Raw genomic sequence first — 144,179 nt, 5'->3', positions numbered from 1 at the left:
GAAATTCTGGGTAACTTATATTTATTTAAAAAATTCTCTATCTCTTCTTCTTTTTCCCCTTTATTTCGATATAAATTTGCATAAAATTTTTCAAATATTCCTCTAATTTCTTTAGGTTTTTCAATCAATTTTCCTTCTACTTTTAATCTATTTATCCACCTCTCATTTTTCCTTTTTTTTAATTGCCAGGCTAGCATCTTTCCCGGCTTATTCGCCCACTCGAAATTCTTATATTTCCAGAATTGGGTCTCCCTTTCCATTTCTTCTTCCACCATTCTCTCATATTCGCCCCTTAAAATTTTAATCTCTTTATTGAGTTCCTCTTTCTTGGTTTTATATAATAGCTTCTCCTTCCTCTTAATTTCGTCTTCCAACTGTTTTTTCTTTTTCTCTTTGGCCATTTTATCGATCTTATTTTGTTGTAGAAAATATCCTCTTGTCACAGCCTTCCCCGCATCCCACACTGTTTTTTGGTCTACCTCCCCATTATCATTTTGTTCAAAATATTCTTGTACCATTTTGCGAGCCCCCTGTAGAATTTTTTTATTTTTCAATAGAAATATATTCATTCACCATCTTCTCTTTACATCCTGTTCTTTTTTTTCTATGTTTAACATTACGGGATTATGATCAGTCATTGTTCTGGGTAGGATTTCCGTTTTCCCTGTTCTTATTATCAAATTTTTTGAGATCCAAATTCCATCTATTCTAGTGGCCGATTTATGTATGGAAGAATAAAATGTATATTCTTTTTGTATCGGATGTTTATATCTCCAAATGTCAATCAATTCTAAATTTCCCACCATCTCTTCAAAACTTTTTGGTAATTTGCGACCCTTTTCATTCTTCCTAATTACTGATTTATCTAATTCTGGGTTTAAGACTCCATTTAAATCTCCCATTACTAAAATTTGCTTATCTATATGTTCTAATAATTTTCCTTCTAATTCCTTAAAAAATTCCATTTTACTCCCATTAGGCGCATATATCCCCACAAGTAACCACGACTCTCCTTCCACCTTTATTTCAACCATCATTATCCTTCCCTCTGTATCTTTCCAAATTAGCTTTGGTTCCCATTTCCCTTTGACATATACCACCACTCCTCTCTTCTTCTTTTTACCTGCAGATATAAACTCTTTCCCCAATCTATCATTTTTTAAGACTCTTTCATGTTTATTATTTATATGGGTTTCCTGAAGGCAAATTATATCCCAATTTGATTTTTTCAAAATGTGTCCTAATTTATTTCTTTTTTTCTTATTGTTTAATCCATTCACATTCCATGATATAATCTTTAATTTCATTTTGATTTATTTGTAATTTATTAGGAATTTTGTTTTTGTTTTTAAAAAAGGAATTTTTAATCATACACAACTGCAAAACAAAACAAAACAAAACAAAACAAAAACAATCTAAATATGGTGTGTCTGAACATCGGAAGCCTGTTTCAGGAGAGAGTCCTTTTTCATTTTGTCTAATCATATTGAAGCGTTTAAGTCCTATAACCCCATTCCTATCACAATCACTGTCTATCCCTTATAACCTTATTTACACCTTGTTTAACTTAAAGTTCTTATGTTGTTACTACATCTTGATCTTCTTTTTCCTCGTCTTCTTTCTCTTCCAAATCAATGTCATCGTTTTCTTCTTGATTGCTGTCCTGTGGTTCGTCTATCGGCCGGACTTTTTCACCACCCAGTTCCTGCCAATACTTTCTCCAAAATATATCAGTCTGGCCTAAGTTCTCGAATTTCCTCCGTCTCCCTTTATAGAAAAAAGACAAGCCTTCTGGGTATTCCCAGCGGAAGGGGATTTTTTTAGCATTTAGAATTTTAGTAAGAAATCCATATCTCTGTCTTTTTTTTATCAGTCTTGGTGGCACTTCTTTTAATATGAAAATCTCTACTCCTTCTAGCCTCAATTTCTTTTTTCCTTTTGTCTGTAGTATCTTCTCTACCAGCCAGCTTGTATTGAAACTCACTATGCAGTCTCCAGGCCAGTTGTTTTCTCTCGCCTTTTTCGAATTTACTCTAAAGATTTTTTCGACTCCTCCTTCTATTTCTTCAGGTTCCATCTCTAGCCATCTTGCTAATTCATCCATTAGCCATTTTTCTATATCTTCATTATCTTTTTCTGGAATGTTCCGGAACCTCAACGTCTTTTCCCGGAGTTTAAGTTGTAACATGGCGAGGGCATCAAGGGCCACCTCTTGCATTATTCTTTGTTCTTCTAATTCTTTTTTCATTCTATCCATTTCCTTTTTCTCTTCCCTTTTTTCCTTGGCTGCTTTTTTGAGGTTATTTTCCAGCATCTGGATTTTTTCCTTCATTTCTTGTATTTCCAATTCTGCTGCTTTACTTCTTTCATCCATTTCCCCCAGCTGGGTTTTCATTTCATTCCTTTCTTTCTCACCAGTCTCTACCCTCTCCTCTATATTATCCATCTTGTCTTCCACTCTTTTCACTCTATCGCTCATTTCTTTTTTAATCTCTGACAGCTCTTTCTTTACTTCCCCAATGTCACCTTTCAAACTCCAAATAAGTTCTTTTAAGTCCATTTCTTCTATTGCGGAGTTCCTTCTTTGCTGGGAACTCCCTGTCCCTGTCCTTTTCAATCTCTCATTCATGGTTGTCAGTTATATTCAGTTATATTCCCAAGCTGCAGGATCTTTTCTTCACCACACGATGGCGCTGCACTAGATTTCGAGTAGACTTATAACCGTATTTTATTTTGCCACTAGATGTCCTTCTTTCCCTCTGCGTCGGACTTGGATCCCTCTTTACTCGCTTCTTTTATCTATGTTTCTCTCCTTACTTCCGGCTTCTTCATTCGGATTTTTGCTTCATCATTTCTGTGGTGGGGGTGCCCGCCATTTTAGATAGCCCTACTCTCTTCCACCCTCTCCCACTCCGTTTTTAAAATCGTTCTGCCGTTCACCGGGTTTGCGTTTAATTGGTAAAATTAGTCTCTTCCCTTCGACTCTCTGTCGCAGCGCATAAGCGGTTGCTCAAGTAGTTAATCTTTTATCACAGGCGCAATTTATTGTATGCGTATTGTTTTTATCAGAATGCGGATGGTTTCAAAAATAAAGTCCTTAATTTAATGTCTTTTATCTCATTCCTTTTGTTTTCCAGGCGGCGTCTCTTAAAGTGTTAAAAAAGGTTTTTTTGTATCCGCACTTCCGTCCTCCCCCTTCAGCGAGTAACTCTGTTTCTATCGCTGTTTTAGCTCACAGTTCAAATGGGGGGGATTTTCCAGTCTCTCTCCCTTCTTAATTTCACGCCCCTGGGTTAAGGCAAGGTAACAATGTAATGAAATTTTACCGTCAGGAACGCGTCGGAGACGCAGCTTCTTGCTGGAAAAGTCGATCGTGTCGTCTTAGTGCTCTGGGTTCTCCCCCACCTCTGCTCCTCCAGCGGGAGGGCGAGGGGTGCCGAGACTCCTCCAAACACCACCGACGCTTTCAGGTCGAGATCGCCTCCCGACCCTTCTCTTGGGGGTGCGTTGAGCCTTCCGCTACCCCTTTTTTCCCCAGCAAAATACCCCGGGGGTCGGAGACCTCCCGGAGCGCGTCCGATCGCGGCTGCGGCGAAAACCGGAAGTCATATATCGCTTCTCGGCCTTTTGGCTAAGATCAAGTGTAGTATCTGTTCTTATCAGTTTAATATATGATCTCCTTTAATGCAAATCCTCCTTCTTAAGTAGAGGACCGCTGACGAAGTTGCCTCCCTCTCTTGGTCCCTCTTATGTTTTCCTGGTGTTATTTATTCCCTTATAGAATTATGAATCACACTATCTTTAAACCAGCTCAGTAGTCATTCCAAAAGGTGACCCTGGCGTAATTGAATATAATAAGGGAAATTAATGGAAAGATCTCAGCAGCTCTCAGTGAAGATAAGAGACATAAAAAAAAAATATTCCCAGTGATTATTGTAAAAAAAAAAAATGAAAAGGAAAGATGGAGGAGATATAGGGAGGGGGGAGGTGTATAGGAAGAAGCAATCACAACAGAAAACAGAGAATAAGATTCTCAAATTATTAGATTCTCAAGTTATTCCATTTACACTGTATTATATTAAAACAACAGGACACTGAATGGGTCAACATGTTGATCAGCAACCTATCAAACAGGTTGCACCAGAAAACACAACAAAATTTGTGTTGATTTATCTTACTATCTGGGACCCAGGTGGCGCTGTGGTTAAACCACTGAGCCTAGGGCTTGCTGATCAGAAGGTCAGCGGTTCGAATCCCTGTGACGGGGTGAGCTCCCGTTGCTCGGTCCCAGCTCCTGCCAACCTAGCAGTTCGAAAGCACGTCAAAATGCAAGTAGATAAATAGGAACCGCTACAGCGGGAAGGTAAACGGCGTTTCCATGTGCTGCTCTGGTTTGCCAGAAGCGGCTTTGTCATGCTGGCCACATGACCTGGAAGCTATACGCCGGCTCCCTTGGCCAATAATGCGAGATGAGCGCGCAACCCCAGAGTCGGTCACGACTGGACCTAATGGTCAGGGGTCCCTTTACCTTTACCTTTATCTTACTATCTATTACAGTGGTAACCCTGGTTACGAACTTAATTCATTCTGGAGGTCCGTTCTTAACCTGAAACGGTTCTTAACCTGAGGTACCACTTTAGCTAATGGGGCCTTCTGCTGCCACCGCGCCGCCACCACGCAATTTCCGTTCTCATCCTGGGACAAAGTTCTTAACCCGAGGTACTACTTCCAGGTCAGTGGAGTCTGTAACCCGAAGTGTTTGTATCCCGAGGTGTTTGTAACCCAAGGTACCACTGTACTCTAAATAAAAATTCATGGAAAAGAAGGCTATCAACAGCTATTCATCCTTATGGCTATGTAGTATCACCAACATCAATGTTCCTCTACCACAGAGGCACCACCTTCTGAAAAAGATTGTGGGGGACCGACACGACCAGCTGACATCACATGTGTGACGTCGCAAGAAGCCAGAGGTGAAAGTCAAGCATGATGGCAGCACCAGAGGCTCTTTCCCCCATCCCTTCCCCACACAGCAGGAAGAGGAGAAGATGTTGGTCACCAAAGATTTCTCTGGTGTTTGCCCTTCTCTGCCCATGGGGAGGGGCAGCCCATTGAGGGGGCACCAAGTACCTCGGTCCCTGGGAGTTGATGCCTTTGCATAATAACAGCTTCTGGAGACCACAAGCAACAGAGTATTATTGCAACAATGCCCCGTAAACATCTGGTTGGCCACCGTGAGAACAGAATGCTGGACTAGATAGGCATTTGGTCTGATCCAGCAGGCCTCTTCTTGTGTCCTGCCAAGTTTTTAACTTGGACAAAGTTGGACAAATGCCCTCTTTCACACACCACACCACACACACACACACACACACTTCTGCCCTGGACCTTAAAGGCTTGTTTGTAAATAGGGATAGTTGAATCTGTCAATTTTGGTTTCTCATTTTTCCACTATTAAGTTCAGTTCCCCATTTCCACATGAGATCATTGTTTTTTTAAAAAAATTCTTCAGCATTTTAGTGTGAATCTCTCCTAATAAAGTATACACATTTTTCTTTGCAATTTTGCTTAATATCCAGATTTGTGCAAATACATTGTCCCTAATAACAATTGTATGTTATGTTCACAAATGCATAGCTTTGGAAAATGCATTTTTGTACATGTGACTAAGCTGGAAAACTGCATTGCAAAATTTGGTGGTGAAGTGTGAATTTTAAAGGATGGCCGTGTAGCAGCTCTCCTATTGTTTCAGGAAATAGTTTCATATTGTTTCAAAAGATAGCTCCACCTTTTAAATGCAAAGTGAATCAAATTTCTCCCCCATCACGACTTGTAAACCTCCCCCCTCGGACCCTTACAAGACTGCACCCAGCAAACTCCTTTAGTACGAGGAACATAATCCAGACCCTGCATTGCAGGGGGTTGGACTAGATGACCCTCATGGTAACCTTCCAATTTACAATTTTATGCTTCTACAACTCCCTTGCTTCCCCAACTCCTGTGACATTTATGCCTGAAGAATCCTTCAGATCTGTCCAAATGCTTTAAGGAACCTTCAAGATACCGCCCACCCTAGGAACATTATTATTTCCATGAACTATTTTCTAATTAGGATATTCTCCTGAATGCTTTGTCTATCTTTCTCTAGTTTAATGCCATCATTTCTTGCCCTTTCCTCAAAGTCAAGGGTGAATAATTGTTGCCCCTCTCCCTTTTTGGGATCCTTTTAAATGCTTGAAAGCTTTCGGTATATTAGCTCTTCTTTCTCTCTGGGCTAAAACACTCAGAGTCTTATCTCCATAAGGTTTGACTCACATACCTCTTCCCATCATCGGGTGTCAGCATAAGGCACTAAATAAATTGCAACCAATAAGAAGTCCGCTGCCCACAATCTTAGGATTACATGCAAAAAAACAGGAGGTACATGTGAAACACAAAGAGAGGTGGAATGGGGGGAACATCTGAAGTAAATTCTGAAGAGGGGTGGAATTAAAAATGAGAGAGACTGAGAAAAAAAAGAAGACATAAAAGTTGTAGGAAAGGGCGTAGGCATTTAAAAAAAGAAGCTGAGATAATGTCCCAGAGGAGAGAATTTTAGTTGTAGGGTATGGAAGAGGCTGAATCCATCTTCCCCATCCAAGTGCTCTCCAGATATTTTGGACTACTGCCAGGGATTGGGGAGAAATCTGATTCAGTTTGCATTTAAAGGTGGGCACACCTGATTTGCACTTTCGAACTGAATCATGGCCATACTTCACAAAGTGCAATTTATTTCTATATTTCCCACCCTTCCCTTCACGCTAAGATCCCAGGATGGGTCACAGCAGGCATGTCCAACAGGTAGATCGTGATCTACCGGTAGATCACTGGACGTCTGCGGTAGATCACTGGTAGATCATTGGCTCCCCCCCAAAGAAGCTGAACAACTGTGGCTCCCCTAAAAAAGTTCAACATTTTACCTCCCCCCTGAAAAAAAACTCAACAACTTTGACCCGAACCCCCCCCCCATGGGCCTTCCTCCTTCCTAAAAAAAAGCTCAAAAACTTTGACCTGAACCCCCCAAAAGGGGGTAGATCACTGCCAGTTTTGAACTCTGTGAGTAGATCGCAGTCTCTTGGGAGTTGGCCACCCCTGGGTTACAGCATCAAAACACAGTATTGTTGTTGTTTAGTCGTTTAGTCGTGTCCGATTCTTCGTGACCCCATGGACCATAGCACACCAGGCACTCCTGTCTTGCACTGCCTCCCGCAGTTTGGTCAAACTCATGTTCGTAGCTTCGAGAACACAGTATTAAGAGCAGTTTAAAACAACTTACAGTCATAAGAATGAGGTGAGTCCTGGAAAAAATACACCTCAAGCATCAAAAACCAGGATAAGGAGCTGTGTCTTCAGCGTTCTCCAGATGCACCTCTGTGGGGAGGGAGTTTCACAAATGATGGGTTGTCACCAATAATGCCCTTTCCTTGACTACATCCTCAATTCTTTAAGGGCAAAAAAAAAACCTACCAAGAGGGCCCCCTTTACCAACCTCAGCACCCAAAAGTGTCTGTAGGGAAAGAGGAGGTTTTTCTGGTATTTCGGTCTCAAGTCATTGAGAGCTTTAGATGAGCTCCTTAAAACTGGGCCCAGAAACAAACTGCCAAGCCAGTGCAGCTGTTTTAAAGCAGGAGTTATATGAGATCTAAAGGCAACTACCACCAGTTATCGGGCTGCTGCATTTTGGACCAACTGAAGTTCCCAAGCCATCTTCAAGGGCAGCCCCATGTAGAGCGCATTGCAGTAATCCAGCCTGGATGTAACCAGAGCAATGAAGTACAGTGGCCAAGCCATCTCTTTCCAAAAGGGGATTGTGGCTAAGAAACCAGCCTATAGGTTCACCTATAACAAATTTCCCTCCCATTTTTAGACAGGGGGGGGGAGGACTGAACTGGGTCAAAGTCATGGCATGAGAGAATGTGGGGAGTTTAAGACTTGTCCCTACCCATAGGCTGATCAAAATCATCTCCCTCATGTGCCTACAATTTTCAGGGGAAGCTCTCAGCACTAAAGTCTGCCAGGGCTGGACTTGAATAATAGCACCTCTGGTGAGATAATTCCTGACCTGAAACTTTTGGAGTGTGGGTTGACGCCAGGCAAAGGTCTCCTTCAGTTTGTAACTTTTATGCTATGTTTGTCTTTACTTGACCTCCTCCTCCTTATGGGTTAATCATATAAGTCTCTTCATTTCACTTCACTGAAGTCTTTTCATTTCACACATCCTTGGAGCTGGGTTAATATCCCATAAAGGTGTCTGTCATCCTTTTGTGTGTTTTGACCTCCTGCTCTTTATGAAGCATTAAAAGTCCTCAGGTTTAATTTAATTTATTGCAAGAATGTTGGATCTCACTCCAGTGTGTATCCGCACAAGGGTGCATTAAACGTGCATCTCAAAATATTTTTTCCTTACCATAAAGGGTAGTAAACATACTTAATAATACTGTAAATCCAGCTGGAGATATGAATGCCTGCAAAGTTCTGCTAATATATATGGCCAGACTTCTTTTCGTAGTTTGTCGGAGATCTTTTTTTTAGGTATTTGCTCTTGAATATTTGAACACTACCCAGGGTGATTTATTATTAAAATCTATCCATTTCTATGGCATTTGTCAATTGGACAATGCTGTTATGCAAATCTATGGCACAACCACATTTGGAATATTGTGATGGTTGTGGTCACCTCACCTCAAAAGGATATTGTAGAGTTGGAAAAGGTTCAGAAAAGGAAAACCAGAATGATCAAGCAGGTGGATCAATTCCCCTACAGGGAAAGATTACAGCATTTAGCTCTTTTTAGTTTATTGTGCCAGTCCAGAAAATCTTAAAGAAAAAAAAGCCACTAATTAATCATTAGACAAGAACATTCTGAAATAGAGACAGACACGGAACCAAGTGAGACCTGCACCAGCCAGACACACCCTATTCCAGGATACTCCATCCCATTCTATATTCTTCTGTCCACTGAACATGCTTGCTCAATTCCCATTGGGCTGTTCTGATTGTGTTCACCCACCCCTTAGAGCACCCCGAATTCTGCTGATAACCTCCTTCTTGTGTTCGCGGGTGTGTGATGTCATTGCGCTCACTGCTGTCTTTAGCATATGTGTCACCGGGGTGCAAAGATCCGCCCAGCGCCCCCAAATTTAGTTTAGCCCCCAAATTAACTTTTATTATGCTTATGTCGGACACCACGCTTACGCCTTATCTCTTGTTTATGAAAGAAGGGAGGGAAAAGAAACAAACTTGGTTATTTGCTCATTTATTTACAATACACTTATACTTAAATATACAACACCACCACACTTAAATTTATAAGTATTGTTTAGGCACCTACTTAGGAGAAACATCAGTCGTGTCAAAGGTGCCGCTGACACACACACCCGTCGCATAGCAGCTCAATACAATACTTAACACAATATTTTGATGTAAGAGTTAATTTCGCGAGCACGGCGCCATTGTGAATGACAAGCACCGCCACTGGCGCAGTGCGTCTTTGGTAAATGAGCGGACAAAGTCGAAAGTCCTTTAGTGAAACAGTAGGTATACATTTCGGTAATAACTTAGTATAGATGTATTTTGTTTTTCTAGTTTGATCAAAATTATTTATTATTTCATAACAGGTAGAGAGTTAAGAGCTTAGGAAGCTTCAGCAGCGGGCAGCGGGCACCCCCCAGAATTCGGCGCCCGGGTGCCCTGCACCCCTTGCACCCCCGGGTAAAGACTGCCCTGATTGTGCTCACATAAGGAACTGCACTCAGAGAATCAGTTTGCTATTAGTATATAGGTTAGTTAACATTTTGTTCCAGTCACTGACAGTGATTCAGAGAAGCCTGTTTTGGGGCGGGGGTATGTGGAGGGAGGAACCAGAGAAGTAATGGGGAAAATGACATCCTTCACCTCTTACTTCACATATTTCAGCAACGCTTTGTTGAAACATTCATACATGAGGCCATCTCTGGAACTAGAATGGCTTTCAAGACATCTAAAAGGTTAAGGTCTAAGAACCATTTTAACAAAATTAAGTCAGAAGCGTACCAATCTACTAAATGTCATAATAACTTTCTGAGAATGGTATTAAAACAAAGACTTTATAATTCCATTCATGTACAGATCTTTATTTCCAATAAAGATGTTACAAAGATAACAGCAAGGGGCTAATTAGCAGGATCGTGTGTTTCCCATAACAAAAAAATTAAGCAAAGGCAAACCGGAAAAGGTTAGACAACCTTCCAGTCCAGTTCTTGGTAGTTTTTTTTTCCATAAAATTACCATCTCTACAGTCCATTTCTGTTATTACCAAAAAAATCAGTTATGCAGGAGGGGGCTCAAATTTAACTAGACCAAGAACAGCAAAGGAGGTGAAGCCTAAACCTTTTCTCTTCCCATCGTTATAGAGAAAATAGTGGCCACCGGCCACTATAACTGTTGTTATTAAATTCATTTCTATATTGCTTTATATTTTTAAGAGAAAAAGTCAAAGTGGTTTACAACCTACCCTAAAACATCAAATAAAACAATGGGGGGGGGCATTACAGAAGAAAGTAAAATATAAAGTATATACAGTGGTACCTCAGTTTATGAACACAATTGGTTCCGGAAGTCTGTTCATAAACTGAAGCGTTCATAAACTGAAGTGAACATTCCCATTGAAAGTAATGGAAAGTGGGCTAATCTGTTCCAGACGGTCCACAAAGTACTTAAACTGAAGCGTTCATAAAATGAAGCGAACTTTCCCATTGAAAGTAATGGAAAGTGGATTAATCTGTTCCAGACGGGTCCACGGAGTACTCAACCTGAAGCGTACTTAACCCGAAGCATGGGTGTAATTGGTTCCGGAAGTCTGTTCAAAAACTGAAGCGTTCTTAAACTGAAGCGAACTTTCCCATTGAAAGTAATGGAAAGTGGATTAATCCGTTCCAGATGGGTCCGCGGCGTTCGTAAACTGGAAAATCGTAAACCGAGGTGTTCGTAAACCGAGGTTCCACTGTATTCAAAGCAAGTTTTTGTCGTCCTGGGAATAAGTAACAAACAGAGTGCTGCAGGGTCCCATTATTGTTCAACATTTTTATAAACGACTGAAAGAATTGAGGAGGCTGTCATCCAATTTGCAAATGTCACCAAACGGGGAGCAGTAGCTAATACCACAGAAGACAGAATCGGGATTCAAGATGACCTGAACAGGTTGGAGAACTGGGTCAAAACTAACAAAATGAATTTCAATACGGACAAACGTAAGGTTCTGCACTTAGGTAGGAAGAGCCAGCTGCCCAAATATAGGATGGGGGACTCTACAATTCTTTGAATTCCATCATCACTTTTACTGTGCATGTTTTCAGTGCAAATACCAGTCCTGGCATTCCTATCTACAGGCTCAGAACGTCACTTGTTGCAAACCTGCCTTTCTAAATTAATTCCATTCTTCATTTATGCTGATCAATTTTCTTTTGGCACTGCCGGTTTAATATCCTTCCTGCCTAGGACAACATCCTCAAAGAATTTCGTATAACAAAAAGGCACACAACAACTAAGTGATTATTCACCAACACTGGGTCACTAGTTAGAAGGGTAGCTAGTGGTGCAAGGCAAAACCGTTCCTTTTGAAGATAAAGTTTGTGGAGACCTTTAAAAGTTCAAAGAGCAGCCACTTGGTTTAATAACTATGAGCTCCTTTAATGTCATATATATTTTTACCTGGGAACATGAAGTTACCAAAGTATGCATGAAACATACGCATAAATGCACCTCAAGTTAAGTAAATCTGAACCTAAGCTGCTTTTACTCAGTTAAGATTCAGAGTTTTTTTAGGGAATGTTTTCCACGTCAGGGCCAACGAAATAACATGGTTTCTTCTTCCTAATCAGGATACCTTGTTCTTTTCTTGCTTCTACTGGGAATGTTCCTTCTTTTCTATCCTTTTTTGAGAAATGAAATGCTTTCAGATTAAAAATGAGGGCTGATAATGACACAGAACTCTACGAATATTACATTGTACAGCTCGCCTGACATTTAGACAATGTAATTATTTCCAACATTTCCTTTGAGGGCAAAGTTTGGATTCATCTCCCGATTTCAAACAATCAGAAGGAAGCATTTCACTGATCTAGAGGATACTTTGCATTTAGGGCGTTTTCTTATACCAGATGTGCTTCCCAGTGAAATGATGACAGTTTGGTGCCCCCAGTAATCCTCCAGTGAAATCTTCATAAAAATAAATAAACATATGTTCCATTTTTAAATAATTTTTTTGTTTTAGCATATCTTTAGTAACTCACTCTCCAAGCCACCCTTAGGAAGTGAGCCGAATCATTCTGAGCTTGACAGAAGAGAGATGACAGACCATAAACAATACAATACATGAAACAAATATATTTTACAAATTTCGTTTTAAGTAAAAGAAGCATGGCAAATGTATTGTTGTTGTTCACAATGACCCACAATGGGAATGAGCACCAAGGCTGGGCTCTGTTCCTCAGTCTGTTTCATTGCTCTTTTTACTGAGGTGCTGAGAATGACCCCAAAACGGCCAGAATAGACAATACTTGTTGTCTCTAAAGGTTTTCAGAGGTGCTAATGCACTAGAGACATTTTAGAAAGAACTTTGTAGGCAGTATGTAATTGATAGTACTCAATAGCACACAGTTGTTGCACACAGTCTGGGCTGGGCCATAGAAAGCTCTCTCGGGTGAATCAGGAGCCATGGGGACAACTCAGGTCCGAAGCACAAACCGTGATTTTGAGGTTGGCTCAAGGAACAAACCAGTAGTCAGGAGCAAAGAGGAAGACTTGAAGGACAAACCAGGATGCAACACTCAAAAAGATAATAATCCAGCACACGCAAGCACACTGGAGAGCTCAATAAGACCAAAGGTCACATCCACACCATACATTTCATAGAATTCATAGATTCATGAATTCACGAAGGGACCACAAGGGCTATCGAGTCCAACTCCCTTCAAGGCAAGAATATTTCACCCAACTCACAACCCTCCGATTGAGAGTCTCTACCAACTGAGCTATCCCAAAGCACTATTTAAACAGCCATGACTTCATCTACAAAACTCTGGGAACTAAAGTTTGTTAAGGGTGCTGAAAATTGTTAGGAGACCCCTCTTCCCCTCCCAGACCTACATTTGCCAGAGTTCCCTGTGAAGAGGGGTGATTGCTAAACCACTCTGAGAATTGTAGCTCTGAACAGGGGTGAATGTGGTCAGCAGGAAGAAGCCCTTTTATACTCCTTTCCTACCCAGAAGGATGTAATGGCCAGGTGGGGTTGGTGGAGTCATTCCAGGGCCTAAAGCAGGGCTAGGGAACTTTTTTCAGCCTGAGGGCCAGTTTCCCTCCTGGGTAGTCTTTTGGGGGCCTTACACGAATGGGTGGAGAAATAAATATATGTTTCCTTTGTACTGGAGCATGTAGTTTCTACACAAACTATTCTCCAACCAACAGTGGGAGGGAGTGTGGCCTGCAAAGAATCCCAGGGGCCAGCTAGAGAGGCCATTTGGCCCCTGACTCCCCAGCTATGGCCTGAAGCACACAGGGCAACCGTATCCAGATCCTGACACCCCCCTCTTGCCTGCTCTTTTGATGCCATGGTGACATTTTACATGATAAAGTACAAGCACATCAATCAAAGGCTCAAAGATTCGGATATTTGTTCTAAATTTAAACTGAACTCAAGATCCCACTGGAAGTGAATCCTGCCTAGGAGGCTTAATTACACCAACTATTGAGGGGGTGTAGCACAAAGCACATGGGCGAGTTCCTTTTGAAAATTGTTTTATGGATTTTTGATAGCTCTGTCAGGATATGCATGATATGTGTGAAGGCTTCTAAACGAAACATTTCCCTCCCTATAATGCTGTATTTCCTGAAGGTGAATTTTTAATAAAGAACTGCTACATTTTTTTACTTATAAAGCTACAGTAATATGAGAAATCTTTCCAAGTACAAATCAGATTTGCTGAATTACTTGTCAGCGAGATATGTCTTTCCTTCTTTCTTTCTTTCTTTCTTTCTTTTTATAGAAGTATATAGGTCACACCCACACCAAGGAAAAGTTGAAGGACACATTCCAGTGAGGCAAAAACACTTGTGAGGCAGGGGCAGTGAGGGCTGTGGTGCAGAGAGAGTCCTAAGGGCAAGATGGAGATGCCTGGAGTACCATATTTGGTTGTGGGCTTGAGGTTCCCCACCCTTATTTCACACCATCACAAGCATCACATACCTGCCAACATGTCCGGGCCCAAAACCAGGCCATGCTTCTTCCAGGCTACGCTCCCAAGCAAGATCACAGCCTTGAAAAAGGTGCTTTTTCTGGAGTGAGATTGTGGTGCCCCAAATGGCCACTGTGCTCTTGCGTGAAAAAATTGGATGTCCATTTTTCCTGGGCCAGCTGAGGGGTATTCTAGCAGCATCCTTTTCAATTCAGGCTGATGGTAGCATATTTCACAGACACTCTCTTGGGTCAAAATAAAAAAATTCCTTCAGTAGCACCTTAAAGACCAACTAAGTTTATATTTTGGTATGAGCTTTCGTGTGCATGCACACTTCTTCAGGTATCTGTATTCTTCAGGTATCTGAAGAAGTGTGCATGCACACGAAAGCTCATACCAAAATATAAACTTAGTTGGTCTTTAAGGTGCTACTGAAGGAATTTTTTTATTTTGCTTCGACTCAGACCAACACGGCTACCTACCTGTCTCTTGGGTCAGTTTCACATTGATATGTGAAGAGGTTCCTCAGGAAGAGGTTCCTCAGAGGTATTATAGTACTGTACATCTTGATTGGATTTCTCGGTGTGTGTGTTTTGTTTCAGTCTCCTAAATCCTTCAGTGGCTTCTAGACCGGGTACATTAATGTCTTATTACACTGGTCTGAAATTGTGGTTGCTTATGAGTAATCATAAAGTGTCAGCTCTCAAAAGCTACCATTCGTTAGCTTCGCAAGAATGAAAAACGGTGATAAGTGAGGTTGTAAAAAGTCAAATTAAATGTTAATTGATTCAGGGGCACAAAGCCGTGAGCCACTTAGTTTAGACACAAGCACTACATTCATCAGTTCTGACAAATTGTCCAGGTTGGTTTCCTAGATACTCACATCCCTGTTTTCTTTGTTGTCATTTTGTACGAAGGCTTCCTGGCTTAAATAAGCAGAGCATCACCTTATCACCAAATGTTTACCAAATAGGTCTTGAAATTTTACATAGGGATGGAAGCTAATTTGAATGTTAGCCATGATATTTTGAAAGAAGCGATGGTTGGAAGAGGGTTCTTTTTCTCTTGTTATACGCATGGTGAAAAGGAACACGGGGCAGACTCAGGGGAATCGGATAGAAAAAGCCTTTCTTAATCATCATCCAACATTTCAATTGCCCATATTTGCATAAATACTAAAGCATGAATCATTCCCTTCTCCCTCTTGCTCAAATCAATTACTGGCTCATTGTAATTAACTTTTATTTATCTCTCTTAGGACAAAAATAAGATGATAATAAGCAATAGAGAAATTTGGATTGCACCCAATAAGTGGAAATGCATCCTGAGAAACTTGGGTGTGCTTGACTTCCGTTGAAATTAAGCGGATGCGAATGCTTAGCTATGTACTTATCATTGATGCCGCCCAACCGCCTTGTGGCACTTGTTTTGGAAGTGCTGTAGCTCATCAGCAGAGCATCTGCTTTGCGTGCAAAAAATCCTAGGTTCAATCCCTGACATCTTCAGGTAGAGCTGGGAATGTCTCCAGTCTGAACCCCTGGAGAGCTGCTGCCAATCAGAGTAGATACTACTAGTGTAAGGCAACTTCCTATGTTGTGTACTTTAATTACTCTGGATTGTACCTATGAGGTTTATAGCATTGTATTACCTACCTGCTTGCTACTGTTACCTGGTGTCAGAAATGAAGCATAATTAGGTACTTTCTAGCTCTCTCACAGTAGCACTGCAACAATGAACTTTGGAGTTGGTTAAAACAAGCACCGATCTTTGGTCTCCAGGTCAGAATGTATTGGATAGCCTATGGGTGGCCAATGGCCAACCTGTAGCTTTACAGAAGGCAGTCTTTTGAAGGGCAGTCTGATCCCAGTCCAGTTTAAAGATTAAAGAATCCTAACATGGGAGATCAGCAAAAGCCTTGATGTTGCTCTTTGCGCAGTCCACACCTGGGCAGGCACCCAGGTCACCTATTCACACCATGATGAAACTGTTAGCATTTTCACCCCTCCCAATGTGAGAATCAGATGATAGTCTCCAGAGAGAGAAGTGGGCGGGAACTGTTCCTTCACTCAATTGCCTTCCTGACTCTGCTAATTTAGTGGGGTGTGGTATTGCTATATTGCTCTGTAGCTGTTGTGAATAGCTCTGGCTCTCTGTTATGCTGTGTGTTTGCAGTGAGAGCTGTTTGTAACTTTCACACAGCCTATGTATATATTCTGTAAATACGCATTAGCTTGAAGTAATAAAGAGGATTAAAAACCTCTGCCGCAGTATCCATTGTTTATTGAAGCAGAAGGTGCTCCAGTCGTCCTGTTAGCCCAGTTGGGGCAGAAGAGGGACTGAAGATGTGGATATAGCCTGACATAAAACCCACAGAAACATCTTGCATATCTTTTTAATTCAGCCCTTCTCAACCTTGGGTTTCATCATCCCTAGCCAGCAGGACGAGTGGTCGGGGTGATGGGAGTTGTAATCCAACAACATCTGGGGACCCAAGGTCGAGAAAGCCTGGCTTAATTTATAGGCATTGTTTCTAAATTTACATCCAAAGATATAGTTACAGGTAGGTAGCCGTGTTGGTCTGACGTAGTCGAAACAAAATAAAAAAATTCCTTCCAGCAGTTCCAGTTCTGTATCTGAAGAAGTGTGCATGCACACGAAAGCTCATACCAAAATAAAAACTTAGTTGGTCTTTAAGGTGCTGCTGGAAGGAATTTTTTTTTATTTTGATCCAAAGATATAAATTACCGCATGGCACAGATAAAAGTAGTTTGTGGCACAACCGGGTAAGTGCAAGAAGGCCTGTAGGCCCAGCTATTGTTAATATTACGCCCGAACTTCGGCTTTTTCTCTCTGGTGCTGTAAGACCACTCCTTGCTTCACTGCTCCACAGACTAGAGACAAGCCCACCCTGAGGCACTTGGGACAGCATATGTACTGTAGAGCTTACTGCAGGACGGCTGTCTAATTCAGTGCGCAGTGCACTAGACAAAGCAGGGAAAGATTCAGCTAGACAAGTAGGCAAGGATTCAGCTTGCAGTGCACTTGACAAATAGGCTGACCACCACCACATGAGCACAATTGCAATTTTGAATGTCACCACTCAAGCCTTGTTAGATCAGGCTAAGGTCCAGCTAGTCCAGCACACTTCTGGCAACAGCAGCCATCAAAATGTCTCTAAAAGCTCACAGACAGTGCTAAGAGTAGTTAGGAGACCCTAACTACTGCAATTCCCTGATTTCCCAGGGAAGAAGAGTTGATTGTTAAACTGTAGCTCTTTGAGGGGAATAGGGGGTCTCCTAATAACATGGCAAACATGGCAAATATATGCCAAAGAACAATATTTCAAACACTTTGCATAAACCCAGCATTCATGTTATCTGTTTGTATTACCCGTCCGTTGTTATACCTTTATATCTCATAACATTTAAAACCAAGCTTTCACAGAAGCAATTATAATTTGTTTGTTTGTTTGTTTATACATACCCCACCCATCTGGCTGGGTTTCCCCAGCCACTCCAGGCGGCTCCCAACAGAATATTAAAAAACACGATAAAACATCAAACAATAAAAACTTCCCTAAACAGGGCTGCCTTCAGATGTCTTCTCAAAGTCAGATAGTTGTTTATTTCCTTGACATCTGATGGGACATCTGATGGGTGCCACCACCGAGAAGGACCGCTGTCTAGTCCCCTGTAACCTCACTTCTCTCAATGAAGGAACCTCCAGAAGGCCCTCAGAGCTGGACCTCAGTGTCTGGGCTGAACAATGGGGGTGGAGACCAGTACCATAAGCATTTCCCAGCAAATGGTACTTACATGCCAACTTAAGGAGAGCAGGCAAACACCAGTAGCAATCGTGGCAGCTGTTGTGCCGGGATGGAGCACCTACCTGACCCTGGTGCTGCTGCGGCTTCCTTGGATGGAGCATGGCGTGGTGTCAGTGAGCTCAGAACATGCCCTCCAAGGTGGCATAGCCCCAATCCAGGACACCATCTTCAGGGTCCGAAATACCCTGCAAGTTGCATGACCTGTGTGAGATTGCAGATCACGGGGAAAGTACCCTTGGGGGGCATAGCACCCAAAAATGCACAGTATGGGGGTACTGCATGAGATTACGGACCTGAAGAAGGTTTTGTGTGTGTGTGAGATCTCAGCCCGAAATTACGTGAGAGTAAGGTGCCCAAAATGGCTGCCATCCTCTCATGCAGAAAAACAGGATGTCACAGTTTTTTTTTCAGATCAGTTCACAGCTAGGCCAGAGCTATGTGGATGCACCAATGAAGTCAATCTGACACTTACATCAGTGCATCTGCCCAGCCCCAGCCAGGTAAGCTTTAGTGACACCAGTATTGAAAAGGCCCAACATTGGCAGCTACCATCATTTCTGCCCTTCTGTTGGCAGTGGCAGCTCAATGAGTCTGATACTTCTCTGATCCCAAGTACTTCTCTGTTCGGATAGCAGCTCTGAAGACCAGCCCTTTCATGGCTTTCTGCATTTGCCTTGATTTCCAGCGCTCCCCTTTAGGTAATGTGAGTTAGGTTAATGTGAGTTCTGAGTTGTTTCTAACAGATTACTATTGTTTATGGCCCCAGCCCTGGAGAACTCTACAAACATAAAAGAAATGAATCCTTGCCCTGAAGGGCATCCAATCTCATTTAGACAAAGGGACAGCAGAGACAGGGAAGGAAGAACAATGAACAAGGCATTTTTTTGAGGGTCTGGGGTTTTTTAAAAGAAATAAATGCGTAATACAAACTCCGTAGTGACATGTCTGTGCATTGCAGTTTCCATGGGGAATGTTTCTTTGGGGGCAAGTCCCCAAGCCGCATTAAATTTAAAAGAGGAAAACAGCTTGTCCAAAAGGTAGTTTAGGAGGAAGAAAGTAAAGATGGGAGTAGGTTGGGGTAGGGGGTGGGATTGAGGCCATTAATATATAACAGAAATAAAGAAATTCCAAATTAAACGGGAGCAAGGTATGTAGCATGGCATCAGGACAGTTTTGAACAGTTCTAATGTGCTATGGGGTCACGAAGAGTCGGACACGACTAAACGACTAAACAACAACAACAATGTGCTATAGGAATATAGGAAGCTTCCTTATACCAAGTCAGTATAATTCTCCCTGCAATCTATTGACAAGACCTGCTGCTTTTTCTTTTCTTTTTCTTTTTTTTGGGGGGGGGAGCATTTGTACCCTGCTCTTCAGCCAAAAAGGCTCCCGGTGCAGTTTACATGCAATCCATGCAAGACAGTCCCTACCCATGGGCTTATGATCTAAATCAGGCATCCCCAAACTGCGGTCCTCCAGATGTTTTGGCCTACAACTCCCATGATTCCTAGCTAAGAGGACCAGTGGTCAGGGATGATGGGAATTGTAGTCCAAAACATCTGGAGGGCCGAAGTCTGGGGATGTCTGATCTAAATGAACAATAATAATAAAATGACACACCAAGGGACAAGGGACAGCAAGGAAAGAGCAAAATCAAAGCTTGGGCACCATTTTCCCCCACCAGCTGGCACAGCTGGCACAGTTTGGGGGGGGGGTACCAGATGGAGCTGGGCCTCCAGCAAAGCTGGTGAGAGCTGCTTACTCTCTCATTAAGGCAACTGGAATGGCTTCCCCCAGATGACAGTTGAGGGGAGAGGTGGCCTGATGGTCACCTAGCCTACCACAAAAGACTGTTCCAAATGTTTTTTTAAAAAAACAGAAAGAAGAAAAACATACACAATCTTGTCAACCAGAGTAGAAAGTCGACATAAAAATATACAGTCTTACCTTGGTTTTCGAACAGCTTAGTTCCCGAACATTTTGGCCCCCGAACGTCGGAAACCCGGAAGTGACTGTTCCTGTTTGCAAACTATTTTTGGAAGCCGAACGTTCGACGGAGCTTCTGATTGGCTGCAGGAGCCAATCAGAAGCCGCGCTTTGGTTTTGGAAGTCGAACGGACTTCCGGAACGGATTCTGTTCGACTTCCGAGGTACGACCGTATGTCACACCGCACGTGGTTAAATTAGGGAATACACTCCCATGAGAAACAGTGGTGGCCCCCTACTTGGATGGCTTTACCCAAGTTAGACCGATTTATGGAAAATGAGGTTATCCGTGGTTACTAGCCACAAGAGCTACAACTGAAGTGACTCTCCAGGGTTTTCGACGGGGAGCATTCCCAGCTTTCCCTGGAGATGGCAGGGACTGAACCTTGGAACTTCTGCATGAAAAGCAAATGCTCTGCCTCTAAGATACAGTTTGTGTAGCATTCGTCTACTGAGAGCCCAACGGTGAATCCATGTCAGTTTAGACGTATTCTAAGTAACCTTTTGTTCAATGCAAAACAAAGCAAACTAGAGCAATACATAGGTACCTTCATTTGTTTGCCACTTTTCCAACGGCTTCTTTTATTTCCTTAAAAATAATGTACTCTGTTAGCAACAACGTCGTGTTTGGGCGCATTATTTTCTATTTTGTCAGAGATAATTTGCTACTCTCCGCACACAAAGGCCAAATGCACAGGAGGATGTCAGAAGTTTCTCATTTCTCCTTAACTAAGAAAACCCACGCTGAGCAAAAGAGCTGAGAGGCAATACCTTTTTAAAGATGCATTTCTCTGTTCTGTCCCAGTAATTCCTCTTGTAAGCGATACATTATCTGTCAAACACAACACAGGGTCCTCGCAGCAACTCTAGTTAACTTGTAAAATCAAACATTAAGCAGATTTGTTTCGAGTTCTTTATGCTTTTTTTAATATAAGGTTCACATTGCTTCGCTGTGTTGGCCCATGCAAACAATTGATCTACGAAGGGAAAAATACCTCATTAGGGAGTCTCTCTTTCACACATACATACGCAGGGAGGCTGACATGAGGCAGCTGAAATTATGCCCTACAGTGACAAACTAAAAGAAGTTCTGTACTGTGTCAGAGTAGACAGTGTTACAAGGGGAGGGGGATGTCAGGAATCCGTGGTTATCTGTCATATAAATAATGAATACACCATTCTTCAGAGTTCCTGTATATTGTAAAATATTACCTTAGCTAGAGGTCTATTCAGAATAACAGTTCCTGAAACTGCAGCTCTATTATGTATGAATTTATCATTTTCACCAAAGGCAAGCAGAGAAGACATGAAACTTTCCATGACTCTGAGATCCTGCTAACATAGTCTTTCTCCTGGTTCCTTCTTATGGCTGGAGAAGCAGAACATCAACAAATCTCTTTGGGGACAGGGGGTGGAGTTTTACACTAAATACGACCCAAGAAGAAATGCAAAATCGCTCTACTCCATTAACTCACTGGTAGACCATCTGTCTTGCATGCAGGAGGTCCCAGATTTAAATCCTGGCAGCTCCAGGAAGGGCCAGGAATGTGGTGTTGGAGGATGAGTGTTCAGACCCCTGGGCTCTCACTTGTGGGGTGCCTCAGGGTTCCATCCTCTCCCCCATGCTTTTTAATATCTATATGAAGTCGCTGGGAGTGATCATCAGGGGATTTGGGCTGGGTGTTCATCAGTATGCAGATGACACCCAACTCTATCTCTCTTTTAAATCAGAACCAGTGAAGGCAGTGAAGGTCCTGTGTGAGTGCCTGGAGGAAGTTGGAGGATGGATGGCAGCTAACAGATTGAGGTTGAATCCTGACAAGACAGAAGTACTGTTTTGGGGGGACAGGGGGCAGGTGGGGGGGACTCCCTGGTCCTGAATAGGGCAACTGTGCCCCTGAAGGTCCAGATGTGCAGCCTGGGAGTCATTTTGGACTCACAGCTGTCCATGGAGGCGCAGGTCAATTCTGTGTCCAGGGCAGCTGTCTACCAGCTCCATCTGGTATGCAGGCTGAGACCCTACCTGCTCGCGGACTGTCTCACCAGAGTGGTGCATGCTCCGGTTATCTCCCGCTTGGACTACTGCAACACGCTCTACGTGGGGCTACCTTTGAAGGTGACCCAGAAACTGCAACTAATCCAGAATGCGGCTGCTAGACTGGTGACTGGGAGTGGCCGCCGTGACCATATAACACCAGTCCTAAAGGATCTTCATTAGCTCCCAGTGCATTTCCGAGCACAGTTCAAAGTGTTGGCGCTGACCTTTAAAGCCCTAAATGGCCTTGGTCCAGTATACCTGAAGGAGCATCTCCCACACACACACATTGTTCGGCCCAGACACTGAGGTCCAGTGCCAAGGGCCTTTTGGTGGTTCCCTTTGTAGTGGTGCCCGCCCTGTGGAACACCCTCTCATCAGATGTCAAGGAAATAAACAGCTACGTGACTTTTAGAAGACATCTGAAGGCCCTGTTTAGGGAAGTTTTTAATGTTAGACGTTTTATTCTGTTTCTAATCTTCTGTTGGGAGCTGCCCAGAGTGCCTGGGGAAACCCAGCCAGATGAGTGGGGTAGAAATAATTTATTATTATGATTATTATGATTATTGAATCCTGGAGAGCTGCTTCCAGAGCAGGGTAGGCAATGCTGACCTAGATGAACCAATGGTCTCACTTAGTATGAGGCAGCTCCCTATGTTTCTATGACTCCATTCAGTTATCCAGATTATTAGGGAATTCTTAACTGATCAATAGTCTTAACTGACTATTGGCTACTTAACCCTTTGTCATTCTCATCTGACTGAATCCTCATTAGCAGTACTTGTTTGAGATGTAGAAGGACGTGTCAAGGTGACATTGTCTCCCATTGCTGGAAGAAAAGGTTGCTGTCAGAGGGTCGTTGTGGCTACTCTGGAGTAACTCCGCCTGAGTCCAGTTTGTCTTCAAAGACGTTTATTGTGCTGTTTATTTACAGTGTAGAGACAGCTTAAAACACGACCTCTCATCCCGAATCAGAATCCGGCAATGGCGTACGTCTGTTCCTACACCAGCAAAGTAGTCTGGGCACCCCAAAACGCTGCCCCCTTGACCTGCGTTGCGACGCTCTTCTTACTTCTGGCGCCAGAAGGAGTGGTGCCCTTTCAGCTTCCTCCCTCAGTGGTCAGTTACCTGGCTCTGCAGGATCCCTAAGCGTCTGCCTGCATCCCTCCGCCCCAGAGCTTTCCCATTGATCCTCCCTCTGATTTCTCTCCTCCTCCGAGTCTCCCCCTCCCCCTCTGGCTGCTTCAGAACCACTGGTGCTCTATGTACTTGACAAGGTGAACGTCAAAATGTTGAAATTTTACCTGCTTGAGATTTTACCAAGCAGGTCCCATACATTTTCATGTTTGTCTTTGAAATCTTAAGGACTAGAATCTTGCATTTTGGGCGGGGAAAATGAAAGCTGAGATTTTTCAGCTGTCCCCAATTCCTTGCTTAAAATATGTGATCCTGGAAGGTGGCACACCAATAATCTAGATATATGAGGTCCGCCAAAATATTGAAGACTTTGGATCTGTCTTAAAGATGAAGTCGTAAGAAGCCATTCCTTCCGGAGATAATTTCTGCATATAACTTTCCTTTCTTCTTCCGTTGGGAGATGCTGTCTTTCTTTCCGTATTGTCAGCAGCTCATTCAAAATGAAGTGATTGGAGCTGAGTTCCTGAATAAATAAAGCCACTGATAACAGAGTCGCAGACACTCCGAGGCAAATATCAATCATTCCTTTGAAAGAAATGCCCAGAATTGTGGTTATCATACCTATCCAGAGACTACAGCCTGAGCCAAAACATTTCACATGCAACAAACGAAAGATAGCAGGGAAAGAGCTGCATGGCTGTCAAGCTTGAGAGTGACTTGTGTGTGCAGATCGGCTTGGGAATTTGCATCTTTGCAAATAAAAACAGTTTAAAACTTGCCTTCTGGCAGGGCTGTTTCAGACATCCAGGCTGCACATGACTGTTCCTCAGGAGCAGTTAGAACTGAAAGTGAGGTCCTTAATTTGTAATCAGACAACTATAAATAACCACTGTTTATTATAAACCATTTTAAAAAGGATGGGTTTGGTTAGGCCAGGTGACAGGGGTTGGCATTGACGGGGACACGCAGACATCATGGCTAGCAGCAATTGATCGCCTTCTCTTCCATTAATTTGTCTAAGCCCCTTCCCAAGCTATCTGAGTTGGGGGCCATCACTACATCTTGCAATAGTGAACTTAATAAATTAACTGTGCACTGTGTTCAGCAGCACTACCTTATCACGTGCGATATGGACCTAGTTAGCTACCACTGTGGAATATTTTCTACCGTATGTGGATATCTGCCTTCTCTTGTGGAGCAACAGCGTGGGAGCTCATTGTCAGGTGGCAGAGGAACCAACCCCCACAGCAGGTTGCCAGGAATGGATAAGACAAGGAAAAGTTCTTACCATCAGGGCTGTCTTAAGCATATGCGGCACCGGGGTGCAAAGATCCGCCCGACACACACACACACCCCAGATTGCCCAGTTCCAAGGCACGTAGGAGGGCACCGAACTCACGGTGCAGAGCCGCTAGCAGCAGAAGAGCCCACCGTGGCGTTCTAACCAATGGGCAGGTTTTTCCCCGGACTCAACTCCCGGGCCCCAGACTTTCAGCCTGATGCCCCTGAGAGCCCAGCACCCGGGTGCCCTGTACCCCTAGCACCTATGGGTAAGACGGCCCTGCTTACCATTTGCTTTATATTCAATATTTACAGAGAGAGGCTTGGGAATGCAGGCTCTTGGAATAATGGCGTTGCCCCAAGTGACTCTCCACCCCCTTTACTCCCACTTCTTCATTCGTCACCTTCTTCCCCTGTGGGTGGTGCTGAGGGCCCTTTGCTTCTGAGCCATTTCTTCTGCTACTTTCAAGACTAGCCGGGTTCTCTGGAATGCTTTCTAAATGCACTGTGTCCATCAGCTGTTGCCCTTCTGGTGCTTCCTCTTCTTCTTCCTCCTCCTCCTCTCCCATTTTTTCCCAGTTTTCCCCCTCATCTGCCTCTGATCTATGACCTCCCTCAAACCCCTTTTGTAATTCTGAACTGTCTTCTTCTTCTCTGGAAGGGTCAGGCTGGGGACCATTCCTCCTCTGCCATTACATTATTTTGATACTGCCTCATCTGCTTGACATTGGAGAAAAATCTGGACATGCTGTAAGGAAGAGCACAGGGTCAATACATTCCTGATTGTTTTGTTTTGTTTTGTTTTGTGTTTCATTTTGTTTTATTTTCCTCTGGGTAATGAACTGGCAATTCAAATAATCTGAATAATCTCTATTATTTTTAGGAACACAGTATCTAATGACACACAAAGATCAATCAAGCATAATGAGTCAGAGGACCCTTTGAGCTAAACACAAGGGCTCTTTTTCCACAGGAACTTACAGTGATCATGTGACTCTTAAACTTCCTGTTCCATCTGCATCATCAGCATCTCAGAAGCTACTTGCAGTGGTGGCAAAGCAAAAACACTCTGCAAAGGCTCAGGGGCATTATCTGTGTTACTCCATAAGCCTGAATAGATTTCTTCAGGACACAAGTTTGGATTTTTCTGCCAAATCCTTGTTCTGGAATTCACAACTAGGAAGTAAAACACCTTTTTCAGTCTTAATCAAGGCTTGCTTGAATAATGATCCTTTTGGACGTTTCCAGATTTGAAATCTCTAACACGGAATCCATGAAGCTTTTCCTTTTTAAAGTCTCCTAAATCTGGAGAAGATTTTGTTTTCAACTTTGTCACTTCTAAAACTCTGAAAAATGTGAACAACCATAAATTTCTGTGCACCCAGCAAGCAGTTTGATTTAAAAAAAAAATCTTTACCATTTTGTTTCTGATTTGGTTCACATCTGCTGTAGGCTTATGAGGAGGAGCTGGACTTGAGAGCTGGCACTAAGTGTTCTTGAAGCATTATGAAAGCAAAAGGGTGGGGGGGGGTTCATAATTTTCTGGAGATCTAGTTTCCATCCTGCCCTGCCAAACTTTTAAATGTTTTCAGTAGGGTTAATTTATTGGGATTGCTTTGGGAGATAGATAGCACACCAAGCTTCTTCCCTCATAAAGTCACAAACTATCCATTGTGAAAGATTTTTCCATTATGATGAAGAGGTTCAGAGATTTTCTGTGTAATGCGAAGTAATAACTCCCTGGGGACCCTGAGTCTGCCTCAATGGATATGTGTGTCTGCAGAGAACTGAAGCATCCCTAATTCTGCTGGGCAAGAGTGGGTGAATAAAGTTTTGTTTTGTTCTGTTTTTACATTTGTACAATTCCTTTTTTCAGGTTTTTAAAGGACAGCGAATTGTGCAGCTGCCAATGGGGTGCACAGCCTATCTCACAATAGACTTATTCATCCATCCATTCATTCATTCTAAGTACTTGTGGAGCACCTTTCAGAGCAAGCCCTCCCAAGGAAGCTTAAAAATGGAATTCATTTCACATACATAGCAGAATAATTTAGTTTCGTAGGTATGTGGCAGGGGCTCTCGGCTGCAGCTGTTTTGAGGCATAATGGAGGAACGATGCAAATGCTTAAGATCAGCTGGTGTAGATTGGATAACCCTCGTTACCCTCCAACATTCCTCAGATGAAAATAGGGACATTTCTCATTCCCCCCCAAGTCCACTCACCTTTTCCCGTTGGGCGGTGTTGTGGCAGGGCAGCCGGGTCACAACAATATGCCAGTTTAGGGGGCAGAGGGTTGCTGCCTCCTCCCTGCAACAGTGCATCATGCCGGCTGCGTTGTTGTTGCTGGGGTTCTGTCCTCGTGGGACAGTCTCAGCCAATCAGCTCTCAGTGTGGATGTAGCTGCAGGCGATTTAACCATGCCATGGCCGGCCAGCACCCTCTCTTTGATGTAAGTCATAGGGCACCCACCCCTATCAGTAGATTAGGACTCCCTGCAGATGGGCAGGAGTCAAGATCTACCCTGGTGTGACGACCCGTGTCCCACTCTACCTTACTATCACTGCGACACAGGAATCCAAAGGGGAAAAACACCCACCCTCTGCTCCTGCCGCCTCAAAAAAAATCAACCCCTTTTACTGATGGGTTTCTTAGTAAGGAGAGCCTTCCAGCTTGCGTGACCTGGTACCTTAAGAAACTCTAGGCTGTCCCACGGAATAACCTCTTGCCTCCAGTAAAGGGTCTCCCTCAGTTGGATTCCCCACTGTAGAAGTTTGCCCTATGCACTCTTGCAACTTCTTGGCACCTCAGGTTACCCTTCTAAGCCTCCTCCGTGTAACTCCAGGACACAAACTGCCACCTCCCTGCCTGAGGTGAGTTTTGCCCTCTCTTGAGCCACCCCGGCTGTGAGTCCTGGTACCTCGCTGGAAAAATAAAGACGGACCTTTTTGGCAAAACAGAGATGAAGTTTTATTGTGTTAAAAACATAAGTGTTTCTTTAACGTGTCATTTATTAATTAGCTTTGTTCCAGTTGTACAAAATAAACTCAGTCAAACATTTAACTTTAAGTTTTCCTAGCCTATTCACTGTCTTCAAACAAGCCACCTCATAACACCACACCACACCTTCCTCCCTCTCCCTCCTAACTGACCAAACCGACACTCCCTCCTTTCAAACCGGGCACAGTCCCGCCCCCATCAGAGTTCTATGCCAGTCAGGCTGGAGGTGGGTTAACTCTTTGCCAGCCGGGCAGAAATAAACATTTTAAAAGTGCTTCAATTTGTCACACCTGGCTTCACTCCAGTGCCTAAGCCAAACCCCTCACATTTGTAACCAATAAAGTTGTGGCCTATTTGAACCCAGAAACCATAATAATAATAATAATAATAATAATAATAATAATAATAATAATTTATTATTATTTATACCCCACCCATCTGGCTGGGTTTCCCCAGCCACTCTGGGCGGCTTCCAACCAAATATTAAAAACAGTACAGCATCAAACATTAAAAACTTCCCTAAACAGGGCTGCCTTCAGTTGTCTTCTAAAAGTAAAATAATTACTTACTGCCTTGACATCTGCTGGGAGGGTGTTCCACAGGGCGGGTGCCACTACCGAGAAGGCCCTCTGTCTGCTTCCCTGTAACCTCACTTCTCGCAATGAGGGAACCAGGCAGAAGGCCCTCGGTGCTGGATCTCAGTGTCCGGGCTGAATGGTGGGGGTGGAGACGCTCCTTCAGGTATACAGGACCGAGGCCGTTTAGGGCTTTAAAGGTCAGTACCAACACTTTGAATTGTGCTCGGAAACGTACTGGGAGCCAGTGTAGATCTCTCAGGACCGGTGTTATGTGGTCCCGGCGGCTGCTCCCAGTCACTAGTCTAGCTGCCGCATTCTGGATTAATTGCAGTTTCCGCGTCACCTTCAAAGGTAGCCCCACGTAGAGCGTGTTGCAGTAGTCCAAGTGGGAGATAACCAATACTTTGTGTCCATGTGTTTACTGTTTTACTGGGAACTTTGTGGCTCTGGTGCCTTGGCACGCAACTGACCTTCCTTGACCCCTGTTTTTGTCCCGTCCCCTGTCCCCATGCAGAGCATTTCCTATCAGAAGAAGGGCATGTGCTACTACCACTATGCCAACCGGACTCAGCACACATGCTCTCCACTGTTCTGAGAAAACCTGTTAATCTTTATTTTATCTTATCTTATCTTATCTTATGGTAGATTTACAAAAAGAAAAACACACACCAATAAATAATTTTTAGAAAGGGGCAAGACGCAGGTGCACAAAGCATTTTTATTTAATTTTTTACAAAAATCAAAACTCCTTGCACTCCACTCCTCCCCCTCCCCAGGACATCAGAACCTGTCACAGCCTATGGAGTGCAAGAAACTCTGATAGAAACATCCCCATATTTGCATTTTTTTTTTTTTGCAGAAGCAAGGAGTTTGCCCATTGTTTTCCAGGATATTGTTCTGCGTTACACAGACATTTTGTTCACACAAAGATGACATTAATATGTGGGTTTTTTTTCATATTTAGATGGGTCTTTTGATGCTTTCTCAAGTTTTCATCTGCCTTGGAAAAAAAAAGCTCTGATTGAAAATGTTTTAATATTAATCCAGATTTGCTATCACACCCCCACCTTCCTCATAAGTTTATAGCCACAGGAGAGCCGTACATTTGGAATGTAATAAAGAAATAATGGCAGAGGGTTGATCATCACCCGCAGGATAATATAAGCCTTCAAAGCAGATTAAAGACAAGTTTTCATTTCAGCACTCTCCTCTTTTTTGAAACATTTCTTTTAAAGAAATGGTTACCAGCACATCACCTGAAATTAAATGAACTGTGAATTTATTCCATCAACCTGCAGGATTTAGCGGGAGCCTGTACATTGCAAACTATTGAATCAGACTTAACCACATTTCTCCCCAAACAAATACCTTGCCCCACCCCCAAAATACCCTGTAGCTTTCCTCTCAAAACTTGAATTTAAGGTTGGTGACCTTGTTCTCATCACAAATTCAACAGAATTGAGAGTCTTGGATCTGGGATTTTCAGCTGGCTTTAACCTCTAGAAAGCACTAAATAGCTTGGAACCTACAAGAATGGAGCCTCTTCTATTGTAGTTCTCATATTATGTAAGGCTGCATTTACATTGTTTATTCCATTTCCCCATGACATAAAAGTCATTTCCGGAAATCTACCAGAATATTCTATAGTCCTTGTTGAAACTTTGCCAATGGAAGAACGTCCATTCACACTTGCAGAAAGAGAACGTTGCCGACTCCTCCTTGTCTGCCTCACTGCAGGATAGAAAGGAAAGACTGTATGTTCCACCGCTTCCATACAAATTCCCTGCATCTAGAAAGATAACATTTATTCCCAACATGCTTGCTTTCCACATGTGCGGGGGGGGGGGGTTGGCTGAAAACTATCAATCTTGCTATTCCCGTAAGTGGTACACTCCGTTTCTGAATGCCGAGAGTAGCCGTGAGCTTTGGAGAGGTGCTTAAAATTATTTTAGCTGCGCCCATAGAGGAAAGAGATATGTTGACTGTTGGGCATCACTCTGCATCTTAACACCAAAGAGCTAAGCTTGTTATTCCCACTGCTCAGCCGGTTTTAAAAAAATAGTATACGCGACTATGGAAATCATACTTAATAGGTTTGTCTGATTTCACACAAGTCGCTTTTGAAGAAGAATACACATGCTAATTTATTCTGACCCTTTCAAACTCTTCTGAAGCAGACTTAGCTGGGCTCGTTTTCCTACCCCATAATTGTGCTAACTTTCTTTTCTCTTTCGCTCTCTGTCAAGGATTTATTCTCTTCCCTCCTCCCCACATGACTTTTCCCTTCCTGCTTTTGTACCAGGTATTGCATCTCATTAGCAAATATGTCTAGGTTTACGCCACTTAGTTCAAGTCAACGAAGACCCCCATCCTAACGAGAGAAGAAATTTGTGTTTTTCAAGGACACCTTTCATCAGGGGAAAAGTTTAGGCTGCAGGAATTTTCTTCCAGACTTTAAGAACAATACTTTGTAATGATAAATGGACCTGAACAAATACGAGCTTCTTGGTGTAGCTACTCAGATCTTTGCAATGCTTGCCTTCAAAGGTTCCTATCCTGACATGTTGGTCTTCAACTAGAGGGTCAGGATCTGCAAACAAGTTATAACTTGGCATTAGGTGGGTCACACCAATGGATGGCATCTCCTCCTCCTCCCAGGAGCTTCTCACACATAAAGTGTCATGAGGATGGCTGGAGAGCAATGTGTCCTAAATTACTTGGAGCCCAAGTTCTTGAAGAAGCACCGTTCTCCATATGTCCCAACCCAAAGTTCATGATGAGGGGAAGAAGTCCTTCTCACAGCTACCGGTGGAAGGAGGTTGGAAAAACACAAGAGGCTGTGCTCCCTACCTTCTGGAAGTCTTTCCTAGGGAAGATCATAAATGTTCCCTTCCCTAGCCATGATCAGGAAGGATTTGAAGACATCTTTATTCGCCCAGGACTTTGGAAGCTGGTAGGTATTGTTAAGCACTGGGGTTTTATGACTGCAATTTTAATGAAATTATTGTATAGTAGATATTACTTGATTTGATTTTATATGTGAACCGCCCTGGGCATGCTTGGGGAGGAAGGGTGCAATATAAAGTTAATTAATTAGTTAAATTTTAAACTGGTTTTAATACTGTGTTTTTAATACTGTCGTGACCTTCCCTGGGACCTTGTGGTGAAGGGCAGGTAAGAAATCCTGATGATGATGAGTACATTTAGGGACAGGGCCAATAGCACAGAGCTGCTCCCAATAATAAGATGCTGCTGCTTTCATGCTAAGTCTATGAAATGAGGGCTCAGTCTGGAGGAGCCATCCACTGTGCCTCATGGGCTTGCCAATCGGAAGGTTGGCAGTTCGAATCCCCACAACGGAGTGAGCTCCCGTTGCTCTGTTCCAGCTCCTGCCAACCTAGCAGTTCGAAAGCATACCAGCATGAGTAGATAAATAGGTACTGTGGCGGCGGGAAGGTAAATGGTGTTTCTGTGCACTCTGCTTTCCATCATGGTGTCCCATTGCACCAGAAGCAGTTTAGCCATGCTGGCCACATGACCCAGAAAGCTGTCTGTGGACAAATACCGGCTCCCTCAGCCTGAAAGCGAGATGAGCGCCGCAACCCCATAGTCACCTTTGACTGGACTTAACCATCCAGGGGTCCTTAACCTTTTGCCTTACACATTGCTTTGAAAGTGAGCTCTGTTGTTTCTCAAATAAGGTCTGTTGCTGTGAGGCAGGGTTTTTTCCCCCAGCAACCAGCATCAGAACATATAACAGGTTTCATTTTCTTATACAATACAAAAACAAAAATAAAAGCACATGAATAAATCTCATTATAGAGAAAGGTGGGTGGGTGATGGCATCTACCTGGTGGATTTATTACCCCGGTATTTTTAGCTGCCAGGCCAGGTGAGAAGCATTGCTGACATTTCCATTTGTGGTTGCCGTGCCTTGAAGGAAACTTTTCCACATTGACTAATCTGCCAAGAAAGCGCTGCCTTTGTGCCATGGGACCCCATTAAAAAAAAAAGAGCAGCTGTTGGGGAAGGGGTTTAAGCAGCACCCAGCTCTCCTGCTGCAGTTCCTTCCCTCAAAATGACACGCTCACAAAGGGGCTTTATATTAAAAGAAAGCGCATTGGAGCATTGCTACATGCATTCCCACACCCTATCTTGCTTGCTTGCTCTTGACCAGGCCAAAACCAAGACTGCATCCCAACCGTCTGGCATTTCCCTATGTCTGTGGGTAGCAGACAAAGATGAGGAACAGGGGGGAGCTAGTTTAGTCACACTGATATTTCTAATCCCCCCCCCTTCTATGAAAATAGACCATAACAGAGCTACTTCCATGGTCTGGTTGGGTTGTGTGTGTGTGTGTGTGTTTAACCATGGTTTTTAGTTGATAAGGACACAAGAAGAGCCTACTGGATCAGGCCAACAGCCAATCTAGTCCAGTACCCTCCTCTCACAGTGGCCAATCAGATTTCCCTGAGAAAAAAAGGACCTGAGGGCAAAAGAACTCTCCCCTCCTGTGGTTTCCAGCAGCTGATATTAAGAAGTGTTGCTACCTCTGATCACAGGTCCCTTTCTTGCTTCCAATGAATAACCATTTCCTTGCATACAGGTAGGTAGCCGTGCTGGTCTGAGTCGAAGCAAAATAAAAAAAAATCCTTCAGTAGCACCTTAAAGACCAACTAAGTTTTTATTTTGGTATGAGCTTTCATGTGCATGCACACTTCGTCAGATACACCTGAAGATACATCTGAAGAAGTGTGCATGCACACGAAAGCTCATACCAAAATAAAAACTTAGTTGGTCTTTAAGGTGCTACTGAAGGAATTTTTTTATTTCATTTCCTTGCATGTTTTCCCTTCCCCATCTTTCAAAATTGCCCCCTCCCCATAAAGGAACCTTAAGGTATTTAAGAAAGTTGCCTGGGCTGAATTGCTAACGTCCTTTGAAACACGAACAAAGTTTCCGTTCTCAACTGTTTAAGTTTCCTACGTGGCTCATCTCAGTAATTCTCCCCATTTAACTCGGTTGACATTTCAAAACCAGTGATTTAAGTACAGTTAAACCACAACCCAAGGGATGAAGAGAATCTTCCGCCCGAAGAAGTGGTCTTCTGCTAAAGGTCAAGCTAAGCACATCCGCAGATATTTTAAAAGGTTGCTGATTGAAAGTGACCCTGTGATCAGATTTCACTGCAGCCCTTCTCAGACATTCAGAAAATGTATGAAATTGGAGTGGAAGAGGGGATTATGACTGTTGTCCACACTCCCAACCTCTGTACATCATTCCCTCTCTTTCTGATGTTCTGGAGTGAGTGCAGTTGCTTATTACAGATCTGCAAATTTGTCAGTTTTGGTTTCTCTCTGTTTCTCATCTTTTCAGGTTCGGTTCTCCACATTGCCACATCAGTTTAAAAAGCCCCCATGAAAATCCATCAGGACTTTAATGCAAATTTAATCTAACAGATATGTTTTTCTATGCAATCTTGCTTGAGCTATACATTCTGCAAGCAGTTTTCCCCAATATAATGCAATTTTAATGCTATTTTTCTCCGATATATGTGTTTTTCTGCACACTTCACCCCAGTATATGCATTTTTCTCTACAATACTTGGCTGCATAACTGCACTGCAAAATTCAGAGAAGTGTTAATTTTTTCAGGTTGCCTGGGCGTCAGCTCACAGATTGTTTCGGGAAAGCACAAATTAGGTAGGTTTGCCTTTAAATTGATAATGTAGCCATATGGCGAAACTTACCAGAAGAATAAGTAATCAAGATAACAAACTTTTTATAGAAGAATGGAAGTGGTTTATTGAATATTTACAGATGAATTGTAAACAGATAAGAACATTGGCAGGATTATTGTAATAACCTGCAGTTTCATAAGAGGATATATTTAAAGTAGATGAATAAACGAGCAAATTAAGTTAATCTGGATATGCAGAAGATATTAAAAATAAATTTAAGGATCCACAGAAAGAGGGGGAAGGAAGTCAAGTTTTGAATTGTTAAAATGTTTGTAAATTTAGTGAAATGTATAAACCTGAAAATCTTTTTTTTAATATTAAAAAAAATTGATAACATTTGTGACCAAGAGGGTGGTATCAGAGGCTCAGGGCAGCCAAAAGGTTTGCAGAGGTAGATAGATATAAAATTTGCCACCTTCTGGACCTCTTGTGGAGCTGGCACATTAAGAAGGGCCTCAGATGATGATTGCAGCGTCCAGGTCAGTTCCTATGGGGAGGGACTGTCCCCAAAAAAACTTTAGGGAAAGAAGATTGAAATAGAGATATCCTCTTCCCTCCCTCCCCCAAAAGAAAACCCCTAATGAAGGCATACCGGCTGAGGAATGCTGACAGACTGTGGTTGAGGGGAGGAAACTGGAGGAGGTGTAATGGAGTAGCCTTGAAACGGGCATGGCTTGTCGGCTGGCTAGCATCCCAAGCCAGAACAACTTGGCACAGCAACATTTTGCCCCAGTCCCCACTTTTTCATCTGGTTCTTTGTATGGAGGTCTACATGCATGGAGCCTATGTGAGCACTGGCTCTCTCCACACAGTCTAGATCCCATGTGCAGATAGGGCCTCCATGCATGCAAGTTTTACAGGCTCTATTTAAAATAAAACACACACCCCTTTCCAACATTCAGATGCATGGAGGAACAAGCCTCAGTATATGTGGAGAAGGGAGAAGCCGAGTAGGCAAACCTGTGCATGGTTGCAGCGCATTGTTGCAGCACATGCACGGTGCTCACAGCTGCTTCACCAGTTTGCAAAAGTTCCCATGGGGCCCAAAAGGTTGGCGAACTCCTGGGAACTTTTTCTTTTTTCTTTTTTTGCCCCTGAAACCAATAAAAATGCAAACCACATTTTCTGCTTCTGCCAATGAAGTATAGTTCCTAAAATAGGTTGTATGCTAATAGACACATTTTTGTCTATTTTTGTTTCTACCGCCTAATTAGGTGCCAGCAATTTGATACCAGAAAAAAAAAATCAATTCAATCACAGCAGTGGATTACAGCTTTTGGATTCCTGATTAACAAAGCAATTATAATACTTAGCCAGATTCTATTATTTGCAACTCACCTTTGGGTATACTTTTAATTTGTGTGTTTTGGTTTACTTCTTCTATGTGGGTTTTGTTTTGTTTTTTTAGCCTGAAGATTCGTACTAGAATCCTACTTACTGCACTCAATACCTTGCCGTGTTTGAACACAGTTACCAGGTCTGTGGAAGAGTACCAGTGCAACTTCCTGGCATCTTCAGCTAAAAGGGTCATGCAGCAGGTGAATTAAAAGTCGTCTACATGAGATAATGAAGAGCTGCTGCCAGCCAAGGTGCACGACACTAGACTAGAAGTATAAAAATACCTGACCTGGTATAATAAATATTCCTGTGTTTGTAACAGTGGCAGTCATCAAATTTGCAGAGGTCGCCAAATTGCGAGTGGTAGCTAATGTTGCAGAAGTTGGAATCGGGATTCAATATGACTGTAGCAGTTTGGAGAACTGAGCTCAAACTAAGAAAATGAATTCCAAAGGGGATCAATGTAAGGTTCTGCACTTAGGCAGGAAAAGTCAGATGCACAAATAGGACAGGGTATACCTGTACTAGTAGTACATCTGAAAAGGATCTAGGGGTTTTGGTGGACCACAAGCTGAACATGGGTAAACAGTGTGATGCAGCAGCAAAAAAAGCTAATGCTATTCTAGGCTGCATTAATAGAAGTATAGTGTCCCAAGCAAGGGAAGTAATAGTCCCACTCTATTCTGCCTTGGTCAGACCATACCTGGAGTACTGTGTCCAGTTCTGGGTGCCACAATTTAAGAAGGATATAGATAAGGTGGAACGTGTGCAAAGGAGGGGACCCAAGATTATCAAGGGTCTGGAAACCAAGTCTTATGAGGAATGGTTGAGGGAGTTGAGGATGTTTAGCCTGGAAAAGAGGAGACTAAGAGAGGATATGATAGTCATCTTCAAAAATCTAAAGGACAGTCACACGGAAGATGGAGCATACATGTTTTCTCCTGATCCAGAGAGTAGGACTAGAACCCAAGGATTCAAGTTGCAAGGAAGGAGATTCCGACTAAACATCAGGAAGAACTTTATGACAGTAAGAGCTGTTCTACAATGGAACAGGCTCCCTCAGGAAATAGTGGGCTCTCCTTCCTTGGAGGTTTTTAAACAGAGGTTGGATGGCTACCTGTCATTGAATGGCTTTTGTTGAGATTCCTGCACAGCAAGGAGTTGAACTAAATGATCCTTGGGAGAGTCCACATTCAGAAGTGTATTATATTAAGGACAATTGCTTGACAAAGCGTATGTATTATGAGAAATGCTGGGAAATTTTCATGAGGATTGGGGGAAAAATACCAAGCTGATGCAGAAATGTAAAGAACTTAACACTGGGGAAATTAGAAATTAAGAGAAACCAGAGATGACAGATTTTCCCATCCCTAGGTAACACATACTGTATAAGCTACGCGTTCAATAACCACCTGCTGAGAGCCTGAGTTATCAAGAGAAATGAGATAAGAACTGCAAAGCATTTTATTCGCTGAAGTGCACTGTGGAAGTGATTAATAATCTTGTGTTGGTGTTTCAATGTCTTGGTGGAATGGAGTTTAGTGGGATATGGTGTGCAATTTGAAGCTCTTCTTCTGAGTCTTCCCATTGTGTTTTTGAAGAGAGGAGGAAAGTGCAATCCTTCTGAGGCTGTCGTTAGAGGGGAAGATAGATCTTATAAAGAACGATTGGCATGGAATGCACATCGTAAGGATGTAAGAAGGACCCTGCTAGGTGAGGCCTGTGGCCCATCTCGTCCAGTATCCTTTTCTCACGGCCCCCAATCAGATGCCTATGGAAAGCTAGCAAGCAGGTCTTGATTGCAGAAAATGTGATTCAGAGGCATCTTATAGAATAGAAGCCTATTTCATAGAATCATAGAGTTGGAAGAGACCACAAGGGCCATCCAGTCCAACCCCCTGCCAAGCAGGAAACACCATCAAAGCATTCCTGACAGATGGCTGTCAAGCCTCTGCTTAAAGACCTCCAAAGAAGGAGACTCCACCACACTCCTTGGCAGCAAATTCCACTGCCGAACAGCTCTTACTGTCAGGAAGTTCTTCCTAATGTTTAGGTGGAATTTTCTTTCTTGTAGTTTGAATCCGTTGCTCCGTGTCCGCTTCTCTGGAGCAGCAGAAAACAACCTTTCTCCCTCCTTTATATGACATCCTTTTATATATTTGAACATGGTTATCATATCACCCCTTAACCTTCTCTTCTCCAGGCTAAACATACCCACTGCCTCTGACAGTGGAGGTAGAACTCTGCCATTGGGTGGACATGGCTTAACATGACAGGGTATTTTAGGGGAGTTTGCAAACATCCATGAGAGAATGCAGCCCATTTAGTTGCACTGGACATGGAGCCTTGGGGGTGCTGCAATTGTGATATATAACGGAAGGTATATAACCAAACTTTGCCCTTGCACAAGGCACAGCTTTGAGGTCTCAAGGTCCACCACTGGCCTCAGTCTTGGTGTAGATTGCAGAATTCAGGATTCCCGGGTGCTGGTAGTGCCTTTGGGGTTAAAAGCACTTGCTTGCTTGCTTGCTTTGGCATCCCTGTTAATGCTTGCTTTGACCTTTTCTCCTGGGCATAAGCTGCTTATTTCAAAGATGCTGCAGCCCAGCAACATGCACAGATGCAGATGCACCAAATCGGCAGTCAGCATTGCACTATCAGTGCTGGTCCCCTGTTAAGAAAGATGAGGAACCTGAAGCAAGGCTTCCTTTGCCGCCCTGCAACCAGTCAAGGGAGGAAAGCAGGTGGCCTGTATTCAGCCTCCCATGCACCCTCCAAAAATGAGGCTGGTGCTGTAAATGCTCGCTGCACTTTTGTAACCCAAGAATGTGTAAGAAATAGCTCCAGAGATCTCCAGCCCCTTATTGTCTCCAATGGCACCATATTTCTTCCCTGAGCTTTAGATATATTAAGCTCCAAGTCAAGGCAAAGGACATTTCGATGCTAGGAGTCCCCTTTCCTCCTCCCCCCCCCAACTGATTTCAGAAGCCTAAGCGTCCAATTTTTCATCTTATTTTATTGCCTTTTAGTCTGATGTAGAGCAACATTGCCCTCTGCTGGTGATTTCTATGTGTTTACTGTCACCTAAGAACAATGAAATGCAAAGCAGCAAAACTAGACTATTCTACAAGATGTTAGTGTGCAGTTTAACATTCCCATTTATGTGTATCTCCCCCCCCCCCCAAAAAAAAGAATGGATTTGGGCCAACACAGCACAAACTGGAGGATTTTGTGCATCCGCACAAATTGCAGAGTTTGAAGGGACCCCAAGTGTCATCTAGTCCAACCCCCTGAAAGGCAGGAATCTCAGCGAAAGCATTCATGACATGAACATTAACTTTTTTTATCTGCAACTGGGACTATGGGGTGGGCAGGGGTAGCAATTCAGAACAATTTAATTTAAAGAGGCTATCTTCTAAGTGACAGTAAACATTGCATTTTTCAACATGCTGAGCATTAGACAATAAAAACTAGACATGATTGTGTAGAATTTGGTGGCTTAGCTGTACAAATATTAAGCACGTTCTAGGTTTGATCAGTGCCTGGACGAAGAACCACCTGGGAATTCTATGTCAACCTTTGTCCCTCCACACATTTTTTCAGATTCCAAAACACATCAGCCCCAGCCAGCATAACCAGCGATCATGGCTGATGGGAGTTGTAGTCCAGCAATCTCTGGAGAACTTGACTGGAAGAAAGATGGAATATAAAGTAAACTTGAAAACCACAGAAATAAGTTAAATGAGACAAAACAAATCCACTAGTCTTATCCCCTCCTCCACCCCTTTTCTTCATTATTTTCCCGCCGATTCCCATTAATTAATAAAATTCAGTGGCCCAAGAGAGGCCATCTTTATTTTCATATGGACTGAGAGGTTGTGTATTAAACTGGAGTTCAGAGTAAATTCTTCCAACATCCAAGAGAAGCTCAGTCTCCAACAGCTATGAATGTTCCGGGGAAGCCCTTGGGGGTGGGGGATTAAGTGAGAAGCCGCCAGCCTGCAGACATTTCCTCCACCCATTTACATGTTAATGGAAGAATGCAGAACTTGTTGATGTGAAGGGCCAGGGACCCACAGAACCAGAGGGTCAATGCCACTTGAACTGATAAATGCACCCCACCACTTTTTACGGAACAGCAGGGGGAATTGCTGGGACGCGTTAGCTGGCAACTCTGTTTGTTACACTTTTTTACAGAGGTGGGTGACAGCCTTGCATGTCACTAAGTGGCTGGCAGCTGGTCTGCAAGAACCGTTTTGTGTGTGTGTGTGTGTTTTGAGCAGATAATTGGGTACCAGAAGGGTCCTAAGAGCTTATGGCGATGGATGAAACATACACACATATATAGCCAGATTCCTTGACCTGCCTGCACCTTTAGTGAACCCAGTCACAAAACTGTAATGCCAGATAGATAGATAGATAGATAGATAGATAGATAGATAGATAGATAGTAGGGTTCCCTTGAAAGACAGGTGCTGCATATCAAGGCAATGGGGAATGCATATTTTATCTTGGGGGGCTTCGGGACAAGTAGGAAGAGCCCTATTGCACTCACGCCCTTTTGGGGGCTTCCCAGAGACATCTACTGTGACCAGAGACCCCCCTGGACCAGCTCTTCTTCCTCACAGTTGCAACCTACACCTCTCCCTCTGTTCAATGTGGGGATCAGCAACAAACAAGAGCACTGGTGTGTAGGAGGAGCTGTCCCTGTCTACTTGCTCACTGGTTCTGTCCTGGTAGCAGTGATGAGGGAGGGTAGACTCGAGGAGAAAGAGGACACATTAAGGGTGTCTTGCTCAAGCCCCCCCCCCCAATACCAAAGTGTTGCTGCCTGTCATACCTTCACCTTTCTTCCATGGAGTTCAGAGCAGACATCCTTGGGTCCCCTCCCTCCGGCTGTTATCCTCCCAATAGCCCTGTAAATAAACTGCAGGAACTCATAATCAGAGATCCAGATAGGACAGGCATCCCCAAACTGCGGCCCTCCAGATGTTTTGGCCTACAAGTCCCATGATCCCTAGCTAACAGGACCAGTGGTCAGGGATTATGGGAATTATAGACCAAAACATCTGGAGGGCCGAGGTTTGGGGATGCCTGGGATAGGACCTTCCAGCCTGACAGGTCTGCTCCCCAGCCAGATCACTTTCTTTGTCTTCTCTTGCCCAGTTCACCTTCCTTCATGGGACCACATTCATCTTGATCTGGAAACACCCACTGCATGCTGCTCAGCACGATACTATATTGGTCCGCTGTCAGGATATGAAAGGTTAAATCCCAACAAAAGCACACATGCCTGGCGGTATATCCCATGGAAACCCTGGGCATTTATTTCCAAGTTAATGTGGCGGTGATGGAGTATAAAATTGCTATGGCTCTATTTATAATAACGATCCAACCCAATTCTTCATTTCCTGGTATGAATTTTTAACCTGACAATATAAAACACAGGCACTTTATGTGCCAACCATTGCTCTCTCCAGTCATAATCATTACATTTGAGTTTGTAAATTTTCTATAACCACCACTTCCCCTCCAGCTAAAGCAGCAATCCTAAACACACCTACTAGGCATTAAGTTCTGTTGAACTCGGTGAGACTTGGTTCTGAGTGAACATGCTGATGAATTGGTTGCCCATCGCTCAGCAATAGCACATATCTATGTACCCAGTAGGATGAAGTCCCAGAATGCCCATATGAGCAAAGTCACTTAAACAAGTGGTGTGACCCTGTTATTCTAACATTTTATTAACTTGTTTAGATGAAATAAAATAAACTTCGAGCGCACGAGCTCCATAGGCAAGACATTTTTATTGACTAAATTGGTACTCTTTCAATACCAAATTGATGAACAATCATGGCCGATGATCTTATTAAAGCTATTTTGCATATTTATGAAGACCCTGTAGCTTAATATAGTGTTATAGGACCATGAAAGTTTATGTAGGCCTCTAGAAATGTCAGCCTAGTACTCCAAGGGTCCCATAAAATGGAGTATTACTTGCTTAAATCACATCCCAACTAAAATAAAAACCAGTGGTTGGTTTATTAGTTTGTCCTCATTGAAACAAAATCCAATTTTCCTATGTAGTGGTTCTAATAACTGGAGGCCAGAATGGAGGGCCGTTAAGGCTAACAATGTAGACATAAATTCAAGACTTAAATTTCACTTAATAGGAAATGATTTCTCAGTGGAGAGCTGTAAGTTGGAGCTGAAGGAAGCAAAACTCTTAAAGAAAGAAAAACAGGATGGCATGTGTGGGTGTTTTGGCTCTTTGATGGGTGCTGAGGGTCTAGCTATGTGTTTTGCTCACCACACAGAAGCAACCAGATTCTGAAAGCTTCTCCAGAGATTTGAGGACAGCTAGAAGGATAGTATTGGTAACAGTAGTATTAATCGTGGTGCTTTGATATTTTTATTTGCTGCTTACTACAAAAGTCTCAAAGCAACTTGCAATTATAAAATTGAAAATAAAAGTGAAATAACTAAAAGTGATCCGCTTCCAATAACATAGAAAGGACAAGTGTCCTACCCCACCCTACTCAATATGAACACCAGTTACTATGATCATACTCTATGACCCAATTAAGACTCAAATGCTTGGGTGAACGGGAACACCTAAACATTGGTCTTGAAGGCACCAGGCATCCCACAGTCAGGGGGCCACCACTGAAAAGACATATACTTAAGTTGCCAACCTCTCTTGGAGTGAAGGCACACAAGGAATGGCGTCAGATGTTTGATTCAGGGTGTCAGTAGGTTCATATGTGGAGAGATGGTTCCTGAGCTGTGAGATTTTATATGTCGAAACCAGTACTTTGAATTGAGCCCTGACTTAACGAGAGACTTGGCTTAAAGTCAAGCCCAGATGGATAGAGATGTGACAATTCAGCTCTACTGTCTTTTATCTCTTCCCTCCTTTTATTGGAAGAAGAGAATAAAGAAAGAAGCTTCCCTTCCTTCTTCACTGGAGGTGAGGGTGTGTGACCTAACTGAGTCTAGGAATACAGCTCTGTGGTCTTAACCCCTTCATGCATTAACTAGCCCTAAGCTTGCTAGTTATATTTGACTGTAGTCTTCAAGGGCAGTTGAAGGGCATCTTCCAGCCAGGTGCTTGCTGCAGAATTAAGCTGCTATGACATGGCAATGGTAGTCAACAGCTTCTTTATAATACTGTACATCTGTGGAGCCATTAGGATAAGCAAGCATAACCTAGATGACGTCTACACATGGTTTCCTCAAGGATATACATTACAATGGATTTTCTCTGGCAGGAAGCATCCTGGATACATTCTGGATCCTTTCTTAGCTGCAGTAGTGCAAACTGATACACCCAAACCCATTGCAACTACAGAAATTTTACTAACTGAGCTACGTGAAACCTTTACATGATTTGGTAGCCCCTGTTCCTCAGTAACATATTGCTTCTCTTCGCCCTCAGGTTGTTCAATAGAATTGGCTCTCTGTGTTCTTCAGACACAATTATCCATTTGAAGTTCTAATATCAGCTTGATCCCCCACAAGCCTCCTTTCAAAAAAAAAAACAGGAGAGGGAAATAGAAAACACATCGTTAATGTGATATTTGAAGCATAGCCCCTCAAACTGGGATTTCCCAGTAGGGTCGGAACGTTCCACTGCTTTGCCTATTTAATAGTATAATAAATCAAGGAGGGTCACTATTTTAACTCCACTTAACAGGAGAATAAGAAGAGGCCCCTTTAAAACGAACAGAAATCTTAGGGTATTTTTCCTTGCATCTAGGAATTCACGGCTGCTACATGCAAATAAGTTTTTAAATAATTAAACAAACAGGAAGCATGTTGCTACAATTTATTCTGAAACTAATCCACACAAAAATGAAAGTTTACAAGCTCAGATGAATGCAATTGGAGTGTATTCTTCGGAGCCTGAGGCACCTTGACCAGACACCATATATTAGGAGGGTTACCCATCAAAGCGCGAAAAGCATTATCTTAATCTTAAGGGTTATATTTTATAGCTCTCCTTGTTCCATTTGACAGCCTTATCTCCACAAGTGACTGCTGGAGGCAAGGATTCTGTAGTTGTTTCTGCCTCCGAAGCACCATCTCCCATTTGTACAGAATAATAAAAATGCTAGCGAGCAATTAATTTATCCATCCTCCCGCCTTGTCCTGATACTATATAAGTTCAAATATCAAGGAAGTCAGAAGCATTAATCTTCCGAGATTCCAGCCCCAGGAGATTTCACAAAGAGTTTGGTATCTGGCATGCAATGCGGACATCAGCTTGCATTTAAACACACAAATACGCACGCAATACATTTCTGTCAGCGATGTTTTCGGGGTACTTTTGAAATTACACAGCCCATAGACTGTTCCTGCCCTTAACCATCCATGGGGACAAGGATTCTAAGACACACTGAGGACTGAGCCATCCACAAGGACTTTTCCTTTCATCCCAGGGAAAGTGACAGTCATCTTTTGGCAGTTTTTCCTGAATCTCATTTATGGTGGCATATACTGTACAGACAACTGGGCCAAAGCAAACAAGATGAATTTTAACAGGGAGAAATGTAAAGTACTACACTTGGGCAAAAAAAATGAAAGGCACAAATACAAGATGGGTGACACCTGGCTTGATATGAGTCAACAGTGTGATACAGCCAGGGCCGGCACGTCCATTTAGGCAAACTAGGCAGTTGCCTAGGGCGCCAAAATTGAGGGGGCGCTGGCCAGCCTGCCGGGGGGAGAAGGAAGCCCGCTCTTGCGAGAGGCGGCGGCGCGATGAGTGCCCTGAAAGGAGCGCTTTCGGGGTGCTGATCCTGTTACCACCTCTCGCAGGGGCGGGCGGCCGCATCTCCCTTCTCCCCGGCTCACTGTGCCGCAGGGGGAGGGAAAGCGGCCCAGATGGAGCCCTCCCTTGCCGCTCGCCCCAAAGCAAATGCATCCATCAGGCTCAAAACAGTTCCCCATACAAGAGTTGGCTTTAAACTCTCCCCACGCAAACACCTGTGCAACATTTATTCCGCAATATTTTGAAATGTTCAGTCATATGTCCCTGTACATTCATCAGATCATCAGATAATAAGGTAATGATGCAACGGCACACCAGCTTCAACACACAATGCTATTGGGTGTTTTAGCCAATGTCATGTATTGCCTTGCATAGACCCACATGGCTCCATTAATGGGAATGAACCCACAAATCAATGGGAGGAGGATTTTTAAAAAAAAGATTTGTAATACTGGGAAGATGTAATATCGGTGAAACAGGTAGAAAGCCTGGTGAATTATAGGGAATGCGACAATAAAAAGGCCACAAGTATGTTTCAATTTTTAAAGTTCTCCACCAAGGGGGACAGCATATTTGATGAGAAGTTCCATTTCAAAGCACCCCTTCTGGAGCATAAAACTGACAGCCACATTAATCTGGTTCGGCCTGGTATGAACAATCCTTGTGGCACTCTCTCTCTGGAACAAATAATATGATGCCTCTTTCAGAGGAACTCCTTGTTTCAAGGTTGCTACATTTTGAATTCATCTTCATGAAGCCACCCTGCTTACAATGAAGCACCTTCATTTTTCACCCCAACAGCTCTATGGTGCACAATACACCTGCTTCCCTGGCATCTTAACTCTGCATTTGGCGCTTGCAAGTGTTCCCTTTGATGCTCCTGAGAGAGGAGATGAAAGAAAAATCCACTGATCCAAGGAGCCTTACTCAGCTGCTGCAGAGGTAGAGACCCTTTCGGGCCCATAGGCCACATTCCATTGCGCAGTCAGGCGGCGGCCCCCAAAACCCTGGGCAGCCCCCGAGCAGAATAATGACACAAGACCACGTTTGATGGGATTGTGCTGAAAGTCTCAAAAGCGGCACACACTATGGAGCAGCCCATGGGCATGGCTTTGTCAAAATACCAATTGTCCTGAAATTTGAAACCTAGTAACCTGAAATCCTGTGGGTGCACGGGAAGCAGGCGAAAGGCAGATTCTATGTCGCATTTTGCCATGAGGGCACCAGGGCCGCATTCTCTTACCAGCTTGATTGCCTGGTCAAGGGATGTGTATTTTACTGAGCATTGTTCGCGTGGAATGGCATCCTTCACCGAGCCTCCCTTTGGGTAAGACAGGTTATGTATCATTCGAAACTCGCCTGGCTCCTTCTTAGGGACGATGCCCAAAGGCAATACCACGAGGTTAGGAAATGGAGGCTCTGCAAAAGGACCCGCCACGCGCCCAAGTCGGCATTCCTTGGCGATTTTATTTTCCGCAATGTGTGGCATCTTGCGTACTGACTTCTGGTTGGGTGCGTCTATGTGCCTAACACGGGTATCCTAAAGCCCTCTCTAAAACCCTCCTCGATGTATTTTGCCGCCTCTCTGTTGGGGTATTCGTGTAGAAACGGCAACATGGCTGGAAGAGAGATAGGTGAGGGGGCTAGGGAAAGAAGTTGGTTATTTCCGAGAGTTGCCTTTTGCCGGCTGGGAGCTGGATGCACCCGAGGATGCTCCGCCCCCGTATCCATTCTAGGACGCGCCTGTACCTGTGCCACGGGGGCCACGAAAAGGCTTCCTTCCCCAAAAGCATTTGGTGGTGGGGTGGGCACCACTGCCACGCTCGCACTCATGTGCAAAACAACACTTTTCCCCATTATTATACTCCCAGCATGACCTCCTCGGAGTCTTGGCAGCCGGTTTTTGCTGTTTCACGTAATCAGATGGTTTTTCAAAGTATGGTGCAACGAGCTCAGACCATGCTTTGCCATCCTGGACATCCCATCTAAACGTGGGGTCTTGGGCTGCACGTTCCCTGAAGGAGTGATCGTAGGCGAGCGCCACCTTTTCGCCTGCCATGGCTTCCGCATTCAAAATAATAAGCAGGTAATTATAGAGGTGCCAGGCTCTATCTGGATACGTGGCCGATACCACCCCCGCAAAGCTCTGAATCCGTCGGCTGCTTCCCAAGAATGGCTCCACTTCACTGTGTGCAAGGTAAGGCTGCCTGTTCCTACCTGGCCAATCCCCCCGGCCCGCCTCCCTGAGCTGGATTGGATGGCTAACTGCGTGGGCGGAGAATACCAATATCCAGCCCCAGGTAGGCAGTGCCGGCTTCCAAACCTCCAGGGCTGCCTCAAGGATCCCAGGGGGCTGCGCGCGACTGCGCAAAATGCGCCTCCCCTTTGTGTGGGGAACGGTCATTGTTGCCAGCTTCTTGAGGGGTGAGCAGGGTCAAAATGTGGGCCAGGCCAAAGCTGTCAATGGACACTGTCGCTCCACAGTTTCTCACCCATGAGCAAATACATGCAACACACAAACATACCAGTGAGGGTGAGGGACGTTTGGCCTTCAAGAAGTTGCTGAACTACAACTCCCATCAGCCCTAGGAAGCCTGACCAATGTTCAGGGATGATGGGAGTTGCAGTTCAGCAGTATCTGGGGGGGCAAATGTTCCCACACCTGCTGTACACACAAATGCACACACACACATCCCGGCATTTTCACATCCTGTATATCTATCATATAGATGATAGTAGATAGATAGATAGATAGATAGATAGATAGATAGATAGATAGATAGATAGATAGATAATAGATAGATAGATGATAGATAGATAGATAGATAGATAGATAGATAGATAGATAGATAGATGATAGATAGATAGATGATAGATAGATAGATAGATAGATAGATAGATAGATAGATAGATACAGTAGATAGATACAGTAGATAGGTAGATAGATAGATAGATAGATAGATAGATAGATAGATAGATAGATAGATAGATAGATATGATAGAGAGATCTCACACAGAGAAATCTTTCCTGCAACCCAGCTAGGCAAAATCATTAACTTTCCTTCTTTTGCTATCAGTGTACAACCACTTTCACCCCCTGCTTCCCACAGGTTAATGACAGTGACAAATGGCACATCCTACAAGGAGCGCACACTGCTGTTAGATGATTACATCAAGCAGCTTATTAAGGCGACTGTGGCAGTTGCAATCTCCATCTGGGTAAATCGCCATGTTTCCAGCGTAGTTTCAAGCTACCAGGAACACTTGTCTGAAAACAAACTATATTAGCCCCTGAACGTGATGCTCCTGGAGAGAGGGCTAATAACACGGGTGGAGCCTTTTCGTTCAGTCCTCTGTGTCATTGCAGCCCCCGCTGTGAACAGAAAGAACAGCGCTGCCTCCATCTGATATATTTTGGGAGGCGGTTTGGAAAGACCTTGTGAGGCAGGCACAGTAGTCTGCTTCCCAGTGCCAGGGTGAGGGTAAATAACAGAGTAAAAGACACAAGTGTGGGTTAAGGAGACGTTATGAAGCTAAAGAGAGGCAGGAGGAGGTTTTCAGACAAGGGCTCAAGAAATGTTGTTTGGTAGTCCAATAGCAGAGGATCTAGGCTTGGCAGGAAAAAGTACCTTTTTGTTCCCAGTGTAAAACAAGAGCTGCTTGTTTTACACTGAGCAGATGATCAACTTGAGGTAATCTTTACCTTCTGTTTTCAGCATGCATTGCTGCATAAATGTTAGCAAAACAGCAGAAGCATTGCTTTCATACTTTGCTTATTGTGGAGGATTTGATGCAGGGGGAGTTGGCTGGTGGCAGGCAGAAGGAAGAGAGAGGACTACCATCTGGAGAGCTGCTCTTGCCTCACACCTCTGTAGCTTGGCAAGCAATTACGGAGGCACACTAAAACAAGCCAAAGTTAAGCCAGGAAGCTGGGTTCTGATGTAATGAGAAACCACAGTTAAGCCATGATTTATAGACCAACAACAAACCATGGCTTAAAATCGCCCTGCAAGTTTGGACACTCAAGCAAGAGGCACTTATGCTAGACAAGCCACCACTTAGCCTTATATATAAACAGGGCCAATGCCACTGGTTAGCCATTGCCAAACGTTGCCATAATGCATCTTCTGTGAGGAAAATGACTGTTCATGCCTCCCAAACCATACGGAGAATTGGTTCGCACATTTGCATTCTTCATGTGCTTCCTCACCACTTGATTACCACAATTTGTGTCCCATTTTGTTTCACATCTATATATTATGCAGAAGAAACACTTGCAATCAAACAGTCATATTACTTTATTATAGAACACTCCAAGGAATGCAATTTACTTAAGTACAAAAGCAATTTGATGAGCGAATAGACTTATTTTAATACATTGATTATACGATACAATTTCTACATCAAATTTCAATGCACTTGATGATATTGGATTGATCAACAAACTTTCTTAAAACGATTAATGTGACTGGAAGAAATGAGCACAATATATTTTTAGCTATTGGATGCGGATACCTTTAGGTAACATCCTGCAAGCATTTTCAGATTCTACAATAGCAATGCCCACTCCAAGGAAGGTCACGACTGCAGAAGGAATGCAGAGCTTGACCTTAATCTAAAACTAAGTTGAGATCACAGAATAATTTTAGTTACAGGTAGGTAGCCGTGTTGGTCTGCCGTAGTCAAAACAAAATTTAAAAATTCCTTCCAGGAGCACCTTAGAGACCAAATAAGTTTGTCATTGGTATGAACTTCCATGTGCATTGGTATCTGAAGAAGTGTGCATGTACACAAAAGCTCAAACCAATGACAAAGTTAGTTGTCATTAGCTAAAAATTAGCTAAAAATTAAAACATGAACTCCTTTTGGAGGTTTTTTCCAGCACAACCTCCCACAACCTGGTGTTTTCTGGATGTTGTTGGACCACAACTCCTGTTGTCCCTGACTGTTGGCTGTGCCCAAACTTTTTTCAAAGAGGGCCAGATTTGATCAAGTGAACATGCGCGAGGGCCGACCAAAGTTGTTGACCTTTCTTTAGGATTGAAGTTGTTGAGCTTTTTTTAGGATTTTACCCCAGGACATATACTGCCATGGGGGCCGGATTGAATTAACCGGCAGGCCGGATTAGGCCCCCCAAAACAGACTTTGGACTTGCCTGGATTAAGGGAACCGCAGGCCAAAACATCTGGAGAACATCAGGGGAACTAGCTGAACCAGACCACTGCCAAAAATAAAACTTTTATTACAATTTATTATGCAACAATAAAATTTTACTCTGAAATAGATTCTAAGTTCTTTAGTGCAATACAATTAATAAACATGCCTTTTTAAAAGAAATATAAATATGTGGATTGCGGACTATGATATGGATTATAAAATATGCTTTTTTAAAATAAACAAGAGAGAAAGGGGGGATTCTTGGTGATGCATTCAAATCCAGATGCCATACTTATAGTAAGGTGTCAAGCATTTCATCAGGATATAAGAGGAAACCAGAAAATATGCTGTCATCTTCAGCACTAACATAAACCCCGTTCCAGTCTCGCGTGACCTCAAGCCAAACTTGATCCCCTATGTTTAATTTCAGAATGGTTAGGAAGGAAGCCTGGTCTATCTCTTGCCCATACAAGGTCTCCCGAGACCTGACCATCTTCCTGTTTTGGCACACAATGCTGATGCGGGCAGGCCGCCCTCGGATGGTCATGTGGTAGGAGAAGATATAAGCCCCAGCGATGGTGCAATTAAATTTCCCCGTTGAGGGATTGTAATCTTCCTGGTCATTGTACAGAATCTTGTCAAACTTAATAGGTGTGTTAGGAGGTGGGAAAGGCTTGGACAGGCCAACACTGAAAGCTGATCTGGGGGGGCTTGAGACCTCGCCCTTTGACCCCTTCGGACCTTTGGCGCCTTTCTTCCCAGGTGGTCCCCTGATTCCTTTGAAGCCGGCCGCTCCTTTCACCCCTGGGGGTCCCATTATCCCAATTGGCCCTGGGTCACCTTTGTCCCCCCTAAAACCTTGGTCGCCTTTTTCTCCCTTCTGCCCATCCATCCCATGGATACCCTCGACCCCCATGTCTCCTTTGACACCTTTGTCCCCTTTGGGCCCAATCTCCCCCCATTCTCCCCTATCGCCCTTATCTCCAGGATCTCCACAGTAGCCCTTTTCCCCAAGCTCCCCCTTTTCTCCCTTCTCCCCATTTTCCCCATCGATCCCTGGCAATCCCAGCTCCCCTTTATCTCCCTTCTCTCCTTTGGTGCCGTTCTCACACAGTTCGCCCTTATTGCCCTTTTGCCCCTTGGCGCCGGGCAGGCCATAGTTTCCTTTGTCTCCTTTGAATCCCATTTCACCTAGAAATAGTAAAGACACAAATATAGGGTCACGGGGTCAAGTAAACCACAAGGTTTAATTTGCATTTCAATTTTAATTTTAAATGTTGCATTTAATCTTGTTTTTACCGTGTTTCTCTGAAAATAAGACACTGTCTTATATTTATTTTTCCTCAAAAAAAACCACTATGGCTTATTTTCAGGGGATGTCTTATTTTTTCCCTCCTCCTCCTCCTCCTGCCGTGGCCGGCATTGCTGCTGCACCTATCACTATGTCTTATTTTCGGGGTATGGCTTATATTCCTTGAATGCTTAAAAATCCTGCTACGGCTTATTTTATGGCTACGTCTTATTTTTGGAGAAACAGGGTAAGTTCCATCTTAAGCTAGTGTTTTATATCTAGTGTTAGCTGCCCTGAGCCCAATTTTGGCTGCAGAGGGTGGGGTATAAATAAAATATTATTAAAATATTATTATTATTATTATTATTATTATTATTATTATTATTATTATTAGACATTGTGGCCTAGTTCATGAATTAACCCACAGGCTAATTTCCTGCAGGCCTCCTCCCTGCTCAGCATGGCTGGTTGGCCTAAATAAATGCTGAGGAGCAATCCCAATGGGAACGCTCTGTGAATAGCAAGGGCCTATAGCTCAGTGGCAGAGCATCTTATTTGCATGCAGGAGGTTCCAGATTCAATCCCTGGCATCTCTAGGTAGGCCTGGGAATGTCCTCTATCTACTACCACCCTGGAGAGCCACTGTCACTCACTGTGGACAATAGTGAGCTAGATGGACCAATCGTCTGACTCGGTATATGGCAGCTATCCAACATTTATCAGCAGGTTGGTGAGGGAGAGGAACGCGTGGTGAGATTGGGACTGGGAGCACCTGAGGACCACTATAGTTCTTAGCTGTTCCAAGGAGAAGTCGGCTCGCAGCACCCCCTCCAAATACCTCACACATCTCCCAGAACATGATGCAGGGCTTCACAGGTGTGTGATTACCTGGTTTCCCTGGCCCCTCCTATCACAAAAGAGGATACTGTTCTTTGCAAAGGTCCATTAGGCGTAGAACTGTACATGTGAAGCAGGGGCACTGACTTGCCCCCACACACACACACACACACATATATGGGGTGGTGGTGTCACATGACATGCCCCAGCCCCAGTCAGTCACCCATTCATCCACCTCCCACCCCAGTACTCAGCACTGATCCGCTATAAGCAGTATACAATCTGTGCTGAGCATTAACATGGGACAGCTGGGCATATGGTGACAACTTGTGGCCATTGGAAGAGACTGGGTTCAAAGAGAGTGTAAAAGTTTTATGCTTTATGAACAGCCCTATCTCTCCAACTCTCATCAAATTTAATGTGGCATACCTTGTTCTCCTGTCTTGCCTGGAAATCCCGGGATTCCATTTGCTCCTTGGGCTCCATGTTCTCCTTTATCTCCTGTGACATTTTTACAATAGTATGTTCTGTTATTGGTGTTCTTTGCAATGCCCCTACATGTCAAATGACTTATATACACCACATTTCATCTCTTGCCTTTGACTTACAATGAGGGCACGTCTCGTTCCAAATAAACATAGTAAGTGCAAATAAACATTTTAGGTTGCATTCCATGAATTCAATTGTTCGTCGGGTAATTATGACCTGTGAAAGAAGGTTTCCTGATACAAAGATGGTCAAACAAATAGAATAAATTCTGCTGGAATCATAGAATTGTAGAGTTTGATCCAAGGGTCATCTGGTCCAACCCCCTGCAATGCAGGAATTGCAGCTACTCTAATCCCTGACAGTTGGCCATCCAACCTTGGTTGGTTGGTTGGTTGGTTGGTTAATTGCTTGACTGGCTGGCCTCGTCTCGCTCAATCACACCCGCCACCTCCTCCTCAGAGTGCGCAACGAAGAGCATTCCCTGCCTCCTGAGAAAGGCGCAAGCTGAGGGGGAGGATGTGCTATTTTTTCTTCTTTTGAAATTTTGCACCCCTAATAGTTTTGCACCCAAAGCATCCAGCCCTTTGGGGTGGGGGGGACCCATGCTATGCCACTGTCTATGATTGTAAGTTGTTTTAGACCCTTTTTTTAACACTGTGGGTTGTAGCCCAGTCTGGAACCTGAGGGTGAAGGGCAAGATGATGCTGATGATGCTAACCCTATTGGAGGTCAGAAGCTGAAAAAAGAGGTTCAAGCCTGAAAATGTGAAAGATGTTGTGTTTCCTTCATTTTGCGCTCCGAAGACATTCCTGTGCAAAACTACTGTAATCCCCATTCATTTTTCAAACAGCTCACTTCATCAGTGTCCATACCTTTGTCTCCTTTGAATCCTCTCGCACCTTGTAGTCCAGGACTTCCTGGTAGACCCTGAAGTCCTTTTTCTCCCGCCTCTCCTTTCAGACCTATTTACAGAGAGGACATTTGAAAAATCTGCTGCAGGCAAAACAAAAAGTCTTGTAGCATCTTGAGGGCTAACCACTTCAATATCTTGTGAGACTTATGCCGTGACACAGTTTGTTGGTCTCGAAAGTTCCACAAGATGTTGTGTTGCTTTTGCTTTTGCTGTAACAAAGCAACAGGCCCTGGAAGCAAGTTGCATGACCACAAAAGTTTTCCAACAAGGCATTGATATAGTCTCCTTTACACTGCATCTAGTTTCACAGACACTAAATAAGAATGAAGATTACTCATTGATGTTGTTGTTATCAAACTAGCAGACTTTTGAAATCCTAAGAGAGATGCATAGGTCATTAGCCATGGAAGCTAAATCATAGAATCATAGAGTTGGAAGAGACCACAAGGGCCATCCAGTCCAACCCCCTGCCAAGCAGGAAACACCATCAAAGCATTCCTGACAGATGGCTGTCAAGCCTCCACTTAAAGACCTCCAAAGAAGAAGACTCCACCACACTCCTGGGCAGCAAATTCCACTGTCAAACAGCTCTTACTGTCAGGAAGTTCTTCCTAATGTTTAGGTGGAATCTTTTTTCTTGTACAGTAGCTTGAATCCATTGCTCTGTGTCCGCTTCTCTGGAGCAGCAGAAAACAACCTTTCACCCTCTTCTATATGACATCCTTTTATATATTTGAACATGGCTATCATATCACCCCTTCACCTAAACATGTCCAGCTCCCTAAGCCGTTCCTCATAAGGCATCATTTCCAGGCCTTTGACCATTTTGGTTGCCCTCGTCTGGACACGTTCCAGCTTGTCAGTATCCTTCTTGAACTGTGGTGCCCAGAACTGGACACAGTATTCCAGGAATGCTGGAATGCTCAAAGGTTACAGAGGGGCCTGAAGAAGGGGAGTTTTGTGCTAGTCACCTTAGTTACTTAGGTACTGTTTTAGGGAGACAACTTAACTCTGCTGCATCTTTAGCCCTGCCACACACAGCAGCCAGGATGAAAGGGTGGGCAAGCAGATCACTGCACTGGCATGGAGCTGGTGCAGTGATCAGGCCTCCTGCCATCATGTGATGGCAGCCAGATTGGTTCAGGATCCAATAGATTCCAAGTTGGCTCAATACCCACCTCCATACCCCAGAATGCCCACATGCAGTGGGCAAAAGGAGTAGCTCTGTGTCATGGACTGGCCAGATGCAGAGGAATGGTGGAAGGCACCAGCTAGGGAACCCCAAGGGGGGAAAGGCTCGGAGCCCAGGGAATGGTGGTGTTCAGAGGGAGACAAGGGAGAGGACTGGGAGGAGGAGGAGGTGTTGGAAGCTGCAGAGCTAACAGGGTAAAATGAGCAGGAAGAGCCTCTGGCAGAGAGAAGTCCAGAAGCAGAAGCAGGAGAGGAAGGAGGCCAAGAGGCAAAGATGTGTCAGGTTGGTGAAGAAGCCATGGTATCTCCTCCTCCTGCTGCGACAAGCTCTCCTCCCCTCACCCCCCCCCCCTCAGATTGCTTGGGAAAACCTGGGAAAGGAGGAGACTTGGGCAGCTGTGGGAAGGCGGGGACTTTCAGTCTCCACAACTGCCTCATAGGGGCAAGATCAACCGAGAAGAGTTGCTGTGCCCATTAGACCTGGTACTCCTGAGCGAACCTTGCTTCTTCTAATAAAGAGTTAACTTCACTTATTCCATGTGATTTACTGCTGACACACTGCTCCAGTGACACTGGCACCCCAAAGCGAGTTTCGAATGCTCTCCCAGAAAGTTTCAGGGGTGATTTGGTTAAAATTGAAGAGCAGGGCTTAAGGATTTCACCAAGCTGCTCTTTTTTTTTACTCACCAGCTCCCAAATAATTTAAGAACTGTTTCAGCAGCAGTATACTTTTCCACCAGATGCGTGAGACAAACAGATCCTGTGTTGCCTTTTTAAAATCTATATTTTCATATATTCTAGCTTTACCTTGATCATGGCACCGCATGCTCTGGTTATCTCCCGCTTGGACTACTGCAATGCACTCTACGTGGGGCTACCTTTGAAGGTGACCCGGAAACTGCAATCAATCCAGAATGCGGCAGCTAGACTGGTGACTGGGAGTGGCTGCCGGGACCACATAACACCGGTCCTGAGAGATCTACATTGGCTCCCAGTACGTTTCCGAGCACAATTCAAAGTGTTGGTGCTGACCTTTAAAGCCCTAAATGGCCTCGGTCCTGTATACCTGGAGGAGCGTCTCCACCCCCACCATTCAGCCCGGACACTGAGATCTAGTACCGAGGGCCTTCTGGCGGTTCCCTCATTGCGAGAAGTGAGGTTACAGGGAACCAGACAGAGGGCCTTCTCGGTAGTGGCACCCGTCCTGTGGAACGCCCTCCCAGCAGATGTCAAGGCAATAAGTAACTATTTTACCTTTAGAAGACAACTGAAGGCGGCCTTGTTTAGGGTAGTTTTTAATGTTTAATGCTGTACTGTTTTAATATTCGGTTGGAAGCCGCCCAGAGTGGCTGGGGAAACCCGGCCAGATGAGCGGGGTATATATAATAAATTATTATTATTATTATTATTATTATTATTATTATTATTATTATTATTAATTATTATCTCTCTTTCCACAAGTGCTTGACTTGTGGTTAAATAAAATGTTTGCATCTATTTCTCTCTCTCTCTCTCTCTCTCTCTCTCACACACACACACACACACACACACACCTTGCTTATTTCAGCCTGGAAATGTGAATGGCAAAAGGCCATCGTAAATCACTCAGTCATGCATTTGCCTTCCCATACCTGGCAATCCTCGCTCTCCGGGTTCGCCCTTCTCCCCTGGGGTGGCAGCACAGCAATCACAGCAGTTAAAGAAGAAGTCGGATGAGTCGAGGGTGAAGTTTTCAAAAGGGAAGAGAGTGGTGGCTGTTCGGAAGGCGTAGTTTGGAGTGGACAGCTCCATGGTGGAGTCGCTTGTCTCTGCTGGTTCAGTGAAATGGTTGTCTTCAGTGGGTGAAGCATCGGAAGCACCAAGGCCGTCAGCGTCTTCCATGCCAGCCACTTTTATCTTCGTGAACTTGGGCGATGGGGTACTTTTGCCCTCTGTGCTCAGTTTAGCAACAGTGGTTACCACTGCCAAGACAGCACACCACCAGTGCATGTTCCACATGCCTGCAGCTGCTGGAAAAGATTGATGCAACAGTCACACCTTCAGAGTATTCCTACTATTTCTACCACTACTAGTAAATATATATATATTACCTACCCTTCACCAGCAGGTCCCAGGGAGGGTTACAACAATTCAGAATTAAATGCAGTTACAACACATTACAGTCGCAGTAGGAGTAGGATGAGTCCTGGAAAGACATGTCTCAGGTGCCAAAGGCTTGGGTTTTCAGCATCTGCTGAAAGCTGCATAGCAAAGAAGCCAGAACCATCTTTCCAAGAAGGCAATTCCACAATTTAGGGGCTATCACAGATAATGCCCTCTCCTTGGCCACCGCCATCCCCATTTCTGAGGAAGATAGAAGCACCAAGAAGAGGAAAGTTCTGCTGATCTTAACATCTAGGGGGGTCCATAGGGATTTGGGTGACAGACTGTCAAATATTTGGGGACTAAGTCATTTAGATCTTCAAACGCTAATGTATTTTGCTGAAATAGCAAGGGCTTCTACCTTGTATATTGCTGAAATAGCAAGCTAGTGCACAGTTAACGTTGCCTCCAGGTTCGCCACCTTGCACCAAAAGATAGCAAGGCCTGACTCTTAAAGCACTGTAGGTCTATCTCAACTAATTAAACATTTCTTTACCCTATATGCTTCCTTATGCACAGCCTTTCTTTATCTCTAATAACATTGGCCCACACCAAAGCACACTCCACTCAGTTACCCAGGCTCTGCTCTTTCCTACCCAAGATAAGAAAACTCTTCCAATAACTAATTAATCGCATGAGTACAAACTATCAAATACGCAGGACTGTTGGCTTCAGGAGTCGGGCCTGTTTCAGCATTATTTTCATTACAGAGCCCCAATTATGTTCTCCATAATAACTACGTCCTTTTTATCAGAACAGCCCGATCTCTGTGATCAGTTGTATCTCTTAGGTCAGGGCTTGGCCAGCTGTCCATATATTTTTTTCCTTTGACCTATAAACAAGATGGCCAGAACAATCCCAAACTCCAGCTTCTGCTGGACTGGAGGGTACTGGATTGCGTACAAGTGTCCCTCTGCCCACCTCTTCTGTCTGAGTCCTCCTTCCCCTGGCCATGGCCAATGGAATGAAGCAATTATTACTTTCCTTGTGAGGAGCTTCCCCTTCCACCCTCCAAATGTAAGGGTGGATGGAGAGGTAGGTGTGTCATGGTGAGATCCCCACTTGTGACAGTCAGAGGGCCCTGAAATGATGTATTACTGAGGGAGAGAGGGGGAAGGACTGAACCAGGCTTGCATCTGTTGGATCCTGAGTTGGTCTGACTGCTCTTGCAAGGCACCATTGGGTCCGATCACGGAAAAGGATGATTTGTGTGCATATACTGGTAGGCGCATAGGCTCCCCATATATTCAGAAGTCACAGGAAGTTCATACAGTGGTACCTCGGTTTATGAACACAATTGGTTCTGGAAGTCTGTTCATAAACTGAAGCGTTCATAAACTGAAGCGAACTTTCCCATTGAAAGTAATGGAAAGTGGATTAATCCGTTCCAAACGGGTCCGCGGAGTACTCAACCTGAAGCGTACTTGACCCGAAGCATGGGTGTAATTGGTTCCGGAAGTCTGTTCATAAACTGAAGCGTTCATAAACTGAAGCGAACTTTCCCATTGAAAGTAATGGAAAGTGAATTGATCCGTTCCAGATGGGTCCGCGGTGTTCGTAAACCGAAAATTCGTAAACCGAGGTGTTCATAAACTGAGGTTCCACTGTAATTACACAGGAAGCCTTCCATAGGGAGGGGGAGAAATCCAGGTCCCAGTTAAAGACAAATTGATCAAGCTGAACTGAAATGCAATGCAGTTCTCCAGCCAGTGTTTACAAAAGTTGATGCAGAAATGTGGTGAACTTAATTTGAGATTGGGAAAATGAGAAATAGAGGGAACTGAAAATGACAGATCCTTCCATCTCTAGTGTTTAGTTAGAAATTTTCTTCAGAGTCAGTCTAAGGGGGGAGAGACTTGACACGTGGGGAGAGACTTGAACAGCCTCAGCAAAGCCCTGTTGCGCCTCTGGCTCATGAGGAAACCCTCTCCAGAGCCCAAAGGGGACATCCTCTACAGTCTCCAGAGAAGGTCTCTTCACAAGCTAGATGTGCAGCTCGGCTTTGCGGAAGCTTGTCAACCTCCCAGCTTATAGCTGGTGTGTGGGGAAACCCACACACCCAGGGCCGTCTTAAGCATATATGGAGCCCTGGCGCCGTGGCGCGAAGATCCCTCCGGTGCCCCCCCTGGCAGCCCGGCGCCCTGGCACATTGCGCCACCCAGCCTTGCCTTAGGGCCGGCCCTGGGGAAAACGTGCCTCAGCTGATCAATTCCCCTTGCTGCTCCGGCTCACAGGAGCTAGAGAGACGGGGGTACTTCTTAAGCTGCTCAACTGAGGCACAGAAACCTCTCTCCATGCCTCAGCAGAGCAGCCTCAACAAGCCTCACAGACTCTCTTTGGGGTGGGTCTTCTGAGGAAGCTGTGTTCTGACACCTTTTTCTCTAGAAAAAAGAAAAAGCACTGATTATACTTGTTTGGTATAAGTACCTCTTTGTCCTATACAAATAGCTACATTTTTAGCTATTCTCCTTTTTAAAAAAAACTGTGTGAAAAAGCCTTTAATACCTGCTATCTATTGCATATTGTATGGCTGATTCATTTATACCAAGAACCAGAGAATTCCATTCATATGTTTAAGGAAGAGGGCCTTCTCGGTAGTGGCACCCGCCCCATCAGACATCAAGGAAATAAACAACCATGGTATCTAACTTTTAGAAGTCATCTGAAGGCAACCCTGTTTAGGGAAGTTTTTAATGTTTTATGTTTTATCGTGTTCTTAATATTCTGTTGGGAGCCGCCCAGAGTGGCTGGGGAAACCCAGCCAGATTGGGGGGGGGGTATTATTATTATTATTATTATTATTATTATTATTATTCTGAGGGAGAAGTATCACATGGAGGAGGAGAGGGGAGTTGTGTTTGGAGAAAAAGCACTCATCTTTCCGGTGAGGAAATGGGTATAATTTCAGAGAAACCCTTAAAAACATGAGACTACAAACTCACTATGCGAGGAGATTATTGCCTTGGGCTGCATTTTCCTGACATTTCCCTAACTGTTTAATTTCTGCATTAGGTTTGCGCTTTCACATGACAAAAAGCCACTTCCAGAAATACAGCAAAATATAGAACGTGTTTAGCACTCATTTCCAGGGGTGGGGAGGGTTGGAGTTGGCAAATAACATGGAAGTGAGAGATAAATTTGTGTTATGCCGCAGTATCCCTAGTGAACCCGCCTCCACTGGGTGGGTGGGTGGAGCCTAGAGGTGTGATCCCACCACAGTCCGCACATTCCACACAGGCTGCAACATTCTCCATGGAACTCCAGTATCTGTCACCTGAGAATTCCTTGGATCTCTGGATCTCTTGCAACAACAGACCACCTTGTTGTGCTGTTTTACATCCAGTCTGCAGCTGTGGAAATTTCAAATCGGAAATGTATCAAGAAACCCATGGATTTTATGAAGAAGACCGAGCATGAGATCCCATCCTTGCAGCACACCCGCCGATACAATATTATTTATTTATTTATTTATTTATTTATTTATTTATTTATTTACTTATTTATTATTTATACCCCGCCCATCTGGCTGGGTTTACCCAGCCACTCTGGGCGGCTTCCAACAGAAATATTAAAATACACTAATTTCTTAAAGATTAAAAGCTTCCCTAAACAGGGTTCCCTTCAGATGTCTTCTAAAAGTTAGATACAGTAGTTGTTTATTTCCTTGATATTGACTACTCCAACGCTCTTTTAATATTTCAGGAAGACAGTCGCCTTTGTTAGAAGTCTGTCAGTTCAGAATTCCAGGAGACTTTTTAGAAGAGGACAGAAAGAACACGACCAAGTATCCAGCTCAATTAACTTTTCTCCACTGCGACATTACTAATACCAACTTTAATAAAACTTGAAAAAAAACATCTGGTGCATAAGGTTGAGTGAGCAAGAAGCCGAAGAACATTCAGAGTAGCTCATTCAGAGGACAGCACAGATGAATCCCTATCAGAGATAATTCCATAATGATGATCAAGTCAAGCATAATTACACACGTTGAAAGGTTTTAATAGGAAGGAATAAATGGAAGCAAAATTAGGCACTTTTTACTCAGTGCATTAGGAAGGTGCAGTCATCTTTGGACCATATCGGATTCTCCATTTTCATAAAAATTTCACATAAATTACTTATTATGGACATCTTTGGTTCAGGACGGGTGTTGAGAAGCCTAAAAAAGAACCCAGCACATTGTTTCACAGTTTCCCTATCTATAAAAAAAATATACTTTTTTCAGGGAGTGCGGTTCCCCTCAGTTCAAAAACATGCAATGCACAATATGTGGTTTCATAAAGTCCATTCAAATATAACATTATGAGGAGGCAGCCCCAATAGCTATTGGGGGGGAATGTGTGCAGTGTTGTGTGTATTCCCTCCCCCACGAGCTGTAATTCACACACACCCAAGGATGGGGGGGAGTTGAAATTTTGTGCCATAACAGAAAATGACAACCACTATTTAAACAATGACAGGAGAAAATTAATAATGGGATCCTCTGAAAAATTCAGGGCTACTTGCTGTTGTGAAAAATCTTGAATTTTGTTTTCCTTCCGTGTTCACGAAGAAAGTCATTGAGATTCTAGAACCTGTAGATAAGGTCTCACAAGCCCAAGAAACGTGACAGGGGGACTTTTTTTGTATTGATGTTGCCATGATACAAAATTCATTTGAATTTTTGAGAAAGAAGCTCCACACTAGTTTTTAAATTGTTGATCGTAGCATAAATTATTTTGCTCGCATTACACCTTCTGGTACCCCCTGGGTCACCTGTATCATAAGCATCCTTTTTTCTTATGAAGCAAAAAAAATGGGTCATTTAATTCCTGGTGTTCATACTAAATTTCTGTGAACTTGACCCTTACATGGCCCGTCATGTAAGTTAACTCCCTCTCTCCATGTAAGTAGTAGTAGTAGTATTCAGAATTGGAAAAATGGGATTATAAACTATCCTGAGGTTGAGTACTTCCTCCCAAGCCTAGCCTCATGTGGACCTTCCTACCAGAATCAGTGTATGTGACCGTATGTGAATACGAAGCTGTAGAAATGTACTTTTTTATTATTAACTCAATGGTACAAGTAACCAAATTCAGGGGGGTTTAAAAGAACAAAATCAGAAGATTATCCAGACTATTTCTCCTGAAGTTTCTGTCAGACCTTACAGCAAATGGGATTTGCTGTCATCATGTGCGAGCAGAAGTCCGGCCTGCTTACTTCATGGAGCCCTTTGTCTCCAATGCGGCGAGAGGGCTTTTGTGCCAACAAGCTGATAATAAGGCACACATCTGCAAAGCCCCAGCTTCAGAGTCAGCCAAGAGCCAAACAACAAAAAGGCTGTTTTTCACGATGTTGGCAACAGGTTGAGGGAAGAAGGTTATGTGGTCACTTCCCTTTTCAGGAGAAGCCCTGGTATGTTCTGCTCTGAGCAGCTGAGGACAATCCGCCCCATTGTATGAACCCCTGTAACTCGAACAATTAGCAAGGTAATGGCCTGTGAGGTTTGCTGAAGCAGAACATCACTTTAAACGCTCAGGGAGGAAAGTTTGGAAAGGCCCGTGGCTATCAAATGCTACACCCCGCAAACAGAAGAAAAGGGTGGTAACAGTGGCAATGCCGAGATTATCAAAGAAAAGAGAGGAAGCTTGGAAGCCCCTGAATAGCTGCTTCTTTCATGGAGACGGCACAGAAATGCAGCCGAGAAACATATAGAATATCTGCAAAGTCAGGCCTGACCCAAGTGCCAAGGAGAACCTTCCCTTTTAGGCATTTTAACCTAAATGTTTTAGGACCTTCTGCTCCCCCTCCCCCTTGCTCACACACTACCAAAGGGTATTTCAAATACAGCATAAGACGAAATTTTCAGACTTTTTATTAAGGCAGCCATTGTTTGGGGGTTCTTTTTTAAAGAGCGTTGTGCACTTTTAAAACATCTCCCAAAATTTGCCACTGGAGATAGCTGCCTCATGACAGAAGTTCTGTGTTATGTCTGGACAGGAAATGCCAACATGTGTCAGAGCCCCAGGGCAGCGGTGGAGGAAGCTGCCCTATAGCTGGGAGGCAGGCGGTGGGCGGACCATTTGGGCAGTGCGGAGCCTGCGTCTCTCCCAGTGAGTGAGCCCGGCATTTTGTCCCCCCCCCCTCAGTCGTGACACCCAGGGTGGCCCGCCCCCACGGCCCCCCATCCTCCACCCCTGCCCCAGGGTTGCATGAGCAGTCTCTAATCTAAGATTCTGTCTTTATCTATGTTTTCTTGTATAGGTCAAATGTTTATGTATGGTTCTGTTGTGCGATTTATGTTCATATGTTTCTGTTTGGCTACAACCCGTATTTGGTTGCCTTATAGATAAATCTGAATTATTCCCAGAGTCTCCATCCCTAACCTACCTCTTACTTTCATTGATTGTGCAGGAACATCTCTTGGGGGCTTCTAAGTGTGTTCTGCTGAACATATTTTGAAGCCTCCCAATGACTGGGAACTCTGTGTTGCCAATGTTTCTGATCCTGGAGAGATTTTTAAGTGTGCTCAGCCAAACACACTTAGAAGCCCCAGTCAGAACTCCGACTCCCATGATCCTTAGCCAGGGGGTCCAGTTGTTGGGTAGGATGGGAGTTGTAGTTCAATAACATCTGGAGGGCTGGGGTGGTGGTGAGGGAATTTAGTCACTAAATATGACAAAATCAAGATCAAACCTAATGTCTTCTTCCCCTTATAATAGGACATTGACCCCCCCCCCCAATTATTCATTAGTCCTTGTGGTATCAACAAGGCCCCATTGTATAAATATGAGTGGCACATCTAATCATCTCGTCAACTTCCCATGGACACCCACATTCTGGGAACAGAATGATGAATTATATGGGGGTTTGATCTGATCTGGTAGGGCTCATCCATATCCAGTCTGCATCCACATCTCCCAGTCCAGAAAAGGAATTTACGTGAATCAGTTCTTTATTAAATCGGGCTGACTAATTCATCCACCCGGAGTAGCCGTGTATAGTCAAATATCCTATGGAATTTTATATTTACACACACACACACACACACACACTCATCCAAACCCTCTGAGGTTTACCTAGAATATAAACTTTTTCATTAAAAAAGAATACTAATAAGATCAACCATAAAAAAGAAGTTAACCTAAAATATATCAGAATGCAAGTTTTTACAAAACATCTGTATATGCGAATAAAGCTGCATGTAAAAATTGGAGGTGTGGCAGGACTGTAGACTTCATCATCGCATGTAAGTCCAATTTAATAATGTAGCTTAAGGTACTTGCAGTTTATTTTTAACACTAAGACTGCAATCCTAACCCCACTTACGCAGGAGTAAAACCCATTAAATCCTGAGTAGCTATGGTTAGGATTGCACCATAAGACTTACTTGGAAGTCCTACTGAGCAAAGTTGCCCTGGCTGACTTACTAAAAAAACCCCTTTTTTTTTTCTTTTTTCCCCTTCGCTTCCTTCACCTTGGTATATCCAAGTGGGACCAGGGAAGATTCCTGTTTGAAGATTCCTGCGGAGCTGCTGCCAGTCAATGCCTCAATATAAGGCAGTTTCCTTACAGTGTCTTTGTAATATTTTCTTCATACAGCAATACTTCAGCAGGCCCTGGAGAGCTGCTGCCAGTCAGTGTAGACAACACTGGCCTAGGTGAACCAATGCTCTGACATGGCATTAAGCATCTTCCTATGTTCCTAGTCCATTGATACCTGGGTAGAATCTATTCTACTTATTTTTTCATTGTATATTTATCTGGGTACCATTTGATGTAAGAAACTAATCAGCTGCCTTGAAGACCCTGTATTTCATAGAAGGTCCTTCCATATAAACATTTCTTTTTGCCAAAATATCCAAATATATTTAGTTACACTTAATTTAAGTTCAGTATTATTCTTCCCCTCCCCCACTCAGCTTTAATATGTAGTAGTAGTAGTAGTAGTAGTAGTAGTAGTAGTAAAGGTAAAGGTAAAGGGACCCCTGACCATTAGGTCCAGTCGTGACCGACTCTGGGGTTGCACGCTCATCTCGCATTATTGGCCGAAGGAGCCGGCGTATAGCTTCCAGGTCATGTGGCCAGCATGACAAAGCCACTTCTGGCGAACCAGAGCAGCACACGGAAACGCCGTTTACCTTCCCGCTGTAGCGGTTCCTATTCATCTACTTGCATTTTGACGTGCTTTCGAACTGCTAGGTTGGCAGGAGCTGGGACCGAGCAACGGGAGCTCACCCCGTCACAGGGATTCGAACAGCCAACCTTCTGATCAGCAAGCCCTAGGCTAGGCTCAGGGGTTTAACCCACAGCGCCACCTGATTACTCTCCAATAAAGCAAAACCTTAAGAAAATGTTTGCTTGCTCTAGTTCTTTCTCCTTCGCTCTCAGAACCTCCATCTTGAACTTTGCTCCAGGAAAAAATATTCGTCCTTGTTTCATACGTAATTGGTTTCATGAATCAAACTCTACTGACAGCGACAGTTGAAGCCCAAAACATTTGTTGTAAAAAGCCCTCCTTCGAAAGAATGAAACATTTTGTTATTTATCTCCTACCTTATGAATATTCCTCTAATCGGGACTTCTCACCCTGCATAGTCCATCGAAGGAGCCAATCTTATTCTCTGGTAGGTTGCGATCTATTTTATTTCTTTAATTGCTTTAATCATAGCCAATGAGAGGATGCGGTAGACAGGGAAGAACGATGATTGGCGACTTCTCTAGAAAGTCAACAGCATGACACTGAAACTGGAGTAAATGCAAATTCGATGCCAACTGCAGGTCAGGAGTCAGTTTTTCAGCTGGTTCTTTGTTCTTTGGGCACTTGCTACTTACCTTTAGAGACAATGGAGTTTTCCTCTAATTGCTACCTTGAAAGCAGTTGCTAGTAACTAGATGGTGTGTGTGTGTGTCAATTTATAAAGTTATTTACAGCATATGATGTGTCTACCTTCATAACAATGCTAAAAAGTAGCCTCTGTTATAAACCTCTCACAGATAGACAGCTGAGGCACCCAAGACAGCAACTTGTCAAGTCCTTTGTGCTGTGGAATGAGTCCACCTTCACTGCAAAATGCTGTAAAGTCACTTCCGTTATAGTCATCTTGCATACCCCCCCCAACATTTTGGGAGGGCATTTCGGGGAATCCCTACCATCCCACTGACCCCCATTCCTCGCCCCCCCTCCCTGACACCGTCTTTGGGGCCTTCACTCTGGCGCAATCAGCATGGGAGCAAAATCAGGAGATTCGGGATGGGGAACAGAAGCCCAGGCGGCTTCTGCCAACCCGTGATGTCCCAGGTAAATTGGGACACTTAAGGGGTCTGAGACCAGCCCACGTTTATCATCCTCACTGATAGCATTAACCTGCTTAAGGCACTTGCATTCTATTTGCTTTTGTTCCATTTCAGCTTCCAAATAAGGGTAATGGTAGAAATATAGTCTTGTCGATTTTCTCTCATCAGCTGATTTGGGAGCAAAACAGGTTGTCAACTCCAGTGTCTGCAGGGGGTGTAGACATGCAATAACATCATTGTTGCTACACTCCGAGCTAAACACACATTTGCTGGCGCAGTAAGTTTTAGGACTAGGCTATTAATCATCATAGCCTCATACCCTGCGTGGCTTGTCAGAAATATGTGGGATTGGTGGCCTTCCATTGGCACCCACTTAGAAACTCCTGACCCAGAGCTCCTGAGGTCAAGATTTATGGGGGGAAGTGGAAAGCCGATCAGATTCCAGGCCTCTTCAGAGCAAAATGCCTCACTCCTGTCTTGTCTTTGTCAGCGAGAGTGTCTGCTAGGCTGCTTAACTGATGGTTAAACAAATCTTCACCTGTGCACAAGAACGCTGGGCATCATGAGAGTGACATGCTCAACGGAGAAAGGGAAAGATGCAGCACACAAGCCAAAATATAAATGTATTTACCGTATTTAAAACATTTATAAACCACTTTTTTTTTCAAGTGGCGTATTACATAAGATCAGTAAAACAGCAATATAAAAGCAAGGATTCAATGAATTAATATGGATTTTTTTTATTTTTTAAAAAAACAGGGCTCAATATTATGGGTCACAGGATTTATTTATTGTATTTGTAAAGGTAAAGGTAAAGGGACCCCTGACCATTAGGTCCAGTCGTGACCAACTCTGGGGTTGCGTGCTCATCTCGAGGGAGCCGGCATACAGCTTCCAGGTCATGTGGCCAGCATGACAAAGCCGCTTCTGGCGAACGAGAGCAGCACACGGAAATGCTGTTTACCTTCCCGCTGTAGCGGTCCCTATTTATCTACTTGCACTTTGACGTGCTTTTGAACTGCTAGGTTGGCAGGAGCTGGGAGTGAGCAACGGGAGCTCACCCCGTCGCAGGGATTCGAACCGCCGACCTTCTGATCGGCAAGCCCTAGGCTCTGTGGTTTAACCACAGGGCCACCTTTTTGTCCAAGGAGCTCGATATGGCATATATAGTTGCCCCCCTCCTCATTTAATGCCCACAACAACCCTATGAGGTACGGTAGGTTAGGCTGAGAGGCAGTGACTGGCCCAACATCACCCAGTGACCTTCATGGCCAAGGGAGGTTTGAACCCCCATCTTCCAGGTTCTAGTCCACTGATGCCCTAACCACAATACCACACTGGCTCTCAAGGAAAGACTAGGCAAAAAAGGTGTCTACAAGACACCTGAAGCAACTGGTGGCTGCTGCTGCTTCATGCATAGGAGAGGGAAGAACATTCCCTAGTACAGGGTCAATAGCAGGAAATACCCATTTGGGGGCTGTTGCCTTGTGATATTCTGTAGCTACCACAAGTGGAATTTCCCCAGGTGATTAAGTGATCTTATAGGTCTATATAGAGGCAGGTGGCCCTGAGCGGTTCAGGGTTCTATATGTTAACTGTTAAATCATGTGTCTGTTTGTTTTTAAAACTTCCCATTTAGGACTTCCAGAAGCAAAGCATGGCTAAATATTATGAGGCAGTGTATGCCCATCTCCTCTGCATCCATATCTATCCTGTCACTTCTTGTGTAATACTGCATTTTTGTTTCATTTCCCCCCAAACTAGCTTCAATCTGAATTCAGAAAAAAGAAGGACCTAGCTGGTGGGTAATATTTGCACAGCCTGAACAACCAGCTTTTAGGACGAAGTCTAAGCTCCTGCCACAATGAACTGCTGTTGATGCATGGGCAAGAATCTCCCTTTAATGTCTATAGAATTTAAAGTGTTTCTAATTACACTCTATTGTAAGTAGCAATAAACAGTATGAAACCAATAAAGTGCATATTGCCTTTCATTTATTGTTCAGGGTGATAAATCTACTGCATTACGAGAGGGGTGAATCTTTTTTCTTTTTTCTTTTTTTGCTAATAGCTTTGCATCCAAAAATTGGAAAGAAAATGAAATATAATAGCAGATGCAAAAATTGCAATGTTGTTACAAAAGGGCAATTTGCGCTTGCAATTTGGAAGGAAATTGCTTGCTTGGGTTCAATCGATTGCATCTTAATTATGATGCACACACTTTGAATCTAAAAGTTTAAATTTTACTTGTGCATCAGCAAAGTTACCCACTGCTTTGAAGAACAACATCTCGATTTCATTCCTCATCCATTCCTTGGCTGGCATCATTTTTCTAAAAAATATCGTTTATCCGAATTACTTTATGGTGTGAATATCTAAAAGAAGGGGATGTCTATAATTATGTCCAGCCCTGGAAAACTATGAAGTGCAATCTATTTTAAATAGTAGATCAAGCTGCTGATATGCTTCTTTTTCCTCCACCCTTTTTTTCATTTAAAGTAAGAAAGTTCAGGACAGTATCACATTCAACTCCCCTTTTTCAAACGACTAACTTTTGCCTGCAATAGTCAAAATGCTTTGCTCCCTTGATCTTAATGAAAGCTGCCTGAAAAGACTGCTGAAGGAATCACTGAATCTGGCTTTTAAAAAAAAAATAAGCAGTCTTATTATAAGTAATTGTAAATTTAAATTAAGTCTGTTGCAGCTGGATTTCTTATGGACAATGCCAACCCTGAATGTATTGGATTTGTGACCATTATGCTCATTTGCCTTCAGTAGCAGTAAAGCTCTGCTGGATGAAATATTAATTGCCTCTGGTCTATTTTTGGGGAATCCTGGAATGTGTTTAATTTTTTTACTCTGCTGACTATACATTGGAATCTGCTCTGGATCAATATGAGTAGAATTCATGTCACCATCAGCCCCAGGCAACATGGCCCGTGGTCAGAGATGATGGAAACTGTAGTCCAAAACAGCTGGATAGCTCAGTTGGTTAGAGCATGGTGCAGATAACGCCGAGGTTGCAGGCGTGATCCACGTAAGGGATCCATGTTCCTGCATTGCAGGGGGTTGGACTAGATGATGCTCAGGGTATCTTCCAACTCTATGATTTTATGATGCTATGATCTGGAGGGCATCGCATTAGCTACCTGAAGCTGGAGATGAGAGCAGAGAGTGTGGAGTCAGCAAGGGAATGAAGACAGGGACAGCAGGCTAAGAAAATGGGGATAAGAGAGTTGGGACTTGAGAAAGCAGGGACCCAAGAAAGCGCTCCGGGAAAGTCAGCTGAGTACAGGAAAGGCAAGCTAGGAATGGCCTCACCCTCCCACTCGGCCACAAACTATGGTCATCTTTCAGTAGGTCAAGTTATGCTTTCCAGGCCAGGTAAGGAATTAATTGGTCTGTAGGAGCAGTGCAAGAAACACAAGGATCCCAGCAGAAACTTTTGGAGTCATCGTTCCAGGTGTCTCTGTTAGAAGATCAGCCGTTTTTGACTAGTTAGAGGAGCTGTGTAATGTGGGGTCCATGAAGAAGATGGCAGCTCTGGGGAATATCACTGCATGACAAAGAACTGAAGCACGTACTCAATGAGTCTAGACTCGAGCAAAGTAAACTCAGGAGTCAAAGGCTGAAACAGCTCATGCTCTGAATTCCAGTTTATTATTTTTAAGCCATCAACTTATATAGATCAAACCATCCACATAACACAAAATAAGTAAATCATTTTGCACAAAGGTACGACAAAGACACCGCAGTTCTGATAAAAAGGGGCAAAGTCATGACGCTTCACTAAAATTTTATTTCCTAAAGAAAGGAATCAATTACCAAAAAGGGAGAGTTAATGCTTGAGACTTTTCACCCTCCACGACCATCACAAATGATCGATGACAGATAAATACCTCCAGGTAGGGCTGGGGAAAACTCCTCTGAGAACCACTTGAAAGTCACTGTGGACAATCCTGAGCTATGTGGACCAATGATCTGGCTCTCTATAAGGCAGCTTCATAAGAAGATATAAGTGGAAGGGGGTGAATGTTCAGTAATTCAGGACAGGGTGCACAACATTGCAATGCAATCCTATGCATATCTACTCAGACTTAAGCCACATTGCATTCAGTGTGGTTTGCTCCCAGGCAAGTGTGTGCAAGACAGGGTGGCAACAGTTTTGAGGCCAGTGGGGACATTTAGAATTTTGAGAAAGTGCCCTGAGCACCAGTCACAAAATGGCTGCCACAGCATGACACAAAATGGCTGCCAAATATTAAAGAGCTGGAAAGGAGACAGGGCCACAAAAAAGTGCAGGCATGCTCCCCCATCAGCCATACCCATCAAAGGGAAAATGGCAACTACATCAGCGACCACAGCACTTGCTCACCGAGGCACCCGTGAGCACCACATTGGTGAATTCTGAGATGGTGACAGATCTAAAATCTTCTAGTGGACTTCATCCTTGAGTGAGGATTTGAACCTGGGTCTCCCCAGCTCTATAAATGAATTTACTTTATTCGGTCACAGACCAGCATAAGCAAAACATCTAAATAAACAGCATAACAGCATGAATCTAAACAAATAATTATTAAATAAATGGGAGCAAGAACCAACCGTAGATTAAAACATATACATAGAATATTTGATTAAGCATAAATAATGGGTGAATTAAAACTTATAAGAAGAATGAAAAAGACCAGTTAAAACAGCTATATGGGGTGGGGCTTCAATGATACAGATCTAACAATATGGGCTTTCATTTTAGGACAGATTTGTAGCATAGACCATCCTTCAACGAGTATTTATCATGGCAGCGCAGAATCTGGCGACTGAATATGTGACTTCTGGGCTTCCATCCTGTAGTAATAGGGAGTTTTTGTGTTGTTCTGAATGCCCTGGGAATTTGTATAGGATGGGCTGGATAAACCTGACCCAAATGTCTATATAATACTGGCCAGGGGCGTACCCAGGATCAAAACTAGGGGGGTGGGTGGGCAAGAGAGGGGAAGTGAGAGGGAAGGAGGGAGGGAGGGAGGGAGGGAGGGAGGGAGGGAAGAGAGAGAAGGAAGGAAGGAAGGAAGGAAGGAAGGAAGGAAGGAAGGAAGGAAGGAAGGAAGGAAGGAAGGGATGAGAGAGAGAGAGAGAGAGAGAGAGAAGGGAGGGAGGGAAAGAGAGAGAAGGGAGGGAGGGAGGGAGGGAGAGAGAGAGAGAGAGAGGAAAAGGAAGAAAGAAAGAGGGGGGAAGGAAGGATGGAAGGGGGCGAAAACAGCCCGATTTCCATAACCCACAGCGACTTTCCCCTTTCAGTTTTCGGAGGGAAAAAGTGCAGGTTATGGTCCATAAAATATGGTAATTTTTTCTGGGGGGGGGCAGCTGAGCTGCCCCCCCCCTGCCCCTCGCTGGGTACGCCCATGATACTGGCAATGAAGAAGGGCATGCTCCATTGTTTCCTGCTGCCCAGAGCCACATGGGCATTTCCTCTCCTCATAAGGTATCTTCCTATAACGGCCTTCCTGAATTGCTGAAGGGAGGGCCTGGAAAATAGAAGTCAAGTATCTTCTATTTTCACTAATTAGAAATTTAATGGTCAAGGAAGCAAGGCCACTCAGAAGGAAGGCTAGTCTCAGCCAGTAATTAAGAGTGGCTGTCCCCAGCTCTAATCCAAGCAATTAACAAGGATACCACACTGACTCTCATTGATGAAATGCTGCTTCAGAACAATAATAAAAATAACAAAATTAAAACACAGTAATTTTAGAACTAACAATACGCCACTGTCAGAGCAAGAGTGAAGAAGTTTAACCTTAAAATTACCCTTTAGGAACAGTTTAATCAAATAGCATGAGAGCTAGAAACCTAGTGCAAAATCTCACAAGTCTATTAGAGCTTCTGGTTTTAGGCCTCTAGAAAGTTCTGCATGTGCTAATCTAATGATAAAGCTGGAAGAACTGGCCACCGCTGTTCTATAGCTTAGTACGCTAGCAATAAATCTGAAACTGTGAAATTGAGAAAAATGTGAAAATAATAGGCATGCTATAAATTAGAGTGTGATCCAAGACACAAAGCTGTCAGGTGTTGGGTGCTTATTCCCAACCCTATATGTAATCCTGCTTAATTTCATCAGTCAGGGTATAACAGAAACCCTGAAAATACAGAATCAGTGGTTTCATCAGCCACCAGCCCGTTTTGAGAGCCATTCAGAATCTGAAGCCAAATCTCATCATCTTCAGAGAGCTGAACCAGCATCGATCCAGAGACCTGGCAAACGCTCTGCGGAGGCTGCCTTACGCTCGACACCTGCATAACTCGTTCACCGTTGTGGAAGAGCGCCGCCCTCAGCGCCTTGCCAGAAACACTCAGGTGATAACTGAAAGAATAGACCCCTCCAGTGTTGGCAGTAAATATGCCTGATTCCGCATGATATGCTTCATTTTCATTCAGGAAAACCTTTTCAAATCTCACTGGGGATCCTGGCAATGGGAAGCTTCTCCTCTTCTGAAGGCCAGCTGAAAAGGCTACAGGTTCAACCGATCTGCAGTCCCCCTTCTGGCCCTTTTCGCCTCTTCGGCCTGGAAGTCCAGTTAGCCCTTCTCTCCCAGGGGCACCGACTGTTCCCTGCATCCCTGCATCTCCTTTTAAACCAGGAGCGCCTTGAATTCCCGGTGGCCCTCCTGGTCCTGTCTCCCCCTTCTCACCTGCTATGCCTCTTTCTCCTTTCTCCCCAGGATCACCTTTCTGTCCAGTGTCCCCTTTTGGACCTGGTTCTCCATGTTCCCCTGTGTCTCCCTTTGGCCCCGGAATTCCTATGGGGCCAGGGCTCCCAACCTCGCCTTTGTCACCTCTTGGAAAAGAAAAATCTGTAGAGCCACCATATTGTTCTGCCTGATGAGGGGACACTGGTCTACCTACAGCGGCCCTGGATCTGGAATCCCCCCTTTCCGCTGTTCTGTCTTGTCTGACGTCGACCAAAGACCGCAGTTCTCCTCTTCTCCTGGCAAGTCTCAGCACATCTGGAAGGAAACAGGAGCAGATCTTTATCCATTGTCATATAAACTGAGAAAAATTCCCAATCGAAACATACAGCAAAATTGTACTAAGCTCAAGTATAAACAGTAACATGCTTTCACACACAGGACCAAACTAATCTTGACTAGCATCACTGCAGGTCCTCATTCATGTTCCAGTTTCACCTCTGTAAAACATGCAGCTATAGAGGAAGTGGAAGTGGAAGTGGAAGTGCTTTGTATGCAGAAGGTCTCAGACTCAATCCTTGCATCCTTCCTTTAAAAATTCTGGGGAATGTCACTGCATCAGAACCTGTGAAGCTATTGCCACTTCAGAGTAGACAGATCTGGACTTGATGGACAAATGGTATTGCATGGTGCAAGGCAACTGTCTGTGTTACATGGGGGCAAGAAACAGACTACAGTGGTACCTCGGTTTATGAACACAATTGGTTCCGGAAGTCTGTTCATAAACTGAAGCGTTCATAAACTGAAGCGAACTTTCCCATTGAAAGTAATGGAAAGTGGATTAATCCATTCCAGACGGTCCGCGGAGTAACCGTTCATAAACTGAAGCGAACTTTCCCATTGAAAGTAATGGAAAGTGGATTAATCCGTTCCAGACGGGTCCGCGAAGTACTTAAACTGAACCGTTCATAAACTGAAACATGGGTGTAATTGGTTCCGGAAGTCTGTTCATAAACTGAAGCGTTCATAAACTGAAGCGAACTTTCCCATTAAAAGTAATGGAAAGTGAATTAATCCGTTCCAGATGGGTCCACGGCGTTCATAAACCGAAAATTCATAAACCGAGGTGTTCATAAACTGAGGTTCCACTGTACAGATCTATTAACTGTACTATAGACTTCCCAGTTGGGTTGGTCCTGCACTTGCAGCCTAATGCAGCAAAGTGAAGCTCTTTGATTACACTGGCACTATTCGAGGAGAAGCAACAACAAATAGTACTGCTACATTGCTATATAACTAAAATGTCATAATCCAGCCCTTAACTGAACAATTTCTGCCCAATGTGTTCTGCCTTCACCAGCCTATGAGTAACCCTTACATATTGCTTTGTGATGGGTGCTTAAATCTAACACCCAAAAGGTCCAAGATACAGTTTCGAATTTTACAGTTAAATGTATGCATGAAAAGATGGTATGAGCATCATGGCAACTACTGTATCATCATACTTTGGGTCAATGACTGTAACCATAGGAGTCCCTGAGATCATATTTAAAGAATCATTAAAATGTACTCATTTATATGATACTCTGGTGTGTCTTCAAATGAGCCATTACAGCTCCGTGTGGTGAATTATGCACCCCTCTAGAAAGGATTGTGCTTTTCTCAATTACTGCACAGGAGGTGCCGAACACATTCATATTCCACACTGAACTGAGCACCACCAACACTTCTGAAACACAATTGTTAATGCCAGGACATGAATCCCCTGACATTTTTGCATGAGGCTGAAACCATCTTTGAATATATCTTGTGCTGCTTGTGTTAATGGTAGGGATGCAATACAATTAAGAACATTTTAATTGATTAATCATTAGGTTAAGTTGCCTACACTATAGGTCTAACCAATAGTTCTGATTTTGTATCATCTTAAAAGATGCAATCTCTCCTGGGTAAGGGAAGGGGATTTGCTTAAATGAAGCTTGCAGTCTGCAGTTTTATAAGCATTTCCAAAAAGGTGTACTGGTTTGATAATATATTAAGAGTTTTTTAAGCAATTAGTCTGGTGGATTAATCAATTAACCACCACAGCCACAGTTAATAGCATTCATGGAGAAGCAAAAAAAAAGCATTTGCAAGCCTCATGAACATTCTGCCCAGTGTAGATCAAAGAGCTGCTTTAAGCTACATGTGGGAAGCTTAAACCCCCACCATGCTTTACTACGGTAGCTGGGCTGTAGCTCAGTGGAAGAACTCAGGCATTGCATGCACAAGGTCCCAGTTTCAATCCCCAGCGTCTCCAAGTAGGGCTAGGAAACACTCTTGGTTCAAAACCCTGCAGAGCCTACTGAGCTGGATAGACCAATGGTCTGACTCAGGTCCCATCTGCACAATACATTTAAAATAGTATCCTGTCCCTTTAAAGAACTCCCTGAATCCTGGGGAGTGTAGTTTGTTAAGGATGTTGAGAGTTCTTGGGAGACCCCTATTCTCTTCCACTCACAGAGCTCCGATTCTCAGAGTGGTATAACAAGCAATGATCCTTCCCAGGGACGTCTGGGAATTGGAGCTCTGTGAAGGGAATTGGGGCTTCTTAACAACTCTTAGCACCCTTAATAAACTACAGCTCCCAGGATTCTTTGGGAGGGGGGAAACGTCATGACTGTTTAAAGTGGTAAGATACTGTTTTAAATGAAAAGCACAAATGGGGCCTTCGTCTGCAGATCCAGAATGCTTTTCTGATGAGAAGCCATGATGTCTTCAGAACCAGTCATTTTTAGTCTGTTAGTCTGTTGTTTATCCCAATAGTTTTCCAACTTTCTACTTCCCAGGAACTCTTCCCACATCAACATTAGTCAAGAATCGCTTGCATGTTTGCCGCGGAGACCCTGTGGGTTGCAGAGGAGTCTGGGAAATGTTGTAGGCTACACATAACATAGATACAAAGTGCATGAAGAACATCGGCCACTCCTGGTCATTATTGCTCTGCATATACCCAGGGCTTTTTTGCAGCCGGAACTCTCTGGAACTCAGTTCTGGCACCTCTCGGGTGGGCGCCATTGCCATTCTAAGCGAACAAGGGAGGTGTTCATGGTGAGTTCCGGCACCTCTTTGTCTAGAAAAAAATAGCACTGCCCCAAACTGCTGCAGCTGAACATTTTGTAGTACCATCAGTAGTGGAGGGCAAGCTTTCTTGCACAGGATCTTGGCAGTTGTTACTGAGGTCCCTATTGAGGAAGCCTTGCTAAGATTACAAGGAGCCCTGGGATTTCCCAGAACACTATTTGAAAACCACTCATTTATCTCAGTCACCTCACGCTGTAGTTGCATCTGCCCAAGTCACGCTGCTTCATTGCAGGTGCATCATGGGTTCAGCAGAGTCTTGGGGCTTATTATAAAATTGCAGATGGTCTGCTACCAAATACTACCGGATTATGAGAAGGAGCACTTGGGGTGTTGTGGGTCAGGCAGCTCTGCTGGCGTTTGGTGCTCTGCACACCGGCAAGTTTGTTTGCGAGCCGCGAGGGACACAATTTGTCCATTTACCCGCTGCCGAGTATCTCTTTACTTCATTGCACAGAGCATTTGGATTTGGGGGGGATTTTCAGTATGATACTGATCCGGTTGTTTTTAATTAGAAAATAAATGAATGGCGTTCAGTTTTTTTTATTAAAAAAAAGGAAAGAAAGAAAGAAAGAAAAAGATTTTGGCAACCTGGAGGCATTAAGCGATACAATTACCCGCATTCTCTTTTTCACCTTGGTCTCTCTTTTGTCCTTCGGCTCCTGGAATTTTACAGAAGCAGCGTCGCTCAGTATCGGTGCTGTTTCCCTTTGGTGCATTTGAGAAGGCAGGATCTAAGCGGTCGCCAATTGCAAGGCCTTTGTTAGTTGCAGAAAATGGAACCAGATGGGTAGTACGGTTTTCCTCCCTGGAAACACCCATAGCCGGGGAGGTATGCCCTGTGTTTGGAGCACTGAACAATTCCAGTGCCACCTGTTGTCTGGATCCAATGGCACTGGTGGTGGTGGTGGTGGCCCCTGGTTCCAGAAGGTTCTTCTTGCTTCCCGCTCCACCCACCCCATTAAAGTAAGAGGTTGCCGCAGATGTCACGGCGATCTGGGAACTCGCTCGACTCCCACCATCTGTGATCGGATCAATTACATTGGTCTCTGGGTCCTGATCAGGGGGAACAGTGGAGGCTTGTTTAGGGTCTTCAGTTTCAGTGGCACCGCTGAGTGACTCCATTGTGAAGAGAGGGTAGGGAGAAAAGCTGACGATGGCTGTTGTCCTCGCGGGACTCCAGAGGGCGCTGGAGAGCAGAGCTTGGATCAGGAGTACGGGAATCATGTCTGAAAAGGTGCAAAAAAAGAATATAAACACTGAAATGAACATGAAAATAAATGAATATTATAAACCACAGTTGGGAGGAGGGCAGTAATGTTGTTTTGCCGGGATTGTGTTGATTATGCCAATTCCCAGGTTTCATGTTGTGTTAAATATTAACAGCCATCAAGAACCAAGGGTAGCATGATGCTCAGGATGCCAAACTTGGACCAGAGATTTCATGGTTCTAACAGGGGAAGAAGGACCAGAGTATCTGCCTTGCATGTGGACGGTCCCAAGTTCAATCCCTTGCATCTCTATGTAGGGATAAGGGTGTTTCCTCTCTCAAACCATCGAGGGCGACTGCCAGTCAGAGCAGACAGTGCTGAACTTGATGGACCAATGGCCTGACTTGGTGTAAGGCGCCTTTCTATGTTCCAGGGTAACGCCTGCTCAGCCATGGAAGGTCACTGGGCCACCCTTCTCAGTCTAGTCTGCCTCGCAGGGCGGTTGTGAAGGAGGGAAATTCTATGCCTCCCTCTTGAGCAAATTTAAGATGGACTTTGGCTGAGCAGTCCTAGAAATACAGAACAGCCCTCCGAGACATCTTAGAAGGGATAAAGGACTCTTCCCCCAGCCTTCCTTTACTGAGGCATTCCCCTTCTGTGCTATATAAAGGGGCTTTTTATATATATATATAAAAAAAGGTAAAGGGACCGCCGACAGTAAAGTCCAGTCGCAGACTGTAGGAACGATTTTAGAATTGTGTTGGCAAACCACACAAAAGCATAATTAATAGTATTGCACTGGCAGGCCATGCAATACATTAATATAAAAGTACAGGTTTATGGAAAGAGGTTGAAGGGACATAGCAGGGCAGGAGGTCATGACAGATCCAGGGGTAGCTGAGTGGGAGTTGTCAGATCTGGAAGAAACAGGTCTGAGCAAGGGAAGCAGGACAGAACCAGAGGGGTCATGCCCAAGTCAGAGGGAGAACAATGGAAAGGTGGAAAAACACCAAGAGTCACAAGATTGAGAGGAGGGGGATGTTTAAGGAGTAGGCATGTGACAGGGAGAGGTCTGAGGAGTATGTGAGGACCAGGCACTTCCTCTATGGTGGAGTTTTAGGGTGTTGGCAGGATGTGACATACCCAGGAACACCACCTCTTTTGGAGTTGACCAGTTGTCATTGGATGAAGAATGTACCTCTAGTTAATCATTGACAGTTCTGAAACTTTACAATAAAAGGGGGCGCCTGCTTTCATTCTGGGCGACCTTCCGGATATACATTCTGTCTCCCGCTGTGTTCTTTATCGCGTGCTCCCCACAGCAGGCGACTCTGGGGTTGCGGCGCTCATCTCGCTTTACAACCCGGGGGAGCCGGCGTTTGTCCGCAACAGTTTTTCCGGGTCATGTGGCCAGCACGACTAAGCCGCTTCTGGCACAATGAAACACCAAAACCAGAGCAGCCCACGGAAATGCCATTTACCTTCCCGCTATTTATCCACTTGCACTTTTTGGCGTGCTTTTGAACTGCTAGCTTGGCAGGAGCTGGGACCGAGCAACGGGAGCTCACCCCGTCACGGGGATTTGAACCGCTGACCTTCTGATCGGCCAGCCCAACAGGCTCAGTGGTTTAGACCACAGCGCAACCCGTGCTCCAAATCTGAGCATTTTATAGTTATGGGGCAGGGGGGTCATACACTTTTACATACTGAGCCATTCCATATATAAAGTGCAAGGGGGGATTTTTAAACACACACAAATTCCCACACCACTCCAATACCCTTCCTCTTCCAGGATAATTATTATAAATTGCTAGGGGCTTGAGCAGACCAGTTCCTTCTTTGTGTTCCTTTTCTGGAAGTGTGCGGGACCCTAGAATCCAATTTCTAAGCTGCTTATTTCATTCATTCATTCATTCATTTTATTTATATCCCACCCTCCTTCCAGAAGGAGTCCAGCATGAGAGACCCAGCAATGATAAAATATTTAAAAATACAACAGCAACAAAACAACAACACAGCAGCAACTAAAACAGTTTAAGTTACAGGTAGGTAGCCATGTTGGTCTGGCGTAGTCGAAACAAAATTAAAAAAGAATTCCTTCCAGTAGCGCCTTAGAGACCAACGAAGTTTGTCATTGGCATGAGCTTTCGTGTGCATGGTATCTGAAGAAGTGTGCATGCACACGAAAGCTCATACCAATGACAAACATAGTTGGTCTCTAAGGTACTACTGGAAGGATTTTTTTTATTTTGTTAAAACAGTTTAGAACACTCTAAAACAATTTAAAGCAATTTAAAACAGTCTAGAAACAAGGGGTGCCAACTTGAATAAAATATTGGGGGGCATAATCAATCACGTGATACAGGACATGCACACCATTTGAATGGCAATGCCTATCCCGGGGGGGGGGGCTCTAATGTTTTTTGGGGGGCAAAGGGACCTTGGCCACTAGGAGTTGGCTCTTATGCTAGAAACAATCTAAAACATTCTAAAAGACTACATTAGCAATGTTACAGCTCTGTAACTGCATTATAAATAGGCAACACTAGATGGCGCTTAAGAGCACAAAACTTTGTCTATGCATTTTACACAGAGTTTTTTTCTTCTTCTTTTGTTATAATGATTCAATTTATAACTTATTTATAGTGGGGGGGGGTGTTTCCTGTGTGTAGATCCAGCATAAGAAAAACTTTATAATGTTCTCAATCAGTGATCTCAGGGTTGCCAGGAACAGTGCTTTTCAGCCATCAAATGCCTGGGTAACCTGGAATTTTTTTTACATTTCTCCTGAAAGTCAACAATGAGGGAGACAGATGCACCTCACTAGGGAGGGCTTTCCACAAACTGGGAAACGCCACCAAAAAGGCCCTACCTGACAATCATGGGCCCAATGGTCAAGGATGATGGGAGTTGTAGTCCATCAACATCTGGGCCAGGAAGCCATGTTCACAGAGGCATCTGGCCTTCCGCTGTCGGAAACAAGAACTAGCTAAACTCAATGGACGTTTCATTTAAATGCCAGTCCATCTGACAGCCCGCCAACGGTTTGATTGTACAACATGGAAGCAAAATCATTCTGAATTCCTGTGGGGGGGGGGGAATGGTTAGTAAGCACAAGTAGTAAATTCAAGATGGATGGTTTACCTGGAAGGCGTCTCCAGATACTCAGATGTTTTCCCCACCGCATCCGAGATGCTGAAATGGCAAACTGAGCTGACTTAAATACTAAAACCTCAAACATAGACCACGTATTTTGTACAATAAAGAAAAGCATGCAGGAGGGAGGGGCTAAGCTACTCTTGGGTATAAATAATTGCTTCCTAGAAAAGCCCGCAAAATGCACTGTTTTGTTGTATTTTAATAAATAAAACTTGTTCTTAATGACTTCTGTTGTCTGAAAGGATAGGTTAGTTTTCCAAACCGGTGATTGCTTCTCAATACCTGTCATTAAGGGGGAATAAGGAGCAACTGTTTCCGCAGAACTGCCCTCTTTTTCATTTCTTTCTAGAAAGAAATTAACTTTTTAAGGATTAGATACAACATTTCCAGATGTATTAAAGGCCCAAACTAAAGCGTTACATTAAGAATCATTTTTAATTAACTGTGCTTAGAACTGGTTGCATTCCTTTGTTTGGGGAGAGGAGGACAACAGATACAGGGGACCCAATCCAAAGAAGTGCCCTAGCATGGTGGGGGAGGAGGAGGAGGGATTTTAACCCTTTCTGGTCCCATGCCATTTCATTGCTGAAATTCCCCTTGCTATCAAAGCCTCTACCAAGGCTGCTACTTCTCCTCAATGCTCCTATTCAGAGACAAATGACAGGTGGGTGGACAGGTTTTGGAAGAAAAACAGCACAATAATAATAATAATAAACCTTTCCACATCCCTTACAGTTGCACTCTGTATCAGAGGTTCCCTTGGCTAATTTTTTTTCTGGGCACACTAGTTGATAATGGTTTCAGCCAAAAGTATTGCAAAAAAGGAAAAGTTGAAAATATAGTCCAGAAATCATGGCCTAATTATGAGAAGAACAAGTGATCCCCAGTTTGTTTTATTATTTACTTATTTATTTATTTCATAGAATTTATATACTGCTTGATTGTAAAAATAAATAAATAAATAAACAAACAAAGGTGTTGTGCAAAATAATGATAAACAATAAAAAATGTTAGCAAAAAAAAAAAACATTCAGAAAATTAAAACCAGCACTAAACTAAAAACACACCGGGATTCTAGATATCTGGGTAAGCATGTCTAAACAAAAAACATTTCTGGCAGGTGCCAAAAGGAGTTCAGCGAAGGCACCTGTCTGATATCAATCGGCAAGGAGTTCCACAGTGTAGACGCCAACACATGAAAAGATCAATTTCTTACAGATGCAGAATGGGTATGATGTGGGACCTGTATTGTGTGTCTCAGTCTTCTCCCCACATACACAACAGGGTTTCTCCCCAAATGTATAGAGGGGAGGCCTCAGTATTTGCCACAAGACCCCTGATGTTTACATCATTCAGAGACAACAACAGTATGTCCTAAACTTCTATAATTGCAGTGATAAGCAAAAGGAGTACTATGAATTACCTGGCAGCACCCACAAAAAAAGGAACAACTGCCAACATCCAATTGAATGAATTCCTTATTTATCTTTCCCAGCAGCAACTTCTATTGTGATTGCAGGTTTAGCACATTGCAGGTACCTTCTAGTCCACTAGAGAGCAACAGTAGACCATCTTTTTATTCCCTTGTTTGCTTCACATTTTTGAAAAGGCATCTCTTCAGATTCACATTTTCTTATCTCATTTATTTATTCATTCATTCATTCACTCACTCATCAAAGTGGAGAAAATCGCACTAAAGCCATGGTGAATTTTCACGGGGGCTTTTTTTTAAAAAAAACATGATGTCGAAATATAGGGTATGGGGAAAAGGAGAAACTGAAATTGGCAGGTTTGTCTATATCACCGCAGTTAATTTATATGTCGCCAGTTCCCCATGCCTTACGATTTTTCATGTGAGACCTTTAAAAGACAACACAGAGTATTGGTGCAAGGTATACTGCAATTTCGGTGCCGAGTTCAGTGAAAGCATGAAATGTCAAAAGTAGTCAGGCACTTGCACTAAATATCTCATGTGAATGCCAGGGCCTGCCCCCATCCCCACCCATAGCTGTCAATCCTCCCGTTTTTTGCAGGAAACCCCCTTATTTCAATCCGTTTCCCGCTGGCAGCCTGGATTATAAAATATCCTGTAAATCTCCTGGATTTTAAAGGAAGCAGCTCCTCTCCCTCCCTGCCGGCCAGGGAGGCTCCACCGCCCAGTAAACGCCTCGCTAAGCAGCTGGCTGCTCGCTCACTTGCTGAGTGCTGTCGAGAATGGCCTCGGACATGCGCAGAACCGATTTTCGGTGCCACTCTGCCCATGTGTGGGCACCGGAAATGCATGTCCAGGCATGCGCAGAAGTGATTTCCGGTACCCAGACATGCGGACACGGGCATGTCTGGACACGGGCATGTCTGCACATGCACAGAAGTTATTTCCGGTGCCCAGACATAATAATAATATAATTATAATTTATAATTTATACCCTACCCATCTGGCCGGGTTCCCCCAGCCACTCTGGGCGGCTTCTAACAAAATATTAAAATACAGAAATCCATCAAACATTAAAAGCTTCCCTAAACAGACATGCGGACACAGGCAGCCTGGCACCGGAATTCGCTTCTGTGCATGTCTGGACATGCATGTCTGGACATGCGCAGAAGTGATTTCTGGTGCCCTGGACATGGGCAGAGCCGGCACCGGAAATCGCTTCTGTGCAGAGGCAATTTCCGGCAGCACTTGGCAAGTGATCCCTTATTTTTCAATCCTAAAGTTGACAGCTATGTCCCCACCCCCAACTAAAATTGACCATGTTTGCCTATCCTTACAGCTGGTGTACATGTACACGGGTGGCGCTGTGGTCTAAACCACTGAACCTCTTAGACTTGCCAATCAGAAGGTTGGCAGTTTGAATCCCCACAATGGGGTGAGCTCCTGTTGCTCTGTCCCAGCTCCTGCCAACCTGGTACAAAAACACACCAGTGTGAGTAGATAAATAGGTACCGCTGCGGTGGGAAGGTAAATCGTGTTTCCGTGAGCTCTGGTTTCTGTCACCGTGTTCCATTGCACCAGAAGCGGTTTAGTCATGCTGGCCACATGACCTGCAAAGCTGTCTGGGGACAAACGCTGGCTCCCTCGGCCTGAAGCGAGATGAGCGCCACAACCCCATAGTCGCCTTTGACGGGACTTAACCTTCCAGGGGTCCTTTACCTTTTTACCTTTACCTGCATGTACCCACTCCTCCTCTATAACCATACATGCTCTTCTGAATGTATAGAAAAGCTTAGATATAAACAACCAGGGAGGATCCAGACAAGAAAGGTCTTCAGAAAACTGGAGTGAAATTGTTTTCTCCCTTCCTGCATTCATTACTTCCCTGGAGCAGAAGCAAATCACAGTAATAATCTTTGCCCAAAAATGCAGCACTCCCACAACAGACCCTGTGATTATCACATGGAAGAAACTATACTTTACAGACTGAAAATTAAGCTCATTTCCTCTTGGGCGTTCTGAGCCTCTACCTTGAATATCCCTGAACAAACTGGAAAGTTGCCATGAATCATTACCTCCCACCAAAAAAAAACAAAAAACCCTCAAAGTAATAGAAATTGGATTAAAAGATTATCTGTTCTTTAGGCTGCAATCCTAAACACTCTTTCCAAGGAATAAATCCCACTGATCTCTCAAAAAGGGCTTATTTCTGAGTAGACATGCAAAGCATTTTTGCTGTTATTTACTCAGATACATTCAGGGCACTCCCAGACTGTTACGATTTCAAGTGGGATTCACTTTCCTAACAGCAAATTCAAAGTGTACAATTACAGTTGATTTTTATATTATTGGACATCAAAAACCACTTCCCCTGAAAATCACTTTTTTTGCAAAAAGGAAAATGACAGGAAAATGCGATGGAGAGTGTGAAGTAACATCTTTGACACAAGATCATATAATCTCACCAAAACCAAATAAAAACAGGTCATCTGGAAGGGACCTCAGAATGGCCTTTTGCACTATTAAGGAAATCGAGTGTTTGGCCTCTTTGGGGTCTGTTTTGGATCTGTTTTTAGTGGTTCACGGTCTAGGTGAGATTTGCACTTGGGACTTCACCGCTCAGAGTCTTCAGTACTGCATCAAAGATCACAAAGGTTTTTATGATATGTTTGTGTATTGTGAATTTTCCTACAAAGCATTTGGAAAATATTTTATGATTTGCATTGCACCAGAAGGACCTTAAGAAAAGCCCTGTTCTCCAACTGATTAGAAGGAGAAGAGATAGCAAAGTGATGCCAACTGAAAACAATTGAAGGTTTATATGAGAAGTGCTGCAGTAAATGGAGCCAAACAAACAAACGAAATATGAATAAAAGCAGCCTTTCGCCATCCTCAGGATGAATGCTGAATAAACAGATCATCTTAGTTGTTTGTCTCTACTAGGGTTGCCATATTTCAAAAAGTAAAAACCAGGACACCCAGAAAGTTGTTGAGCTTTTTTTATTAGGAAACCACTGCATGTGCTAAATGAAGGCATATTGTGATGATATCCGACCCAACAAGATACATCCAGCAGATGGCAACCTTACCCAATGAGAAGCATTTTTCCATGAAGAAGGCAGCAATACAGTACTTCAAAGCCAACTACCTTTATGCCATGCTTATTCAGTATGCATAATATGGATCTATTTTAATACCACGCAATCCATTCTGCCTGGTACTATAAAGACCGGCTTGTCTTGTGAGCCACAGGCTCCACTGATTTGTACATTGCTTTTGTCCTGCTCCATTACATTGCAAGGCTGATCAACACGGGCTGAACACGTGCCTGCAAATTATTTTCCACAAAAACTAAAAACACTTTGTAAAATAATGCCCCTGAAACAGAACAGACCATCCAAAGTTACCAACAACAACAAAATGTGGCAGTAACCGATGGTGGAGGCAGATTTACTAGCAGGATAAGGAAGGGCCAAACCAGATGTGACAGTGGCTTCTAGTTAGTGTGCTTAAACCTGGATCTACTGCAATCATACAGTAAGCAGAGGCTGACTGTGATTTAAGGAACAAGAAAGTGATGGGTAACGGGGACAAGGAGAAAGTGAAGTGCGTGTGCACTTGTTTGCTTTCTGTCTCTCGCTCTGGGCAGCTAATCTGGAGGAGTCAGGAGAAAAGTGAACAAAGCCAGTGGCACCCACAGTAGTCACTCAAATCCAGAGGTGCCCGCGAGCCTAAAAAAAAGGTTTGCATCCCCTGCTGTAATGGACCTGTACATGGGGAAGTGTAAATAGCAAGTCTGATTGATACCACAACAGGGCCAAAGGACAAACACGCCCAGTTTTTCTCTAAGCCTATCTCAGTATTGCCCATCCCAAGGCTGTTGCAGAATATTTGTTAAAGATAACTACATAAAGGCTAGCTACGTGAAAAAGATCACGTCAATTTGGGCCTCAAGGCATTGTGCAAAGTATGCCTCCATGAGCAGTTGTGGAGAAGGGTGACCAAAACTGTTAAGCAGCTGTAAATAAACCCAAGGCCCCAATGAGAGATGAAACAGTCCTTGAGGCAAGTTGAAGGGAGCCAACAGTGCTACGGACATCGCCAGACCTGGCCATTACAGATGAATAGACCCACAGCTGTAAGGAATATATGAGCCTTCCCTAGTGCTGTGGGCAATACCCTCAGGCACCGGTGAAAGAAAAACTTGTACTGTTTGTTGATTGTCGTTCTCGGCACCTTTCCTCATTCTTGTTTGTTGGCTACAGCTGTTCCCCTGATTTTTGTTTTGCTTCAAATACTTTCGCACGTAAACATCTTGAGGAAACCCTGAAGGCAAGAATTGAAGTGGCACACCATCTCCCAGGGGGTGGGGTTAAGACGGGAGAGGACACTGCTCTCACAACACAAACATTTTATTTTATTTTGCTCGACTTTGGCTTTTTCATTGTGCAGTTAACTTGCAACTTATGTGCATTTCACATGCGTGATCTCAACTGCTGAAGGCCAGCCGGTTGAAATTGCACAAGCCGAATGCACAGAAGGCAGACAGCTTAAAAGCACTCAGCTCTCAACTGTGGCTCCTAGAAGCTGTCAGCGTGCAACAGTGGCCACACCCCAGGAAACAGCTGAGCTGTCAGTGTAATGGGGTTAATTACCATTGGATTTCTCCATCTTCCATCTGTACTTTGTGTATTCAAGGGGAATACACTAAGATGGAATGAAGAACTAGAGATTCTTGGTCCGTGCTGCAAGGGGCAATCACTGCCTTTTGGCACTAGCTTTACTATGCAGCCTACTAAAGGGGTTTGTGGATACAGGAAAATATATTTCTAGCATTCAGCCTGCAGCAGCAACCACAAACACAGAACTCGGCCACATCTGGCCAAAGGAATATTCCGCTCCAGCCAATGTTGTTTTTCATGGCCATTATTACTGTGTTTTCTGGACCAAATACTTTCTTTCTGGTTTTCACTTTTCTGACATGCATGTGTATTTTTCCTTCCCACCCCCCTCTAAGGTAACAAAGGAACTCCATACCTTTGGGTAAATAACAGTTCTGCCTAAATAACCTTGGAGCAGAATCCTTCCCAGTGTGGCCACTGCTGCCACACTGACCAAGACAGCAAGTGGGAGTGCCTGTTTCTGAATAAAACTGCAAGATTCTCGTTTACAAGTAAAAGAAGAAGATTGGCAGTTTGAAGGAAAGGGGGATTTTTAACAGGGCCGGCCCTACGGCAAGGCTGGGTGCCGCAGGGCGCCTGCCAGACAGCTGTGCTGGGAAACGGGGGGGGCGCTGGAGGGATCTTCGCACCACGGCGCCAGGGCGCCATATATGCTTAAGACGGCCCTGATTTTTAACATACTCAGGGATTATGGAAATATTATTTTCCTCTTTCAACACACAAACACACACAATATTCTGGTACAGTTCTTGTGCTTCTGTTCCTCATTTATGTTACTAGAGGACAATCTGCTAATCCTGTGAATCCATTACCATGGTAGTAAATGTATGCCTGATGCATTTACTCCCTCAGGTGTACTGGAAGTGCAGTTTGCAGTCTGGGAAAGGGTGTGGTCTCTTCTCAGGTACACATATACACCTATATGCTATCTTACGTTTATCTGTGTTAAACCTTCAGCATACATAGATAGTAGCAAACTGTGGGTGGCCCTGAGATAATGCTTCGGGTTATAGCCAAGAGAACAGTTCCTGAAAAACAAAACTATGCACTAAAAGGTTCAAACCCAGGCCAATTTAAAAACAGAACAAACTCTCAAGCAACTGGTGAATTTTACAGCCGGAAGCATGGTGGAAGCCTCAAATATAGGCAAAGCAGTTCGCAACATAAAAACGTAAAAAAAATACAACCAGGTTTTTTTGGTTTTTTACTGTGTAAGTTTTATACTCCATTCTACTGAGTTGCTACTGAGCAAAATCAAACCTCAACTGCAATCCGATGAATATTGGTGCGCTGGCCAGTTTTGGGCATGATGTGCACTATGTGTTGATTGGCTCACTAGATTAACATAGAGGACTAGAAACTTTCAGGGGGGAAATTGTGTCCACCATCCCGGGGTTGTCCTCACTTTCAGTGTTTCTCCCAACCAATGAAGGAAAGTGAGGCTTTATGGAAGTAGTGGGTACAAACTTCTAGGTCATATTTAAGCAACACATGCATTGCACATCTTTCCATATCTTGCAAATGTGCGGTGATAAGTGCTCTGAATGTAGCAATAATGTAATCCGAGCACAGCAGCAGACAGAACAATTCTTCCGGGATAATGAACTGTTTCAATGATAATTCTTCATCAGCTGGCAATAATATGAAATGAAATCCATTATATACAAGTATTGGAGCCTCAGCTTCAGGATCTGTCCTTCCAGTGAGCACTCAGGCATCTTATTAGGTATACCTATTACCATCTTTGGTCTGACACATACTGAAATGACAGGTGGTAAATCTAAAGTTAGAATGAGCATCATAGATCTCTTTTGTCTGTAAAACAAAAGGACAAGATGCACATCTACCCCATTTATGATGACCCAACTGGAACTAGTGGGAGAACGTGTCAATGTAAGGTCAGAATGGACCAATATGTCTTTAATTGACCGAGTTTTTCTAAGGCCCAATAAGTGGAAAATCAGAACAGCCTTGGACATTCCACAAGATATGGCAGTGTTTTCTTATGATCCTAATGATCCTATCTGAATGTGTGGTAAATTCTAAGGATCCCGTGATCCGTGTATTAGATGATGTTTGAGGCATTGGGGGGGGGGAGTGATGAGCAAGCCTTAGCCAAGGATATTTTTTTTGCCAAATCAATCACTTGGTTAGGATATCCTCTGGAAAGTAAAGAATTGGACAGGGCATCAGCTCTACTTAAAAAAAAACATTCTGTAATGAGGAATTCCTCTTAATTCTCAATAGTTGGCCATATGGTAAGTTATCCTTAAGCTCCCTGGAATGGAAGGAGGAATAATGCAATAAAGAATTACAATCAGTGGGTTTTCGGAAAGATTTTACAACCTCAATGTCTAGAAATGTACAGGAAATGGTAATGTGATGTCCTGAAAAAGATAGAGTTGGGTGTATTGAATTAATTCAAGTAGAGAACTGTAGAAAATCATATTCATTACTAAAGAGAAAAAATAAATTGTCAATGTACCTATAATAGAGTAGTAGAGATGCCGATTATAGATTATTGTTCAAGATGTGGGATTTTCCAAAAAAACTCATAAAGATATTCGCCACTGAGGGAGCTAAGGGTGAGCCCATCACCACGCCCTTAGATTGAAAATACATTTCTGTTTATGAAACATTTATTTGACTCCTATTATTTGTGATGACATGTCTTCTGCTTATAAATTGTGAAACAGTATAACGTAATAAACATTTTGTGAGTACATTATTAGCTGCATGATGCTTTTGGTTGTTCAGAGTTTTCTGTTTTGCAACAAAGGGGATTTCCTTCATTGTATAATTGGGCCAATGGCGGCAGGAATTAGTGGGCTTTCCCCCGGGCACAGGACCAACTGACTAATTGTGGCCCTTGGCGCTGTACCCAAGGGGAGTTTAAATTCCCAGCTGGCGAGGTCTTTCAGCCTTTCTCTCACTGCACCGGTTCTACACAGTAGGATTTGGTACAGTCATACCTCGACATCCGAACGCTTTGACTTCCGAAGGTTTCGACTTCCAAAGTCGATAACCCCCGAAAGTCCTTTCGCCGTGCATGCCCGGTGCGCGCATTCTGCACCTGCACAGGGCAGTGCGTAGCGGTGCTTCAAGAACCGAAAACCTCGACTTATGAAGACGGCCGCGGAACGGATCGTCTTCGTAAGTTGAGGTACCACTGTATTTTGTTAGCTCATGTGCTTCACAGGCATGGTCCATTGGCTCTGTTCATTCATCGATTAGCTTGTTGGAACACGAGTGACTCTCTACAAGTATTAATCTTTCTCTTGAAGTGGTTTTGATCTTAGGTTTCAACAGTTGTCCCGTCAGGTGGCAGATGAGCCAACCCCCACGGCAGGTTGCCAGTGAATGGATAACAAAAGGAAAAGTCCTTAACATCTGCTTTTTATTCAATATTTACGGAGAGAATCTTGGGAATGCAGCTTCTTGGTATAATGGCGTTGTCCCAAATAAATATCACCCTCGCCTTCTCTCCTACTTCCTCATTCGTCATCTCTTCTATGGGTGGTGCTGAGGGTCCTTTGCTTCTGAACCCTTTGATCTCCTAATTTTAAGGCTCGCCAGGTTCTGGGAGATGGTGGGTCTGGAATGCTTTCTAGTTATAACATGTCAGCTAGCTGCTCTGGCTCTGCCTCCTCCTCTCCCGTTATTTCCCAACTTTTTCCCTCATCTTCCTCTGAGCTGTGACCTCCCTCAAACCCCTGTTGTAATTCTGAACTGTCTTTTTCTTCTCTGGAAGGGTCAAGCTGGGGAGGTGGTCTCCACCATTCCTCCTCTGCCCAGTGCCTGACATGTCCCTACCTAACCTTTCTAAGAGTAGTTCAAATGGAACAGAACAGAATTCAGAAAACATAACAGAGCTAGGGCAAAATTATACAAATTCCTGATGGCCAGGTCACAGTTGTATTTCTGGATTAATGTGGAAACATGTTTTACTTGTTCAAACCAAAAAAAGATGTGTCTTGATCAGCTCCTAGAACAACGAGCAGGCAATCTCCTTCAACTGCAGGTCAACCCAGCTAACATTGCATAAATCAGTTTAAAGATGGGACTATACTTTATTCTGGGCAATAGTGATGGATCTGAGCATCCAATACCTGCGCTCAATTCAAACACACATACAATACAGTGTAAACAGGGTTTGGATTGGACCCTTACTTATTTAAATATACAAGAAGAGTTTAATATCACCATTTCCTTCTGTAAATTGTCAGAGAAGTAGTAAGCTTTGCAAGCCAAAACAATATAATACCTGGCTTTTGTAACACAATAAAACAATATGAGGCTCACCCACATAGCACTAAACTAAGGATTAAGTTAATGTCAGAACATGGCATCTATTAATTACACTTCCTTGTGATGGAGTTGTAGAAAAATTACATCCCTCTGCATCATTGGGACCTTTGCCATTTAATAGCATTAGAGCAACTTTTATTCAGCAGTCGCTAGGCTTTATATAAGACCCATTAATCTTTGTCCTTTGAAGGTATCATTATTGCAAATATGACTCTTCTTTTTACAACCCTAGCAAAGGGTTACAATTCTGACTCATTTGAACTAGTTCCAGGTTGTCAGTCTTCTGACAAAAAAAAACCCCTGATCTTATTTGTTAAGGAATTGTGCTGACACTCACGTTCCCCATTTAATTGCTTTTAAAGCACGATTCAATCTACTGAAGATTAGCAAAGGACAAGGTGTTTTTATTTGTGACTTCCAAGAGTCTACTTGGAACTGCTTTACACATAATGAGGAAAGGAGAGTTACTCAATGTGTAAAGAGGGAATGTGTAAAGAGATTCTCAGAGAGGAGCTCACACCTATTTTGCTCTGCCACTGTCCTTTGAGTTCAGGGCAATGCTGAGGTGGGCCTGAGTGTGTCATCCGAACCTAGGATCGTGGTTAAATCCTATTCCTTAGCCATTATTAGTAACCAAGAACAAACCTTGTTCAGTTAAGGGAAACAGTGCATAACCACCACCCCAGGTTTGAGTGGCATGCTAAACCAAACCTTGGTTTAACTGCCATCAGAGCCGGCTCACCGATGAGGCATGGTGAAGCAGAAGTATAAGAGGTGGTGCCCCGCACTCCCCGCCACTGCTGCAATGCCCGTCTCACCAGCAAAAGGGAGACATTCCAACAAGCAGCAACACCTTGTGGAACACCACAGCTCTTGCCGAGTTTGGCGAGAGGTGGTGTTCCTGGGAACAGCACCCCACCGCTCATCTTCTCCGGCCCGGTTTGGCAAGACGGGGGCATTGGGGGGGGAGGACAGGGAGCAGTACATTCACAATTTGCCTCAGGTGGCAAACCAGGATGGGCCATCCCCAACTTCCATGCCACACTGAGCTAAAAGTACTGGGAATGAGCAAAGCAGCTGCAATCTCCTCCCTGTAAGCCAGCACATTCACACTAAGTAAGCCATGGTCTTCACACAGCACATAGTTAAACTATGGAACTTGGCCCCACAGAAGGCAGTGATGGCCACCAACTTCAATGGAGAACCAGGCAAATTCAGAGAAGATAAGGCTACCAATGGCTGCTACCTGCAATGGCTATGCCTGCCCCCAAGGTCGGAGGCAGTAGAATCATAGAATCGTAGAGTTGGAAGAGACCACAAGGGCCATCCAGTCGTCAACCCCCTGCCAAGCAGGAAACACCATCAAAGCATTCTTGACATATGCCTGTAAAGCCTCTGCTTAAAGACCTCCAAAGAAGGAGACTCCACCACACTCCTTGGTAGCAAATTCCACTGCCGAACAGCTCTTACTGTCAGGAAGTTCTTCCTAATGTTTAGGTGGAATCTTCTTTCTTGTAGTTTGAATCCATTGCTCCGTGTCCGCTTCTCTGGAGCAGCAGAAAACAACCTTTCTCCCTCCTCTATATGACATCCTTTTATATACTTGAACATGGCTATCATATCACCCCTTAACCTTCTCTTCTCCAGGCTAAACATACCCAGCTCCCTAAGCCGTTCCTCATAAGGCATCGTTTCCAGGCCTTTGACCATTTTCATTGCCCTCTTCTGGACACGTTCCAGCTTGTCAGTATCCTTCTTGAACTGTGGTGCCCAGAACTGGACACAGTAACTCCAGGTGAGGTCTGACCAGAGCAGAATACAGTGGTACTATTATGTCCCTTGATCTAGATGTTATACTCCTATTGATGCAGCCCAGTATGCTTTGGAATATCAGTTACTAAAAACCACAGGAGGGGACAATGCTCTTGACTCAGGTCGGGCTGGCAGACTTCCCACAGGCATCTTGTTGGCCACAGTAAGAAGAGAATGCTGGACTAGATGGGACACTGGCCTGATCCAGCAAGCTCTTGTTAGGTTATTATGGTTCATCTTAGCATTGCATGTGAACAAAATCAATGTGTGGGATGATGGCAGACCTAGACCGCATTGTTTTTTAACCAGCTTTCAGTGTGAATTAGTACATGTCTACTCAGAAGCAAGCTCCACCGTAGGACTGGCTCCCAAGTAAGCATATGTAGTACTGCAGCCTTATATCCCACCTTTCCTAAAAGTCTGAGGTTGTTCACATAACACACCTGATTGGCTCTGAGGACACTAGGGGGGTTGATTTTTACGTATACAGTGGTACCTCACAAGACGAATGCCCTGCAAGACGAATTTTTCACAAGACGAATGCGTCTTGCGATCTGATGGTGACTCGCAAGACGAATTCGTCTTGTGAATCACGGTTTCCCATAGGAACGCATTGAAATTTAATTAATGCGTTCCTATTGGCAAAAAAAAAGAAATTTCAATGCATTCCTATGGGAAACCGCGATTCGCAAGACAATTTTTTCGCAAATCAAATTGACTCGCGGACCGAATTAAATTCGTCTTGCGAGGCACCACTGTACAGGAAAGGACAGTTAACAGCAAGAATCAGGAGCTGTAACTGTTGAGACATCTAACAGCCTCCAACTGTCAAGTTCTAACCTTTTGTGATCCACAGTACATCAACCTGCTGCGCTGTCCCATCATCTGCAACATAAAAGATCGCCATGAAACAAGTTTAAAAGTGCAAAAGCAGCCTCAGTTAAATCCTCAAAGAGATGTCCAGCATTATCAAGTTTGCAGCACAGTGATCTAACATAAAGAGGAGTCGCTGGTGAGTGTCCCTGGTTCACCTCCAAGTTCCTTAAATAGGTGCCCTCTGGTTCTTCAGTTAACAAAGAAAGGGATGGGAGGTTTGTCACCACAGGCCGGCAAGTGCAAATGGGGTAGTACACACCTGATTGACTTTGAGGACACTAAGAGGGTTGCTTACTATGTATACTGGAGAGCAAAAAGCAGAAACTGTAACTGCTGAGACATCTAACAGCCTCCAGCTGTGCACTTTTGAGGTAACCTATGCAGGGCCGTCTTTACCCAGGGGTGCAAGGGGTGTGGGGCACCCGGGTGATGAATTCTGGGGGGGGCAGGCACCTGTCACTGAAGCTGCCTAAGCTCTTAACTATCTACCTGTTATGAAATAATAAATAATTTTGATCAAGCTAGAAAAACGAAATACATATATACCTAGGTATTACCAAAATGTATCAACTTTGTGTGCTCATTTACCAAAGACCTGCCATGCCAGCGGCAGTGCTTGTCATTCAAAATGGTGCATATGCTAAAGACTCCCCTGAACCTATGAAGAAACATTTGCATGTTCCCTCTTACACAAGTTATGTCAAACACAGTGGTATGGTGGCAAATTCAGAAGTGTGGGGTCTCTTCGTGATAGTCACAGCCGTGCCTGCTCACAGCTGAGCCACTTCTAAGATCATGCAATAATCTTATATTTATACAATTATACAATAAAAATTACGGATGCATTGCATTGCAACAACTGTTGCTATTCTCCATGGGTTGCCTTTCTGCCAGATCTACTATTTTCTCTGTGCATGAGTGGACAAATTATTGCAAGTACGCCAGCATGTTCTTGACTTGTGCTTTCTATGAAGTTCCATTGTTCATGACAGAACATGCAGACCATTCTTATGAAATTGAAGCACATGGTGTCCTCACTCTGTGTACTTAAATGCTTGACTTTGGAGCATACAGCTGCTAAGAAGCTCCCCTTTCATGCCAAGACAATGTCTCTTGGAACAGTGGCGTAGCGTAGGTTGCCAGTGCCCAAGGCAAGACATGTATTGTGCCCCATAACTGTGACAGCACTGGTGTGGCAATGGCAGTCCACTCACCTCCTTGATCAGTCCCCGCCACCCATTTCTCCCTTTCTACCTTCAGTTCAATGCAGGTCACAGCCGCCAGCCCAAAAATAATAAAATAATAATAATATGAACAGCCCAACAAAATATGTTTCTTTCACTTAATGGAATAAGCAAAAGCTCTAGGAATCAAAAAATGTGCGGGAGCACAAGCGAGAGACTTGAGGGGAGGTGGGATTTGAGGCACTCCCTGCCTCTTGAGAGAGAAACATACCAAGGGGGAGGGAGTGCTATTAATTTTTCCTTTGAATTTTTGCACCCCTAAAATTTTTGCATCCAGGGCAACCATCTCCGTGCCCTGGATGCTACTGGCTAGGAACCTTGCAGGGATCCTGCTGCAGAAATAACAACAGGACTTTGACCCTGGAACAGGGCACCTAGCCAGCCCCCCTCCCAATGAGTGCCTAGAGAGCAGTACATGTTGGAGTAACAAGCAGGCCCATGTTAGTACATTTCTTAACATATGGATGCTGGTGCCATCAGAGCAGATGCTGGCTGCATCCTCCCTCCCTTCCTTCCCTTTTCAAACTTTTTATAGTTGGCGGCAGCCAGGAATCTACATGGTTACAGGTTACAGCTCACTGTATTTATTTTTTTGTACTTGAGATATATATATGACCCTACCTTTTCTACAACGGCACTGGGCTTCTTCTCAAGCACATTTGCTTAGTCCTGTAGTCCAGATGGGGCAATGATGAGTAAGTTTCAAAAGAGAAATTGCACGGGCTCAGAGCATATATTCTTTTTTGGGGGGAAGAAATATCAGGGTTAGCATCTAATTGTCCTAACGCAGCGTTTCTCAACCACTGTTCCGCAGCACACTACTGTGCCGCGAGACGGTGGCTGCTGTGCCGCAACGTGAGGCAACGAGAAGGGCGATTTGCGGCCGCCAATAGGCAGCGCTGACCCGCCGGAAAGGAAGCCGGCCGGGTCAGTCTGGAGGGCGCGAGGGCGCGAAGGGTGTTCCTCCGTCATCTCCTCGCGCTCGCTCCCTGAGCGAGGCAGCGCTTCATGGCCGAGGCCGCCTCCTCGCGCTCTCCCCGCGCGCTCAATGGAGAAGGCAGCGGCGCAGGGCGGCGGGGACTCTGGAGCAGCAGCAGCCCCGTCCAGCGGCGGCAGTAACAGCAGCAGCCGCAGCAGCAGCCGCCCCACCTCGGCGGGCTCCTCGCCGTCCTCCTCCGCCAGCCGGGGAGGGCTCTCGGGCCGCCAAGGAGCAGCAGCGGCGGCGGCTGCACCAGCGGGGAGGCCGGAGGGAGGCGGCGGTGGCGGCAGCAGCAGCAGCCCCAGCTCAGCCGCGGCCAGCCCAGGAGGGAGCGGGGGGCTGGCGGCAGGCAGGACGACGGAGGCGGTGCTCGAGGGCTCTCTCAGCAAGTACACCAACCTCATCCTCCCTATTCCTCAGTCCCCCACCCATTCCCAACCCCCAGGATTTGCCCCGTCTTTTAATGGTGGTGTGCCGCGTGATTTGTTTGACGGAACAAGTGTGCCATGGCCCAAAAAAGGTTGAGAAACACTGTCCTAACGTACCAGGAATGTACGTGCAGTTGCAAAGCGTGAGACGGCAAGGCAAGGCGAGAAAACGTGGATGGTGTACTTCTCAGCTGAACTAATGCACATGACTATCTAAAACTTCCCCCACACTCAGGTCTGACACAACTTTCCTTTCCCCAGAGCATGACCCAACTTCCTCAGCACACTTAACCAACGTTTCCCAATGTTCTTTGGTGGGAAAGCCACAACCGTTCAAAGTGGCACGATGTACTTTTGCGTACGGGGTGAATGGGGCCCTTTCCAACCGCATTGGGAGCATGTTCCTTCCCTCAAAGAATTCTGGGCACTGCAGTTTGTTGACAGGGGTGGGAATTCTAACTCTGCGAGGGGTAAACTTCAATGCCCAGAATTCTTTGAGAGAAAGAGTTTCAAAGGTGCTTTGAAGGCACAGTGTGTGGTGTGAAGGAGTTTGCCATTCTCTTTCATACAGGTGTCTCCAAGGTGGTTTGTGGGAGCGGGCCTTTTTTCAAAGGTGAGGGGTGGGGGCAGCCTTCGGCCTACCAGCCATTGCTGGACTGGGACGCGGGTGGCACTGTGGTCTAAAGCACTGAGCCTCTTGGGCTTGCCGAAGGTTGGCGGTTTGAATCCCCACAACGGGGTGAGCTTCTGTTGCTGTCCCAGCTCCTGCCAACAGCAGTTCGAAAACACACCAGTGTGAGTAGATAAATAGGTACTGCTGTGGCGGGAAGGTAAATGGCATTTCCAGTGTTCTGTTGCACCAGAAGAGGTTTAGTCCTGCTGGCCACATGACCCGGAAAGCTGTCTGTGAACAAAGACCGGCTCCCTCGGCCTGAAAGCGAGATGAGCGCCGCAACCCCATAGCATAGCTGTCAAGTTCTCCCTTTTTTTAAGGGGAAATTCCCTTATGCTGAATAGGCTTCCTCCCGAGAAAAGGAAAAACTTGACAGCTGTGCCCCATAGTCGTCTTTGACTGGACTTAACCTTCCAGGGGTCCTTTACCTTTACCTATTGCTGGACTACATCTCCCATCATCCCCCAGCACCAGCCAGGCTGGCATGGATTGAGGAGTCCGAGAACTCCTGGAGGGCCACAGGTGCCCCCCCTTTTTTTAAGGATGGCTGCTTGTTATTCCATAAGAGTCCTCCTTGGGCGGCTTTCTCCTGCCGAAGGAAGCCCCCTCGCTTCACCTTTCCCTCCGCTGGAAAGCGCCGCCACCGCGCCGGTGCCGCCAGACGCCGCCCAGACGCCGCGCTCCTTCGAATCGAGGCGAAGACGCTGCGGCCGGAGGCGAGCGCTCGGGTAGCCATCCTTCGGCATGGAGCAGAAGCGACCTTAGAGAGGTAGGTGGTGGCGGGTCGAGGGAGGGATGCTCTAGTGTTCCCGGGCGCAGCGGGAATCCTGAGGGAATCCTGAGTAGAGGGAAGCCCTCCTCGCCTCGCCTCCGTCGCGATGCACCACTGCGGTAACGGCCTCCTCCCCCGAGCGAGCCTTTGCGCTTCTGCTCTCCCTGCTCGGAGCTATTGCCATGCTGCCGCCTCTCTTTTTCCTCCTCGCTATGCAAAACGCAACAAGGACGACCTGGGGGACGAAGTAGAGAGGTGGCCCTTCCCTTTTCCCTTCCTTTCCTCCGGGCTGCGGCGGGGATGTGGCTTCTCTTCCCAAGCAAGGCGCTTGCAAGTCCCGGCTGGAGCGCTGGGGATGATCTTAATATGATGATTGTGAATATTATCTGTCGTAGCAATACCAGCAAATACTACTAGGGCACCTTTTTTTTTTTAAGAACAGCAACAACAACTTAAACAACGTTTATTATCATCCCCTTAGTTGCAGTGGAGCCCAAATAAACAGCTCATCCCATAAGAAGGGCGTTAAGCCGTTTAAGGTGCTTAAGTGTTTTATTATAATAAAGGCTGCGGGACGGAGGAAGCAATCTTGGCAGCTTTTACTGCTGCCTTTGGGTGTTGTGGTTTGGCGCATCCAACAGCCTCCCCCTCCCGCAAAAATAGTGGGGGGAAAGAACCTGATGAAAGCAAAATGAAAATGCTTCTCTCTCTCTCTCTCTCTCTCTCTCTCTCTCTCTCTCTCTCTCTCTCTCTCTCTCTCTCTCTCTCTCTCTCTCTCTCTCTCTCTCTCTCTCTCTCTAAATGCCCGCAACCTTCCTGGAGTTTTTCCTTCTCCTGATTTCGTAGACACACGTCTCTCTCCCTCCCACCTTACCCCTGCCCTGCCAACGTGATGCCCTCCTTTAAATATCCCCGTCCATAGAGGAGGAAACAGCCTTTCCCCAGCATATGAACTGAAGCTGCAGTACGGTGGAAGCTTCAACAGCGGCTCCATGTGCTCAGGATAACACCCACCCACCCAACGGTATAGGTGGTGCATTTTTGTTGCTTCCATTGGCTGCTGGGGAGGGTGCTGCTTGGCTCTCGGCCAGTAGTGGCAAAGGAGAATTCGCATACAGAGAAGCTGCTCCCTATGAAGTCCCAAGGACCAAGTCATGTGTGTTTGTTCGGCGCTGTCAGTTATTTGTTCCTGGAGCTGGGCTGGCAGTCAAAGTGGGTGGGTAGCAGCCCAGAGAGTAGGTGGAGAAATTTCTTACTCGGTTCTCTAATCTCTCTGCGCAGTGAAGAGTCAAGTCAGTAAAGAAGTTCGAAGCATCCTTCATCTAACTTTTGAAGCACTGTGGTGAGTTCTTTCTCTCTTTTTCTATTTCTATTATTATTACTATTAAGCAACATACATAGAAAGAGAAATACTTTATTGTCACTGTACCACTTGTTCGTGACCCCATGGACCAGACTCTTCGTGACCCCATGGACCAGAGCACGCCAGGCACTCCTGTCTTGCACTGCCTCCCGCAGTTTGGTCAAACTCATGTTCGTAGCTTCGAGAACACTGTCCTCTCTCGACAGAACCATCGAGAACCATCTCGTCCTCTGTCGTCCCCTCCTCCTAGTGCCCTCAATCTTTCCCAACATCAGGGTCTTTTCCAAGGATTCTTCTCTTCTCATGAGGTGGCCAAAGTATTGGAGCCTCAGCTTCAGGATCTGTCCTTCCATTGAGCACTCAGGGCTGATTTCCTTCAGAATGGATAGGTTTGGCCTTCTTGAGGTCCATGGGATTATGCTACAGGTCTGCTTATCTCTTCTTTTACTCCATCTTAAGCCTGTGACCCAGTGCAGGGGGTTGTGGCAGCGACATCAAGCCAGCTTTGCCAGCCCGTCTGGTGAAGCATTCTGGAGAAGTAGAAAACTTCCCCACCATGCTAGAGGAAGAGTAGTGTGGTGATCAGAGTGGTTCAGATCCCTGCTCACATATGAAACTCACTGGGCGACCTTGGGTCACTCACAGTCTCTCAGCCTAACCTACTTTACAGGGTTGTTGCGAGGATAAAATGGAGAGGGAGGGAACCAAGTATGCCGCCGTGAGATCCTTGGGGAAAGGGTGAGATATAAATGCAATCAATAAATATTTTGTGACATTACCATTGGTCTTCATAAAGGTATTGCCTGACTCTGGATTTAGGAATTTTTCTTGTGGACTGACTTCCAAGTTAGGCACAGGATTGTACCGGTAAAGCACTATTTATGTATGGACTGCATCCTTTTAAAAAGGTGTTATCAGTGAGGCAAGCACTCTCTTGCTTGGTCAAGCTGCAAAACACTGCTCTGGGCATAGGCTTTTGACAGCTACAAAACTGTTCTTCGGGGATAAAGGCGATGTGTTGCTCTTTAGAGGGGGGGGACCATTTTTTAAAATTGTTGTTGCATCTCGTGGGCTGCCACTGATGCCTTGATGTTATAGAATAACAAAAAGCTTCACGTGAGTTGTTAATTGCTTATAAACTACCCAGCCTTATGAGTTTCACAGTACCCAGGAATAAGGTAGTTGAAACATCTCTTCCCAAAGAAATGGTAGAGGCCTCTAAGTAAGGCTGCGATCCCATGGGAGGGGGGTGGGGCTTGCTTGCTTCAGGTTGGCCCAGTGATCTGTCTGCTCCACTTTCCGCCCCACAGCTTTGTTAAAACTTGCCATTGCCTCTAGCTGTCCAACCCCTGAGTCCATATAATGCAATAGTCTTGCTGAAGCTAAGAAGGTCTGGTTGGTTCCCATGTAGTATCTAGGACTATCTAGGAACCCTGTGTAATATATAGTACACAGAGTCCTGTACTGGAAGAAAGGTTTGATTGCAAAATGTGATAAAGAGACAGAATTCTTGAACTGTGCCAATTCTTGATGCAAGAGGAGCTGTGTGTGTGTGTGTGTGTGTGTGTGTGTGTGTGTGTGTGTGTGTGTGTGTGTTTTAATGTGGCTGTAAAAACCTCCTTATGTGTAGAGGACTGGTATCATTAGACCACTTCCCCAACTTGCCAGTGTTGGGGAAAAGGGGCACTGCCCCACCAACCTCAGTCTGCCCTCAGACTCCCCCAGCTACCTGCCATCTTTACTTACAGCCAGCCAGGCTTTCTCTGTCTCTGTCTCCACCTACTGCTTGCCCCTCTGCCCTCCTAGTTGCAATGTGCACCACCTACTACTGTTTCTAAACCAAGATGCACCGGAGTGTCCCCATGAAATAGCACGGGCATGACACCACAATTGTAAAGTTTGCTTTGCCTGAGTAAACAGGAAACAGTATCATAGTGCCTTTATCGGAATGCCTTAAAACCCATAAAGCAGAAAGCTAAATTTTGAGTTTTGCAGAACACTTCTTCAAACTTGACGTGTGTTCAATTTTTGCTTTTGATTTTTAGAAGTCCTGTTTTGTTTAGGGATGGAATATTCTGAAACCTTGATATCAAGCTGATTTGCACAGATTCTCTCCCCTCCCACCGAAAAAAAAATCTCACACCTTGATCTCAACAAGAAGTGAGAAACTATTTCTGGTTGCCTTCGTGGTGGGGACCTTAGCCTCTGACTTGAATTCTCCTGAGCCACTATCATTTTGACTGCAACTTGCACCTTATGTCTTTATCCTCTGCATTACATTACAGAATTGTAGAGTTGGAAGGGACCCTGAGGATCATCTAGTCCAACCCCCTGCATTGCAGGAATATGCAGCTGTCCCCATATGGGGTTCCGATCTGCAGCCTTGTCGATATGAACACCGTGAATGGATGTTTTAATTATCATGTTTTTATTCTTTGTCTGTTTTGTTTGAATGAGTCTCTGCCCATGTAATGAATGATGGATTGAGTCGTCCTGAGCCAATGGCAGCCCAGGAACCACATTGAGGGCAGATACAGAGAGGATGAGATTGCAAAGAAGACGCATGGGGAAACATTCCAAATGGGTGCTAACTTGAATAAAATATTGGGGGGGGGGACAGGTAAGCCCCATCCTGCACAATCAGTCACAGGATGTGGCTCTCTCACACACCATCTGAATGGCAATGCCCATCAACTTGGAGGGGGGCAGCCCCCTGAAATATTTTATTGGGAGTTGGCTGCTATGAGTCCAAAGATGCTCAGATGCTTTTTTTTTTCTTGACTGTGGACCATTCTGAGGCATCACACATGTGACCTCTCCAGTATTAAAGGCATGCAGATGAAATACAGCCTGCAACCTGTGAACCTGGTTTGTTTTAAACCCTGATTTCCTTTGTTTTGTTGTTGTGTGTGGAAAATCTAAAATGGAAAGCTTCTGCAAATATGCTTATCTTGTGGCAAGAGAAGTTAACAGAACAGGGATGACCAACATGGAACTCTCCAGATGTTGTTGGACTACAACTCCCATTATCCCTGACCATTTCGTATGATATTCAGTGTGTGTATGTTGTTAATAAACCTGGTACAATTGGGTTTCTCTATGGTATATCCTAAAATAATAGCTAAACAAGTCTTGCAAATAAGGTTGTGTTCCCTTAAAAAAAAAAAGTGTTGAGAGCAATGAGTCAGTGTGTCCAGCTGTTAACCAGAAAGTTGGTGGTTCGAGCCCATGCAGGGACAACTCTGGGCAGGATTCCTGCATTAGGGGGGGTTAGACTAGATGACCCTTGGGGTTCCTTCCAACTATGATTCTGCGGATATCGGCTCCCCCATGCTTTGCATTGGACAGATAGATGTGGCAGTGATTTAAGATGCGGGTCTCAGTGTCATTTTCTCCTTCCACCCCTACCTTTTTAAAAAGCACATGTTCATGTAAATTCATTGCTTTAAAGGTTTCAAAAACAACAACAAAGAGCTGGAAAGCTGCAACTGGAGAGTGGGTTCATGATGTTACTCCAGATAGCCAACCTTTGTTTTATACAATTGGTTACTGCTGCAACCTTTGCTGGTCTGGTTGCCTGTGAACTCAGTCCTCTGCAGGGACCACGGTATTTTCTTATGTCCATTGACAATGTATTGAGCGTGCTTTCACAGCTCAGATTGATGCCTCGTGATTATTACTTCCAGTGGTGCTAAAATTCTTCCAAATATCAGTTCAAAAAATTGAAAATGAGCAGTTGCAGGTGTAGAGGATGGAGCAAGCTTGTTTTCTCCTTCTCTGGAGGGAAGGACTCAAACCAATGACTTCATCTGATTCCTACTAAACACCAGGAAGAACTTTCCGACAGTAAGAGCTGTATGACTTTGGAATAGACTCCCATGAGAGGTGGTGGACTCTCCTTCCTTGGAGGCTTTTAAGAAGAAGTTGAATGGTCATCTGCCATAAATGCTTTAGCTGAGATTCCTGCATTGCAGGGGGTTGGACTAGATGACCCTCGGGCTCATTTCCAGCTCTACAATTCTCTGGTTCTAGGTTGCTGTAATCTGGCAAAACTTAACAAGGAACGGTAGAAGAGCAATGGATTGTTGGTGTGATAACCCCGGGAGCGGGGCGCTCCTTTCCACTTCTTGTGCCTAAGGTGGGATACTTGGCTGGTACCTGGAATTTTCCAAAACTGCTGTCAAGATGTGGTGAAGAGAGCTAAAATCAAATAAGAGAACAAGCGCAAGTGTGTCTCCTGCCTCAAGTTGCTTTGTCACAACACAACGAGCCAAAACTCTGCACAGTACAGAGACCAGTGATCCACTCTCTAGCTGTTTTGTTATAAAGGAAGGGCAGGATAAATTAGATTAGGGCATTGTGCCACTAGATTTAATCCTATCAACACGGGATCAGAAGTGCTGACCCACCAAAGCCTGCCTTTTTGGCTAGGGGAATCAGGCACAATCCAGATACCATAAGCAGGACCATAAACAGTTTGGGTGGGTGTTGCCATCAGGAAAACATTAACTCCTCTTGCAGCACCATCCTCATGCAACCTGTTCCTTTTCTCCATCCCCCACAGAGCTTCGCTGATTTGATATTTTTAGTTATCCTTTTAGTTATCCATATTTTTAGTTAGCATTATGTGTAGCTTGCCGCTCAGGCCCCAATAATTAAATGAGCATTGTCCAGGAATGGAAATATTTCTCTAAAGGAGACAGGCAGTAAGCAAGATGTGAGCCTCCCTGTCAGGAAGAAGCCCTTGATCTTTCACATAGTAGATCCAACTGATCTGAGCAGTGGTATGCAACAGATAAGCTGGAAAATCTGGTTTGGGGTGCAAGGAGCCAAAGCCATTTTTTCAGATTCTCCTCATAATGTTTTGCTCCAAGACTGTGATGCAGTGGCAAATTCTGAAGTGCAGGTGCTCTTTTACGACAACCGCCGTAGTTATGCCCCTGTAGCCATGCCCTTCCTGTGCAACAGAGATAAACTTTTGGCCAATGCAGACATTATGGCCTCAGTACCAAGACAGCTTTTTCTCCCCATCCCATCCACGCTTCTGTTTTGTTAAAATTCAGCCTGATTAAGAGTTTTGGTGGGCTCAAAAGCTTACTCACGCTTCTGGTTCCGGTCTGCCACTCCCATGATAGCGGAGACCGCTAGCAAAGTATAAACAAGGATGATTTGAGGGTAATTTTCCTTGCAAGCTTCTCCCAGGGCCCAGGGGAGTGAGCTTCACTCACAGATTGTCTTGGTACCTGGTTCTCGCTCTGGCATGGAATCTGAGAGGCAGGGAGGCGCTGAGTGCAAAAGCACTTTGCCTAACATTAACCCTCCTATGCAGCCTTTAATGAAGCAGAGGTACTTCTGTTTATTAGTGTGAAATTAGGACTAATATACAGACACGTGCTGGAACAGATGGGACAAGATCATAAACTGCTAAATTGAAACAGCTACAAAGTCATAACGATTTGAACTGGAAGGAAGGCTTTCTTCGATGTAAAATATGGTGGGGGGGGGCTTTCTCTCTCTCTCTCTCTCTCTCTCTCTCTCTCTCTCTCTCTCTCTCTATATATATATATATATATATATGTATAATGTTTGCTACATAAATCAGCAACACACACACCCTTGAATGCTAACTAATTGATAAAAGGCAAGAGGGGATAAAAGACAATGGGATTATAGTCATGGATTACAACAAAAAATAGAACTGTGTGAGAAAATTGAAATGGATTTAAAGCATCGAACTTTCACTGTATTGCTATGGGAGGACCTGGATTTTGAGCTTTGAAGATCAGCCAAGGCTTTAGTCAAAGAGAACAATCACCAGACCTTTAGAAGGCATCTCAAGGCAGCCCTGTTTAGGGAAGCTTTTAATGTTTGATGGATTTCTGTATTTTAGTGTTTTGTTGGAAGCCGCCCAGAGTGGCTGGGGGAACCCGGCCAGATGGGCGGGGTATAAATAAATTATTATTATTATTATTATTATTATTATTATTAATATTATTAGCAGGATGCCAGATCATAAATCAGAAAGTTGGACGAGAAGGAGAAACTGGAGTCTTGCTAGAGCTTTGGTGGGATGCCAGGTTACTCTATCTAGACTCAAACAATAGCACAAAAAAAGATGGCATATGAAATTACAGTCTCATTCTCTGGGAACAAAGGAAAACAAAGAGTGGAAGAGCCAAAGTAGCAATGCTGTGCAGGACATGATGGAGAATAGGAAGGATGAAGAAAAATGGATAAAATATACACCACACACAGGAAATATACGGGATACAGAACTCCTGTTGCAGAAATAAAATTTATTAAATGTGCCAATGCGAATGGAAGTCAAAAACTCTGTAGCGGCAGATAAGGGATTAAGATCAAGACTAAATGGAATTGGACTTATTACAATAATACACAATTGTCATGCCCTCAAACTTGGTGAACTGTTCCAGACAGCAAGGAGCCGGATGTTACCCATGCAACGAAGATTGCTCTGATCTCCAGTTACTTGGTACAATACACAGTTTATTTGGATGACTCCACCACCACCCCTCCATTTCTCACAGGGATTCAAAGTACGGTAGCTTAAGACGTTTCTGGTACAATCTGATAATTTGGAAGCCTTTTGCAATCATAATGCTGGCACTCAAGCCTTCTTTCCTTGATGCTGGCACCAGCTCTGTTGGCTTCTATTTGGATGCTGACAACAAAGGATTATCGCAGAATTAATAAGGTTGTTTTGAGCATCCTTGCAGTGTTGTTGGAGTGACGCTGTGGGATTGTGACATTGCACTTATTGGGTAATATGGCTTGAGTTGAGACTTGGAGCACTCAGGGATAAATACTTAGGATGGCTAATTTTTACTCATAGAATTTTTACCATTGGGGGGAAATTGGTCCGTTAATTTTGATAGGTTTATGCTGAGTTAAACTTAGCTGAATACCAACCCTGCCTTAATAAATTCATTTGCACAATGTATTTGATCACCCCGCCTACTCCCTGTTCTGTGTTTGCAGTGCACCAAGTCTACCTCCATCCCTCTTTGTGCATTGGACCTCATCAGGGAGAAACGGGGGGTTGCCTTGTGTCCTGGACTGGTTGGACGCAGAGGAATGGTGGGAGGAACCAGCTGGGGAACCACTTGGAAGATAGCTCAGAGCCCGGGTAGTGGTGGTGGGACAACAATGAGTAGTCAAAGGGAGAAGAGGGAGACTTCTGGGAAGAGGAGGTAGCAGAAGCTGAATATGCAACAGGGATTAGTAACCTCCGCTGGAGAGAAGCCAAGAATCACAGGCAAAAGCTGAAGCAGGAGTGTGGGAAGAGGAAAGCCAAGAGGCAGGGATGAGGCAGGGCGGTGAAGAGTCGCGGGTGTCTCCCTCAACAGCTGCAACAAGCTCCCTTCCCCCTTGTCTCCCAGAACCAGAAGAGGCATTAAAAGGGCGAAGGATGCATGTAGGCTTGGGGAAAGCCCTGGAGAGGAAGGGACTTAGATGGCTAAGGTAGGAAAGTGCTGGAGAGGGGGTGGGAACTTAATTTCATGGAGTAAGATCACTGGGAGTGAGCTGCTCTGCTCATTAGGCCTGACACTCAACCAAGTCTGTGGAGACTGTGTTTTTGCTAATAAAGAGCTAACTCCAACTTTGAACAGTATGAAATATATTTAAAAAAAATATTAAAAAATCGTCCAGTAGCACCTTAGAGACCAACTAAGTTTGTTGTTGGTATAAGCTTTCATGTGCATGCACACTTCTTCGATACCTAGTGCCGATACCTAGGATGATGGAGCATCCTGGATTTCCTGGTTTGTGTATTTTGGGTAGAAGATAGAAGATTCCTGGTCGAGGTTCTGTTGGTGTGTTTGAGAGGATCTGTTCTTGGATGTGTGGGGGATGTGATTGTCTTTAACAATCTTGTTCAGTTCTTTTTTGTATTCCTGTGTGGGGTCTGAGTCCAGTTTTTTGTAAAAGGCCCTATTGGAGAGTTGTCTGTGAGCCTCCTGGATGTCATCAGTTTTGTTCATGATGACGACAGCTCCACCCCTGCCTGCCTCTTTAATTATAATGTCTGGGTTGTTCCTGAGATTGTCTATGTATTTGAAGAAGTGTGCATGGACACGAAAGCTTATACCAAGAACAAACTTAGTTGGTCTCTAAGGTGCTACTGGACAATTTTTAATATATATTTCGACTGCGTCAGACCAACACGGCTACCTACCTGAATTTTGAACTGTATGATTACTGACAAACACACTCCTGTGACACCTTGGGATGTGCGAGCTCCTCAACAATCTGGGCATCTGCAAATACTCTCTAGGATGTAGAGTGCTAAATCCCTCAGATGATAATGATAGCTATATTTATGAATCACCTTTTATATATGTCTCAAGGCAGTGTAGAAACATATCATAAAAACTGCAAAAAGAAATGCTTTTTAAGATAAGTGTTGATTTTGTATTGTTTTTAAACCTAAGGCTGGGGGGGTGGGACCAAAAGCAACTCTCATAAACCTCAAACCAGCAGGCAGGGAATAGGGATGCTGGGCGCTGTTCTTCATAATACCTAGAGGACATAATCTTGACTACCCCTAGGAAAGTCACTTGTAGAAAACCTCCTGCACCCAAACATATATTCAGTCCTTGGCCTTTCACTGGTCTTCCTGTGTATTAACACACATCTGATGATGGGGATTAACAGATTAACAGGGGATTAACAGCTGTGAAATAAAAACCCAGCACCCCAGGTTATTTTTAAGCCGTTCTGCAAATAAGGGTAGCAACGCATTCACCTTGCAAGGAGCACTGGTAATTCTAGTCTTGCAGATTCCCTGCTGCAAGGTTTCCCATCTCCTCTCTGCATCTATACTCTCCTGTTTTCTCTCCCAGATCTGCTTTCCTGAAGCCCGCCTGAGCCAGCGATGGATCTGAAACGAATGAAGGATTACATCTACTGGCTGTATTACCAGTATCTCCTGGTCACCTGCAGCTACGTCCTGGAGCCCTGGGAACAATCCATGTTTCACACCATCACAATTACGGTGGTTGCCATGGTGGTCTACACGGCTTATGTCTTCATTCCCATCCACATCCGCTTGGCTTTTGAGTTCTTCTCGCAGATATTTGGAAGTCAACCAGAAAGTACTGCTTCACTTATGGAGTGATCCTGCCTGCTTCACTTATGGAGTGATCCTGCCAGCACCAACGAGCAGTTCTTTGCATGCAGTGGAAAAAACAAACACCACAGTCTTCCTCTCTCTTTGACTGTATTTGTTTTGGAAGCAATTTTGAACATGTGGGTTGATATGCATGCAGATTCCACCTTCTCTTAACCAAGCCAGGCTGTCATTCCCCTAAATACCAGCTGGCTCTCTCTCATTGGACCAACTTCTATTCTGTTTAAAGCTGCAATCCTATCCAAGCTTACCTGGGAGTAAGTCCCATCAAACACAACAGGACTTACTTCCAAGTAGACATGCATAGGTTTGGGATGTTGGCGACAACTTCCCCTTGGAATGTGTTGCTTTGCTAAGAACCTCTGTATGAATTTCATTCCTATGTGACACATCTTTAATGCCTAGCGAACCTGATTCATTATCACCTTTTGGGGAGCACTGTTGGGTCAGGCTTGCATGTGGTTCACTCACCTGTCTCGCACACCTCATACCTTGAGCATTTCCCTATCTAGCAGGAATGGATAAATCTGTGAATATTTTTGTTTAGGGGTGAGAGAAGAGCTCTTACAATTACGACGTCTTATGGCTTTTTCTTTTGAAAACGATGCTTTTATAAAAGTTCGATGACTTTTTCTCTTGTGATGCTTCCCCAACCCCAGTTCCTCCCTGGTGACATATAAAGTAGCTCTTTATATAGGACTTTACACCTAGATTTAAAGGGATGACTTTCAGCTTATGTATTCTGAGTAGAAAGGGGCAAAATTGGGAAACACACACCTGGGTTTGGATCCGGCGAAGGCTAAGCAGAAATCTGCCTACGCAGAGGGGTATTCTCTCCCCTTCCTCCCACAGCAGCCCTTTTGCTTCCCCACCTCCCAAAAAAGCTGGTCCTGTGAGCGACCCTCCACGAAGGTGATGGATGTATTGCAGGTGGCTGCCACTGGAAGCAGGACTTGTCAGAAATGGGGTGGGGGCGGACTTACAGGAGTAGAAGTGTTTTTCCCTCAAGTAAAGCTCCTTCTGGATCCCAAACATGAGCCTGTATCTCAAATATGTTACAGTTCTGTCAGGGCAGGAAAGTGTATCTGGGTTTGAGGGGAGGAGCCATTGCAATATATATGTTTTTTAAAAAATCTTGACATTTTGCAGGAAACAGACTCCAAGCTGTGTACCTGTTGTTTACGGTGAAGGTTTTGTTGTTGTTTTGCCTCGCAGTATGGAGTTCACCTTGCTGAATACAGAACTGCTTTCTATTCTGTTACTTTTCACACGAGGTAAATAAAGCATGTGTTCATGCTATTATAGAAGTGGAAGCAATATCCAAATAACTGCAGAGGCTCTAAAAGCATTTATATGGAAGATTCAGCACTGAGGTTTCCTTTTTAGAAAGCAAAAAGCAAGCTGCCCTTGGGCCGAGTTTTCTTTTTGCCTTTTAAATGTGCCAATGTTATACTTTTATCTAAATGAAATATGAATGCCACACAGGGCAAAGCTTGCATATCTGCTAAATGTGCTTCTTGAAGCAATGCGCAACTCTACAACTGCTGGAGGCGATCTTAAGTGTTAAGTGTAAATAACACCCAGTGTTTGCAAAATTAAATGCAATATCAGGAAATTGCTTCTTTTATGCAGACTGTGTGAGACACTGCATGTAAAAAAAAAAGCAAGTTGCATTGTTTCTGTCACAAAGACGTGTCTTGAAGATTTAAGAGATCTGAACATGTATGCTGTTTTGCAGAAACAAGAATAAAGTTAAGTTTATTTTAAGATGTGCCTGTGTATTATTTGTTAGGGCTGGAATTCTGCTCATTCCATGCATAGTGAGAGAAAGGGTCAAGGCAGCTCTTAAGACAGGTTCATTGAGAGACAATGGAGTGTACATCCATGGGTGAAGTCAAACTGCTGTGTTAGCAGCACTGAAGTGACCTCCCTGGGGTGCAAGCCTGGGCAGTGTGTATGGAGGTCCTGGGCTGCCCAGATGACAAGACCCCCCGCCCAGCCTTGCTGATGTGGTTCAAAGGAAAGCAGAACAATATGTTTGTTACCAGCTTGGCTGCAGGAGTTGCCAAAAGGAGGTGTACAAGACTCCATCCAACTGTCCTGGGGACTCTACTCCTAGTTTGTGTAGGGTTTTCTCCTTAGCCTTTTCTTTTCCTGAAGATATCCCTCAAGGCAATGGAAGTTTAGGATCAGAGTTTTTCTCTTCCTAGAAGGGCTACCTTCCCAGGTTGCCCACTCGCTGGATCATCACCTTGTTGTGGTGAGTGGGCTTACATGTTCCTATGACCCTTGTGAGCGAAGCCGTCGGGAATCTCGTACTCCCAGCAGGGTCACCCAAGACGGGAAGGTCAAAGGGAAGGAGGTAGACAAAGAATGATCCAAGAAGTCCCCAACAGCAGAACAGGCAGGTGATAACAAGCGGTATGTCACAATGGCTGTGAAAGTGGATGCAGCCATCTGCTGCAGCAGATAGGAATCTACCAGTTTGTCATGACTACTTCATGCCATCGGAACAGAGTCCTACTGCAAAGACTGTGCGTTGGTCAGCGTGCACTGATCTACACACACAAAACAAATTCATGCACAGGCGTCTTCCAAAAACCGAACCCAAACCCCCAAAGTCCCATGGTGATTGGCAAATAGTAATGGGGGCAGGATTGTGTAATCTGGAAGCCCCTAGTCATGAACCGGCATATGGGCTTTCGGTCGTTCTGACTCAAGGAATGATGCAGTTGAGCAGCTTGGCAGCTGTTTCCGTGACTGAGCAGCCCTTTTTAGGAATCGTGTTTATGGAAGACAATCTTACTCGGCTACGAGTGATCACCAAAGAAGAAGAAGACCTTCCCAGGTTGACAAGCCCCATCTGCCCCCTCTACAGCATGTGCAGAAGCCACCTTCTTGGCCATTGGACCCACTACTGGCCTCATCTTCTCAATCTGCCAGAGCCTATCTTCACATGCAGGGGAAGTCCCTAATTCACTGAGTTTGAGACCCATTGGCTACCCTCACCTGGTTTAACCAACCAGTCTAAACCCTTTCCTGGGGTGTGGCCTCTGTCGCATGCTGACAGCTTCTAGGAGCCACATGTGATGGTTGATTGCAGGGTGGGGACCAAAGGTGGATAATATTATCATTGTATTGTGTGCATATGGCAGTGTTATGCTTTTCATTTGAACATAGGAAGCTGCCTTATATGGAGCCAGACTCATTGGTTCATCTAGTTCATTATTGTCTCCACTGAAGGCTGTCCAGAGTTTCAGGCAGGGTTCTATCCCAGCCCTGCCCAGAGATGTCCTAGAGATGAACCTCAGACAGAAGGGGAAAGGCCATAGGTCAGTGGTAGAGCATACAGAAGGCCCCAGGTTCAACCCCCCTGTTGCACACATGCAGATGACAACTCCATTATACAGGAAACAAATCAGGTAATGTGCATCAGGTAAATACATCCCCATTCTCTCTCCACCAGGTGTGTAGAGAGCAGGGGGAAATCACCTTCCTGAGTTTTAAGCTGCTGGTGTGTACATAGCCTTATTTTACTGTTGGTGGGAATTCTTTAATGAATTCGTAAGGATTTAACAGATGCCATGACTTTTGAGTTTTGACTTGCTCATTTATTCTGATAGATTGCTACGTTTTGCTTATAGCATTTGATAAATCTCTGTTTTGCTTCAAGTGATACGCATTTTAATATTTAGTACTGTTTTCCTACTTTGGGTTTTCCTCTGGAAGAAATAGCAGATTGGAAGCAATATACAAAATGGGGAAGAAATGATGCTCAGATGCATCCCATAGCCCCTCCTAATTGTGGGGAAGAAGGGGTTGTCGGATGCTTCTGCAGAAATTAATCATCTGTGTTCAATGTTCCAAGCACATCAATTCATGTGCCCAATACAGTTGCATCTTGACAGAGGGGAGCTCCTATGGGAGCCACTCCTCACCCTGTCTTCCTGTGCACATAGGTGCAGGATTGGAGCCCAAGTTGGAAGAGGAGTGTTAATATCTTCAATGGCTGTTTCTATATGATGCATTTATTGTGGAATTGCCATGCCTCATTCACTCACATTTTGCAGGTTCTGCTTCCATCTTTTTTTCCCTTGGCACAAAAATTCTGCCTGATTTTTGTGTGTGTGTGTGTGTGTGTGTGTTTTAAGGAGGACAGAAGATTGGTGCAAGATAAACAGTTAATAGATGCTCTTCCCATTCATCCTCTCTTTCTTTCAAAGGCTATGGTTTCGATGTGGGCAAGGATGAATCCATTACAACTTTTGGCACATCTTCACTATTAACTTTTCCAGAAATACTATTTTATAGGCCAGTTAATGTTTTAATCAGTACATTAATTAGTGCAAAATACTTTTCCAGCTATATATACTGTATGTTTAAATATGCTTTTCTAGGAGAGTTTTATAACACTGTAGCAGTAAATGCTTTTTTAAAAAAGAGCTGTTTTCTGCTCGTCACCATTTTAGTAACATGTTTTCCGCTAAACAGTTCTAATTCAAAAACAATAATTGAATACTTAGCCCATTATTACCCATGAGATGTCAAAAAGCTACCACACTTAAATGAATAAAATGCCTAATGTAAAATTAATAATTAGTTCTTATTATTAAGGATTGCTCAGAATCACACTCCCCCCCCCAAATGTCCACTGAGGTGAATTGGACCTTCCTCTCCTTACAACTCAACAGTGTAGAGATGGTACGTACCAAGATGAACATGCAGAAAAATGCAGTATTCTCCATAGTGTGGAAAGCTGATTGGGATTCTGCTTATAGGCTACAGAAGCAGAGTGATTTATGAGTACAAGACCTCCCTGTCTGGAACCAACCAATGCAGCCTGTTTTAAATTCATTCTGTGCCTTCTCTAGGTAACTTTCTACAGCACAATTTCCTTTCTTGATTATCTCTGCTTCTGAAAAGGAGGAACATGGCCATTTCTACTTTGCAGGGAAATAGTTGTTTGCTAATGGCCTGTGCAAAGCCCTGTTGTCTGAAGGCTTTCTGTGTTGTTTTGTTGCAACAACATCCCAGGGAGGCAGGAGCTTCAGGCTCAGGCTGACAGTGAAAGCCCCTGTCTTGCTCAGATGTTTTCCCTTTTCTGACCTTAACTCAGGCATCCCCAAACTGTGGCCCTCCAGATGTTTTGGCCTACAACTCCCATGATCCCTAGCTAACAGGACCAGTGGTCAGGGAACATGGGAATTGTAGTCCAAAACATCTGGAGGGCCGAAGTTTGGGGATGCCTGCCTTAACTGCTGTGGTGCTGCTTCTGAGTCCCCTGTCTCATTAGCCCCTTTGTGCCCCTCTGCACATTTTGAATGGATGCATGCAATGCTTCTGAGTGCCTCTTCAATTTGACTGCAGCCATTAAGAAACATCGGGCTAAAGTGCTTTGAGGCAATGATAGCCCTTGAAAGAGGCTGCAATGGAGCCTTTAGGAACAGAAAGCCGCTTGTGCAATGAGGCATTCCTGCCTGGAATGCTGTCCTGATGCTGGCAAAAGAATCCTGCCTTGCATTAGTTCGATGAAGTAATGCCATTAGCATAAGGATTTTCGTTTGTGCAATGGAACTTCCTCTCCCCATGCACTGACTGTGCCTTTCCCAGATCTGCTTTGAAGGCTTGGGTGGACACCCAGAAGAGATCGGGGGGGGGGGGGCGGAGGCACAGTGTGCACATGGGGAGAGGAGAGGAGAGGAGGAAGTTCCACTGCACAGCCAGAAGTACCTTGCACTAGTGGACCTGTCAAGAGTATTTGGGAACCTGAACAAAAGGCTCTACACTGCAACATTTTGTTGCAGGGCCTCACTTGTTCCATTGCATTGCTGTGGGCTGGACCTCAGCTGATTTCAGTGGGACTGTATCTAATCACACATGCTTGGAAAAACTGAACTTTCAACATCAGAATGCCATTGTACAAATCTATGGTGTGTCTGCGTTTGGAATATTGTGTGCAGTTTCGCTCACCTGACCTGACCTCTGAAATGATATTGTAGATGTGGGGAAAGTTACAGAAAGGGGCAGCCCAGTTGATCAAGGGGGTGGAGTGTCTCCTCTGTGAAGAAAAGTTGCAGCATTTGGTTTAGAGAAAAGGCGAGTGGGAGCAGATATGATAGCAGATGAAATAATGGACGGCATGGAGAAAGCGGAGAAAGTTTCCCCACTCTCTCATAACATTAGGACTTGTGGGAATTCACTAAAACTGAATGTTGGTGCATGGTTAAACTATGGAACTTGCTGCCATAAGAGACGATGATGGCCACCAACTTGGATGACTTTGAAAGAATGCAGCAGTGAGTTCCGCAGGCTTAGGCTGGAAGGTCAAACAAGACTACAGCCAAGAAATTGAAGCAAACCAGCGGCCAGGAAGCCTGATCTTTATTGTTGCAACAAGGCTCCCAACTACAACGTAGAAGAAGCCCCGATCAATGGATTACATCCGTATTTCAAAGCTTTCCGAAGTTTCCCATAATACATCTCAGGATGCATCATCAAAACATAGTTATGTCACAGCAAAGGTGTGGTCTCAGGTAGAACCTGAGATCCAGGCATGCCCCTGTCACTCAAATGTAGTCTTTCACATTTACTCCATAACAGTACAAAGGAAAAAAAAAATTCATTCAGTAGCACCTTAAAGACCAACTAAGTTTTTATTTTGGTATGAGCTTTCGTGTGCATGCACACTTCTTCAGATACCAAAGGAACAGTACAAAGGAAAGCATTTAGAGTTTCCAGGTTCCTGAGTCGAGTCAAATACACCCCTTTGTCTTGACCGGGTAGGTAGGCATTGTGATTGAGATGGTTATCTGTCTAGCACTCTTGGGGCAGGACATCACCAGTCATGACTCCTTGGGAAGGCCAGGCAGACATGACTGTACATCTCGGGGATTATGGTAGGCTCTCTCACTCCTCCCCTTATACCTCACTTCCCTGGGTCCTAAATGCCATTGGAACTCAGAAGATTGATACGACGAATGATTTCTTATGAATTCCTAAGGTATTCCCATTGAGCCACTATGTAGATACATTTATCAGTGAATTTGGTATTGACACTTTCCCTGTTTTCCTTTGTTGGGAGACTTGGGGCTCAGTAGGGAATCGCAGACTCCTGAGCTGAGCTCCCCTTGCAGATGCAATGCCTTTGCAGATATGCTGCTGTTATTTTCTCTTGACACTAGAGCAGTGGTGGCCAAACTTGGCCCTTCAGCTGTTCTGGGACTACAATTCCCATCATCCCTGACCACTGGTCCTGTTAGCTAGGGGTGATGGGAGGGCGAAGTTTGACCATCACTGCACTAGAGGAAGGGCCAAGTCAAAGGCAGAGAAATGTGAGGACTGGACAAGTTTGTGTATCATAAGGCTACTAGCCATGATGCAAACCCTCTGCCCCTAGCTGATGGAAACCACAGGCAACTTGTCGGTCACTGTGAGGACCTTGGCAGCCTCTTCATATGTCCATAGTCTTCCTGCAAGTTGAGTAACAGCCTGTATCCAAATACTTGGCGTATGTCAAGTGTTGCCGGATTGTATTCGGTCTAGTGATGGTCAAGCCTGATAAAGCTGGCAGTTCAGGTTTGACTTGTATTGCTGTTTAAACATCTTCCCTCCATTTTTCTGCACATACCAATCCTTCCTACCTCTCGTAGATCCCCGGCTTGCCCCCTGGCAACCTAGTGAACACAGAGAGATGCTGAGATAAGTCAAGTCTGTGATTAAAAGAGTTGCAACAGGTTTGCACACAGATAATGCGATAACCACTGCTCGGTATGGTTATAGACTTTTCTTATAAAGCACCCAATGGAAATATCAGGAGTAGTCAATGTGCCCTCCAGGTGTTGTAGGACTATAACTCCCAGCCACCAAGCCAATTTTCACTCTGCACCAGGCTCCAAGGAAGAAATTCTTTAGCTACTGCCTCCACCATCCCTTAAGAGACACACACTGGTGGGGCTTACCCAAGTTGTCAACAAATTTTGGAGACTTCCTTGGTATGGCAGAAACTGATGGCTTTTTAGGGAAGAATGGGATTGACTGTAGCCCCCATCACTCTGATAAGCCTTACCTTTCAACTGGATGGACCATAATTCATTGGTGTAGAAAATGCTTTGAATTATGCAGGAGGTCCAGTTAAAATGATCTGGTTGCAGGCTTCAAACTTCAAAACAGTCACTGCTAAGGTAAATGGTACTCCGGTATGGTCTAGGCTGCTTTGCTGGTTCCATCCTAGGAGCTACAAAAGCTTCTTAGCATGGTTTGTAAGCAAAAACAACACATCTTCATGTGGCAAGTGGAAGCACTGTCAATGTCCCAAGCTTACAAAGGGATCAGAATATTTATTTTGAGGAGAGAGAGCTGAGGTTCAGCATTGTTGTTGTTGTTTAGTCGTTTAGTCGTGTCCGACTCTTCGTGACCCCATGGACCATAGCACGCCAGGCACTCCTGTCTTCCACTGCCTCCCGCAGTTTGGTCAAACTCATGTTCGTAGCTTCGAGAACACTGTCCAACCATCTCGTCCTCTGTCGTCCCCTTCTCCTAGTGCCCTCAATCTTTCCCAACATCAGGGTCTTTCCCAAGGATTCTTCTCTTCTCATGAGGTGGCCAAAGTATTGGAGCCTCAGCTTCACGATCTGTCCTTCCAGTGAGCACTCAGGGCTGATTTCCTTAAGAATGGATAGGTTTGATCTTCTTGCAGTCCATGGGACTCTCAAGAGTCTCCTCCAGCACCATAATTCAAAAGCATCAATTCTTCGGCGATCAGCCTTCTTTATGGTCCAGCTCTTACTTCCATACATCACTACTGGGAAAACCATAGCTTTAACTATACGGACCTTTGTAGGCAAGGTGATGTCTCTGCTTTTTAAGATGCTGTCTAGGTTTGTCATTGCTTTTCTCCCAAGAAGCAGGCGTCTTTTAATTTCGTGACTGCTGTCACCATCTGCAGTGATCAAGGAGCCCAAGAAAGTAAAATCTCTCACTGTCTCCATTTCTTCCCCTTCTATTTGCCAGGAGGTGATGGGACCAGTGGCCATGATCTTGGATTTTTTGATGTTGAGCTTCAGACCATATTTTGCTCTCTCCTCTTTCAACCTCATTAAAAGGTTCTTTAATTCCTCCTCACTTTCTGCAATCAAGGTTGTGTCATCTGCATATCTGAGGTTGTTGATATTTCTTCCGGCAATCTTAATTCCAGCTTCAGCATATCTGTGGTTAAAAATAAACCTGTAATGGAAGTGGAATCACGTCAGACAGTTCTGACTTCACAATAGACCTATTTCACACAAAGGATGGGCTTTGTACCATCTCTTCCAGCACTAAGTGAATGCCTGTAATTTCCAAAGGTGTATTTCGCGTTTCAAAAGAATCACAAAGGGTTGGAAATGAGGAGGGTACAGTACTTACCACAGGGCAAAACAAAGCACCAGTGCTGGTAGCCTGAAGTCATTTCAGATGAGGTAGCATAATCAACACTTGTTTACAACTCCATAGTTCATGAAAAAATGAATAATTTCGTGGAGACATACCATTCGTCTTCAAGGTGCCAAAAGATTCTCTGCTGCTTTCCATGCAATATTGTCTTCTTCTTTCTTTGGCGATCACTCGTATCTGAGTAAGATTGTCTTCCATAAAAACGGTTTTAACAATGGGTCCGTAAGTGACTGTAGAGGCCAATTCTGGATCCACAGTCAGTAGCCAGTGACTACTCTGTTTAGTCCAAATTGTTACAGCAAAGATGTTGGTACCTGCTTTAGTTTAGACACAGCATTTCTGCCATCTGCTGGGCACCTTCAGAACCACAATTTCATTCAAGCCATCAAAGCAATTGTGCCTGACAAAGCCGATTCCTGCTTTTAAGCCATAGCCTGGGTATAACAGTGGGTTATGGTGTGTTTTTTTTGCCAAGGCTGCAGTCAATATTGTAGACCAGTTTTAAGGGTGAAAATTCCAAATCGGTGGCCGAAGCACCAGGCCCATTGGTGGACCAGCAGATGTACCTGCAAACATGAAGGCTGGCAATGTTAATGATGACATGGTTGAAACTCATGTATAATAAGAAAGGGATAGTAAAATTCACGCTTAAAAGATGCTCTGACAGTTGGTACCAGAGGAGAAATGAGCCAGAGGACAAATACACCATGATGAATTTTTGGACTCTTGCTTGCTTGGAGATTTGTTTGATATAACAAGAAATATAACAAATCTTTAAAAGTGTGTCACCAACATGAAAAGTTTGGAAAGGTCTGTTTAACCCTCCAGAGTGGATTTGGGGAAGGCGTGGGGCAGGGGAAGAGAGGTGAAAGCATCACTGCCCTGGCAGGAGCCTCCACTTGCCGAACCAGGTAGCGAATCTGGCCACTTGAAATTAATGGGCCTAAATTACTTGTGGTAGACTCATTGAAATCAGTGGCCACAAGTAAATTAGGCCCATTAATTTTGATGAGTCTGAGTAAAAAACTTAGATGGGAATTCCACAACAACCCAAGCAGATGGGCAAGTTATAAATAAAATTAATTATTATTATTATTATCACAGATGCCAACAATTTTACTGCTTACATTGCATATTTACAAAATAGATATCCCACGCACATATCTGTTTTATTTATTGATATTTAAGTTAAAGCTTTGTTAAGGACTGCTCCTCTGTTTCTACTGTTGCCTTTCTTTGTATTTTCGGGTTTTATTTATTTAATTATCTTGCTGTGTTTTATGCAAACCCGCTTAGGGATTTTGCCCATTAAGTGGTATATTAAAATGCTACTGATGAGGAATGATGGCGATACTTTCGTTGCTCTTTTAAAATAAAATACTTATTGGAAGCGAAGAAAGGAAAGGAAAGCGACGCCTGCTCAGCCGAGATGCAATCTCCCTGTTACAACAAGTCAAGCATATGAAGCCAGCGTTTAAAAAAAAAACAAAAAAACAAAAAGAAAAAGGGACCCCTGAGCATCTGCAGAGTGCACTTCTCCCGCCACCTGCCTCCGTCTCTCCCCCATCCCGCCTCCATCTGAACAACTGGGCTTGCTCAGCACACCCGACGAGAGCAACCCTACGCCTCCGGTTCTCAACTGAACCTGCGGGGAGGGGAAAACACGCTTTCCTTACCTCTACGTCGCCACTCACATGGCGATTTCCCGTCCCCCCCTCGGCGTTCTTTTCCCACCGTTCGCGCGTGGGGACGAGACGTTCTCGCGAGAACTGTGCCTTCTCTCTCTATCTCTGTCTCTTTCCACTTCCAGGACGTTGGAACGCGAGGCGGAAATCTGACCGTGAAGCGACAGAAAGTAAGTGGCGAGGGGGAAATCGAACGCGAGTCGCTTTGTGGGGCCTCTGTTGGGGGGGGGGGACGAGCGCGGCGGTGGGGGGAGGTCGTTTCGGCGCGCGCAAGGCGACCGTTGGCGCCCTCAGCAGCGCTGGGCCCAGCCGCCACGTGCCGCCTCGGCTGCTCTTTCCCTCCCTCCTCTTCTTAATTTAACCGCCGGACCGAAGCGCTACATTACCGCTCCACCCGTGGCTGGAGATCGCTGTCCTCACCCGCTGCTTTCGAAACGCGCGCGTTGCGATGTGGGCAAGAGTGCCTCTGAGCGGGTGCAGATCGCTGCTGCTGCCAAGGGACCCCGCGACCTTTGCCCTACCTAGAGCGGGAAAGCGACTAAAGGCTGCCCTAGAGCGTGGCCTGATAACAATAACAATTTATTATTTGTACCCCGCCCATCTGGCTGGGTTTCCCCAGCCACTCTGGGCGGCTCCCAGCAAAAATTTAGAATACATTAAAATGTCACACATTAAAAACTTCCCTGAACAGGGCTGCCTTCAGATGTCTTCTTAATGTCAGGTAGTTATTTATCTTTGACATCTGATGGGAGGGCGTTCCTTTAGCACTTGTCTTAAATGGTTGATTTGCAGGTTTGTTTTCTACTTGGATGTGCTTTTTTTAAGGATATAAATCTCGTTTAAGTAGGCTCGAAAGAGGCACCTATTTTTCGTTTTAAGTTTCTTTCAGTACAGTTCCAGAAGTCCAAAATCCGTTCAGTTCCAAAACCAAAGTGTTCCAAAACCAAGGTGGGCTTTCCCATAGAGAGTATGCAAAATGGATTAATCCGTTCCAGACTTTTAAAAACAAGCCCTAAAACAGCAATTTAACATGAATTTTACTATCTAACGAGACTATTGATCCATAAAATGAAAGCAATAAACAATGTACAGAACTGCAGTCACACAATCAGTCAGTCAGTAGCTGAACTGGGTTCCACACAGTCACAAAAACAAAACAAAAAGCCGCAAAAACAAAAAAGCAAAATAAATAGCAGAAACAGACAGACCTCAGCGTAGCACTCAAAATGGAAGGGTGGCACTCAAATCGGAAGTGTAATACTCAAAATGGAAGGGTGGCAGTCAAAATGGAGCACGTTCAGCTTCTGAAAAATGTTCACAAACCGGAACACTTACTTCCAGGTTTGCAGTGTTTAGGTTCCAAGTTGTTTGAGTACTAAGGCATTTGAGAACCAAGGTACCACTGTACTGTGGTACCTTACACACACACACACACACACACACACCAGTACATGGCTTTGACCTTACAGCCAAGGGCTAGCCAAAGAGGGCAGCTGCCCCACTAAATTAAAAAAAACAACTTTACTAACTGAGGTTCTGCCCCCCATAACAAAAGCTTGCCCTCCCCCCACCAAACAAAAAAATGCTAGCTACGCCCATGCTTTCAGCCAGTCAGCTTTGCCAAATGTGTGCTTTGCCAAAAGTTGCTTTGGGTTGCAGTTGGAGGAGACAAAGTGACTAGCCAATTTAATCAACAATAATAATGAATAGTGTATTAGCCTGGCAATTGGTTGCTGTATGCAGTCAGCTAAATGTCCCCTCATGCCAGCACGGATGTCCTTAACAGCTTTGGGAGCCCACACATCAACACCATACTTTTAAAGCACATTTGTACCATTTTTAAAAGCTATGGCTTCCTCCAAAGAATCCGGAGAAGTGTGGTTTATCCACCACAGAACTCTACTGTTTCCAGCACCATTAATAAACTACAGTTCTCTGGATTCTTTGGGAGGAGCCAATGACAAAGTGGTATAACGCTGCTTTAAATGTATGGCACAGGTGTGACTTAACATATGTCACCACCCTACCTCATTTTTTTTAGTACTTACATCTCAGTATTTGAGCTTCATCAGTATCAAAAACATAAGAACATCCCACCCACATAGATATTTGGTTGACCACGATGAAAACAGGATGTTTAAATATTTTGTCTTTTTGATCTGATCCAGTTGGGTTCTTCTTATGTTAGACACACTCTGTAGTAGTTGGACTCTAACCTGTGCTCTCACCTCACTAGGTGCTAATGCTTCTCTCATTCTTGGGAAACACGTGTGAAGCTACCAATGGAATACATGAAAGAGCCTGCAACGGTCAGCCAGGGGAACATGTGAGTAACATACTGTCTTTGACAGCCATACAAGAAGGAGTGTTGTCCTCCATGTGAATATATGTGCGGGAGAGTCAGTATAGTGTAGTGGTTAGTAGGCCTGGGTGATACTGCATTGGCCTGAATATAAGTCGCACCTTTAAAATTGGAGGGGAGGGGAATACCCAAATATAATCCGCTGCATTCCTCGCTGCTCCTGGCTGTTCCTTCCTCCAGCGGCACTGCTAGCAGAGGGACTCAGGAGCAGTGGCAGTTTCACCAGCGATATACCACTGAATGAAACTGCCATTGCACTCTGCCCTCATACGATGCAGAGGAAGAAACAAGCTGAATCAGTGATGCTGGGGAGCGGGAACCTTCCTGATCCCCAGCTGAGCTGCGCAAAGCAGCCCATGCGTTCTTAACCTCTTGCGTGTCAGCGGGGAAGTGCTGGGGCTGTCTCAGCTGGGGAGAGGGAACCTTCCTCCTCCCTAGCTGAGCTGTGCAAACAAGCTGCGTTGTCCCAGCCCGTGAGCACCTGGGTGAAACCGCCTCAGTTCCCAAGGTGAGAGCTGGGGCAGTTTCACCAGGTGCCTCGTGGGCGGAGGCCAATGCAGCTTTTTTTCCAGCATCATGGTATATTGACAAACTGTGATGTTTGGCTGGCGAAACACAGTGATGTTGAAAAGCTGATATTGCCCAGTGTGTTGGACTAGGACCTGGGAACCAGGGTTCAGATCCCTACTCAGCAATAAAGCTAACTAGGTGACCTTGGACCAGTCGTACACTCTCAGCTTAACCTACCTCACTATTGTGAGAATAGATTGGGGAAAGCTCTGTATGATACCTGGTAGGTAAGGTGGGATATAAATGAAATAAATGAATAAGTTGCTTGTTTGAAATCAGTTGATATCTCCTTATATGTGGAGGACTAAGGCAGAGCAGAGCTGGAAGTTTTTTCCACCTGGTGTATTTGCTTTCCACTATGCAAGAATTTGCCGTGGAGGGCTACTTTGTAAGAAGCAGTTCTCCCCATACATGTCCTCCTGTTATTTATACTCTCAGATATGTTGGAATATCAAAGCATTAGAATTTATCAGTGCAAGAAACATTTTGCCTACTTGTTCATGGGTCAGAACCTACTTTGTCAGATGCATCTACAAAGTGCTTCATAATTGAATTGTGAAATAACAAAATTGTTGTTACACCGATCTAGCCAACTAGGCACATGCAACTGAGAACTTATTTACTGAAGGCCATCCATTGAGTTGCCTCAGCAGTATTTGAACTCTGGTCTCATATGTTTGAATTATAACGCTATCCAGGGAATAATATTGACTTTGTCTTTCAGTGCATTTCAGTTTCAATGGTCATTTTCTTTCTTCCTTCTAGCCTGTGCTGCCAGTGTGGCATTGCAATTCCACCCAATCCAGCCAACATGTGTGTAGCATGTTTACGGACTCAAGTGGACATAACTGAAGGAATTCCTAAGCAAGTCATTGTACATTTCTGCAAACAATGTGGAAGGTACCAACTGTTTTATCAATTTTAAGGGCGCTGACATAACATAACTTTCCTGAGTGCTTATATAAACATTTTTAAAAGTAAAAGTACAGTTGATGCATAGATCCAGAAAAAATGCCTTAATCCACAGTCAAGCAAAACCTTTTATTAGGCTAAGGGGGAAAATGCACTTCATAATCACAACATCAGTTGTCACATCATTAGGGATTTTCAGAGCGTAGTTGCTGAACAGAGAAATGTCAGAACTTCAACTGGGGGGGGGGCATGTAGCTACCTGCATACCTTCCAAGAAATATGGAATATACTTTGTGGCAGGTGTGTGGAGACAGATTGAGAGTCTTCTGAAACAGAGTGCTTTGTTATTTTGTTGTGAGACCGTCTCATCTTTTTAAAATTTATTGTTTGGTGTCACCAGTCAGGTGCAATCTTACCAGAAACTTGTTTTGCATAAGTGCAGTTAAAGCGAATAGGACTGCTGCATTGACTATAAATCATTGCTATTCATGCCAAGGTATCACATTTTATTTAAAGAAGCAGCTGTCTGACATAAGGACATTAATATAATTAGCATACATTAATGTTGAATATCATTATAATGTACTATGGCTGGTGTGCCGCGACGTGCGGCGACGAGAAGGGCAATTTGCTGCCTTGTCACGTGCCTGGCGGCCGCCATTCCAAAACACTGACCCGCCAAAAAGGAAGCCGGCCAGGTCACGACGCGGGGTGAGGGGCCGCTGCACCGGGCGCAAAATCTGGGAGGGCGCGCTCCGACGTTCGCACTCGCTTCCAGTCTAGTCCCGCGAGTGGCGAGCGCAGCACAGCGCTCCTTGGCCGGCCAGGCTAGAGCGCGAGAAGGCGGAGAGCAGGCCCGTTCCTCCCTGCGCACCCCAACCGCCGCCAGAGTTGGAAGGGACCATGCAGTAAGCGAGGCGGGCAGGAGAGGCGGCCCGGGATCAGGCCGAGCGGGCGCAGAGCGGAGGCGGCGTTGGCCATGGCCCTCCGGCGGCGGTGGGGGTGCGCAGGGAGGAACGGGCCTTCGCTGCGCCCGAAAAAGTGGTGCCTCTGAGGGGAGGGAGGGAGGGAGGTCTGGCGGGGGGAGAGAAACACCCGGGACGCGCCTCTTTCCTCTCGAGGGGAGGGGTCTCCTGTGAGCCCCGCGTGGCACCCTCGTTCCCTCTTGGGTCGCGGAGTCGGGGGCCCTGCGAGGCTCCCCTCGACCCGAGGGCTTTTCATTCTGCCTTTTAGCAGCGCTGTAAGTGGCCCTGAGGCCTTTGGGCATGAAGGGCGTTTCGGGCACTTGACCAATGGCAGCAACGACCCTAATGCCGGAGTCTCCTTCCCCCCATGTCCCCCCCTAACGCCTGAGAATGTTTGTACTATGTGGCATGGGGAAAAAAATTAAAAAGAGCCACCCAGGCTTAAAGTCAACAAAGGGCATTAACAAATGGCCTATATATAAAGAGAATTACTTTATATATAGTCAATATAGGCACAGAGTTAAATTTTTTAACTTTTTTAATGGTGGTGTGCCTCGTGATTTCTTTCATGGAACAAGTGTGCCGTGGCCCAAAAAAGGTTGAGAAACACTGGTCTAGAGAATTCAAGAGCTCATATTATATTCACACTGTATAGCATGTTCTTTGAAGGTCAGTTTCTCTTAATTGAGGTAGTTTTTATATTCTGTTGTAATGTTCCACAGTTGTTAGTTACCTCCGGCCTCTAATGACATTTTGACTTAAGCTTTCCTTATTGTTAATCAAAATTCTAAAACCTTTCACTGTTTACATCTGTTGTGCATGTTGATCAGTTGAGTTAGCAGGTGCATATGTATGCATCATACTTAATCACAACTGCTTTGACCATTTCTGGCTTTGACCATTTCTGATGATAGCGAATAATTTTCAGATCCAGAAGACTAGGAAATTATTTTTGTGGCATTATTAATGTTATGTAGTTATAATGCTATTTAAAGATAGGCACATCATTGTATATATTCAGTTTGAATAAATTTCATGTATTGCTTTTATTTTCAATTTTAGATACCTTCAACCACCAGGAACTTGGGTTCAGTGTGCCTTGGAATCAAGAGAACTTCTGACATTATGCCTTAAAAAAATCAAAGCTTCCCTTAGTAAGGTTAGTCTTGTAGCTCTATATTTTTATATGAAATTGGAGTCTACTATATCTCTTTTTTTATAATCTTTTTTTATTAATTTTCCAATTAAAAAACAATTATTTCACATCCATTATTTCCAATTATACAAATACATATCAATCAAACCGAATGTTATGCCAAATCATCTAAAATTTCCGGGGTTCCCATGCTTCAAAAAATTGGGGATTCCTCGCAACTGTTCACTGCCGTCTTTTTCTAAAGTCCAAATCGTCACTCTAAGTCTATAATAGTCCCGATCTTTCCCCTACAATCCCAAAGATGTTTTCTTCTTTCATCCGATTTTTCCCCAGCTGCTGAGATAAGTATCAAACGAGATTTCACATATATTCTTTCTCCTGTGTGAGTTTTAATCAGTCCGGCCTCCCCATAAATTTTCTTGATCTGGAGCGTCCTTGTTGCGTCGGTCTTTCAACATGGAGCAGCGCCATCTTAGAAAGCTCAAATCACTTTCGCTTTCTTCTCATAGCTTTGTAGATTAACGATCTTTATAAAATTTACAGCTTTTCCAGGCAGAAGACCCAGCCGTCACCTCATGCATAACCTCTTGATAAATTAGTGGCTCTCCTTGCCCTATAGCTGAACTTAGTTTCAGGTCCCTGTTCAAATTCAAAGTGCGTCACACCTCATAAATCCTCCGAACGCTTTCCAGGCACTCCTACTATCCAATTTGAGGGAGGCTTCTCTCTTCAACAGTTTTACATCTTTAAAAAATATACTCAATATCAATAGTTTATAAAGTTCATTACTCACACAGATCTTTTTTTTATTTCTCGTTTGTTCCAAACAAGCAAGGACATCACGTCCGGGAAGGTATGAAGTAACTCGTAGAGTATATGAAAAAAAATTAAAAAGCTCGCTTCCCTTGTCGTTCCGTCCCCATCAATCCTTCTTCCAGATAAAATACAGCCTCGACTTCTCACCCTCAGCAGCGTAAATTCCTTGGCAGTAAACAGAGCTTCTGCCCCTCCTTCTGAAGCATGTCCATGAATTTAAACCTAATTATCTTCTTTAATCATGGAGATCCCGCCATGCAGGTTAGCGTCCGGGAGTTCCGACATTCCTCATAAGTGCTTTCAGCCCAAGCCCCCCCCCCCACTCCTTGAACATTCGGAGTGGGTTTTGGGGGCATCGCGGGCCAGCGGCCCCTCTCCGTAACCCCCGGAGAGGTAGGGGGGTTGCTATTTACTCCCCTAGCAACTTCCAAATTCCTCATGAAGGTCGGAGGGATGGAAAACAGGTCAGCCATTCCTGCAGGCGGAAGCGGAACCGGAGTCTACTATATCTCTGTAAACTTCATTCTGCTTGTGAAAGCTGTGATTCTTTTGTGGAGTTAGCCACTAATAATGAATTGATTCTCTAAGCAGATGTACTTTGGTTGTACCTTCCAGTTTTATTTTGGGGGCACAGCTGCATACAATGATAGTTCCTTAATGCTATGTACTGGGGCATGTTTATCACAAAAGAGCTGTTCCTTGATTCTGTGTTCACAAATACCTTTACCATTAGAAACTGTACCCATAAGCATCCACAGAAACATAGTGGACTGGGTTATCACTCTTGACCCATTCTGTGCGTGAGGGGAAAAGCATAGTTAAAATTATAAGAAGAACTGAAGAAATACCACTTTCATGATGTGGCTAGACATGGAAGCTGCATGAGATACCTTCATCATTCAACAAGTAGTCTTGTATGAGAGATTGAGAAGCAGAATGGCAATTGGATCATCTGAGTAAAAACCCCACTTTTCCCAGTGCTCCTTGTGTCCCAAGCTGTGAAAGACATCAGCAGTAATAGCCTAGGTGACAAAACCCCAACCTGTGAGGGACACTTAAAGTTGGGTGGCTACAACATTGTGGGTTTTTTCCCTGAGAGCTGTCATGCCCAAGAGATTCAGAGCAGAGTAGTAGGAACATGTAGGTGAGAAGTTATTTGTAAAAAAGATTTATTTACCACCATATTGTAAAACATCAGAGCTACACTAAGGCACAGCATTAAAACTTTAAAAATACAGATAATGTAATTAAATTATGAAATATGTTTTCATCCATCTAGAGTATATGGTCCGAGTCTGAATAGGCATTCAGACAAATGAAATTATGTCTGTTATGTAGCTGGCAAAGAGATGATGATTTATTTAAAGTGCTAATAAGTGTAGGGATGTGCTTAATGTAGCAGTTCCATTGGTGTAAGGGTTCCATTGGTGTAAGGTATTTGCTGCTAACTTAGGGGGTTCTTGCAGCAGATGGGTGGGGTATATTTTAAACAGCAGTTTATGGCTCTGTACGGGATTTCACTCCATGAATTTCCAGTTTGTGCATGAAGGTGAGCTGATGTTCAACGCAAAAGTCAATAACCCAATGGGCAGAAGCAAGCCTCTAACAGCACATGAAGTGGAAGCAGGGATTATTGTCATCATTTGTTGATTAGGAGACATACATAATAGTAAATGGAATATTAAAAGTTTTAATAAATGCCATGTATCATTTCCTATATTTTAACATGTTGTAGTGGCATTAGTTGAATGTAGGAGCCCAGACCTATGTGGCACCATTTCTGTTCAGCATTTGTGGAAATATACAGTAATGGTAATCATGCATGCTCTTTCCTCCTGACAGGTGCGGTTGATCGAAGCAGGATTTGTATGGACTGAACCACATTCCAAAAGACTTAAAGTAAAGCTGACTGTACAAAAAGAGGTGATTAGACTTTGGAGTGACTTTTATAAATCAAAATTATTAGAGAATCCAGGAATATGTTATAAGGTTATGTTGTGTTAGCTAGAGGAAGTCAAGGATGTTCTTGTTTGTGACTTGCTGAGTTCTGAATAATGTTGCAGTTGTATTATGCACCATGAAAGTAAGTCCCATTAAAATACTAGAATTTGCTTCCATATAAGCATGTATAGAACTAGGCTAGAGGTTTCTGTACATTGAAGTGTTAAAGGGATCCAGACTTAGGATTGTGGACTGGACTTACTGATCTTTGTATTCCTTCCACTTGTATTCCTTCCATTTCCATCAGTCAACAATTGTGAGGTCAATAAGAAAATATAGCTAGGTAGAAAGCTTAGAGTATTGAGCTAAGACTCAATACTTCAAAGCATTTGGGCTATTAGCTGTATCTCTTTTAATGCCAGTTACTTTTTAATTTTTATTTCAATTTATTTAAACAATTTATTGACCACTAAATTGCAATCACCTGTAAGCAGTTTACAATGATAAAATACAAAAATTATATGAAAGTATTTCTATACCACCACATTATAAAAGATGGCATAAACTATAGAACATAAAAGATCATTTAATTTTTCTAAAATGCAAACAATTGTTTAGATGACTGCCTAATCAAAAATTAAGTAGTTGCAAAGACCTTTTGCCACAAAAACGTGAAAAGATCCTTGAAAGTCAAATGTGAGGATACCCAGCAAATCTCTGCTTGAAGAGTATTCCATAACACGGGGTTGGCAACTCTAAATACAGTTGTACCTCTGTTTACGACCCGCTCGGGTTGCGAACAGTTCAGGTTACGAACTCCGCAAACCTGGAAGTGTTTTCGACGCCCCCCCGCGCATGCGCAGAAGCGGCGCACGCGCTTTGCGCATGCGCAGAAATGGCGCTCGGTTTGCAAAGCCCGATTCAGATGTTATAGAGAAATAGAGCTGCATGCTGATGGCACTATGCTCCAAAACTCCTAATGACCACTTTATATAGATGTTACCGTGTTTCCCCCTTTTTAAGACACCGTCTTATATTTATTTTTCCTTAAAAAAACACACTATGGCTTATTTTCAGGGGATGTCTTGTTTTTTTATGGTACAGCAATCTACATTTATTCGATTTATTTTTTTAAAAAACGCCCAGATCAGATGGCCCCCAAAAATAAAGACGTGCCGCTACTGCTGCGTCGTTTCCTTCTAAATGCACAACAGAGGAGGCTGCAGAGTCCCAGCCACTTGCAGCGCGATCCTATGGCTCCTAACTCAGAAGAAAGCCCCGTGGAGTTCAGCGGGGCTCTGACAGCCAGGGACCAGCTTTGGCTGCGATCCTGCTGCTGCTGCCGCCGCCGCCGCACACATTTCCCCTGGGGGTAAAGCGCGCCACTGAATGCGCAGGATGGCACTGTGCGCGAGCGAGGGGACGAAAGTTAACTGACCCAAACGGCAGATCCCCAAACCAAAGCGCACAGTCGGATCAAATGCCTGCGCCTCCTTTTGTGCATTGCTTCCTCCCTCCAGCTCCGCAAGAGGGTTAAAGGCAATAGGGCAGCCCAATCCTGTGCAGAGTGAACCTCCATCCGCCCGCGCTTCAGTGTGCGGGACCCGGGAGCGGGAGACGCTGCAGCGAGGAGAAGAGGCAGCGATGGCAAAGGGGGAGGGGGAGGAGGCGGGGGAGGAGGAGGAGGAGGCGGTGGAAGTGGCTTCGGCTTCACCTCCTTTCCTCCCTTGCAAGGCTTCTCAGGAGCCCCGGCGCTAGGCAGAACCTTGGGCCCGGGAGCCGCCGGCCGGCACTCACCAAAGGGAAAGGACCCAGCGTGCCGGCGACGTGCGCTCTGCACCAGGGCCACGATCCTCGCCCCCATCTCCTCCAGCCTCCCTACTCGCCCTTCCATGTTGGATGCCTTGCAGAAACTTCGCTTCTGTAGGTGCAGAGTTGCAGCCGGACGCTGAGTGCCGCTTCCCGGCTCCCCCCCCCCTGCGGTTTCCCTGCGGTCTGCCTCGATCCGAGGCCAATCAGGCTCCCACATTGCTTCGTTCGATCACCTTGAAAAAAATCAAAGCGGGGAAATGGCGTGGGCGGCCGCCGCTTTTGCTCTCTTTTCATCCAGTTCTTCCTCGTTTTCACTCAGGTTCTTCAGCTTTCCTTTAATTGCTGCTGCTGCCGCCGCCATTGCTATTGTGCTTTTTACAGCAGAGTGGATCCGGCGGCCTGCCGGGTCGGCGCCGATCAGCGCTGCGCTGAGCACCGGATCGAGGAAGTGGCCTGCAGGGTCGGCGCCCAGCAGCGCCACACGGAACACCACCTCCTCAATCCAGCACGGCGCTGCTGGACGCTGACCCTGCAGACCGGCTCCTCGATCCAGCACTCTGCGCGGCGCTGCTGGGCGCCGACCCTGCAGGTAGACCTATGGCTTATTTTCGGGGTATGTCTTAAATTTTACAAAGTTTAAAAATCCTGCCCTGGCTTATATTATGACTACGGCTTAAAAAGGGGGAAACACGGTAAATAACAATGGGCCCAAATGTTACCCTGTGGAACCCCATAACACAAGTAGCAGGGGGTCAAAGAACACTCTCCCATGTTACTCTTTGGATTCAGCCACACAGGTAGACCGTCCAAGCTTACTCCTCAGAAACAACCTAGTAGAGATGACAGAAAAACTTGATCTTGCATTTAACTTCCTTCCATAGGTGATCAATGGGGCAGTTCTTCAGCAAGTCTTTATAATAGAGTATGTTGTTCAGTCTCAAATGTGTGATGACTGTCATCGAGTTGAAGCTAAGGACTTCTGGAAAGCAGTGGTACAAATTAGACAGAAGGTATATCTGTGTTATATATATACATGCATTTGTAGTTGCCTCGTGTACAGAATGTGTAAAAAATATATGGCTTTTTAAACTCTGGGTTGCGGAGTATTGTTTTTGTTTCTTACTGTGGCACGTTTTTTCTATTGTAATCTCCCCTGTGATGCTTGAGTGAAGGATGGTATGGAAATTTAATGAATTTTGAGTAAGCTACAAAATGCTTCAATGTTTTTGGCAATTATACATATGCCTAGGTCCTGGTATGTTCCACTAAACTTGCTCGAGCTTAATGCTGAGTAAATACAATATAGTGCTGCATATTTATGTATTTGTGCTTTAGTAATTTCCAGGGTCTTATGATCTGTTTGGACCTTGGGTGAAGTGGCAACCTTGTTGATCAGCCACAGTTTCAGATGCCTTTACATGAAAGTGATGTGTCTATTCTTGTACAAATCTTATTTTTATTATTAGACTCTACATAAAAAGACTTTCTACTACTTGGAGCAATTGATTTTAAAACATAGGCTTCACCAGAATACTCTTCGGATTAAAGAAATTCATGGTGAGTGATGTTTATGAAGCGACTAAGTTCTTGTAAAAACAAATATGATACGAATTACTTGCAGGCATGAAGGAGAGGCTAGGTTTTTCAAAATAAGAGCTTTGGCATATAATAAATATGATGTTTTGTGTATATAACGTTGGTCACACTTGGAGTACACCCATTGAAATCGGTGAACTTCATTGGTTTCAATGGTTCTGCAGTGGCTAACAGTAGATATCGCCCATATAATTAATATTTTGCATATAAATGACAAGAAGTATATTTATTACTAGGGGCTGCCATGCCTGCTTGTATTGCTCACCAAGCCACCTCCTCATCCATCCAACCTTCCATCCCCTTACAGCTTGTTTGTGATAAGCATAATATATTGTTAATGAAGGGAGAAGTAGTCTTGTGACTTGCATGAAAATCCATGAAAGTTCTGAAGAATATAGATCCCTATGATAATATATCAATATGAACCACCATGAGTTTTAATTCCATATACATGATTTCAGATGGCCTTGATTTCTACTATACTTCCAAACAACATGCTCAAAAGATGGTGGACTTTCTTCAGTGCACAGTTCCTTGTAGGTAAGACTTTCTTTAGAGTGTGTGATCCATTGCATAGCTGCATAATTAATATATTTTAGTTTAGTCCCACTGAAGCTAGTGCATACAAGTAGTTTTAGTGTTGTTCTACCTGGATCAGGTAATCTGTTTATATCACAGAGACAGCAGCGGTGGCAGTAGTGCCTTTGCCTCTTGCCTTTTTGTAGGTGCTTGCAGCAACTACAATGCTAAACTTTAATTGTCAAGAGAAGGCAGCTTTCTTCTCTGCCTTCAAGATGCTGATCCCTCCTGGAACTTCCCCTTTAGGGTCCCTTATCCCACACACCTATAGTTTGAGAACTTAGGAGTGGTTTGTTAAACATAGCCAAAGATTCTCGCTCTTTTTTGTCATTTGTGGGGTTTTTACTTTCCTGCCCAGTTTGTTATTGTAGCCATAGAATTTCCTTTTTTCTTGGTATCTCTGACTTGGATTTGCTTTTTTTAATTTCAGGTCTAAGTCATCCCAGCGTTTGATCTCTCATGACATTCATAGCAATACGTATAACTACAAAAGCACATTTTCTGTGGAGATTGTTCCCGTATGCAAGGTATTTTTGACTTGATTCCTAGTCTGTAATCAAGAAGAAACTGTGCTTGGGGGACTTCCTGTTAAATGAATTGTTTGCACTGCCAGTGCTGTAGAAGCTTTATATGCCCCATTTTATTCATAAGCCCCATTTTATTCAGTGGGTCTATATAGGATTGTAGCCTAAAACCACGATATTATGAGAAAACAGAAGCTTCTCTATTTCAATGCTAGCATGAATTTCAAAGATCCAGTGTACAGATTTACACATACATCTTCATCTCTGGTTCAATGTACAGTAGTTTGAAGTGATAACTTGCATGAGTGACCGACATGTCATATCTAGAATTTTCCATACCATCCAATACCCAAACACAACACATAAGGAGTCATCAAGGTACTGTATGTGTGAATCCTCTTGAGCATGTTAATTATTGAACTGCAGTACAGTAACAGTTTTTCCTCTAGACAGCTAGTACAACACATTGATACTGCCATAAAATGCATATTGAAGTGTTTGTTTTTTAGTTGGAACTTTTGTGTTTGGGAAAGACTTGGAGAATATGTTCTAAAGATTTCAGAGATTAAGAAATTTTACAAGTGAAATGCGCCTACAATTCTTATGGTCTGAAATCTTAACTACTAGCTTTTACAGAAATTCAGCTAAAGGATTTAGTTAGTTGCTTGTAGTTTCCTAATCCTTGGACCTCCTTTCAGCATTTTAGTAATTATAACAACAGATTTACAATGGGAATTGATGAGCTTCTTGTTTTTGTGTTGTAATTGCTTTGCTTTCTTTCTTTTCTCCCTCTGTGTTCAGGACAATGTTGTATGCTTGTCTCCAAAACTGGCTCAAAGCCTTGGGAATATGAGCCAGATTTGTATTTGCCTCCGAATAACTAGTGCCATTCACCTCATTGATCCTAATACACTGCAAAGTAAGTTTTTAAATATATTTTTCATATTAAAATCTAATCCAGTAATACTGATAGGAATCACACTCCCATCAGCAGAAATTTATATGAGCTCCCTGAGGTTGATCTATTTGAAAAACTAAGCTACAGGCTACTGTGATGGCATCAGCTGCATTGAAGAGCATATCAGTCCTATGTGACTTTTCCCGCACACACAAATCATAATAGTGGTTTACAATAACATCTGCATTAGTTCTATATTTCTTGTCTTTCAGTTGCTGAAGTTGATGGAAACACTTACTGGCGTCATCCTTTTAACAGCTTGTTCCAGCCAAAGCAGTTGGAGGAATTTATTGTAATGGACATCAGCAAGGCCCATGGGAGAAAACAAGGTGCTGGGGCAGGCATGAAATCCAACAAAGTAAGAATTGTTATTCTCTTATTTGTACCTCTTCTAGGAGTTTGGCCAGATCTTACTCCCTGCCTAGGAATTGTTTAGCTCTGTCACATGCCATTTGAAAGCTGTCAGGCCATTGATCTATTTAGCCATTTAGCTATTCTAACTGGCAGCAACTCTTTCCCATATCTGCTCCCTAAGATCCTTTTAACTGGAGAAGCTGAGGATTGACCTTGGGCATTCTGTTTCCTAAGCAGGTGCTCTGCCTTTGAGCTATGTCCCTGAATTATATGTTAGTCTAAGTTCTTATATTTTTGAATGAGGTGTACTTCTTTTGAAAGGGAGTTCTACATTTGAGAGGTCACTCCCAAGAAGGTCATGTCCATCTTTTTGCATTTAATATCTCAGGTAGATAAAGTTAAAAGCATTTATCCACATTGGAATACACCAAAATTTGCTGTGGATAAAGAAGGAAAAATAAGAGAATCCTTTTTAATTATTATGAATCTATTCTTACTGTACACTTTGTGTATGCAAAGTGCATTAACTATCACAATTCTTCATCAAAGTGACTCAGACTCCATGTGAAGCAAACTTATCTTTATGGCGTATAAATTAAGCAAATCTGCATGGTTTTACTTTATTTTTACATTATTTAGTCAGCTTTGGTTCGACATGACATGTTTTGCAAAATCAATTTGTAGGTCACTGTAGCAACCAGCATATACCACTGATACATGGAATGGCATTTTCATTACATTCCTAGAAAAACTATGCAACGAATATATTTGATACACACTTCCTTAAGGATAAATTGGGGGAAATTAGCAGTTTGAGAGGAAATTAAGATGCTGAATTATAAAATGTGAGAGTTTTGGTTCAACTCTTAATATACCCAGCTTTCATTTTTAATCATATGTGTTCTTTTCCCTTTGTTATTTTGAAGCATACACTTGCTGAAGCCTGGGTGCAGAAAACATCAGAGTTGAATACCGATACCCAATATTTCTGTCGTACTCACTTGGGGCATCTTCTGAATCCTGGAGATCTTGTGCTGGGGTTTGTAATGCTCTATTCTGCTTCTGGTTGATGTTCAGTTCCATGCTTGCATACCACTTTAGAAGGCTGCAGGACTGCCCCTTCAGAACTAATAACTTTGATAATTGATGCTAATTAGAACTGGTTTTCTGAAACCTTAAGGTACTCTGAAAGCTGAGGAAGTATGAGGGCAAGGTAGACACCTCTGAGCTTTCTGCAATATCATGATTATAGGGAAAGTTGATGACAACATTCCATTAAAAGGAAGAGGATAAATTTGAGAAGAACTTCCTTTTAATAGCTAGTGCAAAATACAGTGGGCAGTATTTACCCTCATGCACCTACTTGTTAAAAGGCAGAATAATTCACAAAGCTGAATCTTTTAAGAGCAATGCTTGTTCAAATAACAGTTTACGATAGAAGGTACTTCAGGGTTGTTTGTCCAAACTTCGGCCCTCCAGATGTTTTGGACTACACTTCCCATCATCCCTGACCACTGGTCCTGTTAGCTTGGGATCATGGGAGTTGTAGGCCAAAACATCTGGAGGGCCGCAGTTTGGGGGTGCCTGCTTTAGTCGGAGGCAGGGTTCTACAAACCCATTCCCTAATGGTGAGTGCCTCTCCCTTTCTAGCAAGTGCCTGAGTTCTCTGGATTTTAACAAGCCATTTAAAGGACTTCTGTGCATACCCCCAGTAAGTGCTAATCCTGGTGAAAAATGCAACTGTGTTGTTTTTCTCTTGGAGACCTTCACCAATAGCTGTTGGCCCTGGGCATCATCCTGTTTCTAGGCTTAATAAGCCTAGAGCAAGCAAAGATGTTCTAGCAACCGGTTCTAATAAGGACAGCAATGGCACCAGTTTATTCTCAAGGCCATGCTCAGCTCTTCTGCACTTCTGATGCCAGACCTGTCCTCTTAGAACCCTTAGATGAATTTTTCTTCTTCCATTTCCAGCACATTAGCTAGTGGCCATCCCTGTTACACGCTTCAGGACTCCACAGTTTAAAACATCCCTTTGCAACAACTTTTTAGAGGTGTCATTGTGCCATGCCTTCAGGATTGGGAAAATTTAAATAGAACACTGAAGGCTATAACGTGTCATTCACACGCTGACTCCTTAGATGCCCATAATAAATATTGTTGTCTTGATATTACAGCTGGAAAAGTGGAAAATGTTATAAATGCCAACAAATCATTGGCACACCAAATGCTCCACAAACTTTGTTTCTCTCCAGGATTCTGCCAAAGTCCCATGCAGAATGCAGTGAGATTAAATCCTCATGCAGAGGATTTGAGGCAGTGGAAGTGGGGGAGAAGCAGAGCAGAATGGGCTAATGGCAACCATATATAGTAAAAGTTGCAAGCCAAGCCAAGCCAAAATGTATGGAGCCCTGATCTGTCACCGTTATATCAAAGCCTCTATAACATATCTCAAACCAAGCTGTTAAATGGGTATATTTATATAATTTTAAAACAGAATTAAAATCTTCTCAATGCCAGCCTTAAGACAACCCAAGTGGGTGGATAATTCGACATTTCCTAAAGGTACAAGGTCTTGAGTTTTAGCAAGACTCCATTCTGGTTACTGTTTTGATTATATGTTACATTTTCTGTATGAACATCTTTTGCTTTTCAAAACTTTTCATTCTTGCAACATCCCAGCAGTGCCTGCTGCTGCTGTTGCTGTTGTTTTTGTCGTTACATTTTATTTCCCATTCTGCTTAGCTGTTTCTATTAAAAATATTGACATTTCTGAGTTGTGTAGAAGTATGATACAGTTAACAAAGAAACCCTTCTTCGTATTATTATTTTAGATTTGACTTAGTGAACTGCAATCTAAATGATGAATTTGCAAATAAGATGAACCCACATAATGTTCCGGATGTGGTAAGTTTTGGATACTTCTTTCCTTCCTTAAACAAACATTTGGGCACTGATGAACAGTTTTAAGATCGTCATGATATAGACCAAGAATCTTAATCTCTTTGCTAGCATGGGAAATTATATAGTCTTTTATTACCTTTTTATGTCTGGGTTTCGTTTCCTGTCTGCCTAAGGTTTCTGTCAAGCCTTATGACCATTCTGGAACAACTTGGCTCCCTTTGTCTCCCACTAGTGTCTCTGTGCTATCTACCTGTTAGGTCAAAAAAAGTGTCATTTGATGAAAATCCTCCCCCTTCTTCTCCTTCAAATCTTTTGCTTCTGCATAATGCTAGACAATGGAAGCCTTGTCGATTCTGTCTAGGTCATGAAGGCTCATTTCACCATACCTTTCCCAGTATGTGTAGTCATTCCAGAAGCAGAAACCAAAGCCTTGGTGGTCCACATACAGCCCATGCGGCTTCTGTTGCTTAGCCTGCTATGGTGGCCTTTGGTGTCATTAATACTGCTAAAAATAAAAATCACCCTCCTGCTTTTCCTGAATTTGTACCTTTATTCATTTATTCTTAGATGCATTATTTAGTCTCGCCAATATATCTCTGGTGTTTTTATACTGAAGTTGAAAGAGACTTTCTATTTTTTATTTATTTTTTGTCATATGGAAATCTTAACACAACTTTAATGATTGCAAACCTGAATATTCTGGTGGGATAGTTAAGAGTATGAGCGATGAGTTTAGTCTCTGGTTCAAATGTCACTCCACCCATGAATTGACAGTATGTATGATAACATCACATTCTGTGTCTGTCAGTAATGCTGGCATATCTTACAGTAATATACAATATATATGAAGTACTTAGAGCATTTTTGGAAAGCAGTACAAAAATATTTAATAGCTTCCTTCAATATTTGTTCCCCCCCCCCCACACACACTGCCCCTTGTGGTCACTTTTAACACTACAGTTCTATAGTTGCTTCAAATACCAACAGGGCCGTCTTTACCAAGGCGTGCAGGGCACCCGGGCGCCGAATTTTGGGGGGGCACCAAATGTATTATGGGGGGCACCAAAAAAACTCAACAACTTTTGAGTTGGCTCCCCCTATAAAAAATTGGGGCCGGCTAAACTAAATTTGGGGGGGCGCTGGACGAATCTTTGCACCCTGGCAGCACATATGCTAAAGACTACCCTGAATATCAGTTTTCATTTAGGCTTTTAAGGGATCCCTCAGTATTGTTCTGTAAGTGGTATTTCTGACACAGTACCTCGCCTTCCCCTTTCCATTCTTAGGTTTTGATCAAGAAGAGCTATGATCGTACAAAACGTCAGCGTCGCAGGAACTGGAAACTGAAAGAATTAGAAAGAGACAGAGAGGGCATGGATACAGATGATGAAAGGTTTTTTGGGGGGGGGCGGTTTCTGTGTTATTTCCCATTTTTATAATTTTATGAGCAAAATAAGGTGGCAGAGAAAACAACTATTGGATTTCATGCATGCTCTTTAGACCAGGGGTAGCTAAAGTTGTATCCCCCCCCCGATGTTGTTCATCTCCAGTTCCCGTCATCCCTGACCATTGACCAAGTTGGCTGGGACTGACCTAGAGGGCACCAAGTTGGCTCCCTCTCAGTTTAGACTAATGGAGGCTTGTGGCTGAAATCTATCATGGGTGCCATGTGAAGCTTTCTGTTAAGTGTTGAAACCTACAATCTACAACATATTTTGTAATAAAAATTGCAACATGGATTTCAGAAAATGAGGTAAATGTGGGACAGTAGGCCCAGAGGGGGAGAGAACTGGCCCTGTGTGTATTTTGCATTTTGAAAGTTTGCAAAAGTTGAACATCTAGACAGGAAATCACAAGGAGATTTCTAACCATATTAGACCAGTGCACTATTATAATCTCCCAATAAGTCAGTGAGCACAAAACCATTGAGTTTCAAAACCAAGATGGAACATAAGAGTAGTCCTGCTAGATTAGACCCCCCAAAACCCATCCAGTCCAACTCACCGGATGCTACAGGACTTAACACAGATTATTTCAAACTTTGGAGATTGTTTCTTCTTGAAATAGCAGGATGGGCTGTTGCTAAATTATTAAGAGAACTTTTATCTTGTGGAAGGATCCTAACAGTGCATTCTACCTTAGCGGGAGTGTGGTTTTCCCAGTAGTATGCATCATAGTGTGCTTGCTTGTTCTTAACCTTACAGGTAGCTCTAGGATGGGCGACCTCAGTTTTCCCATGGATCTGTTTGTTTTCTGTTAACTTGATATAAACTGAATGATCTTGGGTGCATCCTACCTACTAAACTAGTGTATGAAAGTTTGCTACCAGGGCTTTGTTCCTCAGTGCAGGAACTGAATAGCCTTTCAGCTCTAGAATATTATAGGCTAAGCTGATTGCTGAAATCTGAATGAAACTCCATCCAGTTGCTACATTCAGCAACTAAATTAGATGCCACAGAATTTGAACATTTTAGAAATTAACATCAATGTTGTTTCAGACTGGAATTGATGTAACGTGTGTGGTTGAATCTCATGAGGGGTTTTCCCCTCCGGTTGTAAAACAGCTACAACAGACTCCAATTTTGATGTCTTGGGTGAGGGGATATTTAACCATTTCCCTCCCACACAAACCCTGTTTCCCCACAAGTGATCATTAAAGCACTTTTATACTACCATTTTGGTATGTTTAGGGAAGTTTTTTAATGTTTGATGTTTTATTGTATTTTTAATATTTTGTTGGAAGCCGCCCAGAGTGGCTGGGAAAACCCAGCCAGATGGGCGGAGTATAAATAATAAATTATTATTATTATTATCCCATTTATACTATTGGAGTTCATGGCAGTGTATAACAAAATCAATGCATAATAGTCGAACACATGAAAAACTGATGGGAACGGATGGGGGAAAGAAAGGGCAACCCAGTCAGATGAGCTGGGTACAAATAATCATTATAATTATAATAATTATACAGATACCAGTCTTTTTCCACAGTGTGTAAGAGCAGCAGGAGGTGTTTGATGGCAGGGGTCAGACTCTGGAGAGATCCAATTAGGAATCTCCCATGTCACATCTTAGCACTTTCTAATTTGAATTTTTCAAACCAATTTTACTTGCTCAGCTTGTGAATGTTCATTTTCCCCAGTAGTTAGACATAGTTTATATAGCCTCCAGGCAAAAATATTTAGTTTTGTGTATTCTGTTTATAGTTTATGGATATAATGGTGTAGAATGTACATAGTCCCCAGAAAAAAGTAGTAGAATTGCTCACTTTTATTTCTGCTATTATAGACAATTCCAGGACTTCCTAGAAGATCTTGAAGAAGATGAGGCTATTAGAAAAAATGTCAATATTTATAAAAGTAAGTTTCCTACATGAAGTATTTACCTTTTTTTACCCTATTGTAATGCCCAGAAATATTGCCTGTCTATAGTGGTGTCTGGAATTCACAACAAATGGTGGCTACTCTTAAATTAGTTGTTTTATAGCTAATATGTGTTCTGTCCGCTGTTTCCGTCTACTGTCCTGATGTAAGTATCGGGGGCTAAATGCTCCAAGCCAATTTAATGACACTTTTGGGGATGAGAAGCTACACAATAACTGCCTGCATCTCTTCTGTCGCATTCTTCCTTTCCCAGAGCGTGCATTAGACCAGCTTAGGACTTGTAATACATCATCATCTATCGCCCCAGGATAGCTTTGTCTTGACCATGCTGCATGCTCTGGCATGCAGGGAAATACTGTGCTCCTGCAAGCATACTTAATACCTTCATGGAGGCACAGTTTGTTGAGGATTTGATGAGCTGAAGTTGGGAAACAGGATGAGGAAATTGTCCGCCTGACCAAGCCCTTAGCAACTTGAGGATACCCTGGAGGAGCAAATGAAATTAGGGTTCTCTCTTCAGGTCCAGGATGCTATAAGAGAGAGCCAGTGTGGTGTAGTGGTTAAGAGCAGTGGACTCGTAATCTGATGACTCAGGTTTGCATCTCCGCTCATCCACATGCAGCTGCTGGGTGACCTTGGGCTAGTCACACTTCTCTGAAGTCTCTCAGCCCCACTCACCTCACAGAGTGTTTGTTGTGGGGGAGGATGGGAAAGGAGATTGTTAGCTGCTTTGAGACTCTTTAGGGTAGTGATAAAGCGGGATATCAAATCCAAACTCTTCTTCTATAAGCTTTTAAGGACTTGGGCTCCTTTGAAGCTAAAAGGATGTAGGGCAGTCGGAAAGAACTTTGTCTCAGCCTAATTAATCCCCCCTCGAAGGAAATCTTAAGCTGTGATGCAGGCAGCAACCCTAACAGCGTAATGTATCCTTTAAAAAACCAAAATAAGAGTAGGGGAGATATTCTTGTTGATCCCAAGTCTCCCCACTCCTTTCCAAATCCTTTTGTACACCACAAGGAGGAAGAGAGAAATATATTCCCCTGTCCCCATTGTTCAGGATAAGGCTTAGTCCCAGACTTCAGCAGTCTTGCATTATTTTGCTGATGGAGGGGACGGGGTCCCCCAAACATTTATTTTCTGTGTGGTCTTCCAGTTTGTTCTCTCTAGTGATGAAGTGTATTACCACCCAGAAACCTCTGCACACTTGGACATCCCTAATATGCAGAACTTATGTCTATGTTTGTTTGTTTGTTTTTTGAAAAGAAAGGAATGCAAGCTGTAGAAGACCAAGGGCTATATGCGTATACTGCCCTCATTCTGCCATGTAACTAGCAATAGCAAGGCAGAGAATAGACACAAACACTTGGTATGAATCCTAGGCAAAAGGGAAGCAAGTGATCTGCTGCTTGCTCTCTTCAACCTTTTGGGAGAAGGATAATTAGTATTCTATTCCTAATTAATTATTCTGTTCCTAATTAATCTTGCACTATAATTATCCACCACTCAGGTTTAGACTCCAAAGCAGGCATTTCCCCAGCCCTGAACATGAGCAATATAGCTATTGTGGAGGTGCAGGGAAAGAGCAGATATTTTGAAAAGAATCTCCATTGTTTTGTTGTGGGTCCCCATTCTTTTTCTTAAAGAATGGCTAGCTATTTGACAGTTAGCTCAGTTGGTTGGTTAAAGTGATTTTTTTTTTAATCTTTTGAGGTCTTAAATTTCTTTATGGTTTTTTAGATGCAGTCATTCCAGTAGAAAGTGACACAGATGACGAGGGTATTCCCCGGATCAGCCTTGCTGAAATGTTGGAAGATCTTCAGATATCTCAAGATGCTACTGGAGGAGAAGGCGCTGATATGTTGACAGAATAAGCTAATAGGTCTTGTTAATGTGAATATTTTTCTTCCTTAAGGAAAAGTAGTTGTTACAGGAACCTATGTTAGGCATCCATAGGCTTGATATACAAAGTTATAATCACAGTAAGTTTTGAACAACAGTTCAACAATAAATCATTCTGGAAAGTGTCATTAATGGCTAATAAATGCATTGGGATATATACTGAACCTGAATGGCATTCAGACTGTGTGATTATGATTATTTTTACTTGTGTCTAAATTTGTATAGGTATGCAAATACAAAGATATTTCCAAAGCCAAGTCACTCACTGAATTTGTTTAGGCTTTGGCAATCTGTAATCTGCACCTGGGATCTCTGGTGTGTTTATGTGTGTTGCAGGGCTGCTCCCAGTAATGTCAAAAACTGTTCTAATCTTCTTTAAACTACCATTTAGTTAGAAATACAAATCTTACATTCAGTTGCTATATGAAACTGCAGGAAATGAAGAATGTGGGGGAAAGTGGATGGAACTCATATTTCCGAAATGCAGTCATCTAATAACTGTCTAGAATATAGGCCCTAGATTACAAGAGGCTTAGTTTTAATTCCCTCTAGCATTATTGGCAGCTGATGCCCCATAGTGGAGATGTTACTTAGCCACATTCTATCTAGGGCTCAGGCTTTCTAAAAGTTGTCTTTGTGTCAGTCCCATTAGGGCAGGCTGCTGCTTTTCTTGGAAGGGAAGGGAAGCTTAGGAGGTTGCATCTTTGTTCTGGAAATCCATCTCTACATGTCTGTCTCTTGCACATGTGGGGGGAACTGATGTGCGTGTGTAAAAGAGTGCCATAGACCAGTCGTCTTTATTCAACCAAACTAGCTTCATGGGGCTGGCGGAGTTCATGTAATTTGTAGTTGAAAATGTTTGCTTTAAACGTTTGATCCCAGATCAAACATTAGATCAGAGTTATTATACAATCTTCCCTTGTGTTAAGAATAAAATTGTGCCCCTATATAGTGCCTACTTCCCAGTATAGCATTTTGAGCATGTCATTGAGATTCCTAACACACAGCATGGCAAATTTGGGTGCAGGGTGGGTGATAGGCAAGAGCACAATATGGTGTAAGTGTTGTTGTTGTTGTTTAGTCGTGTCCGACTCTTCGTGACCCCCATGGACCAGAGCACGCGAGGCACTCCTGTCTTCCACTGCCTCCCGCAGTTTGGTCAAACTCATGTTGGTAGCTTCGAGAACACTGTCCAACCATCTTGTCCTCTGTCGTCCCCTTCTCCTTGTGCCCTCCATCTTTCCCAACATCAGGGTCTTTTCCAGGGAGTCTTCTCCTCTCATGAGGTGGCCAAACTATTGGAGCCTCAGCTTCAGGATCTGTCCTTCCAGTGAGCATGGTGTAAGTACTTTTCATTAATAAGTCTTTGGTCACTTCCATTTTAAGCCCCCCAGCATTGTCTGACTCTTTAAAATCCTCTTATCTGGAACTGCTTCATCACATGTTATACCCATGTAGTAAAGAAAACCAACACTACTATAAGCCTGAAGAAATACTCGTTTTGTTTTAGAAAACAACTCTTCTCTTGGTGAGCTGGTTCAGACAGTATGATGAGTAAAACTATAGGAGGAGAAACAAAACTGTATTATAACATCTTCGATAAATGCAGGCTGCTTCCGCTTCTGAACTTCTCTCTGCCACGGACTCTCCCTTCTCACTAAGCCCTGTTACCTCTTCCGCTTCCAACAGCACCTCCGCCCAATCTCCCTAATGCTAGTCATCATCCCACCACCAATCCCCTGGCTCTGAGCTTTCTTCCCTTGGGGGTTCCCCAGCTGGTGCTTCCCACTGTTCCTCTGTGTCCAGCCAGTACATGACATCTCACATGAGCCTTGCCACTCATTTCAGGGTTATCATGGTTTGGCTTCAGTATAATAAAACACAAGATATAAGAAACAAAAGCAGCAGAAAAAACTCAAATAAAAATCATACAGCACCTAGCACACCACACTGCAATTACTACAAAAGGCAGAAGCATCATTAAGTGGTTCTCCCAAGACCCTCAACAGTTTTCAAGAGGTTCATGGGGGAAAGAAATTGAGGGATCTTTGATCTAGGAGGTACCTGTCAGGATGCAACCAATTCAAATAGGGAGTGCTTTTCCATGAGGTGATCGCAACACAATTGGGAGAGGCTGTTTTGTAAATTATGCAACTTGCTGGGAGGGTGCTGGTTCTGTGCGGGGAGTTCCATGTAATCAGCCCAAACACATTTATTTCAGCCATTGTCTTTTGCCTGGCAAGGTTCCTGTTCATTTTGCACTTATTACGGTAATAAAGTGCCTAAGATGTGGTTGCACAAAGATTAAAGCACAACAAAGGACCAGCCCATAGGTTTACCATTGAGAATAGTGATGAGTCATGGGAAGGAAGATGAAAAATTGGGAAAAATCAGCATGAACTAGGTTGGTTTTAAGGTGCCTTTTGTAGGTAGCTGTGTCAGGCAGAAATTCCCATCATGGAAATAAAGTATTGGGATGACTTTGGCTGTTGCAATTTGCTCCTGCCGTGCACTTGTGAAAGCTACAGAAGACTTGTCAGCAAAAGAAAAGGCAACCCTACTATTACAGAGTGTAATCTGTCAGAAATGTGTTATGTAATAAGAGCTGGCAATTGATCTATTAATCCTTTCATGTGGAGACAAATACAAGTATGGAAAAGCTCGATTAAGGCATGTTTCAAAACAAAACTAGTAGGTTAGTTATATAGTCTGCTTTTACCAATGAGAAGCATATGCTAGTGATTCTGGACTGAAAAGAGATACATTTAATGACTGTGAAGAGAAAACTGAAATATGCATTTGTTACTATCTCAGCAGCAGATTTTTTCATTATACAGTGGACGCTCGGGTTGCAAACGTGATCCGTGCAGGAGGCATGTTCGCAACCCGCAGCGCCGCATCTGTGCATGCGCGGGTCGCAATTTGGCGCTTCTGCACATGTGCAAAGTGCAATTTAGCGCTTATGCACGAGTGCCAGAACCCAGAAGTAACCCGTTTGGGACTTGAGGGTTTGGCACGGTGTGCAACCCGAAAACATGCAACCTGAAGCGGCCGTAACCCGAGGTATGACTGTACAGTAATAATATAATTAAACCTTGTGTATTCATCCCTGTAAATAAATAACCAGCACCCTTTTCTTTAATCACAGCCACATCTAAGCAAAAAGATGTGGCTTAACCTGTATAAGCTTGTTTTATGCTCTTTGAGA

At 43.9% G+C, this 144,179-nt stretch overlaps 3 protein-coding genes and 1 non-coding gene across 5 annotated transcripts; 3 read left to right on the top strand and 1 right to left on the bottom strand.

Annotated features, from left to right (window-relative positions):
- Window positions 1-3,611: 3,611 nt before the first annotated feature.
- Window positions 3,612-3,801, top strand: LOC148685748 (U2 spliceosomal RNA). The gene has a single exon (XR_015950288.1). It is a non-coding gene; the product is annotated as a U2 spliceosomal RNA (small nuclear RNA).
- Window positions 3,802-49,393: 45,592 nt separating this feature from the next.
- OTOL1 (otolin 1) lies at window positions 49,394-96,589 on the bottom strand. The gene is made up of 8 exons (XM_088669905.1): window positions 96,460-96,589; window positions 75,675-76,268; window positions 71,370-72,237; window positions 69,139-69,239; window positions 55,454-55,831; window positions 52,591-52,680; window positions 51,659-51,730; window positions 49,394-50,292 (listed from the first exon to the last, which is right to left on the bottom strand). Exons 1-8 carry the CDS (start codon window positions 96,587-96,589, stop codon window positions 49,394-49,396), a joined length of 3,132 nt encoding a protein of 1,043 aa, XP_088526031.1.
- Window positions 96,547-108,896, top strand: SPTSSB (serine palmitoyltransferase small subunit B). Of its 2 annotated transcripts, XM_088669151.1 has the most exons (3): window positions 96,547-96,612; window positions 97,897-97,957; window positions 106,843-108,896. In XM_088669151.1, the coding sequence occupies exon 3, from the start codon at window positions 106,875-106,877 to the stop codon at window positions 107,115-107,117; it is 243 nt and encodes an 80-aa protein (XP_088525277.1). In that variant the 5' UTR covers window positions 96,547-96,612; window positions 97,897-97,957; window positions 106,843-106,874; the 3' UTR covers window positions 107,118-108,896. The 2 variants fall into 2 exon arrangements, with proteins under 2 accessions (XP_088525277.1, XP_060130396.1); XM_060274413.2 differs by lacking the exon at window positions 96,547-96,612 and having other exon boundaries at window positions 97,818-97,957.
- Window positions 108,897-118,368: 9,472 nt separating this feature from the next.
- NMD3 (NMD3 ribosome export adaptor) lies at window positions 118,369-141,141 on the top strand. Its single transcript, XM_035132888.3, has 16 exons — window positions 118,369-118,413; window positions 120,480-120,569; window positions 121,941-122,075; window positions 124,115-124,211; window positions 126,867-126,947; window positions 129,659-129,787; window positions 130,244-130,334; window positions 130,835-130,913; window positions 131,383-131,479; window positions 132,278-132,395; window positions 132,647-132,792; window positions 133,715-133,827; window positions 135,620-135,692; window positions 136,976-137,082; window positions 138,978-139,048; window positions 140,810-141,141. The coding sequence occupies exons 2-16, from the start codon at window positions 120,526-120,528 to the stop codon at window positions 140,941-140,943; spliced, it is 1,515 nt and encodes a 504-aa protein (XP_034988779.3). The 5' UTR covers window positions 118,369-118,413; window positions 120,480-120,525; the 3' UTR covers window positions 140,944-141,141.
- The last annotated feature ends 3,038 nt before the right edge of the window (window positions 141,142-144,179 follow it).

The sequence above is a fragment of the Zootoca vivipara genome, chromosome 5 (assembly GCF_965207765.1).
Source record: "Zootoca vivipara chromosome 5, rZooViv2.hap1.1, whole genome shotgun sequence".
NCBI classification, from domain to species: Eukaryota; Metazoa; Chordata; class Lepidosauria; order Squamata; family Lacertidae; genus Zootoca; species Zootoca vivipara.
Note: the sequence above shows the minus strand (reverse complement) of the source record. Positions and strands in the feature narration are given on the sequence as shown.

Excerpts from the sequence above, each read along its gene's own strand:
- OTOL1 (XM_088669905.1), bottom strand. The coding sequence starts at position 96,589 with ATGCCGAAGGATGGCTACCCGAGCGCTCGCCTCCGGCCGCAGCGTCTT. Across the intron at positions 69,240-71,369 it reads ACTGATTCTGTATTTTCAGG|CTGCCTTATAGAGAGCCAGA; the intron begins GTTTCTGTTATA and ends CTTCTTATGAAG. Across the intron at positions 50,293-51,658 it reads AGGCAAGACAGGAGAACAAG|GTGAAATGGGATTCAAAGGA; the intron begins GTATGCCACATT and ends TACTATTTCTAG.
- SPTSSB (XM_088669151.1), top strand. The coding sequence starts at position 106,875 with ATGGATCTGAAACGAATGAAGGATTACATCTACTGGCTGTATTACCAG.
- NMD3 (XM_035132888.3), top strand. The coding sequence starts at position 120,526 with ATGGAATACATGAAAGAGCCTGCAACGGTCAGCCAGGGGAACAT. Across the intron at positions 120,570-121,940 it reads ACGGTCAGCCAGGGGAACAT|CCTGTGCTGCCAGTGTGGCA; the intron begins GTGAGTAACATA and ends TCTTCCTTCTAG. Across the intron at positions 130,335-130,834 it reads TCGGATTAAAGAAATTCATG|ATGGCCTTGATTTCTACTAT; the intron begins GTGAGTGATGTT and ends ACATGATTTCAG.